Source organism: Emys orbicularis, chromosome 9 (assembly GCF_028017835.1).
Source record: "Emys orbicularis isolate rEmyOrb1 chromosome 9, rEmyOrb1.hap1, whole genome shotgun sequence".
Classification (NCBI taxonomy): Eukaryota; Metazoa; Chordata; order Testudines; family Emydidae; genus Emys; species Emys orbicularis.
The window spans coordinates 76,689,053-76,833,231 of NC_088691.1; the positions used below are offsets into that span (position 1 = coordinate 76,689,053).

General features: G+C 42.8%; 2 protein-coding genes across 3 annotated transcripts in view; both read right to left on the reverse strand.

Moving 5' to 3' along the window:
* Window positions 1–50,169: 50,169 nt before the first annotated feature.
* PLSCR1 (phospholipid scramblase 1) lies at window positions 50,170–98,951 on the reverse strand. Of its 2 annotated transcripts, XM_065410617.1 has the most exons (9): window positions 98,847–98,951; window positions 79,402–79,431; window positions 78,488–78,589; window positions 74,978–75,147; window positions 74,003–74,045; window positions 72,314–72,534; window positions 59,209–59,370; window positions 57,825–57,986; window positions 50,170–50,769 (listed from the first exon to the last, which is right to left on the reverse strand). In XM_065410617.1, exons 2-9 carry the CDS (start codon window positions 79,409–79,411, stop codon window positions 50,710–50,712), a joined length of 930 nt encoding a protein of 309 aa, XP_065266689.1. In that variant the 5' UTR covers window positions 79,412–79,431; window positions 98,847–98,951; the 3' UTR covers window positions 50,170–50,709. The 2 variants fall into 2 exon arrangements, with proteins under 2 accessions (XP_065266689.1, XP_065266688.1); XM_065410616.1 differs by lacking the exon at window positions 98,847–98,951 and having other exon boundaries at window positions 79,402–79,456.
* A 35,723-nt stretch (window positions 98,952–134,674) lies between these two features.
* Window positions 134,675–144,179, reverse strand: part of PLSCR5 (phospholipid scramblase family member 5) — a 16,614-nt gene continuing 7,109 nt past the window's right edge. Inside the window, exons 3-6 of the mRNA XM_065410996.1 lie at window positions 141,032–141,074; window positions 139,837–140,057; window positions 137,741–137,902; window positions 134,675–134,881 (exon numbers count right to left, since the gene is read on the reverse strand). Of these exons, the coding sequence (XP_065267068.1) occupies window positions 134,675–134,881; window positions 137,741–137,902; window positions 139,837–140,057; window positions 141,032–141,074 (633 nt within the window). The remainder of the gene's footprint in view (window positions 134,882–137,740; window positions 137,903–139,836; window positions 140,058–141,031; window positions 141,075–144,179) is intronic.

Below are 144,179 nucleotides of genomic sequence, written 5' to 3' on the forward strand. Positions count from 1 at the left end.
CCCTAGAAAGTACTCCCCCATTCCAGATCTCTAGTGTGACATTAGTTTGCACTGCCTATTGCTCATAGGAGCGGTCTTGGCCTTCGCAATAGGAAAATTAAATGTGTTAATGCAAGAGCTGGAATGCTCCAATTATAATTCTGCCAATAAACATGAAAATGAGTGATTTATGACAATTGTAAATCTGATTTTAAAGCTGTATAATTTAAAACTTGCAAAGACCAGATTCTCTGGAAAAAAAAGAAGAGAAGTATAGCAGCTGGACAGCATAAAAAGGGGTGATTAAGGGGAGCCATTAGTATCGGTCATAAAAATTGTTATAAGTTTGACTATGTTGATCTATACAGATCTATGTAAGCCAGCAACAGGTACTAAGATCTGGAGTGTACATGCAATACTTAACACACATTTCAGTATTGAGAGTGAGGGAATCAGCCTTTATTATGAGACATTTACATTGTCAAAGAAAGCAGTAAGCCAACAAAAGAATTTCTTGTTAAAATATTCAGCATATTTCAGGAAGAAGAATGGAAGCATTTGACTGAGACTTTTTCCAGGATTGTTAACACCAGAACATGCTGACATAGCAAACACATTGTTTTGTCTAAAGTAAGAATCATATATTAAATACTTCAAATTAATTAACTTGTGAGACAGATAGCGGTGAGCTGAGAGTATTACTGCTTAGTTAGATCAGACTACATACATTTCCAAGACTTTGCTGTCCCCCTCTGCTGATTCTGCAAGTTGCTGAGTTCTCCTGAGAAATGCAGACTATCTTCAAGTCCCATTAACTTTAGCATACAATACCTTGCAGGATTGGGCCCTGGGTGGTTTTATTAGCATTGGAGGGTTGACAGTTACTCATAAGAATGGCCGTACTAGGTCAGACCAAAGGTCCATCTAACCCAGTATCCTGTCTACCGACAGTGGTCAATGCCAGGTGCCCCAGAGGGAGTGAACCCAACAGGCAATGATCAAGTGATCTCTCTCCTGCCACCCATCTCTACCCTCTGACAAACAGAGGTAGGGACACCCTTCCTTACCCATCCTGGCTAATAGCCATTAATGGACTTAACCTCCATGAATTTATCCAGTTTTCCTTTCAACGCTGTTCTAGTCCTAGCCTTCACAACCTCCTCAGGCAAGGAGATCCACAAGTTGACTGTGCGCCGTGTGAAGAAGAACTTCCTTTTATTTGTTTTAAACCTGCTGCCCATTAATTTCATTTGGTGGCCCCTAGTTCTTGTATTATGGGAACAAGTAAATAACTTTTCCTTATTTACTTTCTCTACATCACTCAAGATTTTATATACCTCTATCATATCCCCCCTTAGTCTCCTCTTTTCCAAGCTGAAAATTCCTAGCCTCTTTAACCTCTCCTCATATGGGACCCGTTCCAAACCCCTAATCATTTTAGTTGCCCTTCTCTGAACCTTTTCTAATACCAATATATCTTTTTTGAGATGAGGAAACCACATCTGTACGCAGTATTCAAGATGTGAGCGTACCATGGATTTATATAAGGGCAATAAGATACTCTCCTTGGTCTTTAAAAATACACGGGGGGGGGGGGGTCTGGTTCAACTTCCAGCAAAGCCCCCAAAGTTAGTAACTCCCATTGATCTAAATGGGAGTTAGTAAGGATAGGAACTCTTTAGAATATTTCCCTATTGTGGTCCTTCAGACAGAAATTAGAACATATTGTTCCTGAAGTATGGGTCACTTCCCAGATGCAGAAATCAGCTGATAGCTAGTATTGCTGCAAATGCCTTCGTAACTGGGCCATAAGTGCTGCCTGAATGTAGTCTGGTATTTTGTTCCCCGCATCCCACTGCTTCTTTTTAAATAAAAGAGCTGGGATAATACAAATAAAATGCTTACTTTACTAAAAGGTGCTGTGAATTTGGCATATAGTAAAGCGCTAATTTCATACACAGTGTATACTAACACATACTCACAAAATGGGACTCAAAGCTTCACTTTAATTTTCGTCATCTTATTGCTTGTTATGCTAATTGAGTCCAACCTGAGTGCTTTCTCAGACTATGTGTAAACAGCCATGGACTTGGATATCAATGATATAATTGTTCCACATCAATCACAATAAAACTACATTTTTAAAAAGGGAATGGAGCAGAGTTCTTAGGAACTGTACAGCTAAGAGGGGAAAAAACAAAAGAATATTGACTTAACTGGGCTTTGGATCAGACCCTATCTACTCAATGAAGTGTTTGTTTCAAGCAAGCATTGGACAGGTCTCAATTACTAAACTAAGAAATAAAACAAAGTTTATTTGGTATGTTATGTCATTACAATGTATGACCCAGCTGCTCCCTAAACAACTGTGCTGAATTTCTTGTAAATTGTCAACAGGACTGCTTTTCAGTGGATAACATGAAATTGACATGAGCTGCACAAGTGAGCAAGTTTATTCAGCTCCTGCCTTTTTGACTGTTTACTATATCAATAAAAAAATTCTTGTCCTTAGGCTATTTCTTTATGAGGCCACCTGTTTAAACAAGATCAAACAGAAAAGTGAGAATTCTTACAAAAGACCTTCTTCCAATTCCCTACTGCTAATTTATCAATGAAGTCAAGGACTGAGATTTGCAGTAATGACCCATCCTGAGGTCAGTATTTACTTGAGAAAAGAGGAACTGGAGCTGTAGCAGAGCAGAGGACACACAATGCTGCCTCCTTACAGTCATTACAGTTCCCATTTTCAAAAGAGCTCAGCACCCACAATATAGGCCAGATTTTCAGAATTGTTCCAATCCCAATTAAGCACCAAATTGGTAAAATTCTGAGCTCTTTTGAAAAATCTGGCCAGAAGTTTCACACTGGGAGCTACTGGGCTCTTAACAGTTTAAAACATCTGGTCCCAGTTGTAGGTGCTAAGCACCTGAAATTCTGGCCCTGGGCTCTTTAGAAAGTCTGGCTTTAACTATTTAAACAGTTAGACAGGCTGCAAGAAGTTCATCTTCATAACAGAAGTGTTTCTTTCTGAAGAGCTCCTTTATTCTGCACAAATGGATGGCTCACAACCCCAACTTGCCAGGGAAAGCTAATATTACTTATCAAGAGAAAATGGATGTTTCAAGTCCTCATATAGCATTGGTGATTTTACATCAGTGAACAGTAATTAAAATTACTGTTCACTGATGTAAAACAGGTGTAAGGTCAGAATCCAGCTCAGTAACTAAACACCACCTTGTTGTAATAAGAAGAGTTCTAAATTAACACACCCTATGGAACAAAGACTAGTTAGTTTTTGCATTTCATGGCACCTGCTGGAACTGCTTTCATTAGTGGAATCTGATTTTCCCTACACGTGGGCACAAGTTGGCTTTCACTGAAATCCATGGAAGCAGGATGGGCCTATGGAATCTGATCCTATACCTTCTGGAAGTCAATAGAAACATTCCTATTGACTTCAATGGCTGCTGAACTTAGCCCATAATGAGCAACTATGCCTGGTCTACACGGGGGGGGGGGGGGGGGGGGAAGGGAGATCGAACTAAGATATGCAACTTCAGCTACGAGAATAGCGTAGTTGAAGTCGACGTATCTTAGATCAACTTACCTCGCGTTCTCACGGCGCGGGGTCGACTGCCGCCGCTCCCCCGTCGACTCCGCTTCCGTCTCTTGGCAGTGGAGGAGTTCCGGGGTCGACAGCAGAGCGATCGGGGATCGATTTATCGCGTCTACACTAGACGCGATAAATCGATCCCCGATAGATCAATCACTACCCGCCAATCCGGCGGGTAGTGATGACCTGCCCTAAGTTTGTCCAGCACTTTTCTCTTGTTCAATCTTACATCTCAGGGTTAGAGGCTAATGGTACTTTTTCTGCTTTAATCCACACATGAATTACAAATATAGGAACACATACCAGATTTTAAATACAACAGTGACATCAAAAGAATGAAATTAGCATTGCTGCCAAATAAAAATATTATACTTTCCATGCTTTAACTCTCATCTCCCAATAAGCTCCTTCAGGTCATTAAACTATGATCTTTCAAACACCATATTACACTTGCAAGAAAAATCCACACTAGAAGTCCTCCAAGTTGCTTCCACAGCAAAAAAAATTCAAATTGTGTTAAATATATCCTAGGGGATCAAAAGAAGAAATACGTTTATTTTGTTCATGGTTCCCATATAAAATTCCAGTTTAAGGTTCCTAACCAAAGCAGAGTTGTATTTTGTTGCTTTAAACTATTTCGGAAATCAGCCTGAAATTATTCTGTGCTTCATCACAAAGATGATCATAACTTACAATAAATTATACAGCAATACATAGTGCACCTTTAATTTTGGTTTGCATAGAAAAGGATGAAATCGCCAAATATTTTCAGTATAAGGTTTTTGAACATTTATCAGCGTATAAGAGATTCTACAGTCACAATACTGAATTAAAACCAACAAAAACAACAATATAAAGGAATGTATATACATATAACCATATTGGAGTGTAAAGAAGTCAGGATGTTTTGAGAAGAGCCAAATGTAAAATATTGTTGTGTGTCTGAAACAGTGTACTGTAAAGTAACTACTGAAAATTGTGGGTGTAGTTATTTATTGGTGGAAAGTGACCAATTAAGTGATTATGTGATTAATTATGCTTTTTAGACGCTTCGCTTCTGTCCTATCACTATGGGCCAGATTATGATACCTGTACTCACCTTGAGTAGTATCTTACTCCAGGAATAGTCAGACTACTCATCTACTCATTGAATAGGGTGCTCCTGAATGTGAGCAAGGCTATTAGAATCTGTCCCTTAATGATTAAATATACCCCCTCCAATGAAACTATTATCTAAATATCTCCTACACAGTTACAATACACTCCCATTAGAGAAATATCACCAAAGATATTTTTATGCTACAGAAAAGTCACTGTTTAAATTGAAAAGGGAATTATTCCTCTCTCATATCTTCAGTTTATGACCCTCTCTGAAACAGAATTCTAAGGAGCACTTTATTTTTGCATTTTAAAATAAAAAATCATCTTAAATAAAAAGCTACAGAGGCCCTTACAGTGCCCACACCTATCCTTCATGCAAATGAATCAATTTAAGCACTGGGTAAAATAGACTTTAAAACAGTAACTAACAGTTCCATAAGCAATAGATGATATTTACATTTATTAACATACTTTAATAGTGCAATTCACTGCATAAACTGAATGGTCCCTCAATGCCAACAGTACAGTAACTTTTTTGTGTTTAAATGAGCAATTAAATTTGGCAGAGAGAAGAAATCAAAACACTTAAGACATTCTCTAGTCATGATATTTCCAAATATTGTTATTAGTGCAAATAAATACTTCATATGAGACACATGCAGCCAGTTTGAACTCTAATCCTGCAAGCTGCTTGCACAGAGCCCCATTGACTTAAAATGAGTAGCAAGCCAGCCAAGATACCTGTGCATTGCAGCTTGCGGGATCAGGGCCTCGATGATATATAGGCCGATTCTGCCACCTTTACTCATGTGGAGTAGAAACTTGCTCAGTGAGTAGCTCCACTGAAGTCTGCTTTGGTGGTAGTGTGTTTGGGGCAGATTTTTGCCACACTTATTCACCTTACACTTGCAAGCTGCACAATGAAATCAATGGAACTAGCTGCACACTAAGTTATTACTCAACATGAAGAAGGGTGGCAAAATCTTGTCTTAGTCTATAAATCTAAGATAATTTAACCTTTCCAGCACTAACTAGCATCTATCAAAGTACTTAATAGGCATGTTAACACACTCCATAGCATTCAGGATGCATGACATAATGAGGGTGAAGGGCTTGCAAAATGTGTCAAAATTATTTTGCCAGGGAAGCCTTTCAAAGTCAATCCAATAATATTTAGAGTAAAAAAGTAACTAGAAATGTGACATAAAAGTAACTTTTCTGATCAGCACTCCAAGAGAAGCCGTGTTTATTTATTTATGGTTATCTTCAGACACACACACACTTCCCGGCTGCACACCCACAGCAGTCAGTTGCTATTCTGCATGTTTTAATCTAATTCAGGGCCAGATCTTGCAAACACAAGATCATTACAAATGATCAATGCAAATAATCATTACACATGGGAGCAGCCCACATTGACTTCAGTGGCTTTACTCACATAAATAGGGATTTTTCACACAAGTAATTTTTGCTGGGAAATCCAGTGGTTTAGGGCAGCAGCCTGACATTCAGGAGGCCCAAATACAATTCCCTGCTCTGCCAGATTTTCAGTGTGATCTTGGGCAAGTCATCTGTGGATCAGGACCCAAAAGACTACAAGGTACCTGGGTGCCGAAACACCAGATTTAGCAACCTAAATCTGTTTTAGACTCCACTGCAATCCATAAAATTCCTGCTGAACCCTATAAGGGTCTTAACTCACTTGGGTGGGTTACATTAGATGATAAGAGGTAGATATTTACTAAGTTTGACACAACAAGAAATGTCTCGACATCTAAAACTGTGGCTTCATCATCCACAGAGTGGACTGAGTTACATACTGATTTGAACTTCGCTAAGTATTATGTACCCAATTTGGACAATAAATGGTCTTTATGTACTTTTTTTTTAAGCTGTAAAAAATAGCTGCCTTTTCGGGGGGGGGCGGGGGAAAAGGAAGAGTTTTTGTTTTATTTAACTAGAATTAACCCCTAGTGTGGTTCTTGTAACTTTAGTTGCAATAAACTGCTCAATTCTGGTCTGTTAACGATCTGTCTTTTTGTTACAGAATTACAAATGTTCATGAAGAGTATTAATGAAACATTGGCCTTTTTGATCAAGACTATGTATGTAGTTTGATTTGAAAATAGAGCAAGATAGTATTTGGCAGCCACTTTTCCTCACGACTGTTACAAATGATTTCCAATGTAAGAAATATTGATGTTTTGAAAATTTAACATGCCAACTGTGTCGGTTATACACTGAAAATTACATACTGTCCCACAAAATACCAGCAACCTGGAAATTAAGCTCAAGACTGATATAACACAAAAGAGATGTGCCAAGTTCTATTTCTCACTGAGTAGCAAAACATACTTAATAGAAGGCAATAAAATGTGCACAGAATAACTCAGGAAAATCACTAACGGTTAGAACTGGCATCTGCAGCTAACAAACAAACAAACTTGCTATGTGTCTGGGATCAAGAATCTCAAGGAGCAGCTTCCAAGTCAGCAGTCTGTTATACTTCAATACAGATTATATTTCAGTACAGATTTTCTTAATATTCATGTTAGCCAGAATCCACTTTAAAAAAGTGATAGCCTCCATAATACAAATAAATGTCTTCTATTAGTATTGTTCAAAATTAATAGATCAATCCTACTTCACAGAGATATCACCAGGATTAGTTAATGTAACCCCCACACACACCATATTAGTTAAGTATTCTGTTGATCATAATACAACAATCTAGCAGCTATCCGTTAAAACTTGAGATCCTACCTCTAACACCCACCCTGAAACACTTATTTCTCTCAGTTAATAAAATAGACACATACTACAGTTTGAAAAGCTGCTTTTATGGGATGTGTACTTGAAATGGAATGAAATGTAAGCAGTTTGCTGTAAGTTGACACACTGTGCTGACTAATATAAAAACAGCAGCAGCAGCAGCACCACACACACACACACACACACCCACCCCCTCTGACAGACTGCAATAAATTGTGCACAGAGCAGCTTTGTAGGAAATCACTAATGGGAGTAAAGCCAGAATCGCAAGCTAACAAGGCCAGCACTGTCCGTATAAGGAAGCTACAGATGAGCAGGTTCACAGGTCTACAGAATCTAGTATACGTCAACGCAAGATTTTGTTACATTAGTTATTACTCAAGCTCCCAACACCCTTACGCGATACTGTCTAATCAAACAGGGTGAGATTTACAAGAGTCACTCCCCCCAAAAGTTTTCTTCTGCACACTGAGAGAATTAAACCAAACATTAAAATAACCTTATTATTGCTTTGAACTTGTCAAGACTAGTCTACGCTATTTTTATCACCATGTGAAATCCATCTAGCAGGATAGGATACCTTTCCATGCAAGATCCAGTTAGAGCTGTGCATTAGGTTCAAAATTACAGGTCTGTCACATCTTACATGCATTTAACATCTTACGCGGTTGGCAAAAACAAAAAAAAGATTAAAGTAACAATTTTAATACTGTACCTGTAGTGCGGGCGATTCTGCCCGCTATTACACTCAATGTAATTTTGACTATACGCGATTTTCGCTTTACGCGCTGACTGCGGAACGTAACCCCAGTGTAAGATGCGACAGACCTGTACAGCAAAACTGTGACAAGTGGCTCCCTGGAAGCAAAGGCAGTACTTTGACAAACGTGTCTGACCACTTTTTCAACTGGTTTGGGGCATAAGTTCTTTTGTTATTGTTTTACACACTAAGGATTTAATTTCTTGCTGCTGTCTAGCTTCTTGGAACATTACAAGATTCAAACAGCAGAAGGTGAACAAGCTTTGGAATGAAAGGGAGGGGAACTCAGTTCTCCAATGCCTTCAGCTAGGAGAAAATTCTTATGTAGAAACTAAGTAGCAAAGCTTCACTGGAAGTAAGTTGGGTCATCAGTGAGTGGCACCATCTGCTCTTCCAGGAGCTAGGAAATATGTGGCCCATCAACACCTTGTCATGCGTCTCAGGCTATTCATGGGGGAGAGGGAGGAGGACTGATTAACAGGGAAGGGTGAAGACAGGGGCAAATCTCTTCCCCAATAAGAGGAAAGATCCTGGCTTTGAACATTAGCTTTTCAGCCAGTGTAGGTCTAGATTTGTGTGGTTTGCCTTACTGTTTGCTAAATACATTATGAGCCTCTACTTGTCTGCTTCCTAGTCAACAATTTGAAGATCTTTGACTAGTTCCTCCCCAGCAGGAATTTCACGATCAGTAGATATTCATGCACCCTGAAGAAAGCGCTACTCCCTCCTCTTCCCCCAACTCCCTCCAAATAAAACTGTTTCAGAGGCTTAAACAGATTTCTATTTAAGACACACACAAAAAACGTTCCCTGTTTCAGCAGAAAGCGGTCACGCAGGGCAAGTCACCCAAGAGCCTGGAGGTTTATCTTTCAGATGGACGTTGCACAGTAGGCAGAACACACGTGCAACCAATTTCGCTGAAACTCACAAGCCCAAAGCCAGAGCTGGCGATGCTCTTGGAGAGTCTCCCAACAACGGGGCTTAGCAGCGCCAAGCTGGGAGAACTATCGGAGAGTTTTAAACGTCTCCTCAAACCACAGCTACAAATCATCATCAAGCCACCATGGGGGGGGGGGGAGGGGCAGCTAACTTTCCAAAATTTCTCCCAACTTCCAGTTCGCCTCTCGCTGCAACACCCCCAAGCGCAGAGAATCCACCGCGAGCCGGGGGGGGACCTGGCGAGTCTGGGGCAGCCCAGCCGGGCGGGCAGTTTCCCCGTGTCTCTTGCAGCGGGTCCGGTCACGAATGAATGAGCCCGAGCCCTCCAGGAGCGCAGGAAGAGGGGCCGGCTGGAGCTGCCCCCACCCTACCCACTCCTCACCTGCGGGGATGGGGGGCAGCGCGGTGTCCGCTGCCCGGCTTGGCGGCGCTAGCGGGAGAGCCAGAGCCAGCAGGAAGAGGAGGATGGGGGGCCGCCTGCTGCCGTTCAGCGCCATCTTCGCCCCTCCAGTGGGACGCGCAGCCAGCAGCTCCCGTTTGCCCCGCCGTAGCTAGTCACGCCTCCCCCGCACCACGGGAGGCGCCGGGCTCCGCGGAGAAGGGGGCGCTGCCGGGAAGGGGCTGAGCGGGGGGAGGGGGAAGTGAAGCCCCCCTCGCAAGCTCTCCGCCTCCACCCACCGCAGCAATGGGCTGCCTGGGGACGCCTGACTCCTCCTCCGCTCGGGGCAATAGGCAAAGGGCCGCTCCAGGGCAGGCGGGGGCTTTATGAGCTTAGCGGCAGTGGGAGGGTCCAGGGCAGCCGGCAGACACCCCCTCCCCCTCCGGGGGGATGGGAGCCGCGGCTGCTCCTCCTGCAGCATCCCCGCTATTGGCTGCGGGAGCGGGACTGGCTCAGGCAGGTGGTGGGATGGGGGCTGCAGTTCGGCCCGGCCCGTGCTGGGGGGATCGAGCCGCGCAGAGCCGGCTCCGGAGCCCGGGGAACAGCAGAAGCGGCCCGGCCTCCAGCCAGCGTGTGGGAAGCTTCGCACGTGCCCGTTAGCTAAGCGAGGCCGCTGCCCCTGCCGTGCCCCGCGTGGGGGAGGGGGAGAGCCCAGTGGGGTCAGGCGGAGCTCAGTGGCTGAGCAGGTCGATCATGGGAAAGGGGATGGGAAGGGGAGACACTAGGCCAAAATCTCCCCGGGTGCACGGGAGCCTCGCACCGTGGGTCTGGTTCGGGGGCGGCATTATCCCGCTGCGTTGCTGCTGCTAAGTCTAGTGTCCTAGCTGTGGGTGGCTCACCTTGTAGGATTGGCTGCCGGGGGTGCAAGTTGCCGTGCATTGCACTCTGCTACCGGCAGTGATCTTTGCTATTTCAGCTCCCTCTTAAGTGTCATGTGAAGAAGTCGTGTATCTAATAATATGTTGTCTTATCATCTAGCTGCACTTAACTTTTAGAGCAGTGGTTCTTAACCTTTACTGCAGCCTGCACCCCTTTGTGGTTCTCAAAATATGTTCTTGTACCCCTTATCGAAAATCGTTGAAGTAGGTCAGTTCTTTAAACCTAGAAATATTTTTATTTGTATATTACAGTAATCGTTAAAAATCTATAATATTAATAAATATATAGGTTTGATGAAACAAAGTAGTTGTTCTTATGTGCCTGTGCTTAATTTGTGTTTTCGATGATTTACCTTCTAAAAACTCGCATGTCTCGCACCCCCAGAAAGGGCATCTCGCACCCCAGGTTAAGAACAGTATGTGCTTCGGAGTGGGTGCCTGTATAACGCCAATATTCTATTTAATTAATATAAAACTACTTACTGGCTTGCAGATTTGGGTTTTATCTTGTTTCTACAAAGCAGTGCTGTCCTTCTAGGGCAGGGGTTCTCAAACTGGGGGTCGGGACCCCTCAGGGGGTCGTGAGGTTATTACATGGGGGGTCATGAGCTGTCAGCCTCCACCCCAAACCCCACTTTTCCTCCAGCATTTATAATGGTGTTAAATATATAAAAAATTGTTTTTCATTTATAAGGGGGGGGGTCACACTCAGAGGCTTACTATGTGAAAGGGGTCACCAATACAAAAGTTTAAGAACCACTGTTCTAGGGGCTAGGCAGTGTGATATACACTGTGTTCAACTCCCTTTTATTATATATTTCTTTGAAGAAGACAGAGTGCTGATGCAATCATCCCTCTAGGAATTTTTTTCCTGATACAGATAGATTATATATAAAAATGAAAAGCGGTGCTGTAATCACAAAGGGTTGTTATCTGACAAGCATCATTTTACAGCTGCTATTTAGAATAATCTACCATGTCCATCTTTTCTGACAGAATGAACATGCATTGATGGACTGATATTTGGTAGTAAAGCCTGAATAGAATCTTCCTCTTGCTTTCAGCTGCCCTCTGGAGTACTGTTAGCACAGGGGTCACCAGGGGACCTTAGGCACCTAACTGCCAATTCTCTGGGGCAGAGGAAATGGAACTTGGGTCTCCTATCTCCTAGCAAAGTGCCCTACTCCTTGAGCTATAGCCTCATATTCACTTGCTCTGGCCCCCTGAATATTTAATTGTTTATACACGGTGGAACAGGAGAGACCTGTCCCAGAATATACCAGAGCTAGGGCCCTCCTAGGAGACTCTACAAATCCCTTCTCCACATCAGTCGGGGGGGAATTGATTTCAGGTTTCCCACATCCTGGGTGAGTGCCCTAACTGCTGGGCTAAAAGAGAGAGAATGGTGGCACCACTTCCTCTTCCACCATTCATTAACAAGGTCTGATTGGTTTAGGTGCCCATGGCTAGAAGGTTCATGGTGGTAAAACTAGAGTGCAGATAGGCCACACCCTTTCCTACTATCTAATTTGGCTCTCAACTCAGTGTGCTGCCTTTTATGAATTCCATTCTTGTACACCTAACTCTCCCCCTGCATTGTATAGGGGGCTGACACATCACTGAGGGTTGTGAATTCTGCTAGGCAGGAGGGGACCTAAAAGTTAGGTGCTGCGATGCTGAGCATTGCAGCACTTAAGGTGGGATTTACAAAGGGACTTAAGACTCATTTTTTCTGTTTGAACTAAGGTGGATTTGATTTAAATCAAATTTCTTTATGGATTTCTACATAAAAGTGCATTCTTGTTGGTTGTTATAACCTTAATACATATTCTTCACAACTCAGAGATAGATGTAGGTTTCATTTTTAGAAGGTACACACTATACATTTTTAAGTGATTTATTTTGAAAACTTTCAGATTAGTTTTACAGCTATATCAGAAAATGAATGATTGTTTGGTTATTTCATTTACCAAATGTAATTGAAGCAGATATTTATGAAGTCATTGGGAGGTGAACTATCTTCAATTCAACAGGTTAAACTTTAATATTTGGAGGATTTTCTTGCCATGCTGTATTACAGGGGTCGGCAACCTTTCAGAAGTGGTGTGCTGAGTCTTCATTTATTCATTCTAATTTAAGGTTTCGCGTGCCAGTAATACATTTTAACGTTTTTAGAAGATCTCTTTCTATAAGTCTATAATATATAACTAAACTATTGTTGTTTGTAAAGTAAATAAGGTTTTTAAAATGTTTAAGAAACTTCATTTAAAATTAAATTAAAATGCAGAGCCCCCCGGACCAGTGGCCAGGACCCGGGCCGTGTGAGTGCCACTGAAAATCGGCTCACGTGCCGCCTTCGGCACGCGTGCCATAGGTTGCCTACCCCTGCTGTATTAGGAGGAAACATCACCAGACAGACATTTAAATTGTTTTATTTAACTAAAAAAACAACGTTGTGTATTCTGGATTTTTTTCTTCAACAGCAAACATATTATATTTTAAACAAAATAAGCATATGAATTTTTGAATTTAGTTAAACATTCAAGTTTTTTAAAATCAGCGTTGTTTTTGTTAATTGTTTTTAACTAAAATAGTTAAATATTTTTTAAAAAATTAAATTGACTATGTCAGCCAGGTCAACATGAGAAACTTAAAATATTGGCTTCTGCAGCTAACTCAGTCATCTTCACCTTCATTTTCCTGTTTGTTCATAATCTGGAAAAGGAAAAACAAGCTTTCCTGCTTTTTCAGGTCCCAAACGATTTCTCAATTTGGAATGAATTAGTCCAAAAAGAAGAAAATATTCTTTCTACACCAGCAGAAGAAGCTACTGCTGTTAAAAGTGAGATTATCACTTCAACAGTCTCTGAATCCAAGTGTTTAAGCGACTTCCACCAGTTCACTGGTGTGACTTTCTTTAAAACATCATCAGCAAACATAGATTTATTGAATGGTTCATCCTTAGCTCTGAAGTTCATTATAGTTGGCATTATGGAGGGATCATTGCTGGATGTCCATGTCATAGCCAACTCCTCTTCATCAGCAGTTAAGGTTTGACCCTGGTACCAAGTATTGTGAATATTTGCAAGAAAATGAGCTGGAGATAGTGCTTGTCCCATTCGGTTTTTTTGTTTGTTTGTTTTTGTTTTTTAATGCTTGTAATTTAACTCCGTCATTGCATATTTCTCTGTTTAAGATCTCACTCAGTTCCTTCTAAATTTCAACAGCGTCAGCAATAAAACAGCTATTTCCCTGCATTTTGTTCAAGGCTACAGAAATAGGCTTCAAGATACTCAGCATGTGTTCAACATTTCTCTTAAGCCCAATGTTGAGAACTTTGGCTGTGACAGTGCCATCTATTTTTTCACAATTTTGTTCACAAACTGTCATCAGATTAGGCCAGTTCTTGATATAGTGCTCAAAACAGTCCACTACTGAGTTCCATCGCACATCTTGTGGGAGTGTTAGCTTGGTTCCTCCCACTTTTTTTAGAGCAGCTGCTGTAAAGGGGGGAGGGATAACTCAGTGGTTTGAACATTGGCCTGCTAAACCCAGGGTTGTGAGTTCAATCCTTGAGAGGGCCACTTAGGGATCTGGGGCAAAAATCAGTATTTGGTCCTGCTAGTGAAAGCAGCAGGCTAGACTCAATGATCTTCCAGGGTCCCTTCCAGTTCTATGAGATAGGTATATCGCCATATATTATATTTATTATTAAAAGTGGTTGTTACGGAAGTATTTTGCAATTTCAACATTAGCCTTTATTTCTGGAACAGTGAGAGAATGGTATGGTAGATCTTAAATCAATGAAGGCTACACTCAGAAAGACAAAGACTTCTGGAATATGCTGCTCAAACAGTTTCACTTTTGTTTCTACTGCCTGTCCCTCCCTTCTCACATTTATCGCCAGACTTCTCCTTGTCCAGATCCCAACAATCTTCTATTCGTAGAACTTTTTGAAACTTTGCACTTTTAGAGAGGTAAGGGATTGAGTCTGTGTACACAAATTTGCACAGGGACAATAGGGTTGAGGTCTGTAATTTTTCTCACTTCTATATATTATTTATTTATTAAAAACATTTTTGTTGTTAACAAGCATGTTATCTCTGGAGACACAAATCCACAGTTTGAGAACTGCAAAACTAAGCATGTCTGATGGTATCTTCTAGACTGAGCACTGAGTCCCATTGGGTAGATAGAAAGATTAACCTAAATAATCTATACAGAAGCCCCTGGAAACCAATAAGATTAGGTCCCTAAACCATGAACTATTGGAACTCAGTTACAAAACTTTTCTTAAACATTACATGAATATATTGTCTCATACTATAGAATTAGAATTTATAATCCCTATTCCATGAGGAGATATCTTTGATCTATAACAGTGGTTCACAAATGTTTGTACTGGTGACCCTTTCACATAGCAAGCCTCTGAGTGCGACCCCCTCTTATAAATTAAAAACACTTTTTAATATATTTAACACCATTATAAATGCTGGATGCAAAGCGGGGATTGGGGTGGAGGCTGACAGCTTGCGACCCCTCATGTAATAATCTCACGACCCCCTGAAGGGTCCTGACCCCTAGTTTGAGAATCCCTGAGCTATAATGTATCTTAATTAAAACTATCTTTAGACAGATTTTTTCTCAAAAAGCATTTTATCCAAAAAATCCAATTTAAATAAAAAAATCCAATTTAAAAAAAAATCATTGATTTTTATCCACCCTGGTTTGAACATTTTTGATAATATTGAATGGATACTTTGAAACAACATACATCCACTACAATAGTAAACAAATGAAGAGTCTAACCTAACTCCTTGTTCAAAATTGTCAATCCTTTTCCTTAAATCCTGGGCTATTATATAGTGCTGTTAATCCATAGAACTCGAAGATCTTAACTATTGATTTAGCATGTGGAATATCTTGCTGAAAGATGAATTTCTTTGCAAGCTGCAACAAATTAATCCATCACCATCAAGCCTGCTATTCAAGATATTGGATCAGATCCTCAGAATATCTACTTTGATGACTATTTAAGTTCAAAGATTCTTATAGGAATAAGTTTAAAAGACTATATTGAGAACTGAAAACTTTTATATTGACACGAGGATGTTTAAACTTATTGGAAACAGAATTTCAATTCAAATTAAATCCTGATGGAACTGAAGGAATCTCTTAGAAAATTGCCTAAGTAGAAGAAAGAGTTAAAACACTAACTGTAAAGATGTTCTAAGAATTTCCCACCCCAGAGAACAGAGACAATAAGAAGTGTTTGTGCTGCATATGCATTAAACAAACATATTCTTGACATGATTATGTTACTAAGGCCAACCCAGGAAGGCATTAAGCCAACGAAAGGATGACAGAGGCAAAGCATGAGTCTAGCCACATCCCTGGGCCCGGGAAACAAGCACAGACTGGTGGGATCACATAGTGTTGCAGGTCTGGGATGATTTCCAGTGGCTGCGAAACTTTCGCATGCGTAAGGGCACTTTCATGGAACTTTGTGACTTGCTTTCCCCTGCCCTGAAGCGCAAGAGTACCAAGATGAGAGGAGCCCTCACAGTTCACAAGCGAGTGGTGATAGCCCTCTGGAAGTGTGCAACACCAGACAGCTACCGGTCAGTTGGGAATCAATTTGGAGTGGGCAAATCTACTGTGGTGGCTGCTGTGATCCAAGTAGCCAACGCGATCACTGAGCTGCTGCTATCAAGGGTAGTGACTCTGGGAAATGTGCAGGTCATAGTGGATGGCTTTGCTGCAATGGGATTCCCTAACTGTGGTGGGGCGATAGACGGAACGCATATCCCTATTTTGGGACCGGATTACCAAGGTAGCCAGTACATAAACTGCAAGGGGTACTTTTCAATGGTGCTGCAAGCACTGGTGGATCGCAAGGGACGTTTCACCAACATCAACGTGGGATGGCTGGGAAAGGTACATGACGATCGCATCTTTAGGAACTCTGGTCTGTGTGAACGGCTGCAGCAAGGGACTTACTTTCCAGACCAGAAAATAACCGTTGGGGATGTTGAAATGCCTATAGTTATCCTTGGGGACCCAGCCTACCCCTTAATGCCATGGCTCATGAATCCGTACACAGGCACCCTGGACAGTAGTCAGGAGCTGTTCAACTATAGGCTGAGCAAGAGCAGAATGGTGGTAGAATGTGCATTTGGACATTTAAAAGCGCGCTGGCGCAGTTTGCTGACTCGGTTAGACTTCAGAGAAACCAATATTCCCATCGTTATTACTGCTTGCTGTTTGCTCCACAATATCTGTGAGAGTAAGGGGGAGACATTTATGGTGGGGTGGGAGGTTGAGGCAAATCGCATGGCCACTGATTACATGCAGCCAGACACCAGGGCGGTTAGAAGAGCACAGCAGGGCACGCTGCGCATCAGAGAAGCTTTGAAAACCAGTTTCATTACTGGCCAGACTAGGGTGTGAAAGTTGTTTGTTTCTCCTTGATGAAAACCTGCCCCCTTGGTTCACTCTACCAGTGGCATAGCCAGGTTCTAAGTGCAGGGGGAGCAAACATAAAAAAGGTGCCCCCCTTGGCTCCTCCTCTGACCACGCCCCCCCTTGGCTCCTCCTCCAGCCTCTCCGCACCCCCCCCTTGGCTGGCTCCTCCAGCCACGCCGCGCTGTGCCCCCTCCCCCTTGGCTCCTCCGGCCACGCTGCGGCCATGCTGCGCCCCCCCCTTGGAGGGGCTCGGACCGGGGAAGGGGTGGCGGGCGGGCGCTGCTCACTTCTCCCGGGGGCCGGGGGGAGTGGAGCAGTGGGGTGGGCAGCAGCTGGCGAGATCCCCTCTCCCCGGCAGCTTCCTGCTTTCCTTGGCCCAGGCAGCCCAGCATTTTTTTCAAAAGCGGCGCCTGCCGGGCCGGCACTGGGCTCCTGCAGGCAAGGGGGGGGGGCAGCATGGCCAAACTCCGCAGGAGCCATTGGGGGGGGGGGGCGATGGGCGCGGCTGGAGGAGCGAAGGGGCCGTGTCCTTGGCCATCGCGCCCCACCTCGCCCCTTGCTAATGCTGGGCTGCCCGGGCCAAGGGAAGCAGGAAGCTGCCGGGGAGAGGGGTTCTGCCCACCAGCTGCGGAGCGCTCGGCCGCCGAGCCCTGAGCCGCCGCAGGAGGCGGCCGCGGCAATGTTGGGGGCCGCGCTGAGCGTGGGGCACGATGGCCGAAGAGCTAGCCCCTTAGCTCCTCCGGCCGTGCCCACCGCCCCCCCCCAATGGCTCCTCCGGAGTCTGGCCGTGCTGCCCGCCCCCCCCCCCCCTTGCCTGCAGGAGCCCAGCACCGGCCCGGCAGGCGCCACTTTTGAAAAATGTGCTGAGGGGAAGCGGCTGCTTCCCCTGAACCCCCCTAGCTAAGCTCCTGCACTCTACTTCCCTGTAAGCCAACCGCCCCCCCTCCCTCCTTTGATCTCCGCTTGCAGAGGCAATAAAGTCATTGTTGTTTTAAATTCATGGATTCTTTATTAATTCGTCACACAAATGGAGGGATATCTGCCAAGGTAGCCCGGGAGGAGGGAAGCACCGGGTGGGGTGGCGGAGGAGGGAAGGACAAGGCCACACTGCACTTCAAAACTTATTGAATGCCAGCTTTCTGTTGCTTGGGCAGTCCTCTGGGGTGGAGTGGTGGGGTGGCCGGGTGAGGAGGCTATGGAACTTGGGGAGGAGGGCGGTTGGTTACACAGGGGCTGCAGCGGCAGTCTGTGCTCCTGCTGCCTTTCCTGCACCTCAACAATACGCCGGAGAATATCAGTTTGATCCTCCAGTAGCCTAAGCATTGCTTCCTGCCTCCTCTCATCATGCTGACGCCACCGATCATCTTGATCCCGCCATCTCTCCTCTTGCTCCTGCCACCTGTCCTCACGTTCATTTTGTGCTTTCCTGCACTCTGACAGTGTCTGCCTCCAGGCATGCTGCTGGGCTCTTTCAGTGTGGGAGGACTGCATGAGCTCAGAGAACATTTCATCACGAGTGCGTTTTTTTCGCCTTCTAATCTTCGCTACCCTCTGGGACGGACATGATACAGGGAGCGTTGAAACATTTGCAGCCGCGGGAGGAAAAAAAGGGAGAGTAGTATTTAAAGAGACACATTTTAGAGAACAATGGGTAGACTCTTTCACGGTGAACCAAGCTGTTAACATTACATAGCACGTGTGCTTTCTTTACAAGGTCGCATTTTGCCTCTTATATTGAGGGCCTGCCAGTTTGGTGTGAGAGATCACACACACAGGGCCGGTGGGCAACAGAATTCGGCTTGCAGGCAAACATGGTAAGCCACAGTCTTTTGGCTTCTTTAACCTTCATAACATGTGGGGATGGTTTCAAACAGCAGCACCCTCATTTCCCATACCAAGCACCCGTTGGGTTGGCCATTTAAAATGGGTTGGCCATTTAAAAGGAGGGGCTGCGGTTTTTGGGTTAATGTGCAGCACAAACCCAACTAACCCCCTCCCCCCCCCCCCCCACACACACACAATTCTCTGGGATGATCACTTCACCCCTCCCCCCACTGCATGGTGCACAGTGGAGATTATTTCTGTTCAGCCACAGGCAAACAGCCCAGCAGGAACGGCCACCTCTGAATGTCCTTTTAATAAAATTCCCTTATTTCAACCAGGTGACCCTGGGAGTACAGCCAGGAGAGCTTCACTGAGATGTCCTTGGAGGATTTCGCTTATGGACGCAACTTATAAACAAATACTCCTGTGCACTAGAGTAGATGGGCCTGTCATCACAACCAAAGAGAAGGTGGAGAATGTCTTGGCCTGAGGAGTAAGCCTTTTAAACTACAACAGGCTCAGTAATGCTTTAATTATAAGCACTAGTCTGCACTGGGAGCAGCAGGAGTTCCAGAAATAATTCTGCCTTGCCCATGTAAATCTGAGGTAGGCAGAATTTAATGTTTTCCTTTAAATATATTTTAGAAACAATTCAATTGTATGTTAAAGTCCATGAAGAGAGGCTAGATAATTGGGAGAACAAGGCTAGTGAATCTTTAGTGAGGTTGTGACACATGGCCAGAAAGAGTTAAGCAGCCTGCAGAATACATTACCCAAATTCATCCTTGAGGAACATAGTTAGATAATGTTTGTGTGTTTACATATATGTTGTTAGAGGTTAACAATGTAACCAAAGGGTTCCTCTATATGCTGTATTCTGTTAATTCAGAGATCAAAAGGAAATCTTAACATTTAAATGAACTGTAAATATAGTGATATCACTGTATTCATCTCTCTTTGAAATGTATAGCAAATCACCTGTGAATGGCGGAAAACAGGCAATTGCCTTATGTTAATCCATGTAGCTAATTACCAGTGATACTTAGGAAATAGGTCTTCAAATTCTCACTGATTGCATGTTGGACTCCAGGACGCCTAAGGACTCCAGGATGTCAAGAAAAGCCCTGGAACTATATAAAGTCTTCTTGGGTCCTGATCCTTTTTGTCTCAGATCTGCTTGATGCTTCATGCAAGGGAAGCTTGAACTGTAAGATCGAGCTCTCCAGTTCCACCTGGATCACCCTGAATATGAACATAGGTTATAGTCCAATGGACAAATTCTGAAAACTCTTTGCAACTACAAAGCTCACCATCTTTATTATAAAACTTATCTCAAAATGGTACTCATGTCTGTATGTATACTGATCTTTTAATCAATACTCTTATTTTTTAATAAATTTTAGTTTAGTTAATAAGAATTGGTTGTAAGCATGTATTTGGGTAAGATCTGAAATATTCATTAACCTAGGAGGTAATGTGTCCAATCCTTTGGGAGTGGTAGAACTTTCTTCTATGATGAATAAGATTTTCAGTAATCCTCATAATATTTGACTTGGGTGTCTAGGTGGAGGCCTAAGGGTGGTTTGCTCTAAGGGAACTGTGTTCTCCACTTCTGGGTAACCAGTAAGGTATTAGAGAAGCTGTTTTGTGCTGGCTTGGTAAATTTACATATTGGAATATCTACCTGCTTTGGGGATTGTCTGCCCCATTCTTTGCAATTTGCCCTAATTGAGTAACCTTAGTGTGGCTACCCTGGGACTCTGGTTACAGAGGTATATAAAGTGAGTTACTGTTCCTTTACCCACTTTTTCCCCCTTTGACTTTTTTTTTTTTTTTAAAGGATATGCTGCAGGCCAAACTAGAGAGTCATACCCAAGGAGTTTTTTTTTACAAATCCCCAAAGCCTTTCCTTGGTATTTCTGATAAGCACACCCCCTCCCCGGAAAGGGCTGCTGCAAAGCCTCTCTTTTCAATTCATGTTCTGTAGTTAGCATAGTCCTCCCCCTCATACTCACTCAGAGATCTCTGTCTCATTCCTTTCCTACAGGGAAAGGAAATAGACAACAGTGTGTGTGTGTGTGGGGGGGGGGTGGGTCTTGCTCCTTGTTGCAGGAGAGGCTTCTTAGTTCCTACAGCTTCCCTCTACCTCTTTGGGAGGGGTAAAAGAATTTATACAGTCCCTTCTGCCAGAATGCCTTGCCAATCTTGGGACTGCACCTGGCTGCCAGGGCACTGCTGTTACCAGCAACTCCATCACACTGAGGGAAGTGGGTGGGAATTCCAGCTCATCTTACATTTTGATTGAAGTCTACAGGTCCCTAACCATCAGCCTGCATGTCTCCTGCAAATCTTCAGTTACCACCTCAAAAACCTCTTGTACTAACGAAGCCCACGTCCCACAGTTACAGCTTTTCCAGAAACTCCTGAAATGGGATAGTGCTGGCCCCACAGGCTCCCCTCACTAGCCATAAAGGGTTAATGCACCCCTTTACACAGTAATAAAGCACAAGAGGAGGAGGAAATAAGTCTGTGGAAAACAGAGTTATAAAGAAGTGTCACCAGTTCACCAACAGCAGTGTCCGAAGAACAGAAAACATCTCATGATGACAAGCTACTTTAAAACCTACACATCACCCAAGTGCTAGGCCGATTCTTCTAGCAGATGGCAAATTTGTTATGTTTGGTAGAAGGCAATAGGTCTGTTTTGTCTGCTGGTATGTGACTCATTCTTCATGCACCTTCAGCAGCAATCATCATGACTTTATAGATGACAGAAATCATTCTTCTCCCCTTCCATCCCCCCACACCCCTTCAGTTTCTTCTCCACATAAAGGGAAGAAAAACATTTTGAAATTGTTATTAGTATTATGGTCCTGTGATATCATTGTCTGGCTCCCAGTCATTGAAAGTCTAAAATTATGGCTGAATTTTGTCCACAGCCAGTTACCTACTTGATCTAGTTTATTACAGAACGGTTACAACTTAGTATGCATTTATTTTTGGATATTTGATTAGTAATGCTACTTGGAATTAAAGTCATGTCTGTTATCATACAGGGGAAGCGATTTGTAAACTAGGATACCTAAAAATAAACAAGCTCGTTTTAAATTATATATGAATTGATACATATTGAGACTTAGATGGGCCAGAAGAAGGGCAGTAAAAGCTGAAACTACCAATTATGTTTTTTAATAACAAGGCAAATAAAGAGTAATAGTCAGATATAATGGAAAGTTTAAAAAAATCCTTCTTCAGTCCAAAAGGAAAAATAAATGTTTTTCAAAAAATATTTCATTCAGGTGCTGACATTTTTAGCCAATTTCTCCATAAGCCTGCAAAACACATTATGACCTGTATTAAAGAAACGGAAAGCATTTATTTTGCAATAAAACTAAAAATAGTACTAATATAATTTCAAAGGCACAGCAAACAGAACACAGCATTAGAAGACATCATATTTGCATGCCTCAGTAATCGAGTATTAGAGGCTCAACAGTACATATTAAATACTTATTTGATATTTCAGTCCTAATAGTAAATTATCTGCTAGACATCTCACTTTAAAGGAGTCACTTTAACCATTGCCATAATTGTACTCTGGTTTCCGAATATAGTTTCTTTGGTTACCTCCCTTCAATTTTATTTTTAACCTCCATGAGAATTTTTCTTAATTGTTGCCAGACACATGATCCTGCCAGGTGCTGAGCATCCTCATGCGCTACTGAAGTCAAGTCTCACTGAAGGTGGAGGTCCATGGGACTTCACAGGATCTGGATCTTAGTGTACTTCTTGGACTATATTTATAGTTTCTTTGCAAACCTCCTTATAAGTATTGACTTTGTTTCTCATTTTTATTTAGAATCATAGTTATAACAACCAGTCTTTAGGAACAAAAGATTAATGGTGTTGGCAAACAGTGCCAGGGTATAATCAGCTATATTACCCATAATTACTCAAAAGAGCAAAAGAATGACTTCCAAAATTACAAGGAGAGAGATTTTCCTTTTCTCCACAGGCTCCAGAACTGAGTAAGACATTGGTGGCTGTAAGAGTAATGTTAGGTTTTCCTTGATGGTCCTTCCCTGGGTAAGAAACACATGGCATCTCTCATCTATAGCCCCGCACCTGCAACATTCAAGTTATATGAAAGTTTTGCCAGCGACTTTAAAAAGAGTGAAGGATCAAGCCTGAAAAGGACAAATTCTATTGACCACAGTGCTGATTTGGCCTGAAGCCAGAACCCCTTACTTCTTTCCTAAGGTTATTTGGATCTGGATTTAGCTTTCTTACCTACATCTATTCAACACAGAAGCCTGAGCACCTTGTTTTGTGCCCATAAGAAACATTCATGCTATTGGGATTTACATGTGTGTATAGAGCTAATAATTAAACTGGGGGGCCTGCTCTGGGAAAGTGCTGAACACCGTCAACTCCACTGCGCTGTAGGAGGCTTTGAGATCCTCAAATGCAAGGTGTTAAAGCAAATTCTAAGCTTTTCCTCTGCATAGTTTAGGGATGGCAGAAAGGAGTATAGTGGAAAATGAACAGATTCAGAGAAGTGGAGAGTAGCTGAAGTAGATTAAAAACCCAGGTCTCCTGGACTCTTACTGGGGAATTAATAGGAGCTTGTGGGCAAAGCTGTTTACCTAACAGTCTGAAACTAGGAGTCTGTTTGGTTTTGTATGTCTGTCAATAAGCCATCCTAACAAAAATGTTCCTCTGAAGTAAGCGCATGTTACTAAGCAGACAGATGTCACATATATTTAACCAATGGAGAGGAGTGGGTAAGTGTGATTTTACAGCTGTTCAAGCTCAAGCAAGAGATAACACCTACTTCTTAGTCATCCCAGAAAGCTGGCAGAGTCGGAGGAATACCACTGAGAATGGGGAACCTTCCTCCCAAACGCCTTGCCCTAGGACAAGGCATCCTCTTTCACATTCTCCAGTCTTGGAATGTCGTGGGCTCCCAGACTGAATTTCTTTCCCTGCCCCAGCTCTAAAATTTTTATGGTCAGATTGCTCATCCATGCTGACCTCATTCCCTCCAGTTTATTTAGACAAAACACATCCAGGCTGCTGTCTCACAACTAGGGAATGTGTTAGCTTCTCATGCTCTAGCAAGAACCAGCTATAACTTGTTCACAGTGAGAGGGAGCTCACACCAGTCCCACTGCCTATTTACCCTGTTACCTAAAGGGGCACCCAGTTTGCCTTTGAACCATCTGTTTCTAGCATTAATGGAGCAAGTAAACCTAGACAAAAGTGAGGCACTGTAAGAAGGTTTCTGTTCTATCACATGAAGTCCAGCAAGGCAATTTGAATACACTTTTCTTCAGGCCTCCAGCAAGCATTTTGGGTCTCTGTAATAAAAGATGACCATGGGAAAAGTGAGTAATAGAGGGGAGGGATAGCTCAATGGTTTGAGCATTGGCCTACTAAACCCAGGGTTGTGAGTTCAATCCTTGCAGGGGCCATTTAGGAATCGGGGGCAAAAATCTATCTGGGGATTGGTCCTGCTTTGAGCAAGGGATTGGACTAGATGACCTCCTGAGGTCCCTCCCAACCCTGATATTCTAGAGATAAGAGCCACTAGTAGTCGAGTTTGATGCCTGTGTGACAGGGCTGGGTCCTTCTGCCTTTCCAGGTTATAAACAGCTCAGAGGCTATTTTCTGGTAAGCACCTCCTGTGGTTTATTTCAGTGTCCTTCCCCACCACCTTTACAAACTTGTGCAACTCCTTGTTTACACTAGCACACAATCCTTAGCTCCCTTAGCCAATGAGGGGGAGGGGAAGGAATCTTTCCCCTGGGAGCTCTCTCTAAGGCTAGGCTCTGAGCCTTTGCATTTCTTTCCTGTGTTTTCTACCTTCTGCCTGATGGGCTAATTAGCCTCTTAGCTCTCCTCAGCCCATCCCACACTATCAGTTAGGCACAGCCAGGGCCGACTCCAGCATTTCTGCCGCCCCAAGCAAAAAAAAAAAAAAAAAAAAAAAAAGCCGCGATCGGTGGCGGCAGTTCAGCGGCAGGTCCTTCGCTCCTAGAGGGAGTGAGGGACCTGCCGCCCCCGAATTGCCGCAGGTGCCGCCCCTCTCCCTTGGCCGCCCCAAGCACCTGCTTGTTAAGCTGGTGCCTGGAGCCAGCCCTGGGCACAGCTCTTCTTAAGGAGGTCTACTCTAATTAAAGTTGCAGTGACAAGAGTGCTGGATCAGCTACTGTTGCTCAGCACTGTCACAGCCTCTGACCCAGGGGGCCAATATTACATCCTGACCTGCCTGTTTTTCCACAAGGAAGTGTTTACAGTGAGGGATTTGGCACTCAAAGCAAATCACGGGGAGTCTAAACTAGGGAGGGAAATGGAGTTAAAATAGATTTTTAAATACGTTTAAGATTCATATTGCCTTGAGCAAAGTGGACCATGACTGAGACTCAGTCAGCATTTTTTATGACAATCAGTAAGAGAACATTTTTCACCCTTAGGGACTTTAGGAGTTGAACTGCTCATTTTGTTACCATGGTAAAAAACATACACAAAGCAAACACCACTAGGTTACTATCATAGAGAGAGAACTTTAAAAAGGTATTATTTTTCATTTGGGCATATGGGAATGCTCAGAACTATACTCAGATCCATTTTAGGTAGGAAGTCTCCTTTGCAAACCATGGGCCTCAATTCTCAGACCTCATGCCATGTAAATCAGTAGTACAGGAGCACTGAAGCCAGTGGAGAAACTTCAGTGTAGGAGTGGGATGAGAGTAGAATCAAGCCTCATAACTTTTACATCTTTGATACCAACCATGTGATATGACTGGGACAGGGAGTTCTAAACCACTGTAATGGTTTTAGATTTCAGCTAGGGCAATAGCTTCAGCACATCTGGAGACCGTGCAAGTGGAGTTTGTTCAGATATCCTGAATCTTTTTCAGTCCCACTTCTAAAGCTGGTGAATACAAAAATATGAAAAATATTTCCTCCTTCAGGAACAGGTAGGTAGAATCATAGAATATCAGGGTTGGAAGGGACCTCAGGAGGTCATCTAGTCCAACCCCCTGCTCAAAGCAGGACCAATCCCCAACTAAATCATCCCAGCCAGGGCTTTGTCAAGCCTGACCTTAAAAACCTCTAAGGATGGAGATTCCACCACTTCCCTAGGTAACCCATTCCAGTGCTTCACCACCCTCCTAGTGAAAAAGTTTTTCCTAATATCCAACTAGGGTGACCAGACGTCCCGATTTTATCGGGACTGTCCCGATATTTCCTTGTTTGTCCCGCGTCCCGACCGATGGTCGGGACACTGGACAAACAAGGAAATGCTCTGGAGCCCAGAAGTGCTCGCGACCCCCCCCCGCCCCGACTCCGCCCCCTCCTCCCCCGATTGGCTCCCTCCCCGAATCCCCGCCTCTTCCCCAGGCTCACCATTCCTCCTCCCTCCACAAGCTCTGGAGGGAGGCCCGGAGACGCAGGGGAAGCGCGGGGCCGGGGTGAGTGAGAGTCCAGCCTGGCCCCCAGCAGGCAGGACTCAGTCGGGCGGTAGGGAGAAGAAGGGGGCGGCCCGCGGGGCCAGGCGGCGGCTGTTCTCCCCCCCTGGGCAGCGGGACTCGGGAGCAGCCGCTGCTGCAGCTCCCACTGCCGCGGGGGGAGGAAGCGGCCGATGGCCAAGCTCGGCGGCTGCGGCTCTGGCGCCCGGGCCTGCTGCGGGGACCCAGCAGCGCGCACGCTGCGCCCAGCCCCTGGCCAGTCGCGTCTGGGCTGCTGCCCAGCTGGTGCTATCCCGCGGCGGCCCCGGGGCGGAGGCATCGGCAGCCCAGCCCCGTTCGTTCCCCTGCAGGACCTGAGCGGGACGAAGGGGCTGGGGCCTGCTGCCCCCACTCCGGGGCCGCCGCGGGATAGCACCAGCTGGGCAGCAGCCCAGAGGCGACTGGCCAGGGGCTGGGCGCAGTGTGCGCGCTGCTGGGTCCCCGCGGCAGGCCCGGGCGCCAGAGCCGCAGCCGCTGAGCTTGGCCATCGGCCGCTTCCTCCCCCCGCGGCAGTGGGAGCTGCAGCAGCGGCTGCTCCCGAGTCCCGTTGCCCGGGGGGGAGAACAGCCGCCGCCTGGCCCCGCGGGCCGCCCCCCTACTCTCCCTACCGCCCGACTGAGTTCTGCCTGCTCGGTGCCAGGCCGGACTCTCACTCACTCTGGCCCCGCGCTTCCCCTGCGTCTCCCGGGCCTCCCTCCAGCGCTTGTGGAGGAAGGGTGTTTTTTTTTTTTTTTTTTTTTTGCACCACCCCCCCACCCCCGCATCCCGATATTTGACTTGGGTGATCTGGTCACCCTATATCCAACCTAAACTTCCCGCACCGCAACTTGAGACCATTACTCCTTCTTCTGTCATCTGGTACCACTGAGAACAGGTAGCTCGTACTCTGCTTATTTGGGAGGGGGTACAGATGGTGCAGGGTTTGAACAGAAACCTAGTTCCAATCGTGCTGATGCCCACCTCAGTCAGGACAGAAAGGGAGTGTTTTAGTGCTTCCCAGACAGTGACTGAGCCTGCCAGCTGCTGCAGTGAGTGAGAGGGAAGACTGAGAACTGCAACTAATGCCTGCAGAGTGGCTGCTTTCAGAGGGTTGGAACAGTTGGAGTTTAAAAAAAAATAAAATAAAAATAAAAATAATAAAAAAACCACCCAGAATCAAAGTGCGCTTTACCTTTGCCAGGACCCACAGGGAAGTAGGCAAGATGAGAGCGATAACTATGCAGACAGTTGGAATCCACTTTTCAGCTTGAAATTGACCGTCTCAGCCACAGACTTCAGTAATCTGCTCCCTCTTTCACATCACCTTTTCAGGAAGGAGAAGTCTCCAGGGTAGATAACTCTGATCGGCTTGTCCAGCTCTGCCAACCAAAGTGCCTAGGCCAGTTTAGCAGCATGTCCACGAGTGGTGACTTTTCAGCTCACCTTCCAAAGCCCTTTTGTCTAGATGTCAGTGGGAGAGTTCGAAACAATAATTGCCTGGTGCTATTCCGGACGGTCCAACACTGAGAAAAGTAAGCCAAAGTTGTCAGACACTGGAAAGCATTTGTAATTCTGTTACATTGTCCAGACTTGAAGTCAACCTCTTCCTTTAGATTTCTACTTATACCAAATTCAACAAAAATGTCTGCCGGATTGGAGGTATGTAGGCAGGGGTCCTCGCTACCCCCCTGAGATCTCTCTCATGATGCTTTATTTTAAGATTGTGAAGCATAGGAAACAGGAGTTTAAGACCAAGCTAGCACCCTTCCCATTATATTATATTGGCTCATAGCAGAAAGCTTTGTGCTCACATTCAGAGCCTATCAAATATAGATATGCAATTTCCTTGGGTTTCTTGTTAAATAAATGAGAAGATTAAATAAAGGGGTTGGGGAAAGGGCTGGTTTCCGTGAACTTTATCAGGTACCTGTCATAGCATATTTCAGCCCCAAGCCTCATTCAGTGGGATAAGTCATCATGAGTATTGCCAGTCTCATGAGATTGTTTCAATGAATTTATTAAGATTTTAAAATCAACCCATTTAAAAATATGTATCGGTCCCAAGCTCCCTGGGTCTGACTTTTGATTTTAGAACTCTGAGCAGAAGTGTTTGCTGACTCCCACTCACGTACATGAGCATTTCAGGTTGAAAATTCATCCTGAAACAAGACAGACAGACAGCTATTTCCATCTCCTAACCCTGTTTGTGATAGCCTTTCCTCATCCTCTCCAGTGGTCTCATGCTCCCCTTTTCCCTAGCACTGTAAAATCCTCTTATTTTCTAACAAGAAGCCCTTGTGCTTTCACCCACATTCAGACAGGTGTTAGCTTTTAAGTCACATTCCATTCCCCTCCTCCCCTCAACAACAGGCTTGACCCTGCTCCCAGTCCTCCCACCAAGCAATCTTCTGCAGCTGGATTGGGGAGGAGGTATATCTTTCCCTTGCTCCCTTATTTCCTAAGGTCCTACGTGGATAGCCTTTCTTCTCACACTCTCCTCCTTTCAGGGGAATTGAAATCATTGCTGCCAGGGTCTAGTAGGGGATTGGAGGGGCTCCTTGGCATCCTCCCTCCATGGTGCTTTTTCGAAGACTTTCCCAAGCTGCAATTACTGGTGGCACACAGGAACTGCAGGGCAGCAATCAGCTCCAGTAGGGAGAAGAGCAGATCATAGTGGAATTGCCGCCAATCCATCCAGAATTCCCAAGCAAGTACTTGTGAGATCAAAAGCAGAGTGAAGTACATGGCCAAAATTATGACATTCATGGTACTCCAGTGTTGGTAAACTTGGGTCACAGGGTGGAAGTTGCATGGTATTTCTCCTGTTCCCCTAATTTTCTCAGTTTCTTATGTGGTCAAGAGGATATACTCAGGATGGGGATACTCAATGTCATTTACATTTAGTTTCTCAAAAGAAAAAAAGTGTATGCCTAGTGACCACTTTATGCCAAGGAGGCTGGCACAAAAGGGTCCTCACATAAGTATCCCTGGAGAATACCTCTAGAGTAAAGGGCCTCTACTATTGGTCAATTGAAGCAGAGGAAAAAAATTATTAGGGGCAGGAGAAGGCATTACCTCGGCAATTTTGTGCCTCAGTAGCGGGCAAATTAAGGTAGCCCTCTTGCCTGTGCATAACTGGTCCCTGTAGCCAAGGAATAAAAACACAATCTACCTACCTCAGTACCTGAATCAACATAAGGATGAATCTTGCCCTGAACAGTGTTATGACTTGGTTAAACCTCATTAAAAATGGTGGGTGTAACAGCTGCCCTTCACACAAGATAATTATTTACATTTAAGTTCCTTTATGGAACCAGGCAGCTGGTAGCAGCTTCACCCAAAACACAGGTATGTGTTGCTGTCCAAAAAGAGGCACATGAGAGACAGCTCAGGAATCTGAACTTAATCAGGCAGAGGGTTTTCACTAGTGAAGACTGATGAAGCTGTGTGTCTGTTGGGTGTCCGAAGCAGTAGAAACACCACAGAAGAACACGGCCAGAACAAGTACAAGGAACATGGCCCTGAGATAAAAGCCTACAGAGGGAGCTTTTAGGCTAAGTACTGGCTGGAAGGGGGCTTGGAAGTTGGAACTCTGAGCAAAGAAATTTCCTTCTGTTTGATTTCTGCTGTGTTCAGGGAAAGAGAACTTTGTACATTCTTTGTAAATAAACTGGACTGTGTCAAAGAAATACCTGAACTCCAATATCAGTTTCTCCTCCTAACCAAAACAATCTTCTAGACACTTAATTCTGGCCACCTGCTCTGGTCAAAAAGGGGTAACACTACACCAGCATTACATTTTAATGGAGTTCTCCAATATACATGGAAATAAATTAGGGGAAACATTCTTCTAGCTCTTATCTGACTCTGGCATGCAGTGGCTTAGTATATTATCACTTCTGTAAATCCCTCAATTATGGGAAAGTCTCTTTATTGCATTGGTTCACAGAAAGAAGTTATATCCTAATTTTAAAGGACAGTATCCCTGAAATCAGAATTCTCTTGTTGGATTTGAAAGTGTATTCCTTTATATATTCATGGCAACAACAAATATGGTGGTTCTGTAATTCTTCCCCATTTAGTAGGAAATAGGGTTTTTTGCTATAATTTTGGCTCCCAAAGTGGTAGTTACATATCTCAGTTTAAGGAAAAAAGGTTCCCAGAGACTAGAGCAAGGATAAATATGTATATTGTATACTCATCCTGTACTAGTTCTAAGAAACCTTTCTAAGTCCTTAAAACATTTCCTCTAAAGTATTTCTAGCCCTGATGGATCATGGGACAGCCAACCTTAAAAACAAAAAGACAAATCAGTTAAATCTTGGATTATGCTCTTGCTATTTTCCCCAATTCTCCCTTCAGATTTAAGATAATTTTGAAAGCTTGTTATCTCATGAAACACTAGATTAGGGTCCCAATTCTGCAAAGCAGTTAATCACTTAAATACTTCAATGCTTAATTAAGTTTACATACAAGGCAATTGGACATACTTAGACATATGTTTAAATGCTTTGCTGGATCCGGGTCCTTGATATTAATGCCTACTGAAAGATTTCAAGCATTCAGATAAGGTAAGAGTAATGGTTTCCAGTTCTAGAAATTGTGGCCACTAAAGCCATTTTGGAATCATAATATGTGGGAGAGACATGGAAATATCACAGACATCAATACTTCCTGGTCCCAAATCACTCCTCTCTGACCTTGTTGTGCAAAACACCATGTAGCACATCAGTAAAAGTAGTACATTTTTAATTCATCATGCACACCACCATGGTATGAGATCCTAAAAATAGATATAGAAAGTAAAATGATAATCTGAATTATGAAATTCTAATGCAAGATATATTCTGAGCTACCAGGGATCCTAGAATTACAGTGATATAAAGCAGTCATGAAATACTGGAATTTAAATTTGTCACAGGTCACTCATTATAGCAATGACTTTTTAGCAGCAATTCAGTAGTCAATGGAGTCCCAGCAGGCCAGTGTCCTGTGCTCTGGAGTAAAGCACCCTGAACTGCAAGTGTTCTACCCCTTCCTGTCTGGGTGAAGAGACAGCTTTAAACCTGTACTCTCTAATAAGGCCAGTCCCTACTCCTGTTGTCAACATTCCTTCCCTATTTTACCAGCTCACGGCAGGAATTTGGAAGGAGTGAAGCCTATAGACTCAAAGTTACAACACAACAGAACCCTGTAACATCATGGCACCCACTTCTCACAAACACTCCCTTTCTGGTCTGGTGTGTCTGAATTCTTTAAACCAGCCCCAGCCCTGCTATTCAGCCATACCCCCACAGCTTCCTCCCTGGAGGCAATGGTTTCACCCTCTTAGTCTGTTCTGCCCCCAGCTAGCTCTCCAGTTGGGCCTCCTGATAGTTCAGTCCCCTTCTAAGGGAACAGGGTTTACTGCTGTCTAGCTGTAGGCCCTTCCCCAGTGGCCTATGGTGGGTGGGACCAGGAACCCCAAGAAGAGTGGCCATGAACTGCTGTGTCCACTTAGAAAACCTACCTTCAGTTCCCCGGACCACTTCCCCACAGCCCCAGCCTTCGCTGATACCTTACCCTTAGCTCAGGGCTCTTCTAAGGTGAGGCCCAGCAGCCAGTCAAGAGCCCTTCCTCACTCCCTCAGCCCTTACTAACACTGAGTTGCCTATTATGCTGCAATTCCCTTCAGCCAGCCAGGAGCACCAGCTATACTCTTCTGGCTCCAACAATGAACTACCTATCTCTGGCTTTGCAGCTTTTTTTTAATAGGACCTTCCTGGGCCCTGATTGGCTGCTTCCCTTGAAGCCACTCTAGCCTGCTTGGAGGATCTCTCCACTGCTCCTTTCTTGGGTGAGTGTGGCAGGACCCTGAGGCCTCCAGCAGGGGCCTCTGGGCCTAGTCCACTCCTCTCAAACCCCTAATTGGACTATGTCTCAAGTAGTTATGAAATCCAGTCCCAGCACAGATTTGTGATTTCCAGAGGAAGATGATAATCCCTCTGAAGACAAGAGGGATTATCTACCCCAATCTACCACAGGAAAAAATTCTGTCCTGAATCCCAAATATGATGATCAATAGAACCCTTGCAACCAAACAAAAATTATACACAATCCAAGCCAACACTCCACGAATGCCAAACCACGACCTATGGGCCCATTTCATGCCCAGGTGGCAAATCCAAAACTTGTTGATGGGTGATCTTACAAGTTAGGGTGGGAAAATGGGAAGATTTTTATTGGTCTAACAAGGGGAAGCTGGTAAGTGCTGCTCTTCATTCTTTCATCTCCTTTCCTCATGCCAATCCCATTACATGGTTTTAAAACTATCCAATGGTGGACCCACTTGCAGTGTACCAAAATAAGCCTGTTCTGTTGAGCAATTAGAGGAGGTCCTCCTGTCTTCTTTGGCACCAGGATGGAAGATGTGGTAAATCACATGCCTATGGCAAGTAAGGAGGCAGGATTTTTTGTGGCTAATCAGATAAATAAATAAATCAGTCCAGGTAACCAGAAAAATAAATTACAAATACAAAGAACAAGATTTTGATCTTCCAATGCTATAGGGTTAGACATTTGTCTGTAGAGTTGAATATAAAATTTCCATAAACAAATGCTATTCATCTGAACCCTACTGCACGTAGGCCATCCAGACACCTTTTTCCATTTCAACTGCTGCCAGTTGGGGTTGTCAATTTGGACCAGACTCAGCTTTACATTACTTAAATTTTCAGGCTCAGATGGATGAAAAAACTGCTGGTTAAGAAGCAAACTTATTTTCAGCCAGGATTCCAGGGATCTCAAAAGGGCATGTTCATTTTTAAAAAAAGAATCTGTACTTCCTGTTTAGCCTTCTGAGTAGGGTTCTTTTTAAAATAAGAATGTGCATTCTCTTCATCTCTTGAAGAGAGTGAACTTTTTGCTGCCCTAGTAATTTTACTGGTTCTCTTTAGCAGATTGCTTTTGATGTGGTGTAGGCACAAATTTGCTTTACAATTACCTTTCAAGTTGTTTTCCTTTTTTCTTTCAGCCACAGAGAAACCCAAGCTTTGTCCTGGGAAATTTCTTTAGAGAAGGGTCACACGAGACACTTGTTGCCCAGTCACTTGCAGGGAAGACAGATTCTGATTTTGTTTATATTTCTAGTAAGCCTCTAGAGTCACAGCATATGCCTGGATGACTACGTTGGATCATCCCCTCCCCTTTTTTCCCCACCAAGTTGACGAAACCCCATGTACATTGTCAGTTTGTTGTTAATAGGAGGGGGATTGAGTGTAGGTCAATCCCCTTCCCTCCAGCTCCACACAAGCCACAGTCTGTGATCTCCAGAGGTTTGGAATGCCACAGTAGGCGCAGCATGGCTGGGAAGAAAGAGGGCTTTGGTACATGGGTGATAAGCAGCTTTGAAACAACTAATGTCGGTAATATAAAGATGAATGGGTAGATAATAAATAGATGGATGAAAGGGTGGGGGCAGAGGCTGGGGATGGCCATTCCCCATGGCATCATCCCCCTCCAAACGCAGAGGGGAATACTTGTTGGAATCAGTGCTGACCCTGCCAACATTAATAAGCTCAGACTGCACCTCCATATATGCAAACACTCACTGAAGTGGGAGCTTGTGAGCCGCCACTTGGTGGAAAAGCTATGCTGGCATAGGGAGCTCTGGGAATCTTGTGAAGGCAACAACTTCTGCACAACCATCCTGTCCTTCAGCAGATGATGGATGTTGGGACTTCCATGAGTTAGGAGGGCTACCTTTTGTCCAATCCATGGTTGACAGGGTAAGTATATTCTGCCTTTGATGGACGATTCCAAGAAACATTTTGAGTTTCCTTGCCCTTCCACAGGTTTTTCTAGTATGATTTGGCTCTTCCATTGCATACTCATCAAATCTGAAAAGTGATAGTGCTCCATATGTACACTGATCTGCAAACTAGAGAAAGTCTTCTTTTGTTCTTGATATTTGTCTGTTTTCTGATAGTTGCTAACAGAAGCTCATCAAAACCAACATAGCTACAGCTTCACACAATCAGGAATCTCCATGAGAGCAAAATTTCTATTTTAAATTAATAAAATACCTCAATTAATTCAGGTATGTTGTTTATATTGTATGATAAATCAAGAAAAGGAAAAAAACACTTTCATGGATAAAGCTCTAAAAGTTTTTGGTTTAACATCTTCATAACACTACTTGTTTTTTCCCTTCTGTTTCCTTAGCTTAAATTATCCTCTAAAACATAATGTGCCAATGAATTTTGACCAGTGTATTAGATGGGGAGGATAGCTCAGTGGCCTGCTAAACCCAGGGTTGTGAGTTCAATCCTTGAGGGGGCCACTTAGGGATCTGGGGCAAAATCAGTACTTGGTCCTGCTAGTGAAGGCAGGGGGCTGGACTCGATGACCTTTCAAGGTCCCTTCCAGTTCTAGGAGATAGGATATCTCTATTATTTATTTATTTATTTATAATCAATAAAATGCCTTGGGTGCATTGTGAGATATATGATCCACAATGCAGGTTGCCTGCAACCACATGAGAAGTGTGGGTATCATGTAATCCAAAGTTACAAAACTCTACTAACTTGGGGCAAAGTAATCTTTTTTAAATGGGCAAGTTAGTTTTAAATTATCATTATGGTGGGAGAGGGGCAGGTAGATTTTGTGCCAAGGATGATAAATTTATGAAAATTTTGCAAAACTGGTGTAATCGGATTGCTTTTGTGATGTACATTTAAAACCTTATCTTGATGCTTAAACATAGTTTGTTTTAAAATATAAGTCCATACCCATATATAAAAACTCTCCTGATCTGGAGTACAATTGGCATAGTTAGTTTTGAAATTGGTACCTGGAGACTTTAGCAGGTAAGATCCAATTCTGTGAGGTGTTGAATGCCACTTGCAAGGTGCTAAGTGCCCTCAACACCCATTCTGCACCTTCCAGAAGGTACTCAGCACATTGCAGAATTGGGCCTACAATAAGAATGTTCATTCATTCCTCCCTCTCCTTCCTCTCCCCTCCCACTGCAAACAACAGTTTTCCTGGGAACAGGGTTCAGAACAAAAGCATTGTTTTAAAGTTCTAATCCAATTCCCCCTGACTTCATTGGGCTTTGGATCAGACTCTTAAAGTCAACTATATATTTCATAAACCTTTATTTTCACCTTTCTGACAGAGCTGGACAAATAATTTTAGTGAAAGATTTGACCAACTTAACTTGTTTTCAGTTTGTAACTTGTCCATTAACAAACTATTATTTTTCTCAACTGTACTTGGTATTCAAAATCATTGTTGAATAAACTTATTTTTTTAATAGTTACTGAGTTGTAGATTCCTGTGCAAGTCGCTTGTTGAAGAATTAGATATTAACAATTAAGGAGATATTGATTTATTTTGACTGCACACTTGGGTTACATGGCATTGTTCTGCTCTTGGAGTAAAACATTATAACTCTTATAAGCACATTACTGAGGGAATATGTATGTTTGTGGTTTCAAATTTTGCTTTTAATCAGTTTTCTCCAATATTTGCTTTTTGTGTAAACATTCCTCTGTTAAATTTATTGATAAGAATATCATTGGAAGGTGAATGCTAAAATGGAGCACATACAGTACAAACAAATTTAGTGGATTTATGCCAAGGAATAGTCTCTCTCTCCACTCAGCCCCCTCCCCCTCCAAAAAATTTAGCTATTTGATCAACTCATCTCTTCATGGAAAAATAACAAACAGAAATCTAAAAGTTGAGCTCTTGTTGATTTCAGCTGCTGGATCCAGTTCCAGTGCTTGGCACATTTTTGTGTTAGCTCACCGCTGCTCTCTGTCTTTCTACAGGTTGTTTACTGGAAAAGGAGGATTGGACACAGTGAGCCCTTGTCTGTGTTCAACAACTTTGCTAGACTTGCTTTCCCGCATCTTCCCTTCTCCGGTTTGGCAGTCAGCAGAATATGAACATAAACACAATGATTGTAGACTGAGCTTCAGTCTACTGTAAGGCCCACACTTCCATGTATCCACTAATCCTGGATGCTGAAGCGTGGGACAATACTTCTTGGTGAAGCAGGAAAATGTTGCATCTTACTTATTACATAGCATTACTGTGTTTATTACAATAGGAGAAAGGCAATGAAGTAAAGTCTTCCCTGTTACTCTTGTACAACTCCATTTATAATCAGTTCTTAGAAACGGAGCTGGTTGCATGGGTTAACAGAGGCCAGAGCTGACTTTAGCTGTTAGCTTGCAGTTCTGTTGTGAATTTTCATCAAATTTAGAGCATTTAGAATTCACTTGTTCAAACTCTATAGGCCAAATGCTGATATTATCTATGCTGGTGTAAATCCAGAATATCCCAGTTGAAATCAATTAGCTATTCCAGATTTACACATGTGTCACGGATGCCAGAGTTTGACCTAAAAACCTGAGATAAATGAAGTGGAAACAGTACAGATTCTGAGCTGAAATCTGTCCTATTGAAGTCAATAGCATTTCAGTGGGACTGGGATTTGTCACAGATAACTGAAGAAAATACAAAAAGATGTCAAGAAATTGGGCCAAGTTCAGCAGTGATATATTCAGTGTGCAGTTGGGCGTAAATGAGCCAGAAAAAGGCTAGATTCATTCGTAGTAGTACAAGGTAATACAAGTTATAAGGCATATGATAGGTTGGTACACCATTAAAACTGTAAATAGTCACTATATGCAGTGTTGTTGTAGCCATGTTGGTCCCAGGATATTAAGGAGACAGGGTGGGTGAGGTATTAGCTTTGTTGGTCCAATAAAAGATATTACAGTTCCCAACTTGTCTCTCTCCAAATAATCATGGCTATGTAGTGCAGCAGTATGTACATCAGGGGTTGAATTGCAATCTGCTGTCTACATGATTCACAGATATGTACCCTCATGATACCAGTAAAATACTGATGTAGGGCCATGCCTTAGGGCCCTAAAGTAGTTAGTGTCTGCCAATGGCACCAACGGGTTAAGAGATTATATTTAGGTCATTTAAATTTGTGCACTGCTTTGTTTTTTTTCTAGTTCTCAAGGACTGTTTTAATTGTAGCTTTAAACCATAAACCTCAGCTTCTATGGTTTGTTTGGGAGTTTCCATGTACAGCATTTGCCACCAGCTGCTTGATGCAGTCCTGTAATGAACATTTGCATGGATATTATAGTTTTTGTGCATAACATCCTCTCGTTTTTATACACCGTGCTATGGCAGTTTAGCAGCATTTGCCCACTTACCTATAAAATATGCCTTTGTTGTTGCTCCTTACCCTATGCCTCTTCCCTACAGCCTTTATGGACCCAGGCCTAAGGAGGTACAGGGAAATCCTTAGTGAATAGTGGAATGCAGTGGCTCATGTGAATGATGAACAGTTTGTACATGTTGAAATAAACTATGATAACACTGCCCCCTATTGTACATTGAATGTACAGACACTGTTTGACTGCAAATGAATGAAAATGTTGCCTGAAGAGGCTTTTATAGACACTACACTATCATAATTAGTCACTAATTGCTTTGGTCTCTCTTCCCATTATGGTTTACCCTTGTTTCTGTGCATTTCTCTTTGCTTTAGTATAGAATGCTGGCAGAAAAATAAGTGTAATTGGGATTAACATAAAAGTCTCCTGTGGAACAAGGACCAAGGCTTTCAAACAGTTAAGCCATGTTTTGGGGCTATATGTATTTGAGGGAGAAGGGTGGCAGAAGACAGCTGTAAAAATGTGGCCTCTGTATTGCCTATATGACATGGAAGAGTTCCCCATACCAGCCTCAGCAATTCAGGATGGGAAACCCAGGAAAGGTCATGGAATCTTCATTTACATATTTCCAGTAGCCTTAGTCCATGTACAAGTGATACAAAGGCACCTCCATTGTCTTTGCAGCCCAAAGGCTGAAATTATTGATATTAGGTAGGGGAACTGTGCTGCAGACCTATGCCCCAGCTCTGCGCTGGGTGGATGGATTTCCGCATTGCCAATTCACTCTTCTGTACTGCACCCACATAAAACCTGTGTATTTAGGCTTTATGCAAATGAAGTGAAATTTTCCCTCTAATGCAGACAGGCTAAACAAGTGCATCACTGAAGGTTTTTATGAAGGATTTTAGTGGTATTCTAAGGTACCCTGGTGCAGCCCTCTGCACCAAGATGGATTTCATACTTAGAGTCATTTAGAAGTTTGTTAAAGGTTAAAGACAAAATAATCTTCAAACAAAAGAAGATTTCAGTGCATACTATCATTAAATGCTCTTCCTAAAACTCCACTAATTTATTATTTTTTTCTGGTTGTATCTCTTCCAAACAACTTCTTTTATTACATCATAATGAGTTGTGGTAAGTATTAGTTTTATCTCATCACTAGATCATACAGAACCAATTTGAAGTTAATAGTAGCATAACGAACTCAGAGCAACCACTGTCATTTACACTGTCAAATCAAAAGGAAAAAATAAATGGTGATGTTATATCACCTGTTGCTTTGATGACTGGGAGAAGGTTTTGTATGCAAATTGTATCTTATATTGATTTGTGGAGACAAAAGCCAAAAGCAAAGAAATTGATCAAATACCATTAATGGGAATTTTATTTTCACTTAATTTATTGTATAATTGTATTAATGTGTCTTAGTAGTTCTAAAAAGTAAAGATTAAAAAGACAAGTAATTTATTTCATGATTATGTAAAAATAAGGGCATTTAGACCTTAATCTGTAATATTTTTGTCTTAAAATAGAATCTGCCTAGATGTAGCTTTTAACAGAGCTTTCACTACAGTCTGGCCTTTTCTTAGTTATACTAGAACATCAACACTGTAAGACTGGAATAGCCCAATGCTCCGTCTGTTCTGGTATTTTGTGCCTGATACTGTAATCATATAAAAAGCGAGATCCACTGGTGTAGCATTACACAGCTTAGTGTAAGAATTTTTTTCACCGCTGCTGGTGGGCAGTTTATGTCCAGAAACACAAGAACTGATCAGACTGGAAATTTTATCCTGCCAGTATATGTGCAGATGCTATTCTTGTTTATAAAAATGCCTAGTCATTTCCAAATCTTGTTAGTCTATTTGCTTCAATATCATCAAGCAGCAAATCATACAGTCTAGCAATATGGTATATTAAAATATATTTAATTTTACCTCTTGTACATTTGTTGTCTAATTTCATTAAGTTCTCTCTGTTAAACATTTCCATTACGTTAGTGCCTATGGGTCCCAGTGAGGCTGGGACTCCATAGTACTAGGTGCTGTACAAACATAGATAATAGTCCCTGTTGTGGTCATTTTACAAGCTAAGACCTCAATCCTGCAAACACTTACACTCTTTGTCAGCTTTAACCACACAAGTAGTCCCATTGAGTTGAGCACCTGGATAAGTTTTTGCAGAATTGGGGACAAAAAGACAAAACACAGACAAAAGGTTGAGAAGACAGCTGGGGAGCAAATGAGTTTCCTGTCCCACAAAACTGTGAAACTCCAAACATTTTCCTGTTCTGCATTGGGACAAAACAGACACCTTTCAATTTTTTTTAACTGGGGAGAAAAAGAACCACCCCAGAACAACTAATTGGTTAGAACACTCACTTGGGAGACCGAGGTTCAAGTCCCTATTCTGCCATTCTCCCAGGTGACTGCCCCAACCACCAGGCAATTGGCTATGCTGGGCTGGCTCTCTTAAGCTTTCCTGTTGAAGCTGTTCCACTTGTAAAATTAAACATTCATTGGAGCAGGAACTTCAACCTGGGCCTTCGCCTGCCAGGTGAGTGTCCTAAGTCAGTCTCTCTCTGGCCCAGGGCATAGTTAATTATTTATACAGCTCCAACAGACAAGCTTAAGGTAGAAACTGACTCAATAGCCTGATAGGTAGAACACTCAGCTAGGAAAGCAAGGTTCAAGTCCCTGCTATGCCCAATTCAGAGCAGAGACCTGAAACTGTGTCTCCCGCATCCCTGCTGAGTATCTTGACCAGTGGCTATTCTGCAGTCCCTCTCTCCTCTTGCCAAGCCCCCCAGCGTTCCATTCTTGAGCTGAGGGAACCTTTCCTGTCAAAGAGTTTTGTTGAAACTGGTACATTCCCAAAAAAGGTTTCAGAGTAGCAGCCGTGTTAGTCTGTATCGGCAAAAAGACCAGGAGTACTTGTGGCACCTTAGAGACTAACAAATTTGTTAGTCTCTAAGGTGCCACAAGTACTCCTGTTCTATTCCCAAAAAAGTTTCGGTGTCAATGAACTGGCATTTTCGGACAGAAGTTTTGTAAAAAAAATCTTCCCAGCTAGATTTGGTTGGGAACAGAGAATAACATGCAAATCAATGAACATGGTGATTGGCGTTATGTTGTTATTTATTTATTTTGTTGTTTTTAAACTGGGGTTAGAGGCAGGGTGAAGCTTCTATAAGGCAAAGGGTATTTCCCGGAGCAGTCAGCCTTCTCAACCGCACCAGCCATTATTTTATTATCTTTTATGTCAAAATTAAGTGGTGGTAGCCAGGCAGGGTTTCTCCCCTCCACTGCCGCTGGCTGGGGGAGAATTCCCCATGTGCAGGCATTATGTACGAGCGCTAGGGTTGCCAGGTGAACGTCAGGTCAAAAGGGAAACGGGCAGCGTCCGATGCCAAAAGTCCGGTTACTACCAGTCTTTGACACTAGGGGGCGGGAAAGAGCAGCTGCTAGAGCCTGGAGAATCGGCTCTGCTTAGCAGCTGCTGCTCTTCCTGCCCCACAGCCTGACTGAGAGAACTGGCTGGCTCCCGGACCCGTCGCCGGGTGTGTGTGTAACCTAGCTGCTCCCTCCACCCCACCCCGTACCCTAATTTTCCCCAGCCCCTCGCTCCAGGGACTGACCCCCGCGCCCCGATTTCCCCTCCCTGCCCCCTCGCTCCAGGGACCGACTCCCCCCCCCCCCCAGTGCCTCCATTTCCCCACCCCGGCCCCTCGCTCTGGGGACCGAGCCCGCTGTGCCCCCATTGGGGAGGCAGACAGGCTCCGCGTCAGCTCCTCCCAGCGCGGCTCTGCAGGCGAGTCCCGGGGGATGGGGGAGCGAGCGGCGGAGGGGGGGGACAGGTGGTGGGGAGCGGGGCCTCGGAGGAAGAGGCCGGGCAGGGGTGTTTGGGTTTTCAGGCTTGACACCATCCCCCAACCCTGCTAGTCTGTGTAGTGTGTGCCAGGAGGGAATCTAACTGAGCACACCCCCTGCAGGGCAGCTACAGTTAAAGCAGCTTCCGTGCCGCCTCCTGCGACAGGGCAGAATTGGGAGCTTGTAAAGGGCAGCTTAAAGCCATCCTAGGCTGTACTTCCTGAATATGCAGCGCTGAATCTCTTTGGCACCTCCTTATATCGAAGGATCTGCCCATTTCACTGGATCTTTTCTATCCTGAGATTAGCTAACTGGTTTTCTAGGCGAGGTAGTGCTGTCAATCTGTATAATGGCACTAAAATGTTGACCATATTAGTCTTTCTTAGTAGAGCCAGATTTATGTGTAACTTTATGATCTTTAGAAAATCCCAGAAAAATGGAACAAAACCATATATTTTTTCCATTCTGGAGAAGGGATCTTTAGAAAATATGTAGGGGAGCAAGTATATTAGGAAGTTAAATTGCTGAGCAGAAATCACTTAAAGTTTTGCCCTTTTACATAGACTTAAATTTGTCCATCTTCCACTATTAACTCACATTTGTCTAACAGGGATCCAATTGCCTCCAAGTTTGCTGTTTAAACTTGCATTTTACTATATATGAACCACATCCTGGAAGATACTGAGTACCAAGAGCTCCCCTTGAGGGCTTAATCCTGCAAAAGCTACTGGCATTAGAGTTTACTACTGTGACTAGTCCATTGAAGTCAACAGGGCTAGTAATGGTATTAGCTCTACATGCCCTGTGAACATTTTGAATTTGTGCCATATAAGATAAGGGTATGTATATTAAATTTAGTGGTGCGGTTTACAGGTATGCCTTTTACATGGCAGGTGCTCTTGTATACGTTCAAAATTTGAGGATCTCATTCTATGTCCACGCCATTAAATTCAATTGGGATTCTGCCTGAGTTAAAGATTGGTTACAAATTAAGTAAGGGACTCAGATTTGACTCTCTATATCATGCATATTGTACTAAGGGTGTAGGGGAGGGGCTGTACTTTTGCAATTGGTGCTCATTTAGATCCTTCCTCTCCTCATCTTAACAGAGAAATGCTTCAAGTATGATGCGGGAGTTGGGGGGGTCAGACCATTTTTCCACTTTTGTGCAGCCAGGCCCACACAAATCATACCAGTCCTAGCCTAAGTGTAGCCTTCTTCTTTAAGAGGCCTTCCCTCATACACCCTCATAGTCAGAGTTGCTGTGCACCAATCACTCCCCTTGAAATCAATGGGAGTTGCAGGTGCTCAATCTATTTGAAAATCAGGCCTTTGTTGTTTAGGGCTCAACAAAATCAAACCTCATTTGTCAGAATCCTGAACTTCAGAGTCACCTTAAGCCTTTCAATTGGCTAATCAAAAGAAAATGGAAATAAGTTCAGTTTTCCAAACCCAAGCAATCAAAAATGAGACACCTTCCCCCCCCCCCCCCAAATCACAGGTGGCTTAAAAATAGTGTGTGGTTTTTTAAGATATATTTTGGGTTCTTGATATTTACCACTTGGGTTTTGCACCTTTAGGTCACATTTTGAAGCTTTTCTTCATACTTTTAAAATTTGAGAGCTGAGATGCTCATGATTCCAAGAGCTGAGGCTTTAAGAAACACACCCAATGTTACAGAAATCACAAGCATTGGCAACACTGCATGTTCTAGATATTTGTCTGCCTGGTACATACCACTGACAGCAGGATTTGTCTCTCACACACTTCCTCTTCCCTTGGGCTGAGCATTCATTTCTTGAGAACTCCAATGATTACCAATGACTCGCAGCTGTCTTAGGTGAGTCAGGCTTCACTGGGATCTAGCTGTTTCCTTTCTACTTCCCTGGCCTGACAGAGCAGTTTCTCTGGGTCCAAGTTTCCCCTAGATCAGCTTTGATCCTTCAGCTTCTGCTATGACATGATCAGCTTTGGCGAAGCTTTCTCTTACTAGGGACACAGAGACAGGGAGTGTCATGGCCACAAGGGTTCCCTCTTGGGGCTAAAAAAAGGGACTTGGTATATTTCCTCAAAATTCTCTCATAAGAACTGACATGTTCTTGCTCTTAATAGATGCCCTCCTATAATGTACACTACCTAAAAAAGTACACTTTCCCCCATGTCAATCAATTAGCAATAAAGCTGATCTTGCTCAAGCCAAAAAGTTAACAAGGTTTAACCTATTTCCTTATAATGCATTGATTGTCTTTGCTGAAACTGAGATTAAGGATATTTTCTGGGGGGAAAAAATCACACCAGATATCTTTCCAGGTACTTTACAGAGACTGTGGTTCCATTAAATGATTGTATTTTGGCCTATACAGCTGGAGATAAAAGTTTACACTCATGATACAGCTGGAGAGGTCATTAAAAGATCTAGAGAAATCCATCTGTGACTCTCACTCTATAAAGGTTTTATGTAACAGTTTTATCTAACCAAGATGGAATTGAATAACACATTGCAAGCTGAAAATCTTATAATGCTTTCCAAAGCCTGGATTTATGAACAGGGAGATAAAATGGATTGCCTTATGGTCTGGCTGATAAGAAAGAGAAGAGCTCTAGATTTGCTGGTGATATATTATAGCTAGATGTGGTTAAGGGTTTTCCCCCCAAATGAAGTTTGTAAAGCATGATAGTGTGATACCTGGGATGAATTTGACCTATTACTTTCACTGGAGTTATGTCAAGGATGAATTTGGCCCTTTTTGCTACCAAAAGGTTCTGGAAGAATTTAAGGAATGAGTATGTTTTAACAAAATTATTGGAGACCAAAGGGTGATTAAGAAATAAGCATTGTGGAGAACTGTCATTTCTGCTTCTGAGAGTCTTCACACAGGGAAAACCCAAATACTGAGTTGTCATTTGACTAAAGAACTGTTCTTTGTCTATTTGCAATATACAGGAAATAAGTAGAGACTCATTTCTTAGGTAATTTAGTAGTCTCTTAGAACAGCTTTGATGATGCCGTTTGCGGTTACACATAGGCTTCAAGGCTACTATAATCCAGTTGAAGTCAAGGGAGTTACACCAGAGATAACTTTTACCTCTGATATCTTCCAAGAATGTTGGGTAGTAATAAATGTATCAATCATTTATATTATAATGGTATGAATAAATGTATTCCTGTCTGTATATGTATGAGTTCAATAAATGTTCTTGATATTAGCCTAATATAGCTACAGCGGTCTAGCTAGGAACTTCGATATTTGGGCCCTTTATACTCCTTATATGGAAAAGCCATTGCCTACGTTGTATGTGAGAGGATATTCTGCTGCCAGCTGCATCCCCCATATAGAATTAGGAATATTCTAACAACATGAGCATCCTGAGCAAGTGTTTCTCAGAAGTAGGAGGGCTGGAGAATAGGGTCCTTAGCTGCTGTTATTTAGGGTCTGATTGTAATACCCTTATTTATATGGAGTAGCACTTCACTCCACAAGTAGTCCAGTAGGGCTAGTTATGAGGTAAGGTGTTAGTCAACACAAGTAAGGGTATCACAGTCTGGTCCTTAGCAAACTGTTATTTAGCCAATGTTCTAGCAGGCATAAACAGACAGAATTCAGGTGAATAGAACTAAGAATATAGCAGCAGAACAAATTTAGACGACAATAAAGGATTTAATTAGATAATGGATGGGATTTTCAAAGGAGCCTAAGGGAGTTAGGTACCAACCCTCGGTTCCTCTGAAAATCCTAGCCCTTGACTACTTTCTGGGGTATAAAAGGAACTGAAGCAGTTGGATGTTAGCGTCTATGAAACGACACTGATGTATTTAGCCACATGAATCCCCCCCATAAGTCTGTCTGTACGTACATTTCCTTGTTCAGGCTGTCATAGGGATTGTGCCTACTCCCACTGAAGCAACTGGAATTTTTGCCATTAATTTCAATGCAAACAAGATTGAACCTCTAATGTCCTTTTAATTTCCTTTTGCCAATTCATATAATACTTACAAAATATAACATCCCCTAAAACCAGTAATTTACAACAGTCAAAATATACCTCCCACAATATTATGTACAGATAAAACTACAGTATTATAGTATCACACCTGAATTTGCCTGAATTTACCAAAAAAGTAACTAACTTTAGAAGATATACTTCTCATCATTTAAAGTTCAAGCTATGCAAGATACTCAGCGAGAGACACTTGCCCATAAAATGAGACCCTAAGTTTTCTTGGTAGTTTATAGGGAGTGAGTGTAACTGGGTAACTTTCACTGATAGTTGTACCACTACATCTCTGTGCATTGCTTTGAAAATGTAACCTATTATAAAATTCAACATCACATCCTTTGTGCCATGTTACTATATCAAAATAGAAGATTTTGTTATTTTATCACCATCTTGGGGTAGATAGCTTCCAGCATCCGGTGACTGGAGAGGATAGTTCTATTATTACCCCCCGTCTCAATAATGTTCAAAAAACATCACGTCCTAGAAGGAAACATACATTAGAAAGATACCATTAGATGTGTTTAGAGATACACTGTAGGTCCTTTCCCTGAACAGTTATATTATTTTAGCCATTGCCACATGTTGCTACTCCCAGTTTGATTGGCCATTGTTGGTATGTGTATTTGTAGTGATTGTGGTTATTACATAATGTTTGTACTGCTATCAGACACCATAAGTAAGTGGCAGTGGCATTATGAACCCCCATGCAGGGCACAATTTTGCACGAGTTTGTGATTGCAACACAGGCTAGTGGAGATACTAAAGTGTTTGATCCTACATTCAGATACTTTACATCATGGAGGGCAATATACGTCCCAAGATTGGAAAGGTAGGACCAACACAGCATTTGAAACCTTTATTAAATGACTCTGAGTTCAGATTGTAAGATTTTTGGGGCAGGGACTCCCTTTTGTGATGTGTTTGTATAGTTCCTAGGACATTGGTGCCCCGATGCACGACTGGCATTACCACTATATAAATAAATAATAATGGGATATTATTATTAGGGTGAATATTCTGATGTAATAGAGTCATTTGCATTGCACTGACAACATAAACCAGCCCTGACACCAGCTTAACCAGGGACAATCTCCCCACTGTCAGAGCCAACACAGAGCTTCATATACCTCTCAGTTTTGCTACTACCAGCACAACAGGGAAAGAGAAGAAAGGCTGGCACTCCCTGTGCTATACTGAAACTCATTGGGGTTTTGGTCCCCGTCACTCTCGCAGCCAGCATAAAGTGATGTAGTGGACCGGGCCAGGCAGGGCAAAGGTAAGCTTAAAGCCACTTTTGTATACACAATCCATGGCCCTCTACACAGCTTAGACATACTTCAGCATCGAGCTCTGGTGTTGTTGGGTGTGTGTGTGTGTGTGTTTTAACAGTTTAAACCCAAACAGAAATAGAAAAGTTAGGAATCATTAAAGGGTTATTTAAAAGGGACCAACACTGCTAAGGTAAAGAAACTGAAGTGTAAAGGCTGTAAAAACAAGTCAATTATATTGGGATGACAGCTGGCAGAGCTCAATAAAGATGTAATTCAGGTTGAAATTGAAAAGAATAAACTGGAGTTTGACTTTCATTTAACATAAAACAAATATTTATGAATATGATGATAAAATTGTAAAATTATTTGCTTTGGCGGTGCATTCAACAGGTGCTTCTCCACTTTATTTTATGGGAGCAGTATCATCCACTTAGTTAAATAAAAAGGAAATAAATACCCTGTTAATTCAGAGAACAAGTGGAGGGAAAACATTACTGCATTCAGTAAACATTCTTTTCAATATTATCGATAATAGAAGTCACAATCAAGAGAAATACATTCTTCTTTTAACTGCAGCATTTAACAAAAATGGATGAGCTACAGAAGAATATTATGAATAGTCCTACTAGTGAACATGTAATACCAGGCATGATTATAGAACGATCATGCTGCAAACCACCTCTTGTGGCTTGCCAAATAGCTAGTTAATTTTAAAAAATATATTTAAAAGAAAATTTGCCACACAGATACTGGCACTAAATCAGAGATACATTAGTTTTATTTCCAGTTTGTTTTCCTCTTTCCCTCCTTCTCCTGAGATAAGCAAAATCATCATTTTTTCTAAAAGCAGGAGAAATCCAGCAGACCTAAATCCTGTTGCCCACTTCTGTTACTACTGAATAATGAATAAGAACAATTGTAAATAATATGAGCCAGGAACCTGGCTCTTGCCTCTATATCCTCTGTGGATGGAGAGTTACATTTGGAGGACAGCTGGTAATGCCTTGATGTAGAAAAAATTCCCAAGTGATGTAAAGCTGGTGTAGCACTCCTGGTTCCTTCACTCCTGGGAAGAAATGAACTGAGATGCAAGGCAGCGCACTCAGGCAATCCTCACACAGCAGAATGATCCCTAAGGGAATACTCCATATGGAGTGATTTAGAACAGTCCTTAGGCTGCTAAAAATTATGAAGGGGAACATTTTGTCCTCCAGCTAACTCCAGAATTGAGAAAGCTTAAAGCCACATTTTCCCCCAACCTCTGTGGGTTGGCTCGACCCAAGTATCTGGTCCTATGATTTAAGCATCAGAATATATATTACCTTGGATAATATAGCAGGCATGCTTTATTTTGGCAACATCAACAGCAATGCTGAAAGAGTTTATTACATGTTTTTAATGTGACAATGTTTGAAGTGATGCTTGTGCAGCACCTTCACTCAAAGAGGAAAAGACACCGGGGCAAGTTAGGTGTAGCTATCTGTTGGCTGTATTAATCAGTAATGATTGTACAGAATATTTTTGTAAGTATACACTCTGGCGCTCATGCAGGAGTTAAAACAAATGTACACTCATCAGATGTAAACATCTGCAAAACTACTTCAAACCTCTTTATCCTACTTCAAAATCTTTCTAGAAACTCTTATTTACCATGGAGCCTACAAAGAATGGCTAGATTGTGGATGTGCTGAGATCACAACCTATCATGCTGACAAGCACATTCTCATGGTTTCCTTGTACTCCCACCTCAGTCTGTCTGCATCTTTTGTGCCTTGTCTTATGTGTAGATTGTCAGCTCTTTGGGGGCAGGGACTGTCTTTTTGTTTTGTGTTTGTATAGGACCCAGCACACTGCATCCTGGTCCATGACTGGGACTCCAAGACGCAAAGATAATACAAATAGTAAAAAATAATAATATGGGCACTATGCAGAGGAGTCCTTTGGCTCATCTGCCTTTTATTATTTCAGCAAAGTCATTGGCACATTTAAAAAGGTTGGACAACTAAACAAAAGGAATGTGGTTTGAGAAAAGTGAACAAGTAATTAGAATAGGCTTGTCACTAGTATCACATAGAAGGAGGCACTCACACAAAAATGCCACCCTTAGCATGTAATAAATATTTGGGACTGAGAAGCAAGTGTGTGCTACTCTGCCTACCAGTGTTCGGGAAGAGGAGTAATGATATTACCAGAGCAAAAAGAGAGAGAAATCATTAATTGTTCCTAAATATATGGAGTCAAGTATCATGGGGTAGCCGTGTTAGTCTGTATCTACAAAAACAACAAGGAGTCTGGTGGCACCTTAAAGACTAACAGATTTATTTGGGCATAAGCTTTTGTGGGTAAAAACCTCACTTCTTCAGATGCATAGAGTGAAAGTTACAGATGCAGGCATTATATACTGAGACATGGAGAGCAGGGAGTTACTTCGCAAGTGGAGAACCAGTGTTGACAGGCCCAATTCAATCAGGGTGGATGTAGTCCACTCCCAATAATAGATGAGGAGGTGTCAATTCCAGGAGAGGAAAAGCTGCTTCTGTAATGAGCCAGCCACTCCCAGTCCCTATTCAAGCCCAGATTAATGGTGTTAAATTTGCAAATGAATTTTAGTTCTGCTGTTTCTCTTTGAAACATATATATATATATATGGAGATATACCTATCTCATAGAACTGGAAGGGACCTTGAAAGGTCATCGAGTCCAGTCCCCTGCCTTCACTAGCAGGACCAAGTACTGTCCCTGACAGATTTTTTTTTCCCCCCTACTTTTTTCTTTTCTCTCTAAATATGTTTACCTATCTGCCTTGGTCCTAGGATCAACTGTAGTTATTGTGCAAATGAAAGTGGAGGATTCACTCTAAAGGTACAAGCTGCCATACACGTATGTTTCCATTATACTACAAAGAATCAAAAGTTCATCAAAATAAGATGAGTTTAAAGGCCACTATATGATCCAACTTTTAAAATAGTTAAAAAGTGGTCTATCAATAACTAACAAATTTTAACCCAGAAGACCAAAATCTCCCTCATGTTCTAGGTAAGTGGGAAAATGATATTTTTAAAAAGGGGTTATATCTGCTTTAATCTTGCTTGGGTAAACTTAATTTTGAAAGACTTCCAGCTGTATACTATGTCTTTAGGAATCACGTTTGCCAGTATCACAATGACACTAGACAGTTAGCACACAGTTAAATTACAGTGAGGCACTCTACTCCTGTTGGGCAACTTTGCATCTGAATTGTGAGATGCAGATGAAGACAGTGGAAGAAACAGACCTTTCATTTATACCTCCGCTCTCATATAATGTTCTTTTCTTCATATATATAATAATAATAATAATTAATGGAGATATCCCATCTCCTAGAACTGGAAGGGACCTTGAAAGGTCATTGTGTCCAGCCCCCTGCCTTCACTAGCAGGACCAAGTACTGATTTTGCCCCAGATCCCCAAGTGGCCCCCTCAAGGATTGAACTCTCAACCCTGGGTTTAGCAGGCCAGTGCTCAAACCACTGAGCTATCCCTCCCCCCCTATGTTTATAATCTATGATTTCATGATATATGAAATCATAGATTATAAACATCAAAATATGAATGCTGATACCTATTTTATCATAATTAAACAAAATATAGGATTACAGTGTTTAATATACAATATATAGATATTACAGAGAACTGATATATATATATATATATAAATAAACATTGCCAATGTTGAATATTAAAAAATCTGCCCTTGTTGTAGGATCAACTGTAGTTTTGTGCAAGTGACAGAGGATTACTCCCAATGTTTCTGTACTATAAAAGATCTTCTATGAAGTGCTCACAAGAATAAAGAAATCATTTTTGCAGTTTAAATTCCAGTCAGGGAAGATTCACAAACATTTCACATTATTTATACAGGATTTAATCTATATTTATATCAGAGGTATAGAATTGTATTTGCAATATCAAAACAATAAAATAGGGCAATAGAAACCCTAAGTTACAAAAGAAACTAGCAATAAGCAAAAGATCCAGAGATGTTCTATATATACTGGACTTTTGTAATGTATTTTAGAAAAAGAGCACAAAGCAGTGTGAAACTTTTCTCTGTACGCATGTTTTAAGTCCAACAGTAGATTCTACTGCCACACTCCTGCTCGCTGGTTCTTGTCCCCAGTTTGTTCAAAAAACATGAAATCCTAAGCAGCAAAGAAAATGAACAAAGAATTAGATAGTTCTAAGAGGCCATTTATACAGATCAGAGTCATCTTAATGCTTTTAGAGATTATTCTGAGAACTAAAACTTCAGGTTTTTTTTTTAATTCTATTCTGCAGAAAATACAAAATAATGTTTTCTTCCCCTGGGGTCACTTGATGCAACCTTCAAAGTTTACTTTCTTAAGAACACATGCTGTGTCAGTGATAAAAGTACTGATAAGGATTTCTGAACCAACATAGTTGCTGTGTGCTAAATAAAAGTAGCCAAACATAAAAAAGTTTCTTTTTAGTTGGGGGACGGGCGGAAGGAGAATGCCCCGTCTCTTAATTTCTTTCTTGACCAGACAACTTTTACACAAAGGATAATTCCATCTTTCTTTCCTAAATTACAGATGCTTTAATTATATTCGGTGTGTGGTGGTGATGATGGTGGTGGTGAATTTCTCCTTGTAACAAGGTGTGTGGAGGGCCAGGTGGCCTAGTTGTTGGCGTGCCTGACGTCTGGCCCCTTATTTCCCTGGTTAAGGTGCCTCAGTCTTTCGGGCAGTGGGGATAGGAGGACCTGGGCACCCCCACTCCACCGGGTCCCAGCCCAGGGCCCTGTGTGAGCGTACCACTGAACAGGGGGTTCTCTGAGGAGGGATTCTAAATCCACTACTCTGGGCTACTTACTACCAGAGTCCATTTAGTTTGGGCCCTATAGTCCAATATGCTGGGATGGCTTGCCTCCTGGGGCACCCTCTTGTGGATCTTGGGTGGTGCCCTACCACAGTTCCAGGCTCTTTCGGGAGGGGCAGCCATCAATTTGGTACTGCCAAACTCCACAATGTCTCTGGGCTGCAGTTACACAGTTACTTCAGATGCCAGAGGCTCCTAGGTCTCCTCCGCTGTCTCCCTTGGCTAGGAGACAGAACATGCTCCTTGTTGGCTGCCTTGACCAGCAGGCTAGTGCTCCTTCCTGTCAAGTAGGGCAGAAGCTAGCTCCTGCCTCTTCGCCAGTCAGCCCTGAACTAGACTAAACTCTCTCCTTTTTTACCCCCTCCAGGCCTGGCATTGGCTGCAGGTATAATAGGGCAGGGCTAGCAGGGCTCAAAGGTTCTACTTAACTCCTGCTGTGCTGGCAGGCCATTTCTCTGCATGATCACACATTCCCCCACCCCTATAACCCCATTTGGAATCTGACCTCCCCAATCTGGTCTCCTCCACCTTGTGGAGGTGTGCTCTGCCAGCCTGGTGTTGGATGTGGAAAGAAAAGGGCTGGAGGGAGAGGTACCATCACATAATTCAGGGGTATTATCCTTCATGGCCTGTAGTCATTGGAGAGGGGAATGGTCAGTGACTAGCATGATGTGAGCACCCCGAAGGTAGTAGCAGAGTGAGTCGATAGCCCATTTTACTGCCAATGCTTCCTTTCTAATCATGGAGTAAGCCCTCTCCCTTGTGAACTGCTTCCAGCTGATATATAAGATGGGGTGCTCATCACCTTCCACTACTTGGGATAAAATGGTCCCTATGCCCACATCCGAAGCATTGGTCTGTAGCAGGAACTCCTTGGTGAAGTCGAGGCTGTACAAGATGGGTTCTCAGCAGAGCTGGGCTTTCAGGGTTTGAAAAGCCTCCTCACAACCTTTGGTCCTTCCTTGGACTACCATTCTTGAGAAGATCAGTAAGAGGGGCCGCAATGGTTGAGAACTCAGGAATAAATCAGTGGTATCAGCTAGTCCTAAAAAACTGCACACCTGTTTCCTCAAGGAAGGCATAGGGCATGTCTGGAGGGCCTGGATCTTATTGACCAAGGGTTGCACTTTGCCTTTTCCTAAAGTGTACGAAAGGTAGGTTGTCTCATCCTTACCCAGGTGACATTTCCTTCTCTACTGCAAATCCAAGAACAATCTAAAGCAAAAGGGAAGGAGGGTGGGTAGTGAAATACAGATAGGGATCTCACATCGTGAAGAACCTCTCTTTGTCTTCGAGTGTTGGTCCCTATGTGTACTCCACTGTGGGTGACAGACAAGCAGTACTCAAGTAGGAGGAGGGTGCAAGGTTGCAGGTGGCAGAGCTGTCTGAATCCCCACCATCCCAAAGGATGCATCAGTGGAGGAGTCCTGTACTAAAGCATATCACCTCACAAATGTGTGTATGGAACTCCAAGTAGCTGCTCTGCAAATGTGAAGCAGAGGTACATCCAGAAGCAACAGCACCAGTATTGCTTGTGCTCTTGTAGAATAAGCCCTCACCCCATGAGAAGGACAAATATTAGGCAGCTTATAGCAGGGTAAGAAATAGACCAAAATCCATTTAAATAGTCTCTGAGAAGACATAGCTTGACCTGAAACTCTTTCTGCTACAGCAATAAACAATCTGGGAGATATTCTGATTGGTTTTGTCTCTTGTAGGTAAAAGGACAAAGGCTGGTCTACACTGAGAGTTTACATCAGCATAACTACTTCTCTCAGGGGTTTGAAAAATTCACACCCTTAAGAGACACAGCTATACCAATCTAACCCCCGGCGCAGACAGTGCTAGGTCGACAGAAGAATTCTTCTGTTGATCTAGCTACTGCTTCTCGGGGAGGTGGATCATCTACAGCAATGGGTGAACCCCTCCCGTCGCTATAGTGAGTGTCTACACTGAAGTGCTGCAGAGGCACAGCTGCATCACCGTAGCAGTTTAAGCCTAGACATACCCTAAGGCTCAGCACATGTCGAGGGAATGAAGTCTCCTCTCTTCTTCAGATGCATGTGGTTTTTTTGCAGGGGGAAAACAACCACAGGTAAGTGAACTGACTAGTTAAGTGAAACTCTGAAACTACTCTGTGGGGTGAACTTGGGATGTAAAAGCAATAGGACTTTGTCTTTAGGGAATATAGTGTAAGGCAGATCTGCCATCAGTGCTCTGAGCTCAGCCACGCTCCTGGCTGAAGTGATGGCTACCACAAATGCAATCTTCTTCTATCCATTAGACATGGAACACATATCTAGTGGTTCAAAGGGTAGCGAGCACTGAAAGTCCACTGAGGAGTAAGTTTCCTTACTGGCAGAAAGATTCTGAGTAGACCCTTCCAAAAACTGGTAGTCAATGTGTGAGCAAAAATTGAGTAACCATGTGAAGGTGGGTGGTACACACTGATTGCTGCCAGGTGGTTTGTTAAGAGTGGATGGAAAGACCCACTCTTGGGGGGAGGGGAGTCCAAAATAAGGGGAATACCTGCAATCTCTGGGGATATAAGTTTTTGTTGCTCCCACAAGAGAAATGCTTCCATTTTCAGTGTAGCATTTTCTAGTGCAATCTTTTTTACTGGTAATAAGAATGCTTTGCATAACTTCAGAACACAAATGTTGTAGAGTTTACACCCATCTAAAAACCAAGCCCTGCGATGGAGTGCTTGGGAGATGGGATGCTTGATGCTGCCTTTCCCCTGGGTCAGGAAATTGGAAGAAGACTGAATGTTGATCAGCGATAGAAACAACATGAATCAGAGACTTGGGAACCAAAACTGTCCAGGTCACTGGAGGCTGATGATGATGACTTGTGCCTTGTCTTGACAAAATATCCCCTAAGACCTGAGGTAGGAGTGGTAAGGGAGGGAAGGCATAGATGGTGTGACCATGGAAGGAGGAGAGTAGAAGTCTATGGCTCCTCTGGAGCAGTATATTGCAATTTGTTCATTTGAGAGGCGAACAGGTCCCTTGCAGGGGTTCCCCACAGAGCAAAAATACTGTCTACCATGGAGTCTTGTAACTCCCATTCGTGGTTGATCGCAAAGTGTCTGTTGAGGGAGTCCACCAGCACATTCTGATCCCCTGGAAGGTAAGTTGCCAACAGGGTGATTTTATTGCTGGTGTGATATTTCCATAGGGTGACTGCTTCTGCACACAGGGGAATAGATCTCACTTGTCCTTGCTTGTTGATGTAAAAATCAGTTGTCATATTGTCGGACATGATGAGGATATGGTTATCTTGAATCAATGGAAAAAAAGGCTTTGCAAGCTTCCTGGACTCACACTTCCAGATTGCTGATGTGAATCCTAGTCTCTTGTGAAGTCCAAGTGCCCTGCGCTGCAAGCCCTCCAGCCTAAGAGAGATGCATCCATAATGATATCCCGTCTAGTGAAGGGGAAAGGAATGGCATACCCATGCATTCTTCCTGGGGATTCCTCCATCATAGTAGAGATGATGTTACATTAACTCCTCGCTTAACATTGTAGTTATGTTTCTGAAAAATGCGACTTTAAGCGAAACAATGTTAAGCAAATCCAATTTCCCCATAAGAATTAATGTAAATGGGGGGTGGGGGGGGTTAGGTTCCAGGGAAATTTTTTCACCAGACAAAAGACTATATTATATACACAGTATAAGTTTTAAACAAACAATTTAATACTGTACACAGCAATGATGATTGTGAAGCTTGGTTGAGGTGGTGAAGTCAGAGGGTGGAAGAGGGTGGGATATTTCCCAGGGAATGCCTTACTGCTAAATGATGAACTAGCACTTGGCTGAGCCCTTAAGGGTTAACACATTGTTGTTAATGTAGCCTCACACTCTACAAGGCAGCACGAATGGAGGGAAGGGAGACAGCATGGCAGACAGAGACAGAGACACACACCGTGTGTGAGAGAGATAGAGATGCACATTGCCCTTTTAAGTATGCTGACCCCACTCTAAGTACATTGCCTTTTTAAATAGATCAGCAAGTTGAGACAGAAGCTGCTGCCAGCAAGCTCCCTCCATCCTGAGCCCTGTTGTGTCCCCCCACCCATCCGCTCTATAGAGATGGGGTAAGCAGTGGGGAGGGAGACACCCTAACATTAGCTCCCCCCCCCCGCACAGCAAGCAAGAGGCTTCCGGGAGCAGCTCCAAGGCAGAGGGCAGGAGCAGCACATGGCAGTGGGGGGAGGGACAGCTGAACTGCCAGACATTGATAGCCTACTGGGTGGCTGCCGCACAGGGAACTTAGGGGAGTGGGGAAGCTGATGGGGGGCTGCCGGTCCACACTGGTTCCAAGCCCCTACCAGCTAGCTGCAATAGGCTGCTCTTTCTGCAAGCAGTGGACAAAGCAGGCAGCTGCCAAACAATGTTATAAGGGAACATTGCGCAACTTTAAACGAGCAAATTGGCTGCTGGTGTAAGTTCTAGAGATCATCCCTTTTATTTGTCCTGGGCCTGCTGATTTGTCCAACCCCTGATACATTGAGTTCTAAAGCAGAAGGGAGGGGCAGCTGCAGCTCTAAAGTACTACTCTGGGTATTCACAGGCCTGAGCTTTTTTGTACCTTTATCAGCTTTTTCAATCCTGCCTCTCTCTTTAGCGCGGGGATAGAAGCAGAGGGGTCTTCAGCCAGAGTGGGCAGCTGAGACCAGTGCCTTCATTATGTCCATCATAACCAGGTTCCCTAATCCTTCCTGGCTCCTCTCCTGCCCAGGGAAGTTGCACTGTGACCCCACATATAATGGGCTAAGGAGAAAATTCACTTCTGGTCACAGATGTGGCTAAACTTCCCAAAGAGATACTTGATTAAGGAGGCACTTGGAGAGAAAAGAATATGGGTTAAAGCAGGAGACTGACTTTTTTCTTTTTCGTCTTTAAGTTTCCTTGGCCTAGTTTTCTCTCTGGAGCCTGTAGAGAGAGAAGGGGAAGCGAAGCTGAGGGGAAAAATTCACCAAAAGACGGAACAGTCCTAGGACATTGCTTGGAATTCAACTGAATTGTTAAGCAGAAATTTGAAATAAAATGTTGTTGGCATTTTCTCCAGGAAGGAAATCTAGTTAATCTTGCCTGTCACTGAGGAGGAGATAGAGAAAACTGGAGGAACTACAGGGGACAGGACATTACAGCTGCCCCCAAACTGAAGTGCCCACAATGAAGAAAAACAGCTTTTTTATTGGAGGGGGGAGGGAGGTCTGTATCTGTGTTGGAGGGGGATTTAGTAGCTAAACAATAGCTGAGCAACAACCTTAAGAAGCATGTGGATGAGGTATTGGAGTGGGCACTTCCTTAACTTTCCCTCACTTCACAGAAATCTGAAACCCTGTTCTTTGACATGGCCTGGAATTTAAACGTTGATTCCCATTCTTTAACTTCCACCAACCTTTTTTTTTTTTTTGCCCACCCACAATCAGAGAAATCGACTAGCTACACACATGCAAAACATAAAAACACAACAAAAAACAAAACCAAAAAACAGCACACACACACATACAATTTGTTAGTGCTTTACAATTCCTTGTGCATTTTGGGTCCCATTCAGCAAAACACATAAGCATATGATTAATTCCAACCCTATACCAATGATGTGCTTAAGTCCCATAGAAATCAATGGGACTTAAAATACATGCTTACATGCTTTGCCAAATTGTTGTCTCTAAGTAGGGCTGCTTCCAGTATTTTTATCTGCATGACAACGCCACACAAAACAACATAGCCAAGTAAGAAAAGCCTCTAGTTAATCAATAATGGTCTGATAAAGATTGCTGCTACAGAGCAAGGTGGATTGTTGACATTTCCATCCCTGAGCTGATGCATATGCCTCTCTCCTTCCTTCTAGTTTTCTTCCCCATTTTCAGAAAACTCAAGTTTGACAGTAAACATCTAGCAGAAACCAGAACGTGTCATGGTTACAGTAGTCTTCAAGGGAAGGGACAAGTTGCTCTGCTCCTTGTGTAGTAAATGTCAGCTAATTAATGGAACGGCTCCTACAGCAGCCTCAAAGAACCCATTCAATGATAACTGGTACTGTGTCCTTATGGCATAGAAACAGTGTAAAACTTTACAAGAGTGGGCATATCAGCAATAAATAAGTGTATTCCTAAATATAATTTTATACTTCTAATTGGACCAAATATAATCCCATTATCTGAAATAATTCATTTGTCATGCCTCCTAGGAATCTGATCCTGCACCCTCAAAGTCAATGGGAACTTTGTCGTTAACTTCAATAAGCCCAGGATCAAGTCATATCCCAGTACGATTTTAACATATAGATGAACAGAAATGAGCATATATTCATTGTTTAAAAATAATGAATTGGCAGACTTACGATGAGGAAGCAAGCACCAATCATAACAGCTTTCATCTTAACATCAAGATCCAGTGGAAACTGGATTCCAAAATTATCAGCATCTGTAAATGCCTCTCTTACAAATCCAGACCACTGCTTAGAAATTCTTCCGACTACAGAACTTTCATCCATCGACTTCACCTAGTTTGAAATAAAACAAAGAAAGTCTGCCACCCATAATAAAAAAGATTTTGTGTGATCATTTTAAATGCTCATTCAAAAACTTCAGGATATTCACATTTACATGGGTTGTTATATGTCCTACAGCATGTGGTATTCAATATTGTGGTAATCTCGACTCTACATCAGTAAATCATGGGCTCAAGTCCTAGGCTAGAACTTGGGCTCATATTAATGCTAACTACACAGTGCAGCACAGTAATGGAGAAGGTTGCAGGGCTTCACTGTTAGAAGTGCTGTAAATCAAGGTTCCTTCACCCAGTGTCAGGTGTCTACATGGAAATTAAAAGATTACATGATAAGTTTCCGAAGTAGGGGACAAGACATATGTCAACATTATGTCTTTTGAAAACTGGTTTCCGTGTTCAAAGCCATGTAAAATGGCTATTCCCAAGAACATAATGGCTAGTAAGTTTGCTTAGAATGATCTTGCAAACCTTTGCTTATGATTACTATACATTGTTTTAAAATAAACTAGTATCTGGAATATGAAAATAGGATTCATTAACTCATTAGTTTAAGAATTAATTACAGAATTAAATAATTTATAATAAAATTACACGATCCACTTATGCTGATCCATTTTGATCATTTACATCAATTACTGGACAATTAAGTCAGTGGATCTAGAAAGTTGTCATTTAATTAATAATACTTAAATATACAGTACTAAGGGAAAATTATGTACTGAATTTATTCAAAAGTGTATACTGAATCTATTTTTACTACCTAAAGTAAGATAATGTAATGATATTTTCCACTGTTATTTCAATAAACATTAAAGAGATTTCAACACCACAACAGTGAAACAACTTCAATATATTCAAGGCACACTCTAATTGGCACAAAAAGCTTCACTTCAACAGGAAGAAAGGGGAAAAAAAGGACAAAATATTACCTAAACATTCAATATCTCATGGTTTGGTAATCTGAAAGTTGATTTATTATGACAATGGTTGAAACCTGGGTTATTTACCAAGATAATTGTTTTCAAAGATTTTCATATGCAAACAGTTGGACTATCTAAACATCAAATGTTATTACTGAATGCATTACAACTTAGTTTTGTGGGAAATGGTCCATTAGTAACAATAAGACCAGTTACAGATATTAAACTATTAGGAAAACCAACTAATTAAAAATAGAAGAGAGGAATACAAACACTTTAAACAATGTTACCTACCTCAAAATTAATATCCGCACAACAGCTGCAAACAACGCATGGGCCAATGATTTTAAATACATCTATTTTTGCTTCATTTTGAACAGTAAATTTAGGCAAACAGGGGTGCCAGTTTTGTTTTATGTAGCCAACTGGTGTACCTGGAGGGGACTGAACTTCAAGCTTCAAAAGAAAAAACAACACCATCACAGAAGTGGGATAAAAGTTAAGTATCTGCATAATTATTCCAATGTGTTTTAAATGCTTGTAAAATCATCTTCAGCATAGAAAAATACTGTAATGCAGAGGATGGGTTATATATCCTACAGGAACGGTAGCACTTTAAGATGTTGACACAGATTACATTCTTGGTGTGCATGTGCCGCCATGCTCACAAAATCAAATTCTTTTGAATAGCAGTGTCCATTGTGGCAGATAGATTACAAGTTGGCAAAATCATAACACTGTTCCTATAAATTTTATGCTCTGTCTCAGAGGGTCCTTGTTGATCATGAGTAAGGCTATGATTTAGCCAGGGGTATTTTTAGTAAAACTCATGGGCTGCCTGAGCAACAGCCAGTGTGGCTGGCCCCAGGGACTGCCTGAGCAGCGGCCGGTGCGACTGGCTGCAGGACCGCCCCGCCGGCTGGCTGCAGAGCTGCTCCAGCAGCGGCCAGTATGGCTGTCTCTGGGGCCACCTGAGCTGCTGGCCCTGGAGCCAGCTGCTTGGGGGGCCCTTGAGTCAGCAAAACTGGCTGCTGCAAAGTCACAGAGGTCGCGGAAAGTCATGGAATCCATGACTTTCGTGACCTCCATGACAAACACAGAGCCCTAATCACGAGGCACAGGGAGGTGAAGTGGTTTAAGGTGTTCTGGCTAGAGTTTCTGACTTGTGGAGCCAGATTATCAGCCAAATTATCCAAGTACAGATACACCAGGACTTCTTGTCTCCTTAGATATACTGATAGATATCACCACTTCAGCGAGGACTCAGTAAAGCCTTGTGGCTATGGACAAACCAAAGGATAGGACCCTGTACTGATAATAGGATGTTTCTATTATAAACGCCATGAATTTTCTGTATGCTGGGAGTATTGAGATGTGGAAGCAAGCACTGTGTAGTTCGAAAGTCATGAACCAATTCATGGGATCAAATACAGGGATGATGAAAGCTAGGGTGACCACCCTGATCTTCTTTGGGTTCAAGTAGTAATGGGAGTAGAAGCCGCGCTCTGAATTTGAGGAACCTCCTCTATCACTCCCAGTTGTAGTAGGGAGTTGACTTCTTGTTGTAGAAGTATCCTGTGAGAAGGGTACCTGAAGAGGGGTAGGAAGGGAATTAGAACAGCCCAAAACTGGATAGGATAGAACAGCCCCAAACCTTCCTTATGGTTTCAAGGACCCATCAGTCAGAGGTGATCCCAGCCCAAGCTTATTTAAAATAATAGAGGTGGTTGTCCAAAAGAAAAGTGGATCGATTCAGAGGTGGTCCAGGTGGGCTCTTGACTGTCCTGTCAAAGCTACGTCCTTCGCACTTGTCCCTGCTGTGGGGATAAGCACCACTGGTGGAACTGTAGGCTTTTCCTCAGTGGTTCTGATGGACACAGTGGGAACTGTTGCTGGGATCTGTAGCAGAATGAGGACTGAGGCCTCAGTTGCTAATGCTGTTTGTGCCTGGGCTCTACCAGTTTTTTTAATGAGTGCAATGCCTTGTAGGTACCAGTGCTGAACATGTCTTTCTGTTGAAATGGAAGATCTTCAGTGGTCACTTGGACTTCTCGGGGAATGCCTGACATCTGCAGACAGGAGGAGTGTCTTAGTGTGACCATGGACTCCATAATTCTTGCTACTGTGTCTTACATATCCAGTGCAGCCTGGAGTGCTGTTCTCACAATGAGCCACCCTTCAGCCAAGGTGGATGTTAGGTTTTCCTGATGATACTTGTTGGGGAGATTATCCATCAATTAACAGAATCAGTCCCAAAAAGAGAGAATTGTATTTAGAGAGGAGCACCTGTTAATTCGCAACTGTACGTTGTAAATTCACTGATAAATACACTTTGCATATGCAGAGATCCAGTTTGTTTGAATCCTTTTCTCTCAGAGTTCCTCTGATCTGCTCTTTAGACTGTTCTTGTACAGCTTGGATGATCAAAGATCCCAGAGTGGGATGTTGGAAAGAATACCCTAAAACCCCTTTGTTGTTATCTGATACTTTCTGTCCACATGCTAGGAGGTGGCAGTGAGCCAAATGATCTCAGCAGGCTCTAGAAACGAGTTATCCCTTCATTAATGGGCAACTGATTGACTTGGAGGGCTAAAGAATGCCTGGGAGATTGTGCTGCTTCTCCTGGATGATTTTGAGGAGTCTGTCAAGAGCACCTGCCAGCTGCCTCATCAGGTCCTGTGTCATAACTATAAAGGGAAGGGTAACAGCTCTCCTGTGTACAGTACTAAAATCCCTCCTAGCCAGAGACTCCAAATCCTTTTACCTGTAAAGGGTTAAGAAGCTCGGGTAACCTGGCTGACACCTGACCCCAAGGACCAATAAGGGGACAAGATACTTTCAAATCTTGGGGGGGGAAAGGCTTTTGTGTGTGTCCTTTGTTTAAGGGGTTGTTCGCTTTTGGGACTGAGAGGGACCAGACGTCAATCCAGGTTCTCCCCATCTTTCTAAACAAGTCTCTCTTATTTCAAAATTGTAAGTAAAAGCCAGGCAAGGCGTCTTAGATTTACTTTGTTTTTCTCAACTTGTAAATGTACCTTTTACTAGAGTGCTTATCTTTGTTTGCTATACTTTGAACCTAAGACAGAGGGGGTTCCTCTAAGCTCTTTAAGTTTGATTACCCTGTAAAGTTATTTTCCATACTGATTTTACAGAGATGATTTTTACCTTTTTCTTTAATTAAAAGCCTTCTTTTTAAGAACCTGATTGATTTCTCCTTGTTTTAAGATCCAAAAGGGGTTTGGATCTGTATTCACCAGGAGTTGGTGAAAGGAAGGAGGGGGGAAGGGTCAATTTCTCCTTATTTAAGATCCAAGGAGTTTGGATCTGTATTCACCAGGGAATTGGTGAAGGTCTCTCAAGGCTACCCAGGAAAGGGAATTAGCTTTGGGATGGTGGCAGCGGACCAGAACTAAGCTGGTAGTTAAGCTTAGAAGTCTTCATGCAGGCCCCTACATTTGTACCCTAAAGTTCAAAGTAGGGATACAGCCTTGACATGGTGGCACAGCGGTGGGATCGTTTTAAACCCAAAAGCCAGTAAGAGATTTTTTTTTCCTTCTAGCTGCTTGGAGAGCAGAGCTGAAGGTAGATGCATATCTTATCTCTCCTTGCCTGAAGGCAGAGGTGTTAAGTTTTTTTAACAAGGTCCTTTGTTAAGAGAAGTGTTCAAATAAGCAAACAAACTTTGAACTGGTAAAGATAATTTACAAGCTGAATTGTTTTTTTTTCTTTTTACATCCTCGGGAGTAGCTTGTTAGAAAGTCTCTGTTAACTCAGCAGCAGCCAGAGCTAAGTACATCCCAGTTTCAGTCAACTGCAGAGGGTGTGACCCAGCACAAGAAAACAGGAAAATGACTACCAAAGAAGCAGCTAACAAAATAGAACTGGCCAGACTAGAAGCAGAAGAAAATGAGAGAAAACATCAGAGACTGCTTGAAATTAAAAAACTCGAGAAAGAAGCTGAAGAGGAGGCCCACAAGAGAGAAATGGAGCTGGAAAAAGCCAAACATGAAAGAGAAGAGAAAGCCAAACAGGAGGCCCACAAGAGAGAAATGGAGCTGAAAGAAAAAGAGATGGAACTGGAAACAGCAAGGGCTAGGCAGGGTGCATCAGACCATCCTAACAACTCCTCTCCAGGTACCACTTCCCATCCCAGGAAATTCCCCACCTACAAGGCAGGCGATGATACTGAGGCCTTCTTAGAAAATTTTGAAAGGGCCTGCCTTGGATACAACATCACTCCAACCCAGTACATGGTAGAGCTGAGGCCGCAGCTCAGTGGACCCTTAGCACAGGTGGCGGCTGAAATGCCTAAGGAACACATGAACAGTTATGAACTTTTTAAAAACAAGGCCAGAATCAGAATGGGGCTAACACCTGAGCATGCCCGTCGGCGGTTCAGAGCCCTAAGGTGGAAATCAGATGTGTCATTTACCCGGCATGCCTACCACATTGACAAAAATTGTGATGCCTGGGTATCAGGAGCAAATGTTAAATCTCTGGAAGATCTGCTTTCCCTAGTAAAAATGGAGCAGTTTTTAGAGGGTGTTCCTGAGGAAATAAAAAGGTACATCCTAGATGGGAAGCCCAAAACTGTAACCGAGGCGGGGGAGATTGGAGCCAAATGGGTGGAGGTGACAGAAAAGAAAAAAGCTAGTAGCAGTTGGAGCGAATATCAGAAGGGGCAAGCCGAAACAAAACGTTATCACCGGGGACAACCCAAGGCCCCACCCACATCCCAAGGGAAACCCCAGACGCCTTCTCACCCCACCACACCAGACTCCAGCAACCAACATCGCCCCGGTGATACCTTAGCAGGGCGATGTTTTAAATGTAATGAACTGGGGCATATAAAGGCTCACTGCCCCAAGAACCCCAACCGATTACAGTTCATTACACCCCAATCACACCAAAGAACCCCAGACCCAGATGCCTCTCTCATACCCTCGGAGCGAAGGGAAACCTTGAGAGTGGGCGGAAAGAAGGTTATCGCTTGGAGGGACACTGGGGCACAAGTGTCAACTATTCACCAATCCCTAGTGGACCCCAAACTCATCAACCCGGAGGCTATAGTGACAATTCAACCCTTCGTGTCACAGTCTGTAACCTTGCCTACAGCCAAGTTGCATGTCCAGTACAAGGGCTGGTCAGGAATGTGGACTTTTGCAGTCTATGACAATTATCCCATTCCCATGCTACTGGGGGAAGACTTGGCCAACCATGTGAAGCTAGCCAAGAGGGTGGGAATAGTCACCCGCAGCCAGGCTAAGCAAGCTTCCACCCCCATCCCTGTTCCTGAGCCGTCCACCAGGACCCCGTCTGTGTTACCGGAGACCCAAACAAAGGTGGTGGAACCGGATCCCCTGCCAACGACTGCAACAGCCGTAGTGGATCCAATCCCAGAGACCCAGCCAAAGCCAGTCCCAGAACCGGAACTGGCAACGCAACCAGCACCAGAACCATTGTCAGCACTGAGTCCAGCGCTTGCAAGCCCGTCTACAACTCCAATGCCAGAGGGCACCAGCGAGCCTAAACTGGTGGAAGCAGCAAATAACCCTACCCAAAAGGCTCAGCCAGAGCCTGAAATACCACATAGTGCACCAGCGAACAGCGGTTCAGTCAATGGAAACAGGCCCAGCACCTGCATCGCTTCCAGAGGGACCAAGCCCCAGTCCACAGTCCAAGGAGGAACTGATGTCTCCAGCATCAAGGGAACAGTTCCAGGCCGAGCAGGAAGCAGATGACAGCCTTCAGAAAGCTTGGGCGGCGGCGCGGAGCACCCCACCGCCTCTCAGCTCTTCTAACCGATCCCGGTTTGTTGTAGAAAAAGGACTTTTATACAAGGAGACTCTTTCTGGTGGGCACCAGGAAGACTGGCATCCTCAAAGACAGCTGGTAGTTCCCACTAAGTATCGGGTAAAGCTCTTGAGCTTAGCCCATGATCATCCCAGTGGCCATTCTGGGGTGAACAGAACCAAAGACCGGTTGGGGAAGTCCTTCCACTGGGAGGGAATGGGCAAGGACGTTGCTAATTATGTCCGTTCTTGTGAGGTGTGCCAACGAGTGGGAAAGCCCCAAGACCAGGTTAAAGCCCCTCTCCAGCCACTACCCATAATTGAGGTCCCATTTCAGCGAGTAGCTGTGGATATTCTGGGTCCTTTCCCAAAGAAGACACCCAGAGGAAAGCAGTACGTACTGACTTTCATGGATTTTGCTACCCGATGGCCGGAAGCTGTACCCTTAAGCAACACCAAGGCTAAAAGTGTGTGCCAGGCATTAGCAGACATTTTTGCCAGGGTAGGTTGGCCCTCCGACATCCTTACAGATTCGGGAACTAATTTCCTGGCAGGGAACATGAAAAACCTGTGGGAAGCTCATGGGGTGAATCACTTGGTTGCCACCCCTCATCACCATCAAACCAATGGTCTGGTGGAGAGGTTTAATGGAACTTTGGGGGCCATGATACGTAAATTCGTAAATGAACACTCCAATGATTGGGACCTAGTGTTGCAGCAGTTGCTTTTTGCCTACAGGGCTGTACCACATCCCAGTTTAGGGTTTTCACCATTTGAACTTGTGTATGGCCGCGAGGTTAAGGGGCCATTACGGTTGGTGAAGCAGCAATGGGAGGGGTTTACGCCTTCTCCAGGAACTAACATTCTAGACTTTGTAAGCAACCTACAAAACACCCTCCGACACTCTTTAGCCCTTGCTAAAGAAAACCTAAAGGATGCTCAGGAAGAGCAAAAGGCCTGGTATGATAAACATTCCAGAGAACGGTCCTTCAAAGTAGGAGACCAAGTCATGGTCTTAAAGGCGCTCCAGGCCCATAAAATGGAAGCGTCGTGGGAAGGACCATTCACAGTCCAGGAGCGCCTAGGAGCTGTTAACTATCTCATAGCCTCCCCCACCTCCAACATAAAGCCTAAGGTATACCATGTTAATTCTCTTAAGCCCTTTTATTCTAGAGAATTAAACGTTTGCCAGTTTACAGCCCAGGAAACTGATGACACGGAGTGGCCTGCAGGTGTCTACTATGAAGGAAAAAGGAATGGTGGCGTGGAAGAGGTGAACCTCTCCACGACCCTGGGACGTCTGCAGCGACAGCAGATAAAGGAGCAGTGCACAAGCTTTGCACCGATTTTCTCAGCCACTCCAGGACGGACCGAACGGGCATACCACTCCATTGACACAGGTAATGCTCACCCAATTAGAACCCCACCCTACCGGGAGTCACCTCATGCCCAAGCGGCTATACAAAGGGAGATCCAGGACATGCTACAGATGGGTATAATCCGCCCCTCTAGCAGTGCATGGGCATCTCCAGTGGTTCTAGTTCCCAAACCAGATGGGGAAATACGCTTTTGCGTGGACTACCGTAAGCTAAATGCTGTAACTCGTCCTGACAACTATCCAATGCCACGCACAGATGAGCTATTGGAGAAATTGGGACATGCCCAATTCATCTCTACTTTAAACTTAACCAAGGGGTACTGGCAAGTACCACTAGATGAACCCGCTAAGGAAAGGTCCGCCTTCGTCACCCAGGCAGGGGTGTATGAATTCAATGTACTCCCTTTCGGGTTGCGAAATGCACCCGCCACCTTCCAAAGACTTGTAGATGGTCTCTTAGCGGGATTGGGAGAATCTGCAGTTGCCTATCTCGATGATGTGGCCATTTTTTCTGATTCATGGACAGAACACCTGGAGCACCTGAAAAAAGTCTTCGAGCGCATCCGGCAGGCAGGACTAACTGTTAAGGCTAAAAAGTGTCAAATAGGCCAAAACAGAGTGACATACCTGGGGCACCAGGTGGGTCAAGGAACTATAAATCCCCTACAGGCCAAAGTGGATGCTATCCAAAAGTGGCCGGTTCCAAAGTCAAAGAAACAGGTCCAAATCCTTCTTAGGCTTGGCCGGATATTATAGGCGATTTGTACCACACTACAGCCAAATCGCCGCCCCGCTGACAGACCTAACCAGAAAGAAACAGCCAAATGCAGTTCAGTGGACTGATGAGTGTCAAAAGGCCTTTAACCAGCTTAAGGCAACACTCATGTCTGACCCTGTGCTAAGGGCCCCAGACTTTGACAAACCGTTCCTAGTAACCACAGATGCTTCCGAGCGAGGCGTGGGAGCAGTTTTAATGCAAGGAAGGACCGGATCAAGAATTCCATCCTGTCGTGTTTCTCAGCAAGAAACTGTCTGAGAGGGAAAGCCACTGGTCAATCAGCGAAAAGGAATGCTACGCCATTGTGTACGCGCTGGAAAAGTTACGCCCATATGTTTGGGGACGGCGTTTCCAACTACAAACAGACCATGCTGCGCTACAGTGGCTTCATACCGCCAGGGGAAATAACAAAAAACTTCTTCGGTGGAGTTTAGCTCTCCAAGATTTTGATTTTAAAATACAACACATTTCGGGAGCTTCTGACAAAGTGCCTGATGCACTCTCCTGGGAAAGTTTCCCAGAGTTAACCGGTTAACAATTGTTCTTGGAATGAAACATATTTTTAGTTTTTATATAATCAGTAGTATGTCTAAAGGTACATGTGTCTTATTAACTCTGTTTTCTCCTAGAGCTCCAGGAAAGAAATCACAGCCAGTGTGGAACCAAACGTCCAACACTATCTGTGATTTGGGGGGCGTGTCATAACTATAAAGGGAAGGGTAACAGCTCTCCTGTGTACAGTACTAAAATCCCTCCTAGCCAGAGACTCCAAATCCTTTTACCTGTAAAGGGTTAAGAAGCTCGGGTAACCTGGCTGACACCTGACCCCAAGGACCAATAAGGGGACAAGATACTTTCAAATCTTGGGGGGGGAAAGGCTTTTGTGTGTGTCCTTTGTTTAAGGGGTTGTTCGCTCTTGGGACTGAGAGGGACCAGACGTCAATCCAGGTTCTCCCCATCTTTCTAAACAAGTCTCTCTTATTTCAAAATTGTAAGTAAAAGCCAGGCAAGGCGTCTTAGATTTACTTTGTTTTTCTCAACTTGTAAATGTACCTTTTACTAGAGTGCTTATCTTTGTTTGCTATACTTTGAACCTAAGACAGAGGGGGTTCCTCTAAGCTCTTTAAGTTTGATTACCCTGTAAAGTTATTTTCCATACTGATTTTACAGAGATGATTTTTACCTTTTTCTTTAATTAAAAGCCTTCTTTTTAAGAACCTGATTGATTTCTCCTTGTTTTAAGATCCAAAAGGGGTTTGGATCTGTATTCACCAGGAGTTGGTGAAAGGAAGGAGGGGGGAAGGGTCAATTTCTCCTTATTTAAGATCCAAGGAGTTTGGATCTGTATTCACCAGGGAATTGGTGAAGGTCTCTCAAGGCTACCCAGGAAAGGGAATTAGCTTTGGGATGGTGGCAGCGGACCAGAACTAAGCTGGTAGTTAAGCTTAGAAGTCTTCATGCAGGCCCCTACATTTGTACCCTAAAGTTCAAAGTAGGGATACAGCCTTGACATCCTGAAAGACCCTGAGCTCACATGAGGAGGGAATGGATGCAGAGGTTGATTGCTTCATCTGGAGGCAAAGAAGATATGGCCAATAGTTGCTGGTACTCTGAGGAGAATTCCTCCCTGCTGAACTTTTGCTTTTCCTTTGTTACAGACAGTTGGGGAGTCTGTACTGGAGTTATTGTACTTGCTGCCTCAGAGATGATTTGAAACTGTCTTGGCAGATGGCTTTCTGTCATATGGGATGACTCTCCAAGGGGGCCAAAATGTGCAAGGCTTAGATAGGACCTCCATCTCCCCATGGCAAGGGAGATCTAAGTTTTTCCTAGTCAGTGGTATGAGTGTCCTTGTGGACTTTGTCTCACACCAAAGTTGAAGCAGCAAAGGAACAGGACATGTAAGAGAGTGTCCCCAGAGCTCAGGATGGCACTGCAGCTCACAGGAACACTTGAGGAAAAAGATTGACTGGTGGGAGGTGGCCTCCTAGCTGGCTCGCCTGCATTGGATGACACACTGAAGTCTCCAAAAGATTCAACCTCAGTTTGCCCTCTTTGGATTTACATGTGCACTTTGAAAAAGCCTTGCACTCCAAGCAATGCTTAGACATATGCCCCTCACCTAACCAAAGGAGGCATCTAGCATGAACATTAATGATGGACATTGCCAAGTCACAGAAGGGACAGATCTTGACTCCTGGAGCTTTGCCTTCAACCAGGTTAGTCTTGTGTACAGAGGGAGAAGTGGGGGACATTGGGTCCTAGATATGTAGTTTGGGAAGAAGAAACTCTATCAATGCCTTGTTTCCACAGGGAAATTAACTCCCCCCCCCCACCAAAAAACCCCCAAAGTGTATGGTAACATGTTGAAGAGACGTGCAAACCACATGGTTCAACCTGAAGGAACTGTGAAGTGGTTGAGACCACCTTGCCTCTCATACTCTAAGCTACAGTAATTGCAAGGGCTCCCGCAGTAGACACTGCTATTCAAAAGAATCTAAATCGCATGTTCATGCGCACCAAGAGTGGAATCAGCATGGAAAAAAACCCACTTGAAGACTACAGCTGTTTCTTAAACGAATCAAGTAGATTTGTCTGAACATTCTGTGAGAACTGTCACACATGCTACCATAGTTTAATAAGAAAAAACAATGTTCCCACCCCCCGCAATCCCCCAACCCCAAAAGCTGCTGGACCCATAATACTACAAAAAGCAGTGAGTTAAGTTAAGCCTGTGGAAGCTTTAACTTTGTCCTAGTAAGAGATTTAATAACGGTTTAATTATAGGAATTTCAATATTGTTTTAATCTACCTGAACAGTATTAAAACTGAGATTTTGCTTAATATAAAATAATTTTACATTCCAAACTCATGTAGAGTTTAACTGCAGATCACTTTATTTGAATATCTATATATAAACTGTATCTCTGTATCTGCAGGAGATGCATACAAAAATTTGTAGCAGAAATGGAGGGCAGATTGTGACTCTAAACAGAAGACCATCTTACTGTGTAGCCCATTAGAGCTAGCTTAGCCTTTTATTTTACTCAGCAGTAACACAAGGAACCTATAGGCTTGTATCCTATAAGACACTGGCTTAACCAAGTTAGCATAAGTAAAGTAGGCCTTGTGATTCTGTGTATAAGAAAGATGACCATTTATATCACTGTTACCACTAATACACAATTTCCGTAAGTCTTGTACAAAGTATGTCATGTAAGGTACCAATAGAAAAGTTATGAATTGCAAAGTATGATTAACTTGTTTATATGCATATATCATCTTTGTAGCTGAAGTTCTGAATATTGGGTAAGTACTTGTATCTTACACATGTGTTGTATTCCTGGGTGACACCCTCCAGATCGATTTGCCCTTGTGATTCAGCAAAGCATGTAAGGACTTGTGATAAGGACATGTGACCCTGGACTCCATCTTGGGCCAGTAATTTTCCATGCACTTGGACTGTGGGCTTTGTTTGGGACAGTAAATTTCCATGCACATGACAAAGGATATAAAAGACCTCTGAGACATCTCCATTTTGCCTCTTTCCTACTCTAATTCTCTGGACTGTGGATTTACAACAAAAAGGAGCATCTTGAACTATGGACTGAGGACCTTCCAATCTTTTGGAAGTTACCAGAGAGACTTTACAAGCAAGCAGTCTATTCCATCACTACTACAGACCTGATATAAGGACTTTGCAATCATTTGTATGCATATGCTCTATTAACCATTTATAACTCTCTTTTTTATTATTATTAAATCTTTAGTTAGTTTACTAAGGATTGACTGACAGCGTGATATTTGGGTAAGATCTGAGATACATATTGACTTGGGGTATACGTCTGATCCTTTGGGATTAGAAAGAACCTCACATATGGTTAAATTCGTTTTCGATAACCTCTCACTATATTAGATTGAGTTGTCTGGATGGGAGCAAAGTGCTGGAATGCCTAAAGGGGACTGTGTTTGGCTTCTGGTTAACCAGTGTGGTACTGGCGGAAGCTCTTTTGTTACTGGTTTGGGGAATCTGATTATAGAATAAACCACCAGTTTTGGGGGACTGTCTGTCCTATTTCTTGCAGTCTGCCCTGAGTGTGGCATTCTCAGTGTGGTCTATCCCAGGCACCTGGTCACAGGTCTATGACCCCTAGCATAGATAAAATGGCCCAACGGTTACCCTAGATTTTGGGGAACTGGGAATAGCTTGCTCAAGAGAAGGAGTTGGTACATAATGAAACAGGGCAACCACAGGAACACTGAACTGATACTGGGATTGGGTATTTTAGGATAGAATCATTGGTAGATGTTTAACCACAAATCTGCTTTAGCAATAGGTGACATATATGATAATGAGTTAAAAGGCATTAATATGTTAACCTATAGGACAAGGGCACCCCAATATTAGGAGTGTAAGGAAGTTAGATTTGGACATGGAAGGCTGGGCATCTGAATGAATATTCATGATAGTGCCCAGACCCTATAATAACTAAGCCACCATGCAGCTGGGGTAAGTTTTCCATCACTGATAACAGTGAAGAGCTGAAGGGTCAATCACCGACCTTTGGGGTTCTGGACCATCAGATTCATTTGGCATGTCAGGGACAGGGCTGGTCCTTTGTCTCTCACCACAAGGTTCCCAAGGAAGGATGTGAATATATACAAGTACATGAGCATATGCAGGAAATGACACCAAAGATATCCCTAATACTGTATTACTACTACTTGTGTATGTGGTTTAGGGCTTTCTTGTCTTTACGGATTGTTTTAATAGAAGTGGCTAAGGCTTTGCTTTGCCCTCAGTGTGCTTTGCCATACATCCTGGGGTTCCCTACAAGATATTTAACTTGTTAGTTTTAATTCTGTGGAGCCTGATTCTGGGATGAGAACCCTATTATTCCCAGCTCATTAAATCAGTATCAATTGGCAATCAATACAATTGTTATTAATCATTAAAAAGGATCAGGCAACAACTATACATCATTCAATTAGTAGTGTCAGATTCCTACAATGAGGGTCAGGTCAATGGTTCATGAACCTGGTAATTTTTTGTCCTCCTTTACTTATTATCAATATTCAGAAAGCTAAATTCACTTATAATAATCAAAATTTTGAATTAAGTTGGTTCCTCATTAGGGTCCAATCCTAAAAAGGCACTGAACACCCACTTTTCAGGGAAGTCACTGATGTCTACAGGAATTTAGGTCACTTCCCTAAATGAAGGATACACAGCATTAAGCCCAAAGCAAAATGTCAAAAAAATCCATCAAAAAGGAGACAAAAGTCATGAGAGAAATTTTCAAAAACCCTCAGAGAACAAAAATAAATAAATAAATCACAGATCCCCACAAAATTACAGATGAAGCTAACCTTGTTCCACCTCACCTCTTGACACGAAAGAAAATCTCTGAAAACTTTTACAGGTGCAGGAAAGAGAAAGGAATATCTCACCTCTTGCAAGCAGCAAGGACAACAGCATGAAGAGCATCTGAGAGGTCTCTGCAATGTTATCACTTCTTGACCCATATTGTCAACAATCCTAATGGTGAAAGGTCGTGATGGTCCACAACAATTTCGAGTACAACAGTCATTTTCCTCCGCTGCAAAATATACTCTTTGCCCCAAGCTGTTTTTGATTTCATATTTATTGTTAGTTTCAAAACCGGTAAGAACTGAAAATTAACAACATTAAAAAGCTATTTAGTTGATACACTAAATACAAGCATTAACAGAAATTGCAGAGGCCTCACTCAGGGTCAGGAACCCACTGTACTAATCCCTACATAAACACATAGGAAAACATGGCCCTTTCCCTGAAGATCTTACAATCTAATAAGATTACTAACATGGGGGGAGGGGGAAATCATAAGAGATACATATATATTTTCAATGTATTATTTTATTGTATTATTTTTTCATTATGAATAAGTTGCTAACTATTCCCATTTTCCCTTCAAAACTAATTAATGTGAATGGTGAGTTCTTTTAGATACTATGGCACAGGTGAGACTTACGGTATCTCAGGATGGAGAAGGCCTTATGATCAGTTCAGAAAGGGTGTTCCACGGGTGAGATGCAACAGAGGTGTTTGTGTGAGAAGTGACAAATGAGCAGACAAGACAGGCACCACTGTCACAGTGGATGTGGCAGTGGGGAGCAATGCAATAAAAAACAAAAGTAGACAGCTAGGGAGGGGTAGAGTTGTGAATGGCTCTGACAATAAGAAAAAGAAGCTTTAAGTTGATGTGAAACAGCTGGAGCCAGCGGAGGGATCCGGAAAGCAGCATGATACTGTCAGAAGTGTAAGCCAGCAAGATTATTTTAGCAAATGTGATTTGAATGGACTGGAGGGGGGAAATGTGTGTGGAAGGGAGGCCAGTGAGTAGGTGGTTACAATAATTGGGATAGGAAATGATGAGGGACTGAACAAAAAACAACAACAGATGGATCTTAGAAATGTTATAGGATGAAAAAGCAGCAAGATTTGGGTGTAGCCTAGTTGTAGAGGGTAAGAGAGAAGGTGTCAACAACATCATCAATATTAAGGGCATGAGTGACATCAGGATCATGATGTTGTTAAACATGGCAAAGAACAAGCAGAATGGAAAGGATTTGGGAGAAAAGATCAGTTAGCTAGCAGCGAGACTTCCAGGAGGAGATGTCAGAGAGATAGGCCGAGATGTAGGATTAGATCGAATTAGACAGAACAGAAGTAGAGAGGGAGATCTGTAAAGATGATAGTTTGAAATCACATGAATGAGTGAGATTAGATGTAAAGATTACACTTTTAAATTAGAAACCGTCACATTTTTATATATCAATTTGTATTTTTTAAAAAGTTCAAATAAATTATGTTTTAAGTTTGAGATACTGAAAGTAAGCAACATTTTAAGAATCGGTGCCACCCCCACTCTCCTTCCCAAAATGTACTATGGTAGGGAATTGGTTAAAGATATAAAAGGCAAAAAACAAATCAATAAAGACCCCATCTTTAAAAAACAATGAATAAATGAAGATTTTCTATCATTAAATAAGACTGTTGTTTAACAGTCATGTATAATTACTTTATTTAGGACCACGGTCATTTAAAATATCTCCAGTATAATAATCTTCCATTTAGCAGTATCGCAACGTACATACCTTCCAGAAGCTCAATCTGCTGATGAACTAATATCTGGTCAATCTGTTACAGTGGTTAAAAAACAGTTTCGAATAGAAGTTAATAAATGAAAGTTATAATTAAATTTAAAAAATAAAATCTACAAGTATGTCACCTTTTATTTTTCAAAAATTAGATTTCAGGATACAAAATTATGGATCAATTCATAATTATAACGTTAGATCATCTACATTAATTGTGCTATAGATATGGTCTCTCTTACACACGGTCACCTGGGATGATCAAAAAGATCATTCAAACACTAATATTCTAATTTTGTGAGCTGCTCTGTTGTGTGCTACATCTATTTGAAGATACTTGGAAGTGGAGAAGGGGAATGAATACTAGTGCTCAGAAAAAGTACCACATTGAAAGTCATGAAGTCTGATGTGCTACTGGTGACCATACTGTAATATAGGCCTTTGCCACACCATACTACCCTTACCTAGTGTCACTATTTCTGATACAACGATGTACAATAGAGCAGTACCCATTCTCATTTAATCTTAAATTCTTGGCTAAGATTGCCAAGTTGGATGTCAATTAGTGGTGGACACTTGTCTGCTAAAACTGGGACTATGCAGTGTTGTTGCAGCCATGTTGGTCCCAGGATATTAGAGAGACAAGGTGTGTGAGGTAAAGCTTGTCTCTCTCCCCAACAGAAGTTGGTCCAATAAAAGATATTACCTCAGCCACCTTGTCTCTGTAAAACTGGGACTAAGAGTACTTTTTCAAAATGGGTCACTGAGCAGCCATAAAATGGTAATATGCTTCAATTATGATGGTCCTGAGATAGATTTTTAACCTCTGACCTAAATGTAAATGGCTCTGTATCCCCAATACCAATCATGTAAGCCACTTGATTTCCCAAAGTAGATAAAAAGGTACTTAAATGCACAGGTATCTATTAGCTTTGTATTTTCATGGGAGTTTAAAACGGAGAAGAATTTAGGTACCTGACTTAGGTATTCTAATCCAGGTGGACAGTTGAGAGGGGGAGGAGGTGCTGGCATCCAAGCTGCCCCACTGGGCCCAGAAGGCTGATTTTGGACTGGCGGGACCCCAGGTCCATATGGAGCTCCTCCTGGGTAACCCTGGAGGGCATAATTAGCTTGTCCTGGAGCATCTAGTTTGTGGGAAGAGAAACAAAACACAAAACACACACAATTCTGAAAATTAGATTTTAAAAACATAGTTTCAACACATCAACAAATACACTTCTGAAGTTCTAGCATTTTTAAACTATTGAGAGCCTCAGTGAAACTACATTACATAATTAGGCTTGGCAGAAATCAACTTATTTTATAATGTCAACAATATTGACATTTATTTTAAGCATTTTTCAATTATTAATAATTTACATTTTCACAGTTGTGCAAAATTATGGGTTGTAAGCTTTTTTTATTTTTATCTATTTAAATTTTTGGCAGTTGTGGGAAGTTATGGGGAGGTTAGACACTTATTTAAATGACAGTAGTTGTTGAGATTCAAAAGTTAAAGCTTTATAACCAATAAAACATAAATTGAAAAACTCATGTCAAAATATACAGAGTAAATATCCTTAAATCAAACTCCAATAAGTTCTCAAGGAGCATTTTTCTTACTCTGCCTATCTGCACATTTCTATTATTATAGATGGAAATATTTTGTCATCAGTTTGTGTGCATAGGGTGAAATTGATGTTTAATGATAAAAATCTAATCCTTCCAAGCTCACCCATAATTCAGTTCAGTGATCCTCAACCTCTAAAAGCTGGAGAGCCACTACAACAGCAAAGTGAGTAGCCAGGAATCACAAAGCTGCAAACTGATGCCGTCACTCTGTTGTAACTTTCACATCATGATAATGAATTACATCAACAGGTCATTATTTACCACTGCAACTCCAGAGCTCAAACTTCACAGTAATATTAAAGACACGGCTTAACTATTATTTTGTGGCTCTTTGACTGACACAGTAGCTCCCCTCTCCCTATCTTTCTTCTGGCTGTTTGCAGCATATACAGGGCACTTTTCTCTCTCCTTTCTAAAAAGCGGCTTCTCTCTCTCCGTCTTCCAGCACAGCAACAACCTGTATGGATGTAGTTATACTGATACAAGGGTCATTGTATGGCTTCAACTATATTGGTATACTTAAAGCAATACAACTTATGTATAGACAAGGTCATAGAGTAAACAGGACTTACAGGGAAGCCACCAGAGGATAGAACACTGACAGGGACTCAACAGACCTAGCTTCTATTCCCAGCTCTGACATTGGCCTGCCTGGGTGACCTTAGGCAAGTCACTTCACCTCCCTGCACCTTAGTTTCCCCATCAGTAAAATGGGGATGATGCTGACCTTCTTTGTAAAGCACTTTGACATCTACTGATGTAAAGTGCTACACAAGAGCTAGATATTTTTATTATAATAAGCCAAAATATCTGGAACCAGATATTTTACACCCTTCACATTAATATGAAAAGAAACCCCTCTCCCACGTATACCAATTTCATATAGTAAGACACCTATAAATAATCTACAAATTAAATGTAATAAAAATGAAGCTGCTCATTTGATCTCATCATTACAATTTAAAAGTAATATACAGCAAATTAAAATAGAGTAGATTTGAACATGGAAAAGTATTTGATAAATGGCTGTAAGACTGCCATGTTGTGAAGAGCAATTTGAGAACTTTTAGAAAAAGATTTTCTATAGTTACTTATTTGCACTTATTTTAGAGATAGTGTGTGTCTATAAAAGTGAGTCTGAAGCTTTCAAGCATGTACTATAGTCCTATATATTTAATTATTTTTGTCTAAACGGTGTCAAGAAGTTTGTCATACTGTAAATACATACACAGAAATAATTAAATAACTGCATAATGATTTTAGCTATATTATATGAACAATCTCCCATTTATTTTATTTGCCCACACAGAACTCAGTATAAAATCAGATTCAAGTCATGCCATTTAACACTTAACATTGTGATAGGCCCACTAGATGGCGCACACAGTATATATTTATGTTCATGGATTAAGATCTCTCTGTATCTGTAATATAAATTCTACACTACCAGAGGAATGTGTTATCTATAGCAGTGCTGGTAGTATATAAAGATTTATTTATAAAGATAAAATTGAACAAATGTGTACAATGTTCATGGAAGTTATATCTAAGAACTAAAGAAGATTCAAATTTAGCAAGAATTCAACATCAAGCTGGTACAAGTTTGTCCACCTACAGAAAGTAAAAAGTTTAAGCTTCCTCCTCTACAATGAAGCAAGAATTATATTGAAACTATGAAGGATGTTCATGCAGAGTTATTCACGCACTCTACCGTTTGCAAGAGATATTACCACAAACACAGCCTTAGTAACACCTGGTCCACCCAAATGTTTTGCATGTTAGCTTTTTATAGGACTTGAAAAGGGCATCTTTTCCAGTGAACTGTGGATTACACTACAGCTAATAGCAAGTAATTACAATCTATAGAGAAGATTTTTAGCTGGTATGACTATGACAATGTGTGTTTGTACTTAATATCAGGCTCAAACAGCGAAAGAGCAAACTACCTTGATCTCAGAATTTAATCTTTCTTGTTCTAAAAAGAACAAACTTTTTTCAGTCTCCACAATGCATAATCATTATTATTTGCCAAGTGCTGACAGTGTTTACAGAATGTGAGAGTAGGGTTGCTCTGCCACAAAGTGCATAAAATCCAAAAGACAAGCAGGACAGGCCAATATAACTCAATACTTAAGACATACAAGATATCACTGAGTGTGAAGGTTCAAGTCAGAGGCTTTCTTACATTTAAAAAAGCAAAATAAAAATTCAAACATTCATATTTCAACAAATTATTACTTAAAGGGTTATTTGAAGTGGTGTTTTCTGGGGGGAAGATTTGAATGTAGAGAGGGAGGTCACTCAGTAAAGAGGGAGAGAGAAAAAGTTTTAAGCTTCTGTGACAGTGTGGAAGAAGGGGCAACAAAGTGGGAAAAATCATGAGGGTATTCAGATTGGAGGCAGGTAAGACAGAAACAGTAACAGAGATGGAGACTATAATTTCTCCAGTTTTAAATCCAGTTCTGAATTGCTAAAGAAAATTAGTAAAATATTTTGATTTTAAAAGAGAGACTATTGACTGAGATGTAGAGTTCAAAAGCAAAGAGCTGCCATGCATGAGCTACTTCTGCAACTGCACTATCTTCCCTGCCATCGTCCCTACAACAGGGTTTTCCTGCAGACAGGAGATTTTCTGACTATTTAATTTTCCTTTATACGTAGCATGTTACCACAGTACTAAAGGAAAGGACAATCAAGCTTTTCTACAAAAAAAAGTCTAAACATTTCATCCCAGAAAATTAATAGCAGGGGAATTAGTTCACAGGTGGCTGCCATCTTGGAACACAAACTATTTTTTCTGGGGACAAAACAGATGAGTTAATTTGTATGTCATATCATAATCAAATAACTTACTTTGGAAAGTTTGAGGTGCGTACTGAGGATATCCATAAGGAACTTGATTTCCTGCATAACCTGGAGGGTAAGCGGGATTTGGAAATTCAGCAGCTTTATTTGCTGGAAGAAAGAAACAAATATTCATTTTTTTTGTTTTGTCAAATTAAAAAACAAATCTATAAAATGAACTTATTTCCTTTTAGATAAGAGCTATATGAAAATTAGACATTGTGACAGGTTTGCTGTATTTAAACAATATGAAATGCCCTTAAAAACAGAAGGCTTGTTTTAAAAAAACGCTAATGAGAAGTTTTACATTATGAAAGAATCAGAACAATTTAGATGCATTCAAATCCCAAAAGTGCTGAAAGGAAACAGGTACTGTAAACTGTATCTAGTTAAGAGGTTAGTTAATTCTTATTCCATACCAGCAACTTCCTTATCTGTTTCTCTTGTAATACTCAAAATAGAAAGTTCTTGGTACCATTCTAATTCAAATAATTACTCGCGAACACAAGCCAGCATTCTCCTCTATAGAGAAGGAGAATTAAATGATTCTCCTCATTCACTCTGGTATAATTTTTTCTCACTTAATTAATAAGCAGCTTTACAGGTTCAGGTCCTTGAGATTTTTTTAAAATAGTCCCTGCTCCTGCCTTGTATCATTTCACATTTAACCCATTATCTGCTCATCCAGATAACTTAGGCCTGATAAGTACTTACGCTGATCAATGCAGTTGACATGTGGCTACATGTCATAAGGATGTTAAGAGGGATTTAAACATCTGTGTTGAAGCTCATTTATTCTAAGAAGCCCTCCCACTACTACTGTAGTAATATATATTGCTAATTTAGCTGTTTAGTTTAGACTCCTGTGAGTGATCCACATATTAGAAGACATTTAACCGATGTTAATGAAATATTTTACTCACGTATTTCCATGGTTCCGTTTACAAGTGTGTCTGCAAAATAAGACATTTGTTTCATGTTTTGAAAACAAAAAAAGCCCTCTGTTACACAAAGGGTACAATTTTTTCCAATCTTCTTAGCTTAATCAATTTAAGTATTAAGATGGCTTTTCAATCATGTTAAGACACAGACTGACATGGCTGAAGCAGTGTTAGCTGGCTATTTGGTAGCAAGCGGTCAGCCTAAGTTACAACACAGCCAGCTAGCATGAAAAAGAAAGAAGAAAAAAAAATCCAGACATCTGTATCACCCTGCTGCTCCTGTGACCAAATTTCAATAAAATTGCTAATGAGGAGGAGAGACTAGGAAATGAGTGGAAATGTTTGAAGTATGAATAAAATGGGGGGGGGGGGGGGGGGGGGAAACCATTTATATTTGGTCCTGCTTCAGCATAGGGGGATGGATAGTTGACCTCTCAAGGTCCCTTCCAGACCTATATTTCTATGGTTCTGTCTTTTTCAGATAAGAACATAAGAATGGCCCTACTGGGTCCGACCAAAAGTTCATCTAGCCCAGTATCCTCTCTTCCGACAGTGGCCAGTGCCACAGTGGACAGAGGGAATGAACAGAACAGGTAATCATCAAGTGATCCATCCCCTGTCGCTCATTCCCAGCTTCTGGCAAACAGTGGCTAGGGACACCATTCCTGCCCATCCTGGCTAATAGCCATTGATGGACCTATTCTCCATGAATTTATCTAATTCTTTTTTGAACCCTGTTATGGTCTTGGCCTTCACAACATCCTCTGGCAAGGAGTTCCACAGGTTGACTGTGCATTGTGTGAAGAAATACTAAGAAACAATATACTATGAAGGAGGAAATTCCTGCCTGGTTGAATCCACAGATAAAGAATCCATTATAGAAAAAAGGGTGAAGAGCTGCAGGTAATTTGTAAAACCCTTCTACTGTTAGATAAGATATTACTGGATTTAATGGTAGTCCCTTTCATAAGTATAGGGAATACATACTCAAACAGGCAATAACTTACCTTCCAGTGAAAGACAATGGAAACTTTAATTACATCCACTGTAACTTGAAAGGGAGGTAAATATTATTTTTTGTAAAAAAAAGGAATTCCTTCAACAGAATTAATATAACAAAAAAGTTTCAGCAAATAGAATTCCACTAGTGTGAATGAACCTGGCACGCACAAACACTTCACAATTTGTAATAGTACTGATACTAATCTTTCTATCGCATAAGCCACTTCATGAACTTTGGACTTGTGATGTAAATTGTAATAGCGACTTTATTCCAGTATTTATATGTCCCTTATCCTCATGGTATCCAAAATCCTAATAGTAAAGAGCATTACAAAATCTTGATATCTTGGCACTCGGGTAAGTGAAGGCTGGTGGTGCAGGCTAGCTAGTTATCACTTAGCTAGTTACAGGGGTATAAAAACAAAGAATCAAAATCAGAGTCCACCTGTGTATGGGCCTTTTCTCACTAGGATAGTCTGAGGCCTTGTTCTTAGGCTAAGGCCTTTGGCTAAGCAGCAGGGGCAGCCATAAGCTGGGAAGCGTACAGTCACATCCTCAGATTCCAAACCAATCACATTGAAATAAGGTGGTATTGGGCTGTTAGGAATACAATCGTGTCCTGATAGTGCCTATCACCACCAGATAAAGATGGTTAAAGAAAACTTAGTTTTATAGCATCCTGTCTGGCAAGAAATCATTTATCATTGGTTGTGAAACACTCATTTCTGTACTGTTTTATCTTTATGGCCCCCATTTTTCCACTGTTAATCTGTCTGGTTCGCTAATTGTTTCTGTCTGCTGTATAATTAATTTTGCTAGGTGTAAGTTAATTAGGGTAGTGGGATATAATTGGTTAGATAATTATGTTATAATATGTTAGGATTGATTAGTTAAATTTCAGTAAAATGATTGGTTAAGGTATAGCTAAGAATATTACTATATAAACTGGGGTCAAACAGGAAGTGGGGGAAGGGAAATTGAAATCATGTTTGCGAAAGGGGACACTGGGTAAACGCTTTGCGCTTTCAGAGCTGGGAAGGGGGACACGGGGTAAAGGCTCTGCAGCGTCAGAGCTGCATGACAAGAACCAGGGAAGTGGGATGAAAAAGACAAGAAAAGGAGTTCCACAAGCACCTATTCACTAACTAGACTCCTTCAAGAAAAACACTGTTACTGAAGGAGGGAGTTTGGAGGAAACTCGTTTTCTCCAGGGTTCCATTTTGCTCAAAGAAGCAGTACCTATTCACTCAGACAAAGCACCAAGTGCTACTGTGTGAGCTGGAATCCAGGCAGAGGACTTGAATCCCCACTGCCTTGCACAGTGTGTAGTCTTTGACACTTGTATAAAACAAGTGTAAAAGTGCTTCCACTTTGCACAGGTGTAAAGGACTAGGCAACATGGAAGGCAGAGATTCGGAGCAAGCAGAGTGCTACTCAGTGAGATTCCCCATAGTCCTGGTGACAACAAGCACCTGATGAATAATTAGATGATTTTTTCCCGGCATTTCAGAAGTCCCTGTGGTCTTTGTAGTTAACCACACTACCACTTCTTTCAATGACACATTAATACTTTTGTTGCTGTTAGTGTTGAACCATCGATTAAGCAAGAGATGATATAGAGATCCATGTAGTAACTCAGAACTACACGTATATCTTGAGAAAGTTTAACAGCTAGTTTGTTTCTTCTCCTCCAAAAATTAAATATCCCTAGACAGTCTGCACCTGGATGAAACTGAACCCAGGCAAAAAAGACAAAGTGTTGCTAGAAAGAGGCCATTTTGCATAGTGTTAGGCACGTGTCATCACTGTTCTTGTGAGAAAACTGTTTAGGTGCCTAACTCCAGGAGAGGGTTCCTGAATGTGGACCCCAAGCTGAGATAGGGTGCCTCCCTTCAACCTAGACTTAGGCACCTAACTCTGGGACTTAGGTGATAACCCTTTTGTCAGCATCCACTATTGGCAAGCTTAGGTGGCTTTCATTCTTAGATGCCTCTCTCTCCTCCATGCACTGGATAGGGAGCTAGATGCCCAACTCAGGGTTTTTAGATTCCACTTGGTAGTTAGGCACCATGACTGAGAAAAATGCCAACTTTCACTTGAGGCTGTCTGGTAGATTGCGTCCAATCCTATTAGAGACAAATCTGGCTATAGAACCCTATACTTTTGTGACCTCTAGGCTCAATATTGTAATTCAATCTGGGAATGAAGTCATATAACTTTAATAAAACAACCAACCAAATAAGAATACTCAAAAAGCTTTAACAGGTACAAATTGCAACAGATCATTTGCTTAAAAAACAAAAAACAAAAAAACAAACAAACAGGTCACCATGAACACATGATCCTGGTGCTCCATTTCCTACACTGGCTCCCAACAGAACAGAGTCCCTCCCCATGATCTTAATATTCAAATCTCTCCAGAAGATCAGCCCTCGCTGCCTAAAAGATCATTTCTCTCTCCATACTCAGGGCCTTCATCAGCAGCTGTTCACCTCTAGAGATGTAACCGTTCTGTGACTAGAAGAACAGAACTACTAAACATGGCTACTAAACATGTGAGATTTTGGATTTTATTTTGCCACTCCCAGTGTATTAAGAAACCTGCAAAACTAATCTGGAACAGGTGGGTTAATCATAAATAACTATCCCATTTATTCTGAATCTTAACATTCTGCTTTGAGTCAACTAAGAGGTCTGATACTATTTTCTAGATAGTGAATGAGAGATTAGTATACATATTTGAAAAAAAATTATTTAAAGTGCAGTAAATATTGTAACATGAATGCCACAGATAAATATGAAGTCAGTAACCTAGGATATGACCTCTCTTCTGTCCAAAGATATGAATCTTCTTAGTTCAGGCTCATGTGTGCTTAGCATTCAAAATTAAAACAAGACAGGTCTGATGCACAGGTGTTTAAATCCCAGTGTCCAATAAAGATCCCTGGTTAGCCTCCAGCTGTGAATTTCTGCTTTCTACATTATCCAGCTTGTCAGAGAGGTATTAGCAAATCTCCTCCTCTCCCTTAAAGTGTGTTTTTAGTTAGGGAGGGCTGTTGCTAAGAAACAGACTGGCTCTAATCAAGTCCTGCCTAACAAGCTGAACTGCCAGAACATGCCCTTCTGCTTCCCAATGCAAATTAAAACCTCAGTCTTCAATCAATTGCAACAGATCATTTAGTTCCATTGTCTTACTCAAGCAGAAACATTATTGATGTAATGGTCAGCATCAATTAGTACCAATATTGTTCTCCTACCATTGGAGGGATCCACACTTCCAGTACTTAACTATATTTCCAATAGACAAATTAGCCCAAATGCCTCAGGGACATTCAAAACATTTGTAAGAACAGTGGAGGAAACAACTGCTTTAAGAGAAATCAGAAGAATGGAATGGTATTATTTTTAAGTGTACTATGAAATTTATCAAACAGGGAAATAACATCCCCACATTCTTTTCTTCATTTCCTATGCATGAACTGCACTTGAAAAAAATAACAAAAACAAAGAAAAACTTTCAGCAAAACATTTGCATATGTTTCCTCAGACCATTGTTTTATCATTATTATGTAGACAGATTCGGATTTCAGTTATCCTGGTGTAAGTCAGGGGATGCGCTCTCTAGGTTGACATTAGCAAACGTAAGATCAGAATCTAACCGTAGATGTATGCAGTCAGGTGCAGTACAGGATTTTTCCATGGGCAGCGTGTCTAATAGGCAGGGGAAGGCTGTGCCTTTCCAAACAGCCCCATGTGGCCCCGCCCATGCTCCATCCAGAGGCCCCCTCCCCTCTTGCTGCTAGTTGGCCCCAGCCCACCAGGCAGGCTGCTCCTCTTCCAGGAAGGGAAGCTGGCTGGGGCTGGGTCTAGGGCGAATGGAACTTGGGGTAGCTGGGGCTGCCCAGTGCTGGGGGGCCCCCGGCACTGGGGCTGCACCACCCAGTGCTCCAGGGCTGGGGTGGATGAGGGGCCATGCGCCTGTTGCAAATGAGGGCCATTGGGGTGATATATATGGGGTATGGGGTGTTTGCTGGGAATGTACACAACACTTGGGGACACAATTGCACCAGCATCTGGCACAGTTACACACATCTATGTGCCATTGGGACTATGGTGTACGAACGGATCTGTAGAACTCATTGCTGCGCACAATCGAACCAGTGCATACTACCCATTCCATACAAAGTGGTCGAGCTGGTTTGGACAATACCCCATTTTTCTGTGAATATCCAGTGGACTCATGATATGGACAAAAGCATGCGAAGACTGCAGGAGCAGAGCTCACTGAAACTGCCAACAACTGGACACATTTAAAATATACACTTAAGGGTGGCATTCACAGGGTTTTAACCCTGTCAAAGGAGGAGAAGCAGTGTTTTTAGTGGTGGCCAGGATGTTGGACTATACTGCAGTGGTCAGGACTCTCGGTATTGCTGTGGATTATCATGGTGGCTGGTGTATTGTTAAGTATATTTGTGTTACGTTGCATATGGAAACAGTCAAGAGGGGCACAACCCTCTAAAGAACAGCTATTAATTATAACCTATAAGTAATGTAATAAGCCCTCCCGCCCAGTGTACTAGACAACCTTCTCGGGCCCACTATAATGGGAAGTCTGGAACACTAATTGGAACAGGTGTGGTATGTCCGTACGAGAGAAGGTGCAGGGCATTGTACTACACAAGGGGTAGTGGGACAGATGGAGCATCAACACATTCCAACTTGATGCCTGGCCCTATCAGGAAATGTTTCGTCATATGCTTTTCCAGGGATACCTGGGCAGGAGGATCCCAAAAGAAAAAGAAAGAGGTGGAGTGTTAGATTATAGATATTCAGGCCTGCCTGTAAAGGCCTCTATTTTAAGAACTTAGGTGTACTTTTTATCACTTAGCTAGTTACAGGGGTATAAAAACAAAGAATCAAAATCACAGTCCGTCTGTGTATGGGCCTTTTCTCTGAGGCCTTGTTCTTAGGCTAAGCAGCAGGGGCAGCCATAACCTGGGAAGCGTACAGTCACATCCTCACATTCCACACCAGTCACATTGAAATAAGGTGGTATTGGGCTGTTAGGAATACAATCGTGTCCTGATAGTGCCTATCACCACCAGATAAAGATGGTTAAAGAAAACTTAGTTTGATAGCATCCTGTCTGGCAAGAAATCACTTATCATTGGTTGTGAAATGCTAATTTCTGTACTGTTTTATCTTTATGGCCCCCATTTTTCTATTGTTAATCTGTCTGGTTCTCTAATTGTTTCTATCTGCTGTACAATTAATTTTGCTAGGTGTAAGTTAATTAGGGTAGTGGGATATAATTGGTTAGAGAATTATGTTACACTATGTTAGGATTGCTTAGTTAAATTTCAGTAAAATAACTGGTTAAGGTATAGCTGAGACTATTACTATCTATATAAACTAGGATCAAACAGGAAGTGGGGGGAAGGGAAATTAGAATCATGTTTGCTAAGGGAGACACTGGGTAAATGCTCTGCGCTTTCAGAGCTGGGAAGATGGACACAGGGGAACAGACTCTATGGGCGTATAGATATAAGCCCGACTGGTGTGAAGGGCTTCGGAATAAGCTTGCTTGGAAACTAAACCCAATGAATATCGCATTGTCTGCGCTTAGGACTTCTGGTCTTTTGCTGCTTGCTGTCTGCATGACAAGAACCCGGGAAGTGGAAGGGTGAAGGGAAATCCCTCTAACAGTGGGTATGATTTTTCTATTTTGTTTTGAATATAATTTAAGGCAACTGTCATCTCTCTTCATGATGAGGTCTAAGCAGCTTTCTCTCTTTCTGGTTATGTCACAGAAAATACTGACACGAGCATAATTGCTTATGCCCACAAAAGTAGTAACAATATGCTCAGGCCCATGGAAACAGCAGGCATTAAGGCAAACCATTCCTTGGAGAGTTTACAGTGTAGAAAGCAGACCTACAAAAACAAGCTGCTCCAGGGGATCCAGAAGGAAGTTTACCTTAGATATCTGGGAGTGACTTTGTTTCTTTTTCCACACACATTATGTCAGATCAGTGGTTCTCAAACTTTTGTATTGGTGACCCCGTTCACACAGCAAGCCTATGAGTACAACCCCCCCATATAAATTAAAAACACCTTTTTTCATATTTAACACTATTATAAATGCTGGAGGGGAAGCAGGGTTTGGAGTGGAGTCTGACAGCTCACGACCCCCCAAGTAATAACCTTATGACCCAACTGAGGGGTCACAACCCTCAGTTTGCAAACCCCCAGGTTAGATTGTTTATATAGATCCTCAACTTCCACCTCTACTGCTGACAAGCCAGCACATTTCAGGAAGACTAAATTAACATGAAAATCAAAAGCATAATAATTAAATAATCAAGAGGGACACCTCTAAAACCTCTGGTCCCTCCACAAGCAAGCGAACAACTATTAAAAAAAATCTAGATGCCCCCAAAAGAGTGAAACATCCAAAGGAAATATCTTATCACCCCCGTCGATGTCTCTGCATAGAAACCTGTGATGAGAGAAAGCTGAAACACCAAATTGGCCAGCTTTACAGTGTAGCTGTAGCTATGTTGGTCCCAGATAGGGTGACCAGATGTCCCGATTTTATAGGGACAGTCCCAATTTTTGGGTCTTTTTCTTATATAGGCTCCTATTACCCCCCCACCCCCTTCCCAATTTTTCACATTTGCTGTCTGGTCACCCTAGTCCCAGGATATTAGGGCAACAAGGTGGATGGAGTAATATGGTCCAATAACAGATATTACCTCACCCTCTCTGTCTCAGCTTTACAGAGTAAAACTAAGACCAGATTTTTTGTAAATATATATTGTGACACTTCGTATCCCATGCGATACCCTATACCCCATATTCCTCACTTTTATATGGTTATGATGTTTTGTACAAAGTATATTTTCTGAGGTTTCATTTGAAAACTCATAATCTGCTGAATATTATCATCTTGTTGAAATGTGTGTAACAACACTGCATGTAAAATTGTGAGATTTTACTATATGATTGTTACTGAAATATGTTGTAGTTCTGGGTCATGCCTACAAACCAATTTCTCAGTGACAAAGAAATGCTAGCATGCCAGCAACGTACTAATGGGCCATTATCCTCTTAACTGTCCATTCTTCAGCACCAGGAAGGTGTAAACAAGAAATTTACATTGCATCACAGGAACATTTCAACCCTCACATCCACAAGGGACTACAGGTTGCCTACACCCCAGTAGGGGGTAATCCTCCAAGAGGGGAGAGAGTATAAGAATGAGAGACCATAACCTCCACCCCACTTCTCTTCCTCCCATCTCTCTGCTTATGACATCAACAACTTTAAAAGAACTGAACAAAGGTTGGAGTGGTCCCAGGCTGGAAGGAGACCCAGTCTGCACTGTGAGCTTATGTTGAGAGAGACATTTTGCTTTTAAGTTCATTATTAGCTTGTGATATCTTTTTATTTCTTTTGTAACCAATCCTGACTATACTTATAATCACTTAAAATCTATCTTCTGTAGTTAATAAAGTTATCTTATTGTTTAATCATAACTAGTATGTGTTTGGATTAAAGTGCGTGGGAAACTCCATTTGAGATAGAAAGGCTGGTGCACTTTTGATGAAATGAGAGACGTATTATGAGCTTGTACTGTCCAGGAGGGTACTAAGTAGTACAAGATGCACATTTCTGGGGAACAAGGCTGGGACTAAGAATTTGCGGGTATCGCACTATATGTGGTTCATGAACGGTTGGGAGAGCATTCATATATTTAGCTGGGAGTGAATGTACACGCTGAAGGCTGCGTGTGAGCAGAACCTGGAGAGGTTGTTGTTCACCAGTAAAGCATTGCAAAAGGCACCCCAGGCTAGAGAGTTCAGAGGACACTGTTGTTCAACAGTCCAGATTGTACCCTGGGGACATCTCCCAGGTCAGAGCATGCGTTTGCTATGTTTCTCCACGGAATTTACATCTCCAACCTTTAATATGATAAAAGAGTAAATAACTGAAAATGTCCCATAGAAGAGATAGTTAACAGATTAAAGAAGTACATTAAACCCACTAGGAGTTTAGAGGTTAAAAAAAAATAAAAAATTTGGAATTCACAGATTTTAAGGCCAGAAGGGGCTATTAGATCATCTAGACAGATCTCCTGTAGAACACAGGCCATAGAGTTTCACCCAGTTATCCCTGCATCAAGCCAAATAACTTAGGCCTGGTCTACACTACGAGTTTAGGTCGACTTTAGCCGCGTTAAATCGAATTAAGCCTGGACACGTTCACACGACGAAGCCCTTTCTTTCGACTTAAAGGGCCCTTTAAACCAGTTTCTTTACTCCACCTCCGACGAGGGGATTAGCGATAAAATCGGCCTTAGGGGGTCAGAATTGGGGTAGTGTGGACGGAATTCAACTTTATTGGCCTCCGGGAGCTATCCCGCAGTGCTTCATTGTGACCACTCTGGACAGCACTCTCAACTCAGATGCACTGGCCAGGTAGACAGGAAAAGCCCCGCGAACGTTTGAATTTCATTTCCTGTTTGCTCAGCGTGGAGAGCACAGGTGACCACGCAGAGCTCATCAGCACAGGTAACCGTGATGGAGTCCCAGGATCGCAAAAGAGCTCCAGCATGGACAGAACGGGAGGTACGGGATCTGCTCGCCATATGGGGAGATGAATCAGTGCTGGCTGAACTCCGAAGCAGTAAACGAAATGGCAAAATATTAGAAAAGGTCTCCAAGGCCATGAAGGACAGAGACCATAACAGGGACGCACAGCAGTGCCGCGTGAAAATTAAGGAGCTAAGGCAAGCCTACCACAAAGCCAGAGAAGCAAACGGAAGGTCCGGGGCAGAGCCGCAAACATGCCGCTTCTACGCGGAGCTGCATGCCATTCTAGGGGGTGCAGCCACCACTACCCCAACCGTGTGCTATGAGTCCCTCACTGGAGAAACACACAGGGAAGAGGGTTCGGAAGAGGAGGATGGAGAAAATGTAGATAGCTCACTGCTGCAAGGAAGCGGAGAAACCGGTTTCCCCAACAGCCAGGATATGTTTGTCACCCTGGACCTGGAACCAGTAACCCCCGAACTCACCGAAGACCCTGAGGGCACACAGGGGACCTCTGGTGAGTGTACCTTTGTAAATATTACACATGGTTTAAAAGCAAGCGTGTTTAATGATTAATGATTAATTTGCCCTGGCAATCGCGGCCAGTACAGCTACTGGAAAAGTCTGTTAACGTGTATGGGGATGGAGCGGAAATCCTCCAGGGACATCTCCAGAAAGCTCTCCTTCATGTACTCCCAAAGCCTTTGCAAAAGGTTTCTGGGGAGGGCTGCCTTATCCCGTTCGCCATGGTAGGACACTTTACCACGCCAGGCCAGTAGCACGTAGTCTGGAATCATTGCATAACAAAGCATGGCAGCGTATTGTCCCGGTGTTTGCTGGCATGCAGACAACATCCATTCCTTATCGCTCTTTGTTATCCTCAGGAGAGTGATATCATTCACGGTCACCTGGTTGAAATGGGGCAATTTTATTAAGGGGACATTCAGAGGTGCCCGTTCCTGCTCTGCTGAACAGAAATATTCCCCGCTGTTAGCCACGCGGTGGGGGGGAGGGTTGAAGTGATCATCCCAGAGAATTGGGTGTGTGGGGGGAGGGGAGTTAGTTGGGTTTGTGCTGCATGTTAACCCTGAAACCGCAGCCCCTCCTTTTACATTGCAAACCCATTTTAAATGGCCAACCCAACGGGTGCTTGGTATGGGAAATGAGAGCACTACTGTTTGAAACCATTCCCACATGTTAAGAAGGTTAAAAAAGCCAAAAGATTGTGTCTTACCATGGCTGCCTGCAAGCTGAAATCTGTGGCCTGGCACTGCGTGAGTGATCTCTCACACCAAACCGGCAGGCCCTCAATATAAGAGGAAAAATGCGACCTTGTAACGAAAGCACATGTGCTGTGTAATGTGAACAGCAAAATTTAACGTGAAAGAGTGTACCCATTGTTCTCTAAAATGTGTCTTTTTTAACCACCTCTCCCTTCTCCTCCACCAGCTGCAAATGTTTCTCCTTTACAGAGGCTAGTGAAGATTAGAAAGAGAAAACGTAGGACGCGTGATGACATGTTTACAGAGCTACAGATGTCCTCCCACGCTGACAGAGCACAGCAGAATGCGTGGAGGCAGTCAATGACTGATTACAGAAAAGCACAATATGAACAAGAGGAGAGGTGGCGTGCTGAATCGCGGGATGAACAGAGCAAGTTGCGGGCTGAAGATGATAGGTGGCGTCAGCTTGCACACAGAAGGCAAGAGTCGATGCTCTGGCTGCTGGAGCATCAAACTGATATGCTCCAGCGTATGGTTGAGCTGCAGGAAAGGCAGCAGGAGCAGAGACCGCCGCTACAGCCCCTGTGTAACCAACAGCCCTCCTCCCCAAGTTCCATAGCCTCCTCACCCAGACGCCCAAGAACACGGTGGGGGGGCCTCCGGCCACCCAGTCACTCCACCCCAGATGATTGCCCTAGCATCAGAAGGCTGGCCTTCAATAAGAGTTAAAGTTTTAAACTGCAGTGTGTCCTTTTCCTTCCCTCCTCCCCCACCCATCCCGGGCTACCTTTGCAATTATCCCCCTAGTTGTGTGATGAATTAATAAAGAATGCATGAATGCCTCTGCAAGCGGTGCTCGAAGGGGGAAGGGGAGGGTGTGGTGGTTGGCTTACAGGGAAGTAGAGTGAACCGGGTGGGGGGGGGGGGGGCGCGGAGGGTTCATCAAGGAGGAACAAACAGAAGTTTCGCACCGTAGCCTGGCCAGTCACAAAAGTCGTTTTCAAAGCTTCTCTGATGCGCACCGCGCCATGCTGTGCTCCTCTAACCGCCCTGGTGTCTGGCTGCGCGTAATCAGCGGCCAGGCGATTTGCCTCAACCTCCCACCCCGCCATAAATGTCTCCCCCTTACTCTCACAGATATTGTGGAGCGCACAACAAGCAGCAATAACAATGGGGATATTCTTTTCGCTAAGGTCTGAGCGAGTCAGTAAGCTGCGCCAGCGCGCTTTTAAACGTCCAAATGCACATTCCACCACCATTCGGCACTTGCTCAGCCTGTAGTTGAACAGGTCCTGACTCCTGTCCAGGCTGCCTGTGTACGGCTTCATGAGCCATGGCATTAAGGGGTAGGCTGGGTCCCCAAGGATCACGATAGGCATTTCAACATCCCCAACGGTTATTTTCTGGTCCGGGAAGAAAGTCCCTTCCTCCAGCTTTCGAAACAGAGCAGAGTGCCTGAAGACGCGAGCATCATGTACCCTTCCCGGCCAGCCCACGTTGATGTTGGTGAAACGTCCCTTGTGATCCACCAGGGCTTGCAGCAGCATTGAAAAGTACCCCTTGCGGTTTATGTACTCGGTGGCTTGGTGCTCCGGTGACAAGATAGGGATATGGGTTCCGTCTATGGCCCCACCACAGTTTGGGAATCCCATTGCAGCAAAGCCATCCACTATGGCCTGCACGTTTCCCAGAGTCACTACCCTTGATATCACCAGGTCTTTCATTGCCCTGGCAACTTGGATCACAGCAGCCCCCACAGTAGATTTGCCCACTCCAAATTGATTCCCGACTGACCGGTAGCTGTCTGGCATTGCAAGCTTCCACAGGGCTATCGCCACTCGCTTCTCAACTGTGAGGGCTGCTCTCATCCTGGTATTCTGGCGCTTCAGGGCAGGGGAAAGCAAGTCACGAAGTTCCATGAAAGTGCCCTTACGCATGCGAAAGTTTCGCAGCCACTGGGAATCGTCCCACACCTGCAGCACGATGCGGTCCCACCAGTCTGTGCTTGTTTCCCGGGCCCAGAATCGGCATTCCACGGCGTGAACCTGCCCCAGTAACACCATGATTTCCACATTGCTGGGGCCTGTGCCTTGTGAGAGGTCTATGTCCATGTCAATTTCCTCATCACTCTCATCACCGCGCTGCAATCGCCTCCTCGGCTGGTCCTGGTTTTGCTTTGGCATGTTCTGGCTCTGCATATACTCCAGGACAATGCGCGTGGTGTTCATAGTGCTCATAATTGCCGCGGTGATCTGAGCGGGCTCCATGATCCCAGTGCTAGCTATGGCGTCTGGTCTGAAAAAAGGCACGAAACTAGTATCTGACGGACCAGAGGAAGGAGGGAGGGAGGGAGGGGCGAGTGACGACATGGCGTACAGGTACAGGGAATTAAAATCAACAAAGGTGGCTGTGCATCAGGGAGAAACACAAACAACTGTCACACAGAATGGCCCCCCCCAAAGATCGAACTCAAAAGCCTGGGTTTAGCAGGCCGTTGATTTGACGGAGGGAGGGGGAAGCAAATGAATACATAACAAATCTATTTTTTACATCTTAAGACGACGGTCCAGCATGACTGATAGCCCTCGGCATCTTCTGGGTGCTTGGCAGCAAATACTGGGCACTTGGCAGTTATGATGACGATGGCCTTCAGGCCTATTTGCACGATCTGCTGCTCAGGGAAGACTCTGCTAATGTGCGATGATCCAACAGGGCGCTTGGTAGAAAATGGCATACTACAACTGATAGCCATCATCGTCATTGTGAAGGCAGCAGAATATGACTGGGGGGGGATGGGGGACTGGGGGACATACGGAGTTCCAGCCACTGCTGTACGATGACGACGGTTACCAGTCGTAATACACCATCTACTGCCAAAAGGCAAAAGGCAAGGGGCTGGTGCAATGCAGCCCTACGGCTGCCAGCCCCACAGCTGCCAGCACCCAGATCGCCGATGAAGACTACCAGTCATGCTGCACCGTCTACCGCCAAAAGGCAGTTAGCTGCTGCTGCTGCTGTGTAGCAATGCAGTCCCACGTCTGCCGGCACCCAGATGACATATGGTGACGGTGAGCTGAGCTGAGCGGGCTCCATGCTTGCCGTGGTATGTTGTCTGCACAGGTAACCCAGGTAAAAAGGCGTGAATCTATTGTCTGCCGTTGCTCTGACGGAGGGGGAGGGGCCTGACGACATGTACCCAGAACCCCCCGCGACACTGTTTTGCATCATTCGGGCATTGGGATCTCAACCCAGAATTCCAATGGGCGGCAGAGACTGCGGGAACTGTGGGATAGCTACCCATAGTGCAATGCGCCGGAAGTCGACGCTAGCCTCGGTACTGTGGACGCGGTCCGCCGACTTAATGCACTTAGAGCATTTTATGAGGGGACACACACAATCAGCTGTATACAACCGATTTCTAAAAAACCGGCTTCTATTAATTCGACCTAATTTCGTAGTGTAGACATACCCTTAGACTCATAGACTTTAAGGACAAAAGGGACCATCATGATAATCTAGTCTGACATCCTGCACGTTGCAGGCCACAGAACCTCACCCACCCACTCCTGTAATAGACTCATAACCTCTGGCTGAGTTACTGAAGGCTTCACATCATGATTTAAATACGTCAAATTACAGAAAATCCATCATTTACGCTAGTTTAAACCTGCAAGTGACCTGTGCCCTATGCTGCAAAGGAAGGCAAAAAACCTCAGGGTCTCTGCCAGTCTGACCTGGGGAAAAATTTCTTCCCGACCCTAAATATGGCAATCAGTTAGACCCTGAACATGTGGGCAAGACCCAACAGCCAGACACATGGGAAAGAACTCTCTGTAGTACCTCAGAGCCCTCTTTGGCTAGTGTCCCATCACTGGTCATTGGAGATATTAGATACTAACAGTCGCAGATTGGCTACATACCATTGTGGGCAGTCTCATCATATCATCCCCTCCATAAATTTATCAAGCTCAGTCTTAAAACAAATAAGGCTTTTTGCCCCCACTACTTTCCTTGGAATGCTGTTCCAGAACTTTACTCCTCTGATGGTTAGAAACTTTGTCTAATTTCAAGCCTAGACTTGTTGATGGCCAGTTTATATCCATTTGTTCTTGTGTCCACATTGGTGCTTAATTTAAATAACTCCTCTCCCTCTCTGGTATTTATCCCTCAGATGTATTTGTAGACAGCAATCACATCTCCCCATAGCCTTCTTTTGGTTAGGCTAAACAAGCCACACTCTGTGAGTCTCCTCTCATAAGGTAGGTTTTCCATTCCTCAGATCATCCTAGTAGCCCTTCTCTGCCCCTGTTCCAGTTTGAATTCATTTTTCTTAAACTACATATAGTATTCCAGATGAGGTCTCTCCAGTGCCTTGTATCATGGTACTAATACTTCCTTATCTCTACTGGAAATACCTCACCTGATGTATCCCAGGACTGTATTAGCCTTTTTCACGACCACATCACATTGGTGGCTTATAGTCATCCTGTGATCAACCAATACACCCAAAGTCTTTCTCCTTCTCTGTCGCTTCCAACAGACAAGTCCCCATCTTATAGCAACAAATCTTGAGGTTAGTCCCTAAGTCAATGACCTTGTACTATTACATTTCATCCCATTTCTATTACTCCAGTTTTCAAGGTCAACCAGATAATCTTGTATGATATTCCGGTCCTCCTCTGTGACTTTGTGTCACCTGCAAATTTTATTAATACACTCCCACTTTTTGTGTCAAGCTCATTAATAAAAATGTTAAATAAGATAGGTCCCAAGACTGATCCCTAAGGAACTCCACTAGTAATTTCCCTCCAACCTGACAGTTGACCTTTCAATATGACCCACTGCAATCTCCCCTTTAATTTATCTATCTTTCAATTCTCATATTAATCCCAATCTTCTCTAATTTAACTAATAATTTCCCACTGGAACTGTGTCAAATGCCTTACTGAAATCCAGTTAGATTAGATCTACTGCATTTCTTTTGTCTTAAAAAAAAATCAGTTATCTTCTCAAAGAAGGAAATCAGGTTTGTCTGACATGATCTACCTTTTGTAAAGCCATGTTATATTTATCCCAATTTCTGTTTACCTCTATGTCCTTAACTACTTTTTCTTTCAAAATTGTTCCAAGACTTTTTACACAATTGAGGTCCAACTAATAGGCCTGTAGTTTGCCACTTCTTTTCCGCTCTTAAAAATAGGTACTATATTAGCAATTTTCCATTCTTAGGGTACAACCCCCGAGTTTACAGATTCATTAAAAATCCTTGCTATTGGTTTGCAATTTCATGTGCCAGTTCCTTTAATATTCTTGGATGGAGATTATCAGGCCTCCCCATTTAGTGCCATTAAGTTGGTTGAGTTTGATTTCCACCTTGGATATGGTAATTTCTATTTCTATATTCTCATTTCCATTAGCCACCCTGCCACTACACCTAAGCTCTTCATTGTCCTGATTAAAAACTCAGGCAAAGTATTTGTTTAGGTGTTGGGCCATGCCTAGATTATCCACCCCATCCTCAGTGTTTAGCAGTCCCATTTCTTCTTTTCTTGTTTTCTTTTAATCGATATGACTATAGAACCCTTAAAGTTCACCCTTTTGAAATCAAGGACCTAGTTGCAGATCTATTTTTGTTTATCATTCCATTTAGTTTAAACTGAATTAGCTCATAATCACTCAAACCAAGGTTTTCTCCTACAACCAGCTCTTCTATGAGGTTCTCACTGCTCACCAATACCAAATCTAAAAATGGCATCACCTCTTGTTCATTCAGCAACTAGTTGGTGAAGAAATCTGGAAGCTATCACATCCAGGAAAATCTGGGCCCTACTATTATTAGCAGCACTTGTCCTCTAGTCTAAATCTGGAAAATTAAAGTCTCCCATAATCACACAATTCCCAGTAGTATTTATTTCATTAAAAATATTAAAGAGGTCTCCATGCATATCCAAATCAGATTCTGGGGTCTATAACATACACCAAGCACTATCCTAGGGGAACCTCTGGCAGCTTTCTTCCCCAAAGTGATTTTGACCCAGACAGACTCTGTTTTATCCATTCCATCACTTCTAATTTCTTTACAGTCTACCTCATCATTAATATACAATGCTACTCCACCATCTTTATCTTTATTTCTGCTTTTCCTGAACAGCACATGCCCTTCAATTCTCATACTCCAGTCATGACTACTATTCCACCATGTTTCTGCTATCCTATAATTAGGGCCCTATCAAATTCACAGTCCCTTCAGGGTTGGGCACCTGACCAATAGCTGCAGCTTTTCAGCCCCCCCCCCCCCCCCCCCCCAGCTATGAAGGTAGCAAAGAAATAAGGGTAGCAATACTGTGACCCCCCTAAAATAACCTTGTTACCCCCTACAACTCCATATTGGGTCATGTCAAGGCCAAAGCCCAACTCTGTCACTCCAAGTGCAGAAATGGGGCCCGCAAGGATTTTAAAAATTAATACTTGCCACTCCAGGCTTGTATTAAACTCCCAAGGTTACAGCTTTTCTCTGACCTTGGCTTGGTAAATGCTGCCACCACCCAAATGCAAAAAAAAACCCCTTTTGAATCCAGGTAGGAGCACTTGAGGGTACTCCACAGGGAGGAATTCCCAAGCCCTTTCACCCCTCCTCCCAGGAAGAGCTGAGAAAGAAAACAAAGGAAATTAGCTGTGGCTACCAGCTAATTAAACAACATGCACAAACCTCTTAGGACACCAACAATCCAATCCTGTTCTTAAAAAAGGTAAATTTTATTAAACACAAAAAGAAAGAAAATACATCTGGAACTTAGGCTTTTGCTAGATTTTAAAAGAGCAATTCCAAAAATCAAGCACCCAAAATAGTTTTCTTGGGCGTCCAGCTTAAAGGTTACAAGCAAACAAAAGCATCTGGAGTTAGCACAGAGGAGATCCACAAGCCAAAATAAAGAAAATAAACCTGATTGCGTCTAGCTAAACAGCCCTAATGTTCTTACATATTTGGGGGGGTTCCAAATAAGTAATTCTAGGTATGATCTGATGAATTTTCATATCTGGTTCAAGCCTTACACAGCACTCCTGCTTACAGCATTGCTGCCCCGTCCCTGCAGCCCAGAGAATAGACAAAGGGAAAGTTTCTTTACCAATTTTAAAAAGTTCTACCTTCCCATTGGCTCTTTTGGTCAGGTGCCCACTTTTTTCCCCTTTACCTGGGGAACTTTTTAACCCTTTACAGGTAAAGCAAGTAAAAACAGTTACCAAGAGGGATTTTACAGCTAACTGGCTGGATGGGTGTTCATCAAAGGGAGCTATCCCCCCCTTTATTTATCACAGGTCAGGACTCCAATTTGAGAAACACTGGTCTCCCCTGTCAAATCTGTATAGTACAGGGTAAAAGCACACAAAAGACCAGATTTCACGGTCTGTGATGCATTTTTCACAATGAATTTGGTAGAGCCCTACCTCTAATATCTGGTTTCACTTCCTGCACCAGTAGATCTAGTTCCTGCATTTTGTTACCCAGGCTCCTTGCTATACAAACATCTTAGTTGTTTCTGCTTGGCGTTGCCCAGATTCCTCACCTGACTGGGTATAGTCATTCTACTGCCAGTATAGCCTACCTACTAGCTTCATTTGTATTGGCACTTTCTTTCCTCTTAATGTCCATTCTCCTATCCACTGCTGTTCCTTTCTCCACTATTGTATTCTCACTTTCTTGACTTTCCTCCCTGTCAATATTAGAATCAGGAGTGAGATTATGTGAGCATCTCCCAACTGTTTCCCCTGAGTTCTTAGTTTAAAGTTCTTTTAATCAGTTATGCCAGCCTCCTTCCCAGAAGTCTATTTCCCTCCTGACTCAGGGTGAGTCCATCCCAAGAGAATAGTCCTCTGCGGATGAATGCTTCACAGTGGGATTAAAACATATATTTGAGATAGGCATCCTGAAGACCTCAAGAGAGGGAGACTCCACTACTTCCCTTGGTAGTTTGTTCCAAAAGTTAATTTCTCTCAATGTTAAAAATATGTGCCTCATTTTTAATTTGAAGTTTTTGTTTTTGTTAACATCCAGAGATTGCTTCCATTTATGCCTTTCTTTACTAAATGAAAGAGCCCTTTAGTACCTGCTGTTTTCCCTGGTTAAGGTACTTATTATGACTCGCCTCTCAGTCTTCTTTCTGGCAAAGCAAAGAGATCAAGCTCTTTCCCTCTCTCGCTAACAGGGGAGTGATGGGGTCCCTTCCCTTCTGACAGACTGCAGAGCATGCTCGGGACGGGGGAAGCAGACATACAGATCCCAGTCCACGGACAAGCCGGGGCGGGAAGCAGGAAGTCCCAGTTCCCGGGTCTACAGAGACCACGGAGGGTCGCTAGGCGCGGTCACCCGTAACCCCGTCAGGCGCAGAAGAAACGAAAGTGAAAGGTGTCGGTCCTCAGCATTGCTGGGGAGGGGGCAAGCCCCGCCCTCGCCATCACCCGCGGGGGACACCGGCCCCCTGCAGCCGCCCCTGGGGGTGAGCAGGACCCCGCCCCGAGCACCATGGCGGGCAGTTCCCCCACTTGCCCCTGAGGGCGGGGCAATCCCCTCTGGCCGGGGCAGCCGGCTTCCCTGTCAACCCCTCACCTTCAGAGCCGCGTCCGGGTCCGGGTAGGTGGAGTGGAGTGGAGCGGAGCAGCGCAGGCACCCCTGTGTCCGTCTCCCGCCCGGCTGCACCGCCCCGCGACGGGATGGTCTGGGAGGGAGCAGAGAGCGGCTGCTGAGACCCGCCCCCTCCTGCCGCCTCGTGGGCAGGGGACCGGAGAGGGAAACGTGGGGGAGTGCTCTGCCCCGAGAGAGAGGGGGGGATGGGGGGTCTCTGCCCCGGGGACACCTGACCATGTCTAATTATTATAAAGCAGCCAGCTCCGCTGCCGCTGGCCAATAGGTATGCAAATATATGTTAATACGGGCATTTGTGGGCCTGTGACCCAGGGGCAGCAGGTTTGTATAATTTTTGGTGGTGGCCAGAATGGGTCCAAATCCCACCTGCCTAACACTCTGGGAGGGAATTTGGGTGCAGGAGGGAGTTTGGGGTGCAGGCTCTGGGAGGAAGTTTGGGTGCTGGCTCTGGGAGAGAGTTTGGATGTGGGAGGGGTGCGGGCTCTGGGCTGGGACAGGGGGTTGGGGTGTGGGAGGGGGTTTGGGGTGCTGGGTGTGGGCTCTGGGAGGGGGTTGGGGTGCAGGAGGAGGTGTGGGGCTGGGCCAGGAATGAGGAGTTTGGGGCACAGCAGGCAGGCTGCCCTGGGGCTGGGGTGGGGGTGGGGCCAGAGAGGCAGACTCTCCCCAGCCCTCTCCCCGCCAGCAGCAGCGAGCTCAGGGGGGCTCCGGCATGACACTCACCCAAGCCCCCTCAGGCTGCTGCTCAGGAGGTCCAGCCAAGTCGCCTGCTGGGGGCAGGGCTGCAATGCACTTCCTCCCTCTGCAGGTGCAGCAGCTGCCTCAGCCTGCCTGCTGCGCGGTTCCCTTGTAGCGGGCCACAGCAGCGGCCAGTGAGGGAGCGCATCATGGGGCTGCAGGGGGCAGCCACCTGCTGCCTAGGGCAGGCAGGGACACTCGGGGGGGAGGTGCATGGGGGCAGCAAGTGGGGTATGGGGGCAGCAGGCGGGGCCGGGGGAGAGACCCGGCCCCAAACATTGGTGGAGCTGGGCCCCCTGAGTCCTGAAGTTGCTGGAGCCCGGGTACCACGGGCCCATACAACTCGCCGCCTCTGCTGTGACCTCAGCCCATGAGGGCCCTGTATAAGCCAGTCTCCTTGGATTGCCTGCCTTTGGCCTCTCACTAGTCTTGACCCCTTAAGAGCCTGCCCCCAAAGGACAGCCAGTGTGGGCTCCTCAGCCCTATCCCCTTCCAAACTTTTTGCCCAGGCCTCAAATTGTAAGCCCTTGGGGGAAGGACTGACTCTCTCTCTCTCTCATTCTGCCTCTTTGTGTCTGTACAGCACCTAACGCAGTGGGATCGCAGTCCTGGTTATGATCTTTAAAAGAGCCAGAGAATCCAGGAAGTCCATTAGAAATTTTTTTATTGCTGTGAATTTGGGGTGGCATGTGCTGTGATACTATGGTGATGGACAAACTCTAAAATAGATACTGTAATATACATATTGAATAATCATGTAACAACATTGTAGAGGTAGCCAATCCCTTTCTTGTTTCTGGGCGAGAGGACAGCTGGTGTAGAGTAAACCTGCTGTCTGAATTCCATAACCAGAATTTGCTACCATACCATGCAAAGATGGGAAATTCTAAGGGCAGGAAAACACTAAATAAAATGTACTACCTGTTATAACTTGGGAATTGAGGGAGCTAGGGGAAATGTAGCACTCCCTTCTGCCTCTGTAGCAGGGAAGGTGGACTTGTTTCTATTTCAAGGTGCAGCAAACAAGTCCTCAAAGATACCGTACAAATTATATACACCATATATGCATATTTTCTTTCTGCCTTGTTTAGTTAGGAGTGTCAATGCAAATGGCTGTTCTTCAAAAATATCACCAGATGTGAGTACAATTGGCTGAGTTAAAGAGTAAGAGATATTTATACGGAACACATCACAGGACACCGCCAATACCAACTGAGTAACTGAGACCACCGACCAGGGAAATAACCCACTTCCTTCCCTGACGAACCAAGGTACGCACCCCACCCATGTACTCATTCGCTACACAGATACTGACTTGGACTCCTTATACATTACATGGGTGGGGTACCCGAGCCCTCTTATCCACTGACACTTGAAAAACTCTTGCACCCCAATCTGGGTCTATGCCGGTTATGTGATATGTATGTATCCCTTCACCCTTGCAACCAACACCTGTAATCCCTCATAACCCAAGCCTGACCCCAGATGTACAGTACCTTCCCTCTTAACGTGTGTATATTTAATTTTAAACATTCATTTTAAAACTGATAGATTGTTGATCAGCATCTCAGTACTGAAACGCTTATTAACGTTTGTTTTTCCAGTGTCATTTTTAGCAACTCACTTTGACCATTGACATGAATTATATGCCAAATAATTTTTAAACATCATAAAACTGTATAGATAAAATATACTTCACAAAGTAAAGTGTAAGAATTTCATTTGAAACCATGCAATTAAGTCAGCCTGTCTGTTTTACTTTTCAGTAACTCCCGTTTCTTCCACATTATCAAGTTCAGTTTTGACTTTACATTGGAATTTGGAAGCACTGAGTTGTCTATCTTAATATGGTATTCTCCTTTCAGATATTTTAGACCGACATCAGAGAATTTGCCTAGCATATTGTCTTGTGTTCTCTGTATACAATTCTGTGGCATTTGCAAGAATAATTTGTTAAACTAACTTCATCTCACTGTATGGAAAGTTGTAGTAGTCCCTTGCCCTTGTTCCAATATTTTATGTCCCAAATATGAAATCTGCTTTAGATTTCTGTGCCTTTTCCTTGGCTAAATTATTATTTTTTCTTGGACTAACACTCCATTGTGCATAAATATCCTGTTTAATGGCTACATCTGCCATTTATGTTTAGCTGTATTTTTCATGGTGAAGAAGTTTGCTGTACAGTTAGTGTATCTAAGGAGATCTGTTCAAAGCCTTGCTGTTCTCCAAGATTAGGTTGGACTTTATAACTGTACAATATGCCTATGAAAAATGATTTTTTCTCTTTGTATTTGATTATATTTCATGGCTCACATTCACCACCACTTCCATCAAATAGGAATCTGACTTTCAGAAAGCTTTTTATTTCTATTTTGATTGCAATTTCCATTTTCTTCAGCTGTATTTTCCCCCTTCTGAAATGATGCCTCATGGAATTGCTCTTGCTGGATCACCTAGAGCCCCTGGCTGTATTTCACTGCCTCAACACAATGTATGTGGTTCAGACTAAGGTTAACTCATGCTCTCTGCAGCAGTCAGTGTCTCAATCTGTTAATTTTATTATTCCATATGCTTTCCTGTCTGTTCATTAATGAGTCAAAGTGACCCAAATTCATATCTTTGAGCATTGCCAGTCACATATATTTGCCCTTTATTGCAAATAACAAAAATCTCTCAAGAGCAATATTTTTATAGAGATATAGTAAATCTCAATGTTTTCCATAGTCCTTTCAAAACCTTTATCATCTTCCTCCTCCTATGTACAAGCATTGTGCACTTGCACTACTAATGGGACTGACCCATGAAGAAAGCCATTGACAGTATTTTAGGTGCTTTCTCTGAAGCCTTTCTAGCAATGAGAACAGTTAACAACTTGTTGCTTAAACTGATGGAATTTTTCTGCAAGATTTCCCTGAAAAGCCAGGCCAGTTGAGGAAGTAATTGCTCCACCTTTTTTTAACTATAACTTCTGATATAATATAATATTTACTGGGTCATAAATCAGCCTTCTTTGGGAGAGGACTCAAGCATTTTTATGAACTGCATGAGCTGGCAACTCAGATTGAGACTGCTCTGGATTCTGGAAATATCTGATGCTCATTGGGCATATTTAAAAGCTTAGCAGAGATGTCAGCACAGTTATTCTCATAAAAGTGTTGCATAATCTTCTTTGCAGAGTGACGCTGTAGTTGGAACAGGATACAATTTGTAAGAACAAGTTCTTACAAACTATTGTAATCTCTAAGTATTGCTTAATTTAGTCATGTTAGAAATTTAGTAATTTCTAACATGACTATTTTACAGAGTGGCTTTTTTGATATGTGAAACATTTTTCATATTGATGGTCAAACCGCTATAGCTAAGGATGAGAAGATCTTTCGTTTCTAGAGCACTTTTTTGAGTGACTTATCTAAAAACAATTATTTGTTTATAGTATACATTTTTCATGATCCTTCTTTTATACTTAGGTAACGTACTGTGGGAGCATACACATCAGGTGTGGTATCTATAGCAGTAAAAGCGCAGGTCGTTCTTTGTCACAGGGCAGCTCTGTCGTGACCCAGTGAACCAAGTTGCCTAACCAGTTCAGGTGGTTTCACAGTCACAAACACACACCAGGCCTACTTCACCTAAGTGTGTATTGATTCTTCTCTTATGCACTAATACTGTGCAATGCAGGATTACAGCAAGGGTAGGCTTCCCCACAGCTCTCATTCCTCAGCACAGGCGCACCTAGGGTGACCAGACAGCAAGTGTGAAAAATCGGGACAGGGGGTGGGGGGTAATAGGAGCCTATATAAGAAAAAGACCCCAAAATCGGGACTGTCCCTATAAAATCGGGACATCTGGTCACCCTAGGCGCACCCTCTGAGCTGCCCTTGCTTCCTGTTTCCTCCCCTGATATTCTCCCAATTATCTCATTAGCCCAGTGATCATCACCCCATGCTCACAGTCCCCCAACAGAAAGTGTATAATTGCCCTCAGCTGTGCCAGCAGTCTTCCCCAGGCTGCAGCAATATCAGTGATCAGGGTGCTGCTGATAGCACCCTGTCAGACTCTTGCTTGAGCTAAACGAGGTAAAAATATATTGTGGGGAAAGACAAGGGACAGACCCCTTTTCTCTCTGCTCCCTGAGGTACCTTTTTTGTCCCTCCCCTTCCACTGCAATCAAATTGTCTAGATTTTAATAGCCATTTGGTAGGAAGAGCTGTTATTCCCAAATGGAAAGACTTGTTGTCTACTGAGCTTCAGTTTATCACTTTCCCCCATTTTCTTTCTTTCTATGATGTTTAAAATTAATGCAACAGCAGGTAGCTTGAATAATTTGTTAATTGTGCTGTTTAAATAAACCTTTGATCTTCCACTTTGAGTAGAGCAAGAAGTATGGCACTTTTTAAATGCCAACAAAGCAGAAGGCTAACCTTGACAAGGTTAGTGTCTTTGAACCAAAGTCAAAATCCCACACAGTAAAATGAGGATCTAAAGACTTTTTTTCTCCATAGTACATTTAGTCACTATTATCCTCCAGTTAGAAAGGCTGAGCGATGGAAACAGGGCTATGCTCTATTTTTATATTATTCCACATTGAAAGGTTTACTGAGGAGCACTGTACTTTGGACATCCTATGAGAATATCCCTTCAACCTCTGAAATTCACACCCTATATTAATAAAAAGAGGAAGAGATTTTGTTGTTGAATGGTTCATGTCCTTTCCAGGTTACACATACATATTTCTACAAAGGGCTGAATTGCAGTCAAGGGATAGGAGAGAATGTCCTGTGTGGAATATATCCAGGAGCCAGAAGCAAAGAAGCAGCATGTGTATGGGATTTTGTCATTTCAGCAATACAGCATGGAGGAAATAATCCACAGCATTCTTCTAGCTAGCAGAGGGAAGGGCAGAAAAGCTAAGAATAGAAAAACTCTTACAAACACTATTATGTAGTCAGGTTTTCCTTGTTTAAACAGTAGACAACTACAGTTTCACTGGCATGTGATGGATGAGAAGGGCAAACAAGTGTTATATATTCAGAAAATATATTTACCTATTGACCTGGTATTTAGATTAGAAAACTATATAGTGCAGATGGAGAGGAGAGGGTTAGGAGGAGAAGCAGGATGGTCATTACTGCTCATGGTAGCTCTTGGAGAAAAAAAAAACCCCACAACACTAAAATACTTGAAGTAGTTTGTGAATTTCACTAATACACCTGACTAATGGAGGAAGGAACATGCAAAGAAATCTCAATATCAGCAAAACAAAGACAATTATCAGGAAAGTGAACCTGATAATGCTGGCTTCCAGGAAGGCTATCTGGGTGTCCACAACCTCTCTTTTGATTTTATGAAATCATTTATTGCAAAAATTTAGGCATATAGGTATATCCCCTTTTATGCTAAAATGACCCCACCCCTCAGTAAAAAAAAAACAACATTTCTGTTTTAAACAAACAAAATATTCTGGATGTTAGAAACTCATGACATTTGCAATTAAGCAACCTTAACTTTGCCCCTTTCCATTCTCTACATATAAGCTGAAGACCACATCAGCTGCCTATAAATAAATTAATTAAATAATGAAATAAAATCAAAATCAAATGAAGTTGTTAGTTTTGACTTCAAGGGACTGTACTGCAACTCAGAAGACCTGGATTCTATTCTGGCCTTTGCCACAGACTTCCTGTAGACATTGGGGAAGTAATTCCAAGTCTCATTCAAACTGGTCAGAAGGCAGTTTGAATTACTCTGTACTGCTTGTGCAACATGCAAGACCCAAATTGAGTAGGCAGAGAAATGTAAGCTGCACTGGTTGAATTGGAGTCCCTTAGTTTATGTCATAAGACATGGGGAGTGCACTGAGGAGGCTGCCAAGCAGAGCTTACTTAATCACGGATCTCAATAGGTGACAGAATTTGTAACATCTATGGTTTTGGTTCTTGGGGGACTGGGTGTTACCAGTGTGAACAGAGTCTTATCTGAGGCCTCAAGAAAACTCCTGGATTTGCCAGTAAAAACATTGGAATCACTACGAAACTCACTTTTCAAATTTCAATGATGTTATGAACAACACTAGCATACTCCATGGGGCTCTTGGCAGTTACAGGACCCACCAATGTGCTGCTGCCAATACTTAGAACTTTCTGGAAGAGTTCAGGTTTTAAAAGACTCAAAAAGACTTAATATAATTCAGAATTTAGAAACCCCTATTGGAACCACTTGGATATACCCTATTCTCACTCTGCACTGCCCAATGTATCCTGAACATTTGTTTCTAAGGACAGAGGGAGGCTTTGAATGCAGATAGGCAAATGGTGGAATAGAATTTTTGTTGAAAAGTATTCTGTGTAAGATCGGGGATCTGCCATTTTGCTAATCATTGTACATATCCAAAGAAACTGTCTAAATCTAAATTGTCTAAATTAAGACAATCTAAATAGACAAGACAAAGGATGAAGGAAAGGAATTATTATTCCTTTTATTATTATTTGAGAAACTAAGGAACAGAGAGACATGATCACACTGGAAATCTGCAGGAGAGTGGGAATTGAACCAAGATCTCCTAAGTCGCAGTCCAGTGCGCAAGACTAACTTCCATTTTTCAATAAAAATATCTGATCCCTGTCACTATGATAACACTGGTCTACAATTTTTGAGAAGTCGTCTGCTTCAGAGATAAAATGTGCTATTTATTATGTATTTTGATGTGCTGAATTCAAATATGACAATTAAAACAACTGATTGGCTACTGTTTCTAAGATATTTAAGTTTTTACATTTTATGTCTATGTATATTGTGTAGATAGTAGAGTTTTAATCATAAATTGTAAACCTAGGTCTTTTCATGTGTTTATGGTTGCTTTACATGATAACATTTCACCTGTCCTGTTTATGTAACACTTTAAAAATCAGCAAAAGGGTTATATAAATAAAATTTATTATGAAACAAAAGGCAAAAAACTATGATGTACATAGTTTAGTCCTATTCAGTGTCTACTCGGCGCTTCATGGCTTGTCTCTTGTATTCATTAAATGGAGCATCTCTTGTCACTGTCCAGCAATAGTCTGCAAGCATTGATGGGCTCCATTTGCCCTGATAGCGTTTCTCCATTGTTGCAATGTCCTGGTGAAATCGCTCGCCGTGCTCGTCGCTCACTGCTCCGCAGTTTGGTGGAAAAAAATCTAGATGAGAGTGCAAAAAATGTATCTTTAGTGACATGTTGCAACCAAGGCTTTTGTATGCCTTGAGGAGGTTTTCCACCAACAACCTGTAGTTGTCTGCCTTGTTGTTTCCGAGAAAATTTATTGCCACTAACTGGAAGGCTTTCCATGCCGTCTTTTCCTTGCCACGCAGTGCATGGTCAAATGCATCATCTCGAAGAAGTTCACGAATCTGAGGACCAACAAAGACACCTTCCTTTATCTTAGCTTCACATAACCTTGGAAATTTTCCACGGAGGTACTTGAAAGCTGCTTGTGTTTTGTCAATGGCCTTGACAAAGTTCTTCATCAGACCCAGCTTGCTTTGTAAGGGTGGTAACAAAATCTTCCTTGATTCAACAAGTGGTGGATGCTGAACACTTTTCCTCCCAGGCTCCAATGACTGTCGGAGTGGCCAATCTTTCTTGATGTAGTGGGATTCTCTTGCACGACTATCCCATTCACAGAGAAAACAGCAGTACTTTGTGTATCCAGTCTGCAGACCAAGCAAGAGAGCAACAACCTTCAGATCACCACAAAGCTGCCACTGATGTTGGTCATAGTTTATGCACCTCAAAAGTTGTTTCATGTTGTCATAGGTTTCCTTCATATGGACTGCATGACCAACTGGAATTGATGGCAAAACATTGCCATTATGCAGTAAAACAGCTTTAAGTCTCATCTTCGATGAATCAATGAACAGTCTCCACTCATCTGGATCGTGAACGATGTTGAGGGCTGCCATCACACCATCGATGTTGTTGCAGGCTACAAGATCACCTTCCATGAAGAAGAATGGGACAAGATCCTTTTGACGGTCACGGAACATGGAAACCCTAACTTCACCTGCCAGGAGATTCCACTGCTGTAGTCTGGAGCCCAACAGCTCTGCCTTACTCTTGGGTAGTTCCAAATCCCTGACAAGGTCATTCAGTTCACCTTGTGTTATGAGGTGTGGTTCAGAGGAGGAGGATGGGAGAAAATGTGGGTCCTGTGACATTGATGGTTCAGGACCAGAAGTTTCATCCTCTTCCTCTTCCTCGTCTGACTCAAGTGAGAATGATTCTGGTGCATCAGGAACCGGCAGTCCTTCTCCATGGGGTACTGGGCATACAGCTGATGGAATGTTTGGATAATGCACAGTCCACTTTTTCTTCTTTGACACACCTTTCCCAACTGGAGGCACCATGCAGAAGTAACAATTGCTGGTATGATCTGTTGGCTCTCTCCAAATCATTGGCACTGCAAAAGGCATAGATTTCCTTTTCCTGTTCAACCACTGGCGAAGATTTGTTGCACAAGTCTTGCAGCATATGTGTGGGGCCCACCTCTTGTCCTGATATCCAATTTTGCAGCCAAAATAAAGGTGATAGGCTTTCTTAACCATAGTGGTTATACTGCGCTTTTGTGATGCAAAAGTCACTTCACCACAAACATAGCAGAAGTTATCTGCACTGTTCACACAAGTACGAGGCATCTCTGCTCACTTTGGCTAAACAGAAATGTGTCCCTTTGCAAAATCAAACACTGACAAATAAGAGCGCACGACACTGTATGATTTCTAGAGCTGATATAGGGCAATTTGTTCAGCAGAGTGATGTAAGCTTCGTTATGATTGCATCATCCATGACTTCTAGGAATAACATGATGCAATTCATATCATGTATGACGCAATATCAGCTTCAGATTGCATCATTCATTGTTTTGCCTAAAAAGCAAGTACTGTCCAAACCCAGTCATAGATTTATTCATAGATCCAGTCAAAGATGTATTTTAGTCATTTCTGGTTTAAATTGAGATCCCTTCCCTTTATAACTCACTTATCCTCCGCCATTCCCAAGTCAAGGGTCATATATACTGACCCAGTAGCATATCTTGAAAACTAGAGCCAATCAACAGTTTTAAGCATCATTTTCGTTCTCAGTGACCCAGTAAAATTTGACTACATTTATTTCAGAAGCATTTTGGCTGTAGAGCAGTGTAATAAGGGACATTACAGTTTACAGCATTTAGGATTAACACATATTTGGCACCAAGACTTGAAAATGTAGCTTGTGCAAATCCAGTTTTCTGCTAACTAGCTACTGATGTTACAAATAAATATGCAAAGGGTAACCTATTGTACTGGAGTATTTGAATAAAGTATTTCCTTTCCCTCTTTTGCTTTTTGTGTCTTCTATCTAATATGTACACAACTTATCAGAAACAGGAGAGGCTGTGATAAGAATGCAGCTGTCAGCATAACTAGGAAAGAGGACCATTCTATTATGTTACGTCTCCCGTGACGTTGTTATTAACAGAATCCCTTATTTCCTTTCCCCTTAGCTGTGGAGAGCCTGGGGTGGGTGGGGGGAGGCTACAGTCTTTTTGATGGTATTAAAGATGGTAATAACTGTCCTTTGTGGAAAAAGAGAAAAAGTTAGTTCAGGTGGGCTAAAGCTGCTATTGTTGCTGCTGTTGTGAAAATCTTATCCTGTTTCCTAGAATATAAAGACACAAAAGGGCAAAGAAAGAAAAATACAGCTTCTGTCTTTAGTGCTGACTCGCACATGCAAACTTAATGCTGGAAAAACACAGGCACAATACACAGTCTTATCACCCACTCTGACAGCTGACAAACTTGTACCAGCAATGGGCTGTTTGAGACATGGCTTTTAGCTGCCGTTCTGGTCACAGGCTCACAGCAGTGTTGTGAGACAGACAGGCATGGCCAGCTACCTCAGCCGCTTGTGAAGCGGAAGGCAAAAAGAGAGAGAGGAGAAAAAGATGAAATAAGGTAGGGAAGGGAGAGATGACAGCAACAACCAAAGTCTCAGAGCCCAGGCGGTGTTTGGGATTTAGTCAGAGCCAGTGGATGTAGCAATGTCATCTGGGTCCCTCTCTCCAGTCCAGTCTAGACAGGACATGTCTCAGGATCAAGATTAAGACCCAAGGGTGTTGCAGTGGATCTTGGGCATCCCAGGAGATGTTGGGGTAGCAGACATGATGGTGAAGCTTGCTTCTTTCAGTTCACCCATCTGCCAGCCAGCCAGCTCATTTGACCCTTCCACAGAAGTCTCTTTAGGGACCCCAAAAGGTATTCTGCTCACCAGTTAGGCCTAATTTCCTATACACGTCTTCAGGTCCATTGATTTCCCATTCCATACTTCTGTCATTTACTAGGCATCATTTCCACACAATCTTGAGGAGTGTTTCTCAAACTGGGGTTGCCGCTTGTGTAGGGAAAGCCCCTGGTGGGGCAGGCCAGTTTGTTTACCTGCCCTGTCCGCAGGTCCGGCCGATCGCGGCTCATCACTGCAAGCCAATGGGAGCTGCTGGAAGTGGCGCGGACCGAGGGACGTACTGGCCGCCGCTTCCAGCAGCTCCTATTGGCCTGCAGTGGTGAACCACGGCCAGGGCTGGTGCAAGGAAGTTTCGTGCCCTAGGCGAAACATCCACCTTGTGCCCCCCCCCAGCCCTGCAGCAGCTCCCCGCCCCCCCCCCCCGCCCTGAGGCACCCCCCCTCACAGCAGCTCCCCCCCTCTGTCCTGAGGCACCCCCCCCGCGGCCGCTCCCCCCCCGGGAGCCGTGCGGCAGCTCCCCACCCCAGCTCACCTCTGCTCCGCCTCCTCCCTGAGCACGCCGCCCCCGCTCTAATTCTCCTCCCAGGCTTGTGGCGCCAAACAGCTGATTGGCGCCGCAAGCCTTGGGAGGCGGGAGAAGTGGAGCAGCGACGGCGTGCTCGGGGAGGGGGCGTAGCAGAGGTGAGCTGGGGTGGGAAGCCCTGTGGCAGCTCCCCCCCCGCCCTGAAGCACCTCCGCGACAGCTCCCCACCCCCCCCGGCCCAGGGAGCCGTGCAGTACGTCCCCACCCCAGCTCACCTCTGCTCCGCCTCCTCCCCGAGCATGCCGCCCCCACTCTAATTCTCCTCCCAGGCTTGCGGCGACAAACAGCTGATTGGCGCTGCAAGCCTGGGATGCGGGAGAAGTGGAGCGGCGACCGCGCGCTTGGGGAGGAACGCTGTAAAAAAAAAATTGGGGACACCGCTTTTTGGCGCCCTAGGCAACCGCCTAGTTTGCCTTAATGGTAGCACTGGCCCTGACCGCGGCCAGTGGGAGCCGCGATCGGCCAGACCTGCGGATGGGGCAGGTAAACAAACCGACCCGGCCCGGCCCGCCAGGGGCTTTCCCTACACAAGCAGCGACCCCAGTTTGAGAAACACTGATCTTGAGTTATATCATTAGGCCTTTTTGTCACTTTCTCTCTTTTGTACCTTTTCCTATTAACAGTTGTTATAGGTGATAATATAAAATTTTCCACTTTTCCACAGTTGAGTTCAAAATTAGCTAGGCCTGTCAGATCCCAATTATTACACAGGTCTTATGTTTTAACATCATGGCCAACAACTAATAATTAGGGCTGTCAATTAATTGCAGTTAACTCAAGCAATTAACACAAATCAATGTAACTAGATTAAAGAATAGTCACCATTTTAATTGCACTGTTAAAAATAATAACATACCAATTTAAATTTTGGATGTTTTTCTACATTTTCATATATATGGATTTCAATTACAACACAGAATGCAGTGTACAGTGCTCACTTTATATTTTTTATTACAAATATTTGCACTGTAAAAACAACAAAAGAAATAATATTTTTCAATTCATCTCATAAAAGTACTGTAGTGCAATCTCTTTATCATGCAATTTACAAATGTAGAATTTTTTTTTTATATAACTGCACTCAAAAACAAAACAATGTAAAACTTTAGAGCCTACAAGTCCACTCAGTCCTACTTCTTGTTCAGCCAATCACTAAGGGCTTGTCTTCACTACCCGCCTGGATCGGCGGGTAGAAATTGATCTCTCGGGGACGCGACAATCGATCCCCGAATCGATGTGCGTACTCCACCAGCCCAGGTAGGAGTAAGCGCCGTCGACAGGGGAGCCGCGGCGGTCGATTTGCCGCCTTCCTTACAGCGGGGTATGTCGGATTGGATACGCTATTCGCATAGCTGAATTTGCGTATCTTAAATCGATCCCCCACCCCAGTGTAGACCTAGCCTAAGACAAACAAGTTTGTTTACATTTACTGTGTAACAGTTCACAGCAATGTCCCCCATGGCTTCTGCCTCTACTAGGTTCACAAAGTCACTCTGAGACCCTGAGGTTAATAACCACTGGTGCAGTTTATTCATTAGCTTGTTCCCACCACCGTTTCACCATATACAGTTGGCCCTTCACCATCTGCAGGGAGGAGGGGAGAGCTACCTCCCTGCCTTTTCCCTTTCTTCTTATCCCCCACTTCCTTCCTCTGAGGCTTTTATACAGGCCCAGGCTAATTAGGCAGCAATTGTCTCTGCTTCCCCAATTAGGGCTAGGTTACCTCCAGACAGCTCTAATTTATTCCCCTAAACAGGAGCCAGCGTGACAGAGGGCTGAATCAGCAACCCTTTGCCCAGCACCCTGTCACATACTGCTTCTTATTTACAATGTCACCTGAAAGTGAGAACAGGAGTTTGCATGGCACTGTTGTGGCCAATGTTGCAAGGTATTTACGTGCCAGATGTACTAAACATTTGTATGCTCCTTCATGCTTCAACTCCCATTCCAGAGGACATGCTTCCATGCTGAATTTAAATTGGCATTCTGGTATTATTTAACAGTACAATTAAAATTGTGATTAATCGTGACTATTTTTTTAATCTTGTGATTAATTGTGATTTTTTAATTGTTTGACATCCTTACTGATAATATCAAATGTTTTAGCTGTCATGAGGAGTCAGTGCTCAATCTGAGCCCCTAAGTCTTTAGTATGCTTCTTAGATGATGGCTGGTTGTGTTCCTGAGAAAATAATGATTTTCATGTTGCTGAAATTTAATGTAATTGTATTTATAGTATAATTATGTTTGGGCACCTACTATCTTAGATAAGCATCTCTTATTTTAAATCTAAATAAATAAAATAAAAAATAGCAGGGGGGTCACCAATAGGAGTACATCACCCTACCAATATTCTTCTTTAGTCGATAAGATAGTTTCACTGTCTTCCTTGTTATAGTGTGCAGTTTATGTCAGTCTGCAGCAACTCTGGTAGTCAGGCTGACAAAAAATTAAAAATAAACAGAAGTATAGAAATACCAGTCTACGGTCCATTTAATTAGCACCGCTGATACTGCAGATAATCCCTTTGGGTGTGTCAGCCATAACTGGAAGTGTTTAGTATGGTATTGGGAAAAAAATGTAAAAAAAGACAGATTAGAATGTTCCATGAGTACCAGTATGGTTCAATGCAGGCATCAGATATGCTGATGCAACCCTTTCTAGTCTCCATGGTGCAAATATGCTTTTTCCATGTACAATATGGCACAAATACACACGGAAAAATTACTAGCAAAGCCACAGTTTCCATCCAATTTCCAATGGGAAATTGCCCCTCATACATTTTTCTACCATAGCAGATAAAAAAAATGGTGACAGCCCAAATACAGGTACTTATCCGTTGATACTAGTAACCATCTATCCCATGTTTGTCAGGAGTCTATTGAAAAGGTGAACATGCAGCCTTAGTCAGAGGGGAAAGAGTTACATTCATGTCCTGATACCTCACTGCATCCTTCTCACCCAGAACCTCCTCCCCACATGCACACAAAGAGAGATAGGGAAAAATACCCTATCAAACTACTCAGGTCTCTATATCCTGATCCAACAGGCCCATCTACCAATCAGTGAGCTATTTAGGGGGCAAATGTCCAAGGCATGTCCATGGCTCCTTCATGCCATCTGCCTCCAGAAAGCCTTCTTTTTGAGCATCTACAGAGAAGCTAGTGATGTGGTTCCACAAGGACAATTATCCAGCAAAGATCATCTTCACATGTAGATCCCTTCTATCCAATAGTTCCTCTATGGAGAGCACTGAATGTCTGGATAAGGGATTCTAGTCTGCCTTGCCCCCATCTACACCTTTCTTTGGATATAGTGGACAATAGAAGTAGAGAAAGATTTTCAACAGCCCAATGGAAAAGATGAAGTGATAACATTATTTCTTTTCTGCCACACCTAGCACGGGGGATGGGAATGATATAGAAGGGACTGCCCTAGGAGACAGGCCCATTCCTTAGTCCCTTTTGCAGATGTTGAAGGACCTGGTAGCTAATATCTAGCACAACCATTCTGCCTGATGCCTGCACAGTTTGAGCCAGGTAGACTCCTGGATATAGTTAGGAGCATTTTGGTATAATACATACACTCTAAAGGCTGTTTGTAAGCCTGTAGGTCTCAATGTCCCATGACCTGATCTCCCTTACTTCTATCTATAATATCATTGGGGGTATTTGCATTATTTCGATGCTGTTAATTACATTAAGTATACAGTATACAGGTATTGTGGGGAAAAAACAGCCTTTAACTCTCTACTCTCAAACTGATGCCTTAGAGGCTTGTGAGGTTGGAGGGGTGGGGTGTAAATAAGGGATGGATCTACGGTTGCACAAGGGATGGTATATAAAGTATTAGTTTTATATACACTGTATATGATTACATGTATCAACAGTCATTTACCTTATCATGACTAACAATGTCATATTATATAAGCCATCAAGGGTCAAGTGCATGTTAAACTTCAAAAAGTTAAAGTTTATGTATTTCACAACAGGCTCAGTAGATAAAAATGTGCTGGGTATATTGAGGGCTTCATAAAAAAGAAAACATTATAAAGGCAGAAGAACCACCACCACAGACCTGCAAGAGTTCAGGATTTGAACTCAAAGACTAATACACACAATGATAATAAGGAAAATATGGTACCCGTTAGGGGCTTCTCACAGTGAGGGCTGTGAGCATATAGGAGATTTGGAAGCTAGGAAGGGGAAAATATTAGGCATGCATAAGCTTTAGCTGAGAAATGAATGTGCATGTGTTTCCTTCTCTTTCCAACCATTGTCATTAGGTATTTCCATGCATGTGGAGGATGAAAGCAATACACATCATGCTTAAAGGACTCCTTACTGTATACCTTTTTGACTAGGAATCACAGACATGCTTCCTTCACCATCTCTTCTTCCAGAGTGAAAGCTGTTTCACCTTTTGAGTTGGTCTCTGTGAAATTCCCAAACATTACAATAAAACCACAACAGTTACACTAAAACAAGGTTTATTAAGAATGGAGAGACAGAAAGCAAATAAACAATAGGCATAATGGGCCAGATCCTCAGTACCTCAGTGTGTACTTGGGTGTTTGGAAATTGGTCTAGTTATTGTCTGGATCGATGTAATCAATTTACCTCCATAACATAGATGGAAGTTGCCTGGACTACTTCACCCATGAAACTGGTTCCTTCATGCACTTAGCCATAGCCTGAGTTTGTCAGATTTCAGGCCAAAATGAAGATGCATTTACTGTGCCCTTAACTAGAAATTTTAGCCCTTAACTAGAAATTTTATTTATTACAGAAGAGAAGGAATGATAGGTCAAAACAGCTATTCCCTATAGGAATATTTTTTGGCCTGCCTAATAGGCAGCATTATTGTTTATGCATTTATGTTTGAATTACTATTTAATTGTTGTAATGCCTCAGAGCCTTAGTTATGAACCAGGACCCCATTGTGCTTGGCACTGTACAAATGCAGAACAAAAAGATGGTCTCTGCCCCAAGAAGCTTACAATCTAGGGCTACGCTAGAAAGTTTTACCAGCAGCATTTCTGCTGACATTTAACAGTCAACAATGCAATTTTGTTAGTGCACATGCACATTTTAATACCTTTGCTGGTACAGCACATCCTCACAGCAAGAGATTGTATCGGCAATGGACACCCTGCATTATGGGTGGGCATAGCAAGATATCCCACACCACCGTCCAGTGCACTACCTTCTAGGATATTTTGAAAGTGCATTGTGGGATACTAGCACTCCTTTTGGGGAATTTAGAGAGCCTGGGGTCAGTTTTCCACAATTCTCTCTCTTCCATCCCATAATCACACTTTTTTTTTTAATTTCCACAGTTCCTGATGCTGGTTTTCAATCTCTCTGTCATCTCACTGACAGAAGCATGGATGTGAAGCAGATCAACCGAGTTCGTGTGTCTGTGTTAGAGACAGGCAGAACTTCTGTATTTGCTGTACTTCACCAACTACCACAGCACCTGGTCCTGCCGCAGTGAAGAAACGGAGGAGGAGAATATGATGCAGACAGTGAATGAGGGTTGCCAGCTACTGCAGGCATTCATTGACCAGCTCCCACAGTGTTTCTGGGCCTGTGAAATGAGCACCAAGTGATGGGGGATCTGTGCGTGGAGCTTGCCCCACCCTCTAGCACTGAAACACCAAAATGAGAGGTGCTTTGACAGTGGAGAAACAAGTGGCAATTGTACTGTGGAAGCCTACAATCCCAGATTTCTATTAGTCAGTGGACAATTAGTTTGGTGTTGGATAATCTATAGTGCAGGTGGTCATCATCCAGGAGTGCAAGGCAATTAAGCCTATCCTGCTGCACAAGATTGTGACTCTGGGGCACTGGCAGGAACTAGTTGATGGATTCAATGAAATGGGTTTGTGTCACTGTGGTGGGGTGACAGGTGGGATGAATATCCCAATCCTGTCCCCACCCCATCTTGCTTCTAGTACATAAAATTAACAGGGGTCTTTTCTATGGTTATGCAAACATTGGTGGATCACTGACAGGGCCGGCTCTAGGTTTTTTGCCGCCCCAAGCAAAAAAAATTTTGGCTGCCCCCCCCACCCCCCGTCCCAGCCCTGGACTCCTCGCCGCACCCCCTGCCGCCCCAGCTCTGGGCTCCCTCATTCCTCCCCACCATTGCCCCACACACACACCTCCTGCCGCCCCAGCCCTGGGCTCTCTTCCCCCCCCCCGCCTTCTTCCGCCGCAGCCCTGGGTCACTGGTACTCGCTCCCACGGCAGGTCATTCAGCAGGAATTTTAGATGTGCACACAACACAGACAGGATTGGTTCCCATATGGTTACAGAACTGCAGTAAAGTGGAACAATTTTCAGCTTGTGTGATTGGAGGATATCTGGATGCATATTATAAGACTGTCCTACATAAATGAGGAAAAGTTGAGGTGCCTTTGTTATTCTTTTGTTCCACTCTTTCTTTCTATGGGGAATTTGCCAATGCAATATCACTGTCTTCCTTTTAAACAAACAAAAAAGGCAATGGCTGTTGAAAATAGCAATTCCAGTCCTAATAACCACTGGGAAGCATTTCTTGCTCAATTTTATCCTACTTTTTCTACAGCAAGTTACAGTGGATCAGTATATTTGATTTGGGAGAAATGAAGTAACAGCTGCCCAAACTGAGCTTGAGCACTCCTGGCGCTGCGCAGAGCCAGACACGCTAGTCTGAGTGGCAAGGTAAGGGGGCTGGATGGGGCAGAGGTTTGGGGGGGCAGTCAGGGGCAGGGAGAAGGGGGGTTAGATGGGTCAGGGGTTTGGGGGGGCAGTCAGGGGACAGGCAGCGGTTGGATAGGCATGGGAGTCCCAGGGGTTTGTCAGGGGACAGGTAGGGGGTGGGGTCCTAGGGCGGAAGTTGGGGGGGTCTCAGGAGGGGGCAGTTGGAGACAAGGAGAAGGAAGGCTTAGATGGAGTTCCAAGGGGCAGTTAGGGGCAGGGGTCTCAGGAGGGGGTGATCAGAGGACAGGGGGGGTTGGATGGGTTGGGGTTTCTGTGGCGGGCAGTCGGAGGGAGTGGATGGGGGCAGGGTGGGGCTACCCTCCCTCCCTGTGGAGTGTCCTATTTTTTGAATGTTAAAATATGGTATCCCTACTCACAGCGCAGCTCTCCATTCACAGCAGGCTGCAGCATGAAGTCTCAGCTCCCTCCCTCCCTCCCCCTCTTTCCTATTGGTAGTAGCCAAGGGAATGCTGGGAAATGTAGTTCTTTCCCTGCTCCAGGGCTGGCTCTATAGGCAGGGAGCTAACCAAGGAACTACAGCTCCCAGGGCCCCCTGTTGGTTCTCAGCTCCCATGCTGGATCCCTGCCGCCCCTGCAAATGGGCTGCCCCAAGCACGTGCTTGCTTTGCTGGTGCCTAGAGCTGCCCCTGATCACTGAGGACATTTCACTGATATTAACGTAGGTTGAGTGAAGGAAGGTGTATGATGCTTGCATTTTTAGAAACACAGGACTTCTTGAAAAGCTTCATGCTAGGACATTTTTCCTGACTGGTACATTCATATTAGTGAGAATGCAATGCCAATTACGATTCTTGGCGACTCAGCCTACCCTTTGCTTCCCTGGCTCATGAAGCCATACACCAGGTATGCAGCAAGAGGAGATTTAACTATCACCTAAGCAGGTGCAGGATGACTGTTGAAGGTGCATTTGGTAGATTGAAATGATGCTGGAGATCTCTCATGATCAGGTTGGATCTCAGTGAGCCAAACATTTCTACTGTTCTTTCTGCAAACCACATTACTGCCAGGATGGAGGGGGGAAGTGGAAAGACTGGCTTCTGTTTATGAACAAACAAACACAAAAACAAATATAAAAGGAAGCTAAGGCACTGTACAGCTGTAGAAGGCCTTGAGAGCCCATCGTGACAGTATACAGTAGTCAGTGTACTGCTCTGTGTTAATTTGTGTCTGTAAGGATCTGGACTCAACCCTGCAGCACCTCTTGCTGGTCATGCACAGGGAATTAGCTCTCCCAGCATCCAGAGCACCCTCTGCAGGACAGTGATCCGCCTTACCTGTGGCCCCATGTTCCTCCCAGGACCCCATTTACCTGGGGTGCTGCCCCTCTGGCAGTAACCCCTCACAGCCTCAGGGTCTCCCCCTCCCAGGGGAACCCCCACCCACTATCCCCACCTCACCTCAGTGTTTGGCTACTGCCAGTCCTCATCTAGGCCCCTGCTCACTGGGGCAGACTGCAGTGTAAACCACTCATCATCAACAAGGTTGGGTTTGGACCTGCTGCCTACCCATGGGCTGCCCCCTGCAACCCAATACCTAATGGGCCTTACCAGACCTGCAGCCAGGGGCTTTCCTAGGCCAGAGCTCTGACCCTTCCCCAGCCCTGCTCCAAATCTGGGTTCCTGCTACTCCTGCAGCAGCCAGAAGGAGACTGCCTAGGCCTCTGTCTCCCAGCCTTTTATAGGGGCCAGCTGGGCCTGATTGGGGCATGGCCCCAGCTGAGCCTACTTTCCCCCAATCAGCCCAGGCTTCTTGCCCCAGCCACAACCTTCTCCTAGGCTGTTTGTAGCCCTGCAGGGCAGGAGCGGGTAACCACTCCGCTACAGTGTCACTTCATGATTAAACTGCAGGTGGCTTGGTATGAATGTATTGTTAATGTATTTTATTAATCTAGTGACGTATCATGGACCCAGCCTCCCACCCACCCCACCTTAGGGTGAGACAAGTACAACCCTGTACTCATGGATGGTCAGCAGTACAGGTCAAAGCTTTGATGTCTCAAGAGTTTACTCCTTCTGAGGTTATTAAAGGTCTTCCAGAAAGGAGGGGGGAAACAAAACAAAACAAAACAAAACAAAACAGCAGTCCCTTCAAGGAGGCTCCAGCAGGTTGTAGTCTCATTCAATGCCCTTTGTCAAATCAGTACACAAAACAAATCTTTACTGAGCAGTAATAGCAACAAAAACATTTCTACAAAACATTTAAAGTCAATTAAGAAGGTACAAGGTGTTGACTGTTCCTGCATGACTCACAGCTCAGTGTAAGTATAGTCAGAGCTATTCTCCTTATTTTCCATGGGATTGGCAGGGATAGAATGGCATGCTCTTCTGGTGATTTGGTGGGGTGAGGGCTGGAGTGTGTATGGGCCAAGCCACAGAAACACAAAATTGTCCATGTAGTGCAATAGCTGCTGGGGTGCATTGTTTTGCATCCGTGTTTGCCAGCTCAGGAGCTGTATAATGTCCTGGTGGATTTCCCTATGCACCTTCTGGTCCTTCCACCTCTCCTTCAGCCCTTACTCCCTTGTTTCATGGGCCCTGGACTCTGAGCTCCTGAGAAGAGCTGAGAAAATATTCTTGTCTGTTTCTTCTTCCTCCTGATCAAGGTCAGTCTTTCAGCAGGTGCATAAGGGGGGGCCTCTCAAGGATACCCAAGCTGAGGCCACTGATAAACAGTAAGACAGACAGGCATTGTTAGATTTAAAGGGTTAGTGGACAGGAAAAGATAAGTGAGAAAAGTCCCTAAAAATATACCATAAGGATATTCATAAAAGTATGAACTGGGTTAGACTTGCTTCAGGGCTGCTTGCTTTTGGACAGTTCAACTGCTCTTAGCATGGTCAATAGATATGGGCCATTTTTCAAAATCTGTAGCCATGAGGAATGGGTGGTGGTTTGCCCTGTGTCCCAGATAAGTGGAGTGATTAGCAATGTTTCCTGCACTAACTTATTACATCAGTGGTGATTCATAAGGGTGGCAAAGGCCCAGAGAAAGTAACTGTTCCATACAGCTGGAGGCCGCATTTCCCCGTATGTGGCAACTCCCTTCACAGTGATACTACTGCTGGACCTCGTTGTGAAGTGATGTGGGAAATTTTCCTACCGTGGCAGAAGAAACAAAGCAGCCCTCCTGAGAAATGTTCAGGCAAAAATTAAAGAACATCTGCTGACAGACCTTATCAAGATTGTGGCAGATGACAAATGGGAGCATTGTGCCAAAATCAACTCTGAAAGAGAAGGAGGCCACTTGCCACTGCCAAGCCTTGTAAGCTAATTCAAAGCGAAACCTCCTGAGCCAGCAACAGACCATCTCTATCTCTTTCTACCCCTGAATCCAAGCATAGCATGCAAGTTATTTGTTTTGGACTTGGGCTTGCGGACTGAAAAAATCAAAGCACTGCATTTTTTGGTGTTTATATAATACATGTTGTTTACATTTCAATTTGAGCCATAAAATAATAACAAAGACTGAATGACCACTTACTGGAGTGCCTGCAATGATTATTTTAAATTTTCTATGTATTTTATCTGAATGCTCACTTTTGGTTTCACTGTGTTTCTTTTTCTGCTTCTAGTGCATCTCTTTATGTTGCTAGAAATTCTATCTGGCCTCCCTGGCAAAAGCGCATGCATTTGGGAAGGTTTTCATGTTGCTTATAATATTCTCTCTCTTCTTCTTTGCCTAAGACTGCCAGTGCACGTTGTTCAAATAAATCAGCTACTTCAAAAGGCAATTCCTTTATTACCTGCCCACGAGCATTCAGGCACCATTTTGAGAAGGGTGGAAGAGGGACAGGGAGGGTGAAGTTTCAAGGCCCATAAAAAAATAGAAAAAGCATTAATACACATATCTGATCTCCCTTCTTCCTCCCTTCCTAGGTTCATCTGGGGCAGTTTTGGCTGGCTTTTGATGAACTCCAGGCTCTCTGCAGGGTCTGCATCCTCCATGTCCCCTTCCCCATGAGCTTTTTGTCAATGTGCATTTCTGGGGTTCCTTCCTCTGAGTTTCATGAGGTGTCCACAATTACTCACGGAATGGTTATGGGGTCCCTACCTAGTACGGCATCCAGTTCCACAAAGATGCAGCAGGTCGAAGGGGGTAGCTCCAGATTTTCTGTAGGCCTCCCTTGTCTTTTGGTACGACTGCTAAAGTTCCTTCCCCTTGGCTGGCATTGCTACTTGTCAGAGTCATGCTTCAGCTTCTGCATTCCCTCTGCAATATCTGAATAGACACATTTATTTCTGCAGTTAGTCTGAAGCTGGGCTTGCATTGTTCCTTCTCCCGACAGGCTGAGGAAATCCAGGACTTCTTTCCTGGAGCAGGAAGCAGCATGAGGTTTACCTGTAGCTTTATGTGGATCCATACTTATGGTTGCAAAGGAAGACTTGCCAAGGAGGGATAGCAGGAGGTGAGACATTTCAAAAACACACTGGGTATTTTGAAGTGGGGATGGGCTTCATTCACCTTATTTTCTCCAGGATGATATTGTGTTAGATTGGGGCCTACTCCAGAAAATCTTCATGGCAATGGGACTATCCACCTACATGACTGAAGAATCTGAGTGTTAGTCTAAATTTCAGCACTGAAATTCTGGCTGTTTTTTTTTTTTTTAGAAGCAGTAATTAATGGTTTGTACTTGATTTGCTTAGTACAACACAGTCCCACTGGCATGGTGCGCTTTTCTGAAGTGCAACTTCTTTCTTCTGCAGGAAGTCCAGTATTTGATGAGTCATTGTTTTCATCTGTTCAGTAGCACATCATAAACCTGCCATCCTATGTAGGTGTTTCAAAATCTATGGTATCTTTAGTGCCTTTAGGGTTTTAATGTCTTGTGAAATTCCTTTCTCGTCCCATGTGAGTTCCTGACAACTGAAACCTAACACTACAATTTTGTCATGAATGTGTGATAAAACGTAGTTAACTCATTTAGTATAATACAGTGGGGTTTTTTTGGTCTTAAATTCCTGTAAAGGAGTGTTTGTGTCTTGACAAAAACAGTACTTTTTCGGGTAGAATCTTAGTGCCCAGTAGTAATAATGAGTCCATCCAAATCATAAAACATATGACCCACCTCCCAAACTGGCAGTTCAATGTTTTGATGAAGATGAAATGGCAGCCACAAGGAAAGAAACACAGGGATAGATGTTAGGAGGATACAGTAGCACAATATTCTCTTTGCAGTCATATTGAACTGCCATATAATAGGTTACTGTTGTTCCTCTGATTTAGTTATTTTAAAATCATTCTATTAGATTACAAAAAGATCCAGGCTATTATATTACATTTCCAGAGCCTACTGGAATTAAAATGTAATTTATTTAAGACAAATGGAATAAAATGCAAATCTAATGTGCAATATGCCAGTTTCAATATGACTGTAAAGAAAACACTATACGCTTGAGACCTCAGCCATAACCACATTATTCATATGCTCAGCTAATGTAAAAATTCCTCAAACCCCTCCCCCCCCTCAGTCCATCCATTATCCATTAAAACATGTCCATTTATAATCAGGTATGATGTAATTAGAAAGCAACAGAGAGACGTTGCCAGGAAAGTTGCTCCTACCCTTATGACCATAAAAATGAGAAACCCTCCTACATAAGATAGAATCATAAAATCATAGGACTGGAAGGGATCTTGAGAGGTCTTCCAGTCCAGTCCCCTGCACACAAGGCAGGACTAAGTATTATCTAGATCATCCCTGACAGGTGTTTGTCTAACTTGCTCTTAAAAAGCTCCGCTGATGGAGATTCCACAACCTCCCTAGGCAATTTATTCCAGTGCTTAACCACCCTGAGTTAGAAAGGTTTTTGTAAGGTCCAACCTAAACTATCCTTGCTACAATTTAAGCCCATTGCTTCTTGTCCTATCCTCAGAGGTTAAGAAGAACAATTTTTCTCCTTCCTTCTTGTAACAACAATCCTAACAGGTCATGTTTTCTAGACCTTTAATCATTTTTGTTGCTCTTATCTGGACTTTCTTCAATTTGTCCACATCTTTCCTGAAATGTGCCACCCAGAACTGGACACAATACTCTAATTCAGGTCTAATCAGCGCAGAGTAAAGCGTAAGAATTACTTCTTGTGTCTTGCTTACAACACTCCTGCTAATATACCCCGGAATAAGGTTTTCTTTTTTTTTTTGCAACAGTGTTACACTGTTGACTCATATTTAACTTGTGATCCACTAAAACCACCCAGATCGCTTTTTGCACTTCTCCTTCCTAGGCAGTCATTTCCCATTTTGTATGTGTGCAATTGATTGTTCCTTCTTAAGTGGAGTACTTTTCATGTAGAGTACTTTGCATCTGAGATGCAGTCTCAGATCATGGTACAAGTGCAAACAAATAATTCAAAAATAACAGGAGTACTTGTGGCACCTTAGAGACTAACAAATTTATTAGAGCATAAGCTTTCGTGGGCTACAACCCACTTCTTCGGATGCATCCGAAGAAGTGGGTTGTAGCCCACGAAAGCTTATGCTCTAATAAATTTGTTAGTCTCTAAGGTGCCACAAGTACTCCTGTTATTTTTGAGGATACAGACTAACACGGCTGCTACTCTGAAACAAATAATTGTAATTCAAAGTAGCTGCAGTGCTGCTTTTTCTCTTTCTGACTCTGAGGAAGAGCATCCCAACAACGCTTATGGCCTATGGCATATCTCAGTGCAATACACATTAAGTCAGATATTCCCAGGGCCGTAGCAACAAAGAACGTGGCCCCCTCCGAACGGTGGCCCCCTCCGAACATATGTCCGGGCGGGGCCCCTTACAATGCAGAAACTGGAATGCGGTATTTATTTTGCCACTTTTAGGGGCCCCCTTCCTTGCGGGGCCCCCTCCGGTCGGAGGGTACGGAGGGCGCTCGCTACGCCTCTGGATATTCCTGCCCCTTTACATTACTCTGGTGGCATAAAGAAACTGGAAAACCTACTGAAATATCCCCTGGGAAATAACCCTGGTGTAAGGGGGCTGCTGCGTGGTGTAAAGCTGCTAGAATAGCTTCACAGTACCTCCTCCTTCACAGCCCTCGGATAGGGGACTAAGGAAGTATGACCAGGATGCTGCTGGGAACGGCTTCTTTGGGGCCACTGCTGGTTAGTGTAAGTAAGAGCACCACCAAGGTATCTTAAACCAGGGGTCAGGCAGTTCTAGGGCAGAGCTGTAAATATGTGAGACTTAAAGCCACCTCTATCCCTCCCTCTCTTCCTGTGGCAATCGTAGCTCTGGAGGAATGGAGACTCTGGCCCAACTTCCTTGGGATGGTCCAAATACATGCTACTCTGTACATATGGTACGTTCTGTTGCTCTGATTCTGTCATGTGGCCCTTGGGTTTTTGGTATGCCATGTCTATTATTTATTTATTTGTTTCACCCGGCAGCCCAAACTAAGAGTGAGATCCCATTGTGTTGGAAACGGTAGGAATTACCAGTAAAAGATTGTTCATTCTTACTGTCTAATTCATGACATGATGTGACACATAACAGAGGAAGGGGGGAAGTTCTCTTGCTGAAGACACACTCTCTGACAGCAGTGATAGAGTTCACATGGGAGCTATGTAACCCCATTTAAATATGGCACACAGAATATGGTACTTGTAGGTATGTAGCTGACTTTATGACTTTGTTTTTCTGCTTACTGCACCATTATATTTCCAAGGAGTCTACCTGTCTGCAGGGTCAGCTGCCATTATGTGAGGCAGAGCTGATGCAGCATGTTACAAAGGGGAGACATGCTGTGCTTTCCAATGGAGACTTTACTTTTGTTCTTTCTTGCCTCATTGCTCACTCTTGCAGGTATCTTTTTCTTCACTCAGGAGCAGCAAAACTTCAAGCCCCCAGCACTCTTTTTCTCTCTTTTTGACACTATATTTCACGCTTTCTCTATTACATGTTTACCCTGATAATAACTAGTCACTCTTGCAACAAGTCTATCCATTCATTGTATCCATGAGTTTCAAATGCCTCCATCACTATATAACCTAATCCATGCCTCTGGTTGTCTTCTGTCGCTTAAAACAGAACTCTAGTAGCATAGCCACTTCAGCATTTTACAATACCGGTCCCAAACGTTATAACATGCACTACAGTTTTGGGAATGTAGAATACTTTTGAGATTTTTTTTTAAATGCAAGACCCATACCAGCTACTATCAACAGTAATTCTAGTGCTCGTCAAATTGTTTTGCACTAACAGTTTAAAAAAAAAAAAAAGAACTTTTTCACTATTTTTGACGTTTGAATTTTTTTCAGTTTCTCTCTGAAATTGAAGCCAACAATTTAGCTTAGTTGTTGTTTTCAACTTTTCAGTTTTCCTCCCTTTCTGTTCCCCTTAAGCTTTTTTCTTTCAGAATCCTACTTTTCTTTGCTGGAATTTTGTCTAAAATCATATTTTCTTTTTTTGAAAACATAAGGAATTTTTTTGAAAAAATTCAAGAAACTTTTCTGGGGAAAAAAATACCTAGGGGTCTGTTTTGAACCCCATAAAATGTAAACGATGTACCAATTTTGAAATTTTTCACAAAACTTTTTTTTTAACTGGATCTAACTATTTCCACGTGTATTCATGAACATTAAGCTATCTTTATTTCAGAATAGTCACCTTTGTTTTAGAGCGATACCAGATTTTATGGGTGCCTCTAAAACATGACCTTTGTGCTCTCGAAAGATAAGCGTACTAGTGCAGGGTTCTGTGTATTCATTGGTATGATAAAATTATTAACTTTTATACTGGTGTAATATAATAATCTATTATGGAAAACTGATCACAACATCTGATCCTTGTGGGTTAGTTTTTATTTTTCTAATACAGCTGTGTTTGTTTAACCTCCTGAGTGCCACTCATTTTGTATGTAGAGCATGAATAGCATTGCACATAACTTCAAAGACATGGGCATTCTATTCCAGAGAGCTATATTGCTGACATTATTTTAGATATATGTCTATCCAAAGAACACAAATGGCCTGATTTAAAGTTAAAGGAAAGTTAAAGGAAAGACTTCCATTGACTTCAATGGGCTTTGAATCAGGCCCTAAAGCTTCAATCCTGCATTATATTGCTGGACCACTTTGACTGTGGGGTCAGCTTGCAGGATCAGAGCCTGGTGGCACTCAGATGTCATGGTGATGGATGCAATAGAAGACCCTGAAAAGAACAAAACCATAGTCAAGGAAATGCACGGCTGCATGACACTGTACAGTACTGTGTAAAGCAGGATCATTGGTCTTTGGGACAAATCTAGGTCTTCGATACATATTATTTCAGAGTAGCACTAACTCACAGAACTGAGATGATAAGTTGGCCTATGTATTCTGCACTGATGCTTAAAATAATCATTAAAAGCCAACCATTCAGAGCCCAAGTACACAACAAAACACAAGTAATACCTTTTGGGTTGCCATTGAACTCAGAAACCTAGTATTTGAGACAGGGGAACCCCAAAAGCTCTGATTAATTTTGATAAAGTCTCACACCAAAAAAGGTTTTGATGAAATAATTATTTAAATTTAACACCTATGGCTCACATGTGGTGTATTTTGCACATGAGTTAAATTTGAGGGTGAAAGCTGTGACTAATAGGCCTGTAATACCAAAAACAAAAACAAAAACAAAAAAAAACAAAAAACCCACAAGGTTTATCCCTTTCATGCAAGGAAATACTTGATTTCACCTTCCTACATTTCCCATTCCTCCCCCCTGCCCCGACCTCCACATCTTTTTCATGCAATGGAGTTCAAAAAAAATTTTTTTTACTGTTGAATGATCTGCAGTACTAAGTGCATCACGAAAATAATCAAACATGTCATGCAATAATTAAATACATAGTGTCAAGTATGTCGGTGCTGTTCAGATGCTTTTAGTTTACCTTCATTTTCCATTAAAACTACTTCTTTTAAAAAATATGATGGTCCCTTAAAGCAAATAAAAACTAATGGAGCAGTATAGCTTAAATTTACTGGCAGTGTTTTCATAATATTGTGGCATCCCTAAGTAAATTTGTACTGTATATAAGGTTCATAATACTCTTCATTCCACTGAGCACATATTTTTGCATGAGCAAAAACTTTAGTTACAAGAAACCATTGTGCCTCACAGCCACATTTATAATCAGCTCTCTTAGTGCTGAGCAGATTTTACTTTCCCTTGAACAGTCCAGGCAATATCCTGCATGGTATGGATACAGCCCCTGAAGTGGAGTTTTGAAATATGCTCTCCCTGTAGCTGTAACAATGCATTCATGGGCAACCAAGTGCAACTTCAAATTGGGCCCTCACAACTACTTTTAAGCACCCCTATTTCCATTCCCTGTCTCTTTTCTTATCAGCACAGTCACCCCTTGGCTCTGCAGTCAATCTCCATCATTACTCTCGACTCTTCCCCTTTCCTTTGAGCCCAAAGAAACACAAAACCCCTCTTCTCTCCACAGTAACTGCCTCTTCCAGTGATCACAGTGTAACTCTTCTTGATCACAAGTGAAACGGTCCATGTTGCAATTAAAATATAAGGCTTCAATTTGACTTAAACAGGAGTTAGTGATATCCAGTGGGAGAGAATTGTGCCTCGGGACTTTACTAGGAAAGAAATTATGATTATGCTTTTACAAAGTGCTGTTTCCTTAAAATTATATAATCTAAAGTCAGGTCACATCTACACTTTTTGTTTATTTTTATCATGAAATTTGAGATCATTTCTAGATCACAGCTACTAATCTCAAAGGCCTTGTCTATACTAAACTTATTTCCCAAAAGCTCCCTACAATTCCTAACACTGGTGGAGCTTTGCTAGGCATAGCAATGACAGGATTGCCAGCATAGACAAGACCCGACTGTCCGGTGGTGTATTAACCAAGTTCTGAGACCTGATTTGAGCAGGCTTAGATGACACCATAGATAAAATATCAGCACTAGTGGAAATCTTTTAGAAAAAAATAATTTAGTGTAGAAACAGGGAAAAGTTTCAAAGAACCGATTAACTTTGGAGAAGTATCCAGTAACCTCAATGTTTTTTGCACAGATCCACTGGCAATGTAGAACAAATGGCCTTTCATGTAGCACCTTGGCACATATGGTTCTGGATCAGTGGTTTTCAACCTTTTTTCATTTGCAGACCCTTAAAAATTTTTAAATAGAGGTGTGGACCCCTTTGGAAATCTTAGACATAGCCTGTGGACCCCGCTGGGGTCCATGAACTACAGGTTGAAAACCACTGTTCTAGATGAAACCCAGGGGGAAAGAAACTTATCCAAATGTTTCAAAAGGTTCCGTTTGAGTTCCGTCTATAAATGGGTGAAGGCTTTATGTCATATATGCTAGGGAGTCTGATATTTTTTCCCATGCTGACTTCCTCATTCTTGTGTACAGTTGACATTTAGAAAGACAATTATCAAGGCTGCTCGGTACTAAATTTTACCTGATGTTTTTGTTATATCTGTTTGCAAAGTCAATGTAATTCTTCATGTCTGAGATAAGCATCAAATAACAATAACAAAATAATAATCATTGTAATCATTCACTTTGTTTTTTTTTCTTTCTTTACATGTAGCTGTGCCATAGAATGACCAGACAGCAAGTTTGAAAAATCGGGACAGGGTGTGGGGGGTAATAGGTGCCTATATAAGAAAAAGCCCCCAAAATCGGGACTGTCCCTATAAAATCAGGACATTTGGTCACCCTACTGTGCCAGTGGCTCATGAGCAAATCCTATGATGGAAGAAAGAAATTCAGGAATCAATACTGCAGATGGAATTTCCATTATATTTGCTAATTTGAGGATCATTTGTCGGTACAAGCAAGGAGCAGTAGTCACCTGCAGAATCCATTTGGGAATGTGAGAATAATTTAATGCAACTACAAGGTACATAGCCAGTGTACCTTGTGCAAAACTAAACAGGAACTAAAATTACTCTAGAGTAATTTCCATTTTAAACAAATAAAGATATGGAAGCCAGATACTACTATCAGGAAGAACCTTCCATAATTCTGTCTTGAAAACATAAGCAAGCATTCAGTGCATTTCCCGTTGTTTCAGTTCTGGAAACTAATACATACCGTAGATGAGAGACAAAAAGTTCAGATACATTGATGGATGCACTGTGTTATACATAAAGTGTGTGTGTGTGTGTGTGTGAGAGAGAGAGAGAGAGAGAGAGAGAGTGTATACATTGATGGATGCACTGTGTTATACATAAAGTGTGTGTGTGTGTGTGTGTGTGAGAGAGAGAGAGAGAGAGAGAGAGAGAGAGAGAGTTTATAATCATTTAACCAATAGAGCTATGATTAGGGCCCTACCAAATTCACGGTCCATTTTGGTCAATTTCACAGTCATAGGATTTTAAAAATAATAAATGTCATGGTTTCAGATATTTAAATCTGAAATTTCATGGTGTTGGAACCACAGGTCCTGACCCAAAAAGGGGCCATGGGGAAGATTTGCAAGGCTATTGTAGGGGGGGTCATGGTATTTCCCCCTTACTTCTGTCCTGCAGCAGGCGGCAGTGCTGCCTTCAAAGCTGGGGCAGCCATAGAGCAGTGGCTGCTGGCCAGGCACCCAGCTATAAAGGCAGTGCCGCTGCCAGCAGCAGCGCTGAAGTGAGGGTGACATGGTATGGTATTGCCACCCTCACATGTGCACTGCTACTGGTGGGGACACACAAGTGAGGGTGGCAATACCATACCATGCCTCCCTCACTTCTGTGCTGCTGCTGGTAGCAGCGCTACTTTCAGAGCAGGGCTCCCAGCCAGCAGCCAAATAGCTTCCTGCAGCTGGGGAAGGTTCTTGGAGGTGGGTCTGAACCGGCCCCAGGAGTGGCCCCTGCAGAGGAAGAGGAAGTCCCATCGCTTCCCAGCCTGGCCGGGACTAGCAGCTGGACCCCGGCATATGATAGGAGCCCCCAGCCCTGCCCCTCCCCTACACTAGCCAGATTTTATGAGACCTGGTTTTCCAGGGGAGATCAGATTTCAGAGTCCATGATGTGTTTTTCATGGCCGTGAATTTGTTAGGGCCCTAGCTATGATAGCATAACCTACTGTTTTAACTGTTTAAAAAAACAGTAATATTCTCACAGTATGCCACCTTGTGGTATGCTAAGGTTATTTCTCATTACCCATTTTTCTGTGACACTCCCCCTGCCCTCAGATTGAGCCTGATCTTCAAACCTTTAATCAAGTGAGGAATCTCACATAAGCAGTGTTCATGAAGGCAATAGGACTACTCAATGAGCCAGGACAGTCCACTTGATTAAGGTTTTGCAGGATCAGTTGATGAGTTCCTGTTGGCATAGCTCCTCTTCTCAATCACTTGGTTGCTCATGGCTCAATTCTGCAAGTTGCTGAGCTCTCTGGCCTTGATACACTTACGTACATCCCGAACTTTAAGCATCTGAATAACCTCAATTCTGACATGCTTAAAACTAATCAGATGTTTAAGAGCTAAGCTTCAGGTCCAGAGTGCTAAGCAAAATTCAGGATTGAACTCCCAAACTGTGCAACTATGAACAGATTTCTGCAGGAGTGGGAGATGTGGGAGCTGGCACATGGAGCTGGCACTTTTTCTCTTCCCTGCCAGTCAGACCCTCAGACTAGATCTGAACTGGATACCCTCCACTTACAGAATCAGTACGGATAGTCAGGGGCCAGGCTAGGTATTTCCAGGCTTGATCAGAAAAGCTCACCCTATGGCAGGGGTGGCCAATCTGAGCCTGGGAAGGAGCCAGAATTTACCAATGAACATTGCCAAAGAGTCACAGTAATATGTCAGCAGCCCACCATCAGCTCCCCGACCCCACTCCCTGTGCCTTCCACCCACCAGCAGCCCTGCCAATCAGCATCTCCCGCGCCCTCCCCACACCTCCCAATCAGCTGTTTTGTGGTGTGCAGGAGGCTCTGGGGGGAGAAAAGGGGGGAGGAGCGAGGGCACTGCAGGCTCAGGAGAGGGGGCAGGAAGAGGTGGAGTGGGGGCAGGGCCTATGGCAGAGCCAGGGGTTGAGCAGTGAGCACCCCCTAGCACATTGGAAAGTTGGTGCCTGTAGCTCCAGCCCCGAGTCGGTGCTTATACAAGGAGCCACGTATTAACTTCTGAAGAGCCGCATGTGGCTCCGGAGCCACAGGTTGGCCACCCCTGCCCTATGGTATGCCGGATTTTCCCCAATGGATGTGAAGGCAAGGAGCTACAAGTTTCAGTTAGAACGTCCCCAGTTACTGAGAGTTCAGCGGCAACTTGCAAACAATAAAACAGTTCCAACATCTTGTGTCAAAAGTTTAATATCAAACAGCAAACAAAGTAAAACCGTTCTCTTCAAAAGGCTAGAAATCAATTGCAGGTTGAAGCTGTCTCTGGTGAAGATCATGCTCTGTGGAAAATAAATATTGAATAATGAAGTGTTGCTGCCACCTACCGAACATATGTAGCACATAGTTTTACTATTTGTATAGTGGTTGGTAGTGAAACTAGTCACCTTACTAGATAATCTAAAAGTTGTGTTAGCTATTTGCAAGCATTCACTGTCCATTTCATGCAAACAAATCTCAGCCAATGGATGTTTTGTAAACTGTTCACTCAGACTGAGCACTCTGTTATTCTTTGTGTGTGATTTGTCACCTATATTACATGGCATTGTTTCTGTCGCCTGAATGGATCACTGAAATATTTAAGCAAGAGTATTATGTATAACAATTGACAAATAGCCAATAATGTTCAGTGAATGTTCTTTTTTTTTGCACAAACACTCTTGCTCACATATAAATATACCCATATATAAATATAAATATGAGTATTTCAGCAAGGCTGGACATTCCCCAAACAATTGTATAAGCAAAAGCCTGAGAATGTGAATGTTCATGAACAGTAAGTAGTAATGTATATGAACATGGTATAAATGAACAGCCATTCAAAATCTGAAAAAGTGGTATTGAACACTCTTAGCAGGATGTGACTACCTCCAGCCTTAAGGTATATTTCTATATTGCAATTTACATCTGTGTCTGAAGTGCAGCTAGAAAGCTTCTATTGCACAGCAATATCACAGAAAATATCTGAGTCTGCCTGACGCTTTGGTTTATTTGGTTGGTGTTTGGTTTATACTGGCTTCAGAAAAGTGCAGTCTTGAATTTAAAAGTTACCTGTATTAGGGTATGATGTGGATTAAAGCAAAGGATCTTTTCCACAACAACAAGGTGGGAGTAAACTTCTTGAGCACTGTAAGGCATTGCATACTTGAAAGAGTTGTTAGTCTCTCTCTCTCTCTCCTTTCTGTAATAGGTTTCAGAGTGGTAGCCGTGCTAGTCTGTATCAGCAAAAACAACAAGGAGTCCTTGTGGCACCTTAGAGACTAACACATTTATTTGGGCATAAGCTTTTGTGGGCACAAAAGCTTATGCCCAAATAAATGTGTTAGTCTCTAAGGTGCCATAAGGACTCCTCATTGTTTTTTCTCTCTGTAATGTGGCCAAGAAACTCAAATATGCTTGTCTGACTTCAGTGAAAACGCTGGATGCTCCAAACTTTTGAAAATAGGTCACTTGTTTATGTGGCTAATTATGGACTTAGAAACTTAACTTGGGCTCCCATATTTGAAAAATCTTTGCCATAAAATCACGTGATTTATAAACCTTAGCTATGTTAACTATCTCTTAAACCCAAGCAGGTAGTTCCATCACCTCCACTGTCCCCACACAAATACATACCCATCTTAAACTTCCCCATTGGGAAATGCCAGTACATTGTTACTGTTATATTCAGTTTGTTACTGTTAATAGTAGATCTGAAAGCTACTTCTGAAATAATGGAAGGTCCCACCTTATTTGGTTAATAACTAGCACCATCACTTGCAAAACTTCAAAGGGTTCTCTAAACATAGACTTTTCATCAGTGATGCTGCAAGCCTTAGTTCTAATCTTTCATGCTTCACATGCAAAAAACATCAAAAGAGAAAAAAAAATAGCAGTTTCCAAAGCAACATTGCTCGGTTTGAAAACTGTATGTTTAGCAATACATACAATTCAAATAGGGAAATTATTATTTACATAAGAGATATTTTAATAAATACTATCATTAACTTTTTTCCTAAAAAAAAAAAAAGATTTGTGCAGTAAAATATAATGTCCAGAGCTCAAGGGATTTGTAGAAGAAAATGAAAAAGAATCAGAAAGTGTCTTATGTAGAAGCCTTGAAAGGAAGAAGATCAATTTATATTCTCTCTTACTTACTGAAACACATTCTGCATATTTTATTGTTTCTGTCATCTTGCTTGTTATAATCCATCCAATGAGTTCTCAAAGAACATTAAATCCTACAAATAAATAAACTGTGAATGTTAAGGAAGATACAAAAAGGCAACAATTAATATCAAAAGCCAGATTTGAAGGCTTTTATTAAATAAAATAAGTATATTAGGCAATGACTCTCTGCCACTGAGCAATGAGAGTTATGTAGGAGGAAATCTGAAAATCTTAAGTGTCATGAGAATTATATTTCTAAGCTTGTTGCAGCCAAGAACTAGAATAAAATATCAGAATCACCGTTGTGGGTTTTTTTCAGAAATACAGTTAAAATAGCTTTGCCTGTCTTCCTGTCTCCTCTGATCAGAGGATCCAAACTGTTTTTTGAAATCATTATGTGGCCATCATTGCTGTACCAATGTGTAGCATATTAGATATAATGCATAGGAGAAATAAATCAAGCAAGAACAGACAAAGATGCTGATTTGCCATGATAGTTGTGCACCTCAAATCTATGCACAGCCCTCTTTGCCCCTGTTCTTGAATGTTTTAAGATTCAACGTTTTACAATAGAATCTGTGAAGGAAGAAGAATATGGGCTAGGGAAAACATTATGACTCATTGGGCAGAAATATAGATAATGCTGAATAAAAATGAGTAGCTGTGGATAAAGCAAAGGATTCACCTTTTCACGGCCCTATTCTGCTCCTCAAGATACACATAAAACTCTCCTGTGAAATCAATGGGAGTTATTTATATCCTGCAAGGGGCAAATCAGGCCCAGGATCTTGAAACACCAATAAAGAATCAGTGTAATTGCTCTTCTCTCTTGGTTCACAGACATGGTAACAAGTTCAAATTCAACAGTTTTTCTCATTGCCTCAAATTATCCAGGGTTCTGTTAGGTTCTGCGAGGATTAAAATATTTGATCACATCTTTTGTGACACAGGACAACACATGAAAATATCATTTAAACTGACAGGATGTCGGATGTGGTGTAACTTTATGATAAAATGACACAAATTTTAAAGAATTCCATATCAGTAAATGATAAAAAAAAAACCATAACCCATTAAAGTTACAGGTTTCTCAGCTAATAATCTTTTAGGTACTGACAATTTTAGGTTGGGTCCCAATCCCGCAACAGGATCTGAACATACCCAAGAGTCCAGTCATGTGGATCCTGTTGTAGGACTGGGGTTTTACCATAGATTGTGGGTGCTTTGGCTCCACTTTACCTAGCTTGGGATGGCTTTTCCCTCTGGTTTTGTGTACTTACTATGAGGAAACAAGCTCCAATCATTATAGCCTTGATTTTCACGTCAAGATCTACAGGAACCTGGATCCCAAAGTTAGCAGCATTGGTAAAGACATTGTTTACAAACCCAGACCAATATTTGGAAATCTTGCCAATTGTTGACATTTCATTAAGAGTTTTTACCTACACAAGAGAAAAGAGGAATTAAAAAATAGCCACACTAACGTATAGCCCCCTCCAATCCCTCCCTCCAAACAATAATTTATTGCATTTGTTATAATCAGTGCCCTGTAACAGACAAGAAAGTATTCTATTCTTAGTGGGCCAGATCTCAGTTGGTGTAAATCAGAATAGTTCATTGATTCCATTGGTGCTTTTCCAGTTTACACAAGCTGAGGATTTGGCCCAGAAGGTGAAATGAAATTTACCCCCATGTAGATAGCCAGAACCATTAATGTCCATGCTTACTAGAATTTATTATTATAATCAAAAGAAAAAATGTTTACTATTTTGAATAGTTTTACAACCTCTGCATTTCACTTTTCTGGGAAATTTTGGGAAGCCTTCCCTCCCCGTCCCCGGGGGAAGGGTTATTCAAAGCATTAGAATATGGAACACACCATCCTATTATTTTTATTGTTACTCCACCTCTCCCATCTTCACCTTGACTTGCTTGTCTCGTGCAGTTATGTCTTGTCTTTCAGACTTTAAGCTCTTTGGGGCAGGAACTGTCATCTTCTATGTTGGTACAGTGCCTAGCACAATGGGTCCTAGCCTTTGGAGGCCTCATGGTGCAATCACAATATAAAAAAACAAATGAAGAATAAAGCCACCTTTCCTTGACACTTCCTGCCTATGAAATTTCAAGTTGTCACAGAGAGAGGATCCATGTTCTGTCTGAGGTGTTTTAAATGGAATTCCAGAAAAAAATCAGTTTCTGACATGTGGAAAGCAGGCTATGTGGCCAACAGCATCACCATGTATCACATTTGCCCCATTGTCTGAGATTATGATCCCAGAGGACAGAGAGAGGAGCTGGTCAACCATTCCCGTCATCTCACCTCCCTCCATTTGTACACTGAACTATTGTGCAGTTTCTAATTGTGGAAACTGCACATGCATAGCATGTCACCCTAATGTTGCTCCTGCAGAATGGATACCCTTCTCTCCATCTAAGTTACCCTCCCAAAAGCTGTCCCAATGGCCAGTCACAATCAGGCTGATTCTGTTCCCATTGGAAATCGGGGCAAAATACCCATTAACTTCAATGGGACTGGTTCCATTGTTCCAGTGAAATGACAACTGGCACAGGTCCTCATGTGTTTAAAGCTGGGGCCAAAGAAAAAGAGCACATCTGAACATCCACAAATGTTGGATGTGAATTCAAATTTTGTGGCTTAGGCTCATCTTTCATTTTGTTTGGAGGAAAATTATTTCCCCAGACTTTTCCCATGATCAGCAAATGAGAATCTCAGCATTTTTGTCAGCTTGGCATTAAACAATAGCTTTGCAGGGCGTGTGCTGAAATTCAGTTTATGGCAGGCATGCTGGACACACATCTGCAGCATCACAACACAACAAAGACCTGCAGCATCCACAACATCAGAAAAGCAGACAAAATTCAATTGGAAAATATATGTGCAATTGCACAAACAGAGCAGCTGCTGCCACAGCAGCAGACACAGTGGCAGCAGTTAGACACCTTCCTTTCATACCCCTATCCTCAAGCAGGATGTCACAAGATCATTGAATCTGGCCTATTCTCTGTACACAAAGAGTCAGAGGACTCTTGCTTCAGCCATGCTGCTGCTGAGAAGTATTGTGTCATCAGTGATGATGAAACAACGGAAAGAAAAGAGACAGCGGCAGCAGCTACAGTAGATTCCGCAACAATAGCTTAGATGCATATGACGCTGATGCAGCTGCCTCTGATCAATGGAGTTACTTGCTCTGACACAGAATACTGAGACATGGAATACTGAGAAATGAGATGGATTTCCTTCTATCTCTTAGCTTCCCCTAGCCACTGACTTCGGATTGCCACTAATCAGTACCCTCATGTTTGTCATCACTTATATGCTTTGGGGCATCATGCTTATCTTTATCCATGTGAAATGACACACCAGAAAGATACTCTTTAGAGATTTGGGATCAGCAGCAGCACTGGAGCTGGTTGGAAACCAGGCAAAAGAAATTGTGAAAATGTACACAATTCTCCCCTTTTTTCACAAGGAAATTTCACTTTGACAAAAAAATTCTTGACTAGCTGTAAATAGTAGTAGCATCATGTCTCGGGACCAATGCCGCCCTAACTTCTGGCTCAGACAAATGTGTCCCTGATTGCTTGGTCATTACAGTTAGTTGGTAAATTAAACCTACATTTGTGGCAGAACCTCACTGAAGTCTTTTGGTGTGGCTGTTTAGGAGGTAGCCAGTGAAGAAGGTTGCTATGATCCCTTAATCTTGCTAAAACAGAGAGAAAGTGAGAAATTCAAAGCACTGTGATTGTCATAGCAAATTTTGTGCATGTTTTGCTCTCCCCAAACCCCTCAAATCTACTGCTTCTCAGACTTAACTGTCCTTCTGTAGAAGCAGCAGTTAAGGGGCTGTTCAATGGCAATACTACTCTTAGAATAGGTCTAAGGGTATTGAAGTCAGTGGAAAGCATCCCACTGAATTTAGTGGACTTTGGATCAGAACTTTACTGAAGGAGACTGAGACGTGATCCTGGCTCTATTGAAGTAGATGACAACACTCTCATTGATTTCAGGGGGTCCAGGATTTCACCCCAGGAGAATGTTTTTTCCTGCATCTCTTGTCACTCCTATCAAGGAAATACATGTGGTAGACTCAACTTCCAGCCTAAGATCTGAGGTTAGAAATATGAACTTTGATTTGTCACTCTGTGCACTGTTGACATCTGGTTCCTACATTACAGTAGTTCATTGGTTTTTTTTTAAGTTTAAAACCTTCATTGAATGTGTCAGTCAAAATATTATATTACTTTTAAACAATGGGTATTCTCTAGTGTATGATACATACCTCAAAGTCTACATCTCCAAAACAGCTGCTTGTTGCATAGGGGCCAATTATTTTCAATACATCTTCTTTGCTCTCATTCAGTATAGTGAATTTAGGCAGCAGAGGGTCCCAGTTCTGGACAACATAGCCGACTATTGTACCAGGAGGGGACTGAACTTCTAACTATTAGACAAAAGTGGCATACAATAATAACATGTGTAAATTTACAAGATGAATTGCCTTATTTTTAAATGCAAAATTTTACACCATAGACATGGTATGAAAAGACTTCATAGGATAGCTTTAAATACATTGAACAATATTAACTTAATAACTGCTGCTAAAGAATAAAGTTTTGTATAACATGAAAAACCATATGTATACTGAAGCTAATGTATTTACAATAATTAGTTAATATACCAAGGTCTATTTATATAGAGATGTTGATACTTCTGTACATCGATCTGCGTCTCTAGTGCAAATCATAATGCACCACTGAGAAAGTACATGGGCGAGTATATAAAGCATAAAATGATGAAATCAACATGTTGGACTAGAATATTCACCTTTCATAGCCAACGCATCTCAGGCTACGTCTTCACTACAGGGGGGGGGTCGATTTAAGATACGCAAATTCAGCTACGCGAATAGCGTAGCTGAATTAGACGTATCGCAGCCGACTTACCCCGCTGTAAGGACGGTGGCAAAATCGACCTCCGTGGCTTCCCGTCGACGGCGCTTACTCCCACCTCCGCTGGTGGAGTAAGAGCGTCGATTCGGGGATCGATTGTCGCGTCCCGACGAGACGCGATAATTCGATCCCCGAGAGGTCGATTTCTACCCGCCGATTCAGGCGGGTAGTGTAGACCTAGCCTCAGAGTCAGATGCTTTATAGTAATGAGTGGTGCAATACAGAAAGAATCTGTGTTCTCATTCAAAGGGAGCATGCTCTTAACACAAGACTGTGGATACCGTGAAACTGTATAGGAGTGGTATTAGGACTTTCTGTGGCAGAGTCCAGGGCGCTGCCATCTAAGTCAAACTGACGCACATTAATTAAGGACCTATCTTTCCATGTACTTTACTGTCATACTATGTGATTTGCACTGTAAAGTTACTGTTAGTCTGTGACAAGTAAAATTATATTTATTGTGCTAATTGTTCCTATAGGATTGTGTTAAAAATGCACAAAAGCAAGTTATTCAAACTATACACACACACCCATACACACATATCTCATAGGATTTATCAGGACTAATATGGACATTTTTGTATTAAACATAGCAAACAGCAAGCAAACCGCCACCAAACAGGGGTGAAAGCTTGACCCCATTTGAAGTCAGGTATTGCCACTGATTTCACCCACGATGTTTAATTTCTCATAAATATCAAAATGAGTGTTATGTAATCTGTAAGAAACGACAGTACTTTTACTATTCAGCTTGAAATTATGATACAATGTCTTGCATCAAACTGAAGAGTGGAAACTGAAACATACTACAAAAACACATACACTTCAAACATAGCATGGCTCACGTGCTCCAGTCATATAAATTATTGCCCCAATCCTGCACTGAGGACTGACCTCTACATGGGCTTCATTGCAGCATTGGGGCTTATCTGAGCAGTGTTGAGTGCAAGTTCTCTAATCATTTGTGGGTCTGGACTTGCAGAGTCTAATCAGATCACTCAAACCCTCTATGTTAACATGGCAAAAACCCTATGGAAATTGCCATGCAGCTAGTCTGCATCATACCCGTAATTTGAATGAAGGCCAAAGTCAGAACTTCCTTGCCTGCCATAGGCTACCTGTAATTAATGGTCTCATTCATCATTAAGGAAGTATGTTCCTTGCTAGTTACTTGTCTTGACAATTATTATTTTTATGGATTTTTTTTAAAAAAGAGGAAATATGGTCTAGCAGCCAGAGCCCAGCCTTCTGGTCTCTATGTCTCACCACATGAAGATGGACAAAACACATAGTCCTTTCTGTGCATTTTACCCATCTGGAAAGTGGGTATAATGCCAAACTAAGAGAGGTCTCATGAGGCTTAATGAAAGTTGGTAAATAATTTGAGATACATAAATGAAAGGTGCTGTTGTTATTATTCACTGACCTCTTGCATGTAGCAAGGGAACCAGCAGCTGTTACATCTCAAGGGTCTATTCACTGTGATCACCTCTCGACCGGTGTTATCAGTAATCCTTATGGTGAAAGACCGTATAGGTGAACAGAAGTTACGATCAAAGCAACCATTTTCTTCCATTGCAAAGTAAACTCTTTGTCCCAAATGGTTTTTTATCTCATATTTGCTGCAGGTCTCCGTACCAAGTATGACTAATAAAGTAAAACAGTTAGCAAGTTATTTAGTATAATAAATTAGAATTAAAGGTGGTCCAAAAGCACCTGACCCAAGTTTAGATCTAAGTTCACAGTCCAACCCTCTCTCTCTAATGTATATTGTAAGCTCTTTGGAACAGGGACCATTTAAAAATTCCTTTAAAGTAATTAAACTATGCAATTATGCAACACTAATCAGACATTGGATTGAATCTGAACACCATGGAATCTGGAAAAATTCAGATCTATATTTTAAACCAAATTAGAGAGTGCTCAGATCAGACTTTGGTTTGACTCACTATAGAATTATAAAGTGTTGGACTCATCACTAACTTAAATAGGTGAAAAGTAATGACATGATCCTGTTCAGTTTTGCTCAGTGGCAAAACTCCTATTCATGTCAATGAGGCAGGATCAGGCCCTATGCCAATCTGCAGTGAAAAAAAATATCAAGAAACATGACATTTCATTTGCAGCAGTTAATGTTTCTAGAGTGCTTTGCAATATTAAAGCACTATATACATGCAAAGTATCATGCATTATTGTATCACTTACAGATACCTTCTGTTTCTTTAACTCATCTGGTCAGAGAGCATTACATTATTTGGTAGCGTGTGAATAATTGCTAAAGAGAACAACATCTTCCCAATCCCGGAAACACTTATAAACATAAGTAGCTTTAGGCATGTGAGCAATCCCAGTGAACTCATCAATGAAGAAACTTTTATGGCTGGAGTAGAGACTCATTATTGACTTTTTCCTCTCCTTTATTGCGGTAGAACTGCCGTAAACAAAATGAACTTTCAGCATTAAATCTATCAGTGCATGGAGGACCTGATAAAATGCCCATTAAGGTCAATGGGAGTGTTTTCATTGACTTCAATGGGAAAAGGTCAGGGCATAATTTATGTTACATTTACAAAGATATCTACATGCTGGCATTGTAAAGATGAAACTCATACACATGGTACCTTCAAGAAGCTCCACCTGCTGGTGAATGATTATCTGGTCCAGCTGTTAAAAAAATGAAAATAAATGAAAGTACATGGTGGCACTCTTATAATTTTAAAGAGATTTGGAGTTGCCACAGTAATCATTCTCATATACCTGTCAAGGATACCATATGTTCCAGCAGACCTACATTTCTTTGCTCCCAGGCCAGCAGGGGCTGGGTATACTGGGGAGCATCCTGTGTCACTGTAGTCATCTTCTTGTTAATTCAGAGGGGTCGACCTGCTCAAGAGGGAGCTGGTTCTACTCCATGCCAGCTGGAGGAACATGATATAAGCTGTGATGGTTATGTATTGTATGCATCCATTTGAAAGCAGTGACCAAATGAGTTCCACTGGGATCATGATGAGGCCAGCTGTAATTGAGGGAAATGTACAAAGGATGCAGAACCTGATTCTCTCTCCCACTCTGTCTCCTTTGTGCTGTTCTGAGTATGCAAAGGTATCTGGCCCTTTGTCCCCTGTTGAAGATTCACCTGATATGAGTGAGTCACCAGAAGGCACAGACAAGGACTTGTTGGGGACAGGGAGGAGGCATGGCCAGTGCAGACCGTGTTTAAAGTTATGCTGTAAAAAATCTGGAGATTCAGAAATGGTGGTCATCACATGGCATTCTAGGATGCCAAAATGAGCACACACACACAAAAATACACTTCTCTCTAAAGCCAACTTGTTGGCCAAGGAGAAATGATCATATGATTGATAGATTATAAACCCAGTGATAAACAGTGAATATTTCCCATGTATTTCAGAATCTCCTCCCCAGAGCTGCTGTAACGGTTTATTATTGCCTCTCAGGTATTCCTTCTGTTTTAAGAAGGGGGTGCTAATGCTGTAAAATTGACTGGCTATCACTTCAATGTCATTTTGACTGTAGGTCACCATACTAACAATTTAGCCTTTGGTCATTTCTTTTCCTTAAATTTCTGATGGCCATCAAATATTTGGTACAAGATTTTCTCATTACTCATGGCTGAAGAAAGAAAATATGGGATAACCATATGGGATCATTGTGCCACAGCCCTCCACTATATATCACTTCTATATTTGGCCAACCTTGTGTAATACGTATTCAAAACAACTTGCAGCCAATTGGTTCGAGTCACTCTTGCAGCTCATCCAGTTTGCAAACTGAAGCTAGTGAGATAGCCTCCATGGCCTGACACTTATCTCTGAAGTACACATGCAAATAAGTGATTTCTGAATAAGGCCTTTGAACTTACAAACATTTTCTTAAGCACTTATGCTACTTGCAGCTTAAACTTCAGGAGGCATAACAAGAACCTCTTGCATCTGAAGGAGTTTAGTATAGAGCTTTGCTACCAATAAACGGGACAAATACTTTATAGGTTGCCAAACATCCTGAACATTGCAGAAATGACCCGATGTTTGAATATTGGTTTTGTACCCCAATTTGGTCTTTCACAAGACAAAACATATTGAGTGATGTTACTCTGGTAAAGCCTAGAGCTATTTTAACTGTATAAATTAATTTATTATCAAATAAAAATATGTCTAAGTTTGGAGAGTGCAGTAAGGATAGCAACATGTCATGTGCTTTTTTGTTTTATTGGATTCTGTAAGAAGACTGTCCTGATCCATCATTTATCAGTGCACTCAAGGAGCAAAGAGATTTCTCACATTGCATCTCAAAGTATCTTAGACCCTAAGATTTATAAGGGTCTATGCAACCCGCTTGACCTTAGTCCTTTTAGCAGGTTAATTATCTTTTTTTTTTAAAGGAGGCAGTTTTGGCTATATAACCTAAACATATCTCGGCTATAAAGGTACTGGCCCAACTTTTGAAGGTATAAATGTTTGCAAGACACACTCTTTTCCTACACTTTCTTCTCTTGTGGGTACTGTCCTGTATATCTCCATAGGCAAAGCTCTCTTTGACTTCAAATATAGTTCCAGGAATGGTCCCCACATTCACTTTTTGGGATTGTGGACAATGTATAAGGCTATGATATGGGAGACAATAATGACTTGCATGCAATCTGTAACTGTAGAAAACTAAGAGATCCACTTTTCCTGAATCTTTTAAATATATGTATATAGAAAGCATGGTACCTATTCACTAAGGTGAAAAGCTGGCAAAGAAAAAGGAAAATATTTTCTCCCTACATCTTAGAAACAATTTCTGATTCCCTTTATGCATGCAGAGTAATAGATTACTCCTCAGCTACTCCCATTTATTTCAGAGGGTCTGCTTGCAGAGTAAACCTCTACTCAGTTGCAGGCCAAACCTAGAGCTAGGGGATCAGCCAAGGGAGTAGGCCTGGGGGATGGCAGAGGAGTTCTGATTAGTATGACCACCATGGGGATGGATGCCAAGCAATGCATCAGAAATCAGGGCTAAGCATTCTGAGCTCGCACCATGCCAAGCACCAGTGACCAGCATATGGGGCAGAAGATGCCCTGTTTGGGTCTGAGGTGCTGGAGCTGGGTGCTGTTTGGACTCAATTGCCTTAGAGAGTATTAGCTTGTATATCTCAGCATCGGGACTGGATACAACGTACAATAGCTAATATGTGTGACTCCCCAAAGGGTCTTCCCTGAATCATCCCTGGAACTGATGGAGGAGTTGTCTCTGCTCATAGAAAAGTATGGTTTCGTTGCTGAGTGCAGCACTTGTTTCTGGAGTTAGTTCCTGATCCTCAGAAGGTTTGGGAGTGAACCAAGGGGTTGGGGCCTAGTCAGATGTAAGTGGGGTTTTCTCAGGCACATGGCTTGGGATTTGGGACTCTCTTAACCAAGGCTGGGTCACCCTCACCTGAAGTGATCAAGCATAGTTCATATTCTACATTGCACTGGCTCCCTGAAGTTACATGTCCTTGTTGTAAAAAGGAATAGAAGCAGGTAATAAATACAGGAATGAGAGGAGACATCAGAAAGACTCAGCATGGTCAGAATAAGCAATGCAAAATTTGGACACCTCTCTGAAGTTTATCCAAATAACCTGAGAAACTGGGATGCCAAGCCTGCCCCTGTAGCCTTCCACCTTCTCCCACAAACCACCCCCTACTCAATATGCTGAATAGCTATCTCTATTCAATACCCCAGTGAACTCTATCTTTTGCCTATCTCCCAGGAGAAAATGTCAGTG

Bases quoted from the DNA above. Each gene is read 5' to 3' on its own strand.
- PLSCR1 (XM_065410616.1), bottom strand. From the start codon at position 79,456: ATGAAACAAATGTCTTATTTTGCAGACACACTTGTAAACGGAACCATG. The intron at 78,590-79,401 runs GTGAGTAAAATA...TCTTTCTTCCAG, and splicing joins AAACGGAACCATGGAAATAC to CAAATAAAGCTGCTGAATTT. The intron at 75,148-78,487 runs GTAAGTTATTTG...CCCACAAACTAG, and splicing joins CGCACCTCAAACTTTCCAAA to ATGCTCCAGGACAAGCTAAT.